This window comes from Malaclemys terrapin, chromosome 8 (assembly GCF_027887155.1).
Source record: "Malaclemys terrapin pileata isolate rMalTer1 chromosome 8, rMalTer1.hap1, whole genome shotgun sequence".
In the NCBI taxonomy this organism is placed as follows: domain Eukaryota; kingdom Metazoa; phylum Chordata; order Testudines; family Emydidae; genus Malaclemys; species Malaclemys terrapin.
Window position 1 is genome coordinate 19,731,796 of NC_071512.1, and position 117,370 is coordinate 19,849,165.

A 117,370-nucleotide genomic window follows, 5' to 3' on the forward strand; every position below is an offset into this window, starting at 1 on the left:
TCGGTGCCACAGTGTTCCTGTGTGAATTTAGTTAAGTCACTTAAATCAAACTTTTCAGAGGTGGTCACTAACTGTATTTCCTTGCTTTCCTTGTGACTTTGGGCACTGATGTGCAGAAGTATTGAGAACTCACAGCTGCAGCTGAAGTCTGTGGGAGCTGTGCTTCAAACCTATGAAGTGTTATATAATGCTCTAAGTATTTTGAAAAATCAGATCCTAGGGTGTCTCAAATTAGATACCCAACATTTGAATATTTTTTTCCTTAATCTCTCTGCACCTCACCCCATCTGTAAAATGAGGATAATACCACCTCCTCCTCTTACAGGCATTTTGTGAAGATAAACTGTTTGTGAAGCACTCAGATGCGATAGTGATAAGTACCGCTGACAAGCCCATGAGAAAGTTAATAATTTTGTCTTCAGAACATGGTTTAAGTAGTGTGCATGAACAAGGCATGGGGCAAAAGGAAAAAAAATCTCTCATGCTGAGAGATTATGCCCTTTTGACCTAGTAATAAGAGTTATACTTTTTAAAAAGAAATTGGCCATTTCTTTTCCTTAATTTTGAATTCATGTTAAATCCTGACTATTTTGCATATCTGGGCTTGATCCAAAGCCCACTGAAATTTTTCTCCAGACCTGAACATATAAGATACCTTGTATCTCATTATATTACTAAAGATGCTTAGTGTAATTATCTGCTGCTGAGTACACACTGGAAATATACAGCTCCTCTACCAGCGAGTCACTCCACGTACTCAAGTGAATGGTTATAAAACAATGTAATCACTTTGTGCCAACTTTTGTGCACTTCTACTATGAGAAGCAATTCCTTTAAAATGGCATCATGGCTTTCCATGTTTAGTGTGTGTCAGTGATTTCCAGATAAGAGTACTATGAAGCAAACAGATGTTTTTCTAACTTCCAAGCTTGCAAATTCACCCTGTGATCTCAAAGTCAAACCTCTCTTTCAAATATATCCAGGGCCGCCCAGAGGATTCAGGGGGCCTGGGGCAAAGCAATTTCGGGGGCCCCTTCCATAAAAAAAAAGTTGCAATACTATAGTAACATGTATTTGGAAATGTAAAAAATAATCAATGAAATACATTCAAAAATTAATTTTTAATAATTTGAAAATACACAAAATACATTATTTAAAAACATTAAATGCTTTAATGGTATGTATACATTTGCAATTACATAATGGGCTGTTGCTGGGTGATGGTTGGTGCCAATGGGCTGTTGCTGTCTGGGGGTGGCGCTGCTGTTGCCCAGGGCAGCGTGGGGAGCTGGGCTCAGGTCGGGGGGTGCCTGGCTCACAGGGACTGGGCTCAGAGCTGGGGGTCAGGGCTGTGGGGGGATGAGGTCGGGGGGTGCCCGGCTCAGAGGGGCTGGAGTCTGAGCTGGGGGTCAGGGCGGCGGGGGATGGGGTCGGGGGTGCCCGGCTCAGAGGGGCTTACCATGCTGCCTACTTCCGCCTCCCCCATCTCCCAGAGCCTCAGTGCACCGTGTCCAGGAGCCAGGGCCGGCTCTAGGCACCAGCAAAACAAGCTGGTGCTTGGGGCGGCACATTTTTAGGGGCGGCATTCTGGCGCAGGCCATGCCGCCCCTAAAAATGTGCCTCGGCCGCCCTAACTCACCTCCGCTGCTGCCGCTCACATGCCACTGCTCGCCCTCCCTCCCAGGCTCTCAAACCCGGGAGGAAGGGGGAGATCCCAAGCGGCCGCGGCGCGCGAAACAGCTGATTCGTGTGCCGCTGCTCCCCCTCCCTCCCAGGTTTGAGAGCCTGGGAGGGTGGGGGAGACCCCGAGTGGCCGCGGTGCACGCGCTGCTTCTCCCTCTCTCTCCCCCTCCCTCCCTCCTAGGCTTGAGAGCCTGGGGGGAGGAGGCAGGGCTGGGGATTTGGGGAAGGGGTGGAGTTGAGGCAGGGCCGGGGATGGGGGCAGCCAAAATTGTTTTTGCTTGGGGCGGCAAAAATCCTAGAGCCGGCCCTGCCAGGAGCGGCCCTGGACAGCGCAGTGGCATGGCTCCATGGGACCTGAGCTCCCACCGCTCGGCCCGGAGCTCGGAGCCCCGCCCCCTTACCACATGGCTCTGAGCGGGAGGAGCTCAGGCCACATGGCTGCAGCGCTGTCCAGGGCGGCTCCTGGACGTGGCACGCTGAGGCACCGGGGGATAGGGGAAAGCGGGGGGGAGCCTCCGACATTCTCGTGGGGGCCCTTGCGGATCCCGGGGCAAATTTCCCTACTTGCCTCCCCCCCGGGCAGCCCTGAATATATCAGCATAGGTGAGGGAACTAGGGGTATGGCAGAACCCCCTGTCTTGAAGTGGTTTCTATCATATACAGGGTTTACAGTTTGGTTCAATGGCTCTCAGCACCCCCACTATATAAAGTGTTCCAGCACCACTGTATATCAACACCAGCAAAGATCCTGCAAGCCAAATTATGTGCTCAGTGACATCTGAGCAGCCCCACTGCCTTCAAATGATGTCTTTAGTGATATTGTGCATATCTATGCCTTTCAAATTGTGCCTTCAGCACCACCTCTGCAAACCCATTGAGACTGTGCTTGTGCTATGAAGAATACAGATACAAAAATGGAACCTGCTTACTCAGCATATTGACCCTTTTTATATATTCAGACATTTTAGTATTAAAATATTTTTCCTGATTGTTACTCCCGTCAGTGCCAACACAGATAAGGGGCAGCACACTGTACTCCACTCCTTCTTGTGCATTTACCAATAGTATTGTTTATTAAATTCCATGAAGTTATACCTTGCAATACCATAGGTAACTGACTGGAACTAAATAAAGAATTATGTTGAGGATACATGAGACAGAATAGAACCCCTCATTCTGCCTTAGCTCTCCAGGACTGGCAGGTGTAAAAACATTTTTGTCACTAAAAATAAGTAGGTATGGTTGTGAATATACACAGGGAATGCGTCTAATGAAATTCCGCAGTGCCATCATCTGAAAAATGTGGCAACCTGATAAAGGGAAATTGCAGAATTTCCTCCACAAGACAGAGGAAATCTCTGTGGCTACTTTAGAAAGTGTAAAAGCCTCATTTTCATTTGAAAATGTTTCTTTGAAAATCGGCAACTCTGATCTTCACAAATAGATATGAAATGGCAGTAATAAGCTTATAAAACTGGGTGCTTCATAGAAAATTGACATTTTCAAGCTGTCAGCAAGATCCAAAGAGAGAGACACCATTAAGGCAGTGTAAGGGAAAGCGAACTGAAAACAACAAAGCAAACAGTAACTTAGACATTGTATTCACTCTGTAGTAAAATCTGTAACATTTCTACCCACACAAAGCAGATCAATGATTGGCAATAAGAGAAAGCAGCAATATGATCAACAGGAAATTCCATGGGTATACAAGACAATTCTTCCTTCAACAGAAAATGTGCCCGTTTTTATTCCTTTAATAAGAGACCCAGAGTCTATTGTTTTCTATTTCCAGCTAAACAAATCAGAATAGAATTACTGCTTTTCATTACCAGTTAACACGAAGGAAGCCTAAGATTTGTAACTGGGTCTCAGATGTAGCATTTCACTACATTTTTAATTTCTGCAACTTGTCAACAAGTTTGTGATAGCTACAAAATAGCCCAACTTCTACACAGTTTAAGAGTCCCAAGACATAAATCATTCTATTCTCAATCTCCATGTTCCCCCATGGTCTATGATATATTAATGTTTAAGCACATTTTCTCTTTCATTAAATATATTTCATGCACAAATGCAATTTCTTCACAGTTGTGCACACTACTTTATGTAGCAACATTATTTCCATCAAATATACATTGGAAATTTGGGAGCACAAGAGACCATTGGAAGAGTTTGGAGGTGTGTGGACAGGCAACAGGAATTCCTGAGAGGGAAAGGAAAAACCACTGTAGCACTCTGAAAGCTGAAGAACCACAATTCTGTATGCCTAGAATAGTATCTTGAAAATGTGGAGCAACTTCAGACAAACCAGAACATGACAGTTCATAGGGAAAAATGAGACCATTCTCTGAATTATTAGTTTTGCTTCTAAATCATCCACACAGAATAATTTTGAAAGGGATTCAAGAGGCTAAGTGAAACAAGGTGAGAAGTACAGAACTTCTGGAGGCAGAATAGACCAAATGTATCCCTTCCCTGTTCTGATTTCACTGAAGTCAACAGATTTATGCCAGGTATGAAATTGGCCCTCTATCTGAAATAAGTGGTAATTCAGCATGTAAACAAAATAATAATCCCAGAATAGTTGAATTTTTCTGCTAAAATGATCTCATCGACCACAAATGTTATAGGTGGAAAAAGCTTTGCTAAAAGATTGTTCCCTATTGCACATTTCCTAGTGTTTTGTCCAGTCTAGTGTAACCGTCCCAAGTGATTGGGCTTCTACCATTTTCCTTGGGAGCTTATTCCACAGCCTACTTGGTTTTATAGTCAGGAAGATTTACCTTGTAATTAGTTTAAGGGACCTCACTAGTTTTTAAATGCAGTGTAACAATTAAAGTAAAAAGTAAATATACGTGTTTTTAAGTAAGGCTTATCTATGGAGCATTTCATCCAGCATGCAAAATTACAGCAACAGTGCTGACTTCTTGTCACACACACAATGACACCAAGGAAAAACACAAAGCAGAAATAAAAGCCATTTTAAATGTTCATTTATTATTAACTTTAAAATATAGATGACAACATTCTGGAAAAGCAGCAGCATTTCTCAGTGCTTTGATGAACCTTTGAGCAACAGTTCTGTTCTTATAATCTCTCTCCATTATTTGTCTGTACAACAATGCCAAATATGCGGTAATTTCCACACTTTCATAGTTAAAATAATTTATTCTCATCATGAACACCAATAACATGCACAAATCAGCCATGTTCATAATCAACCCAGCAACATCCACTGTTGAGCAAAACCACTTATTTTACTCAGACACACTTAGCGCAATACAACAGAGCATCTCATTGACATGCCACATACACTGTGGAAGAAGCAAAAGGGTCCAGTTCTAAGAAGCGCTGAAATCAATAGGAGGTGAAAGCACTCAGAATTTCTTATGCCTCAGGAGGCACTCTGCATCTCTCAGGATCAAGGCATAATAATTCCCTTTTCCTCAGAGGTGTCCTTATCTTTTGCCACTGCCAAATGAAAATGTAAACATATGTATTGATTTTTACAGGCTACAATGGCAGTAGTAAAACTGTCATACATGCATTGTCTTCATCAGATCTAATCCCCATGGCACTGTCACCAACTGATTAGTGATTGCTTGTGAATACTTATGGAAAAATCTCACTGGGTTTAATGCTCTTCCAGAGATTTTTCTCTTTTCCCCAGAATATAAGGTTCCATAGCAAAACCTATTCTGCTCAGCAAATCAAGGCAATGCTGTCTTGGTTACTGTGCAACCAGTATCCTATCATCATAGTTACATAAATACTTATGCAACTACAATACTAGCCAAAATACAAACTTTGTTTATGTCATTGCAAATATATTTATAAGAACTATAAATACTTGGATCCTGTTTTCTTTCATACTTACAGGACCTACCCATCCACAAAAAATTACATACACTACTAAATCAGCTTTAAGCCACCTCCGAAAGGAGCAACAAAACTCAATCGCCTGCTAAACTAGAGGTCATACAAAATGTACTGGAAACCTTGAGGATATACTTAAAAGTTAAAACAGGGAGGTTGCCAACCGGAGGTTTCCCTAAATGCATGGTTCACTGTATATCAGGGGTCGGCAACGTTCGGCACACAGCTCGCTAGGGTAAGCACCCTGGCGGGCCGGCCAGTTTTATTTACCTGCTGATGCGGCAGGTTTGGCTGATTGTGGCCCCCCACGGTTCGCCGTCCCGGGCCAATGGGGGCAGCGAGAAGCGGCGCGGGCAAGGGATGTGCTGGCCGCAGCTTCTCACTGCCATTGGCCTGGGACGGTGAACCACGGCCAGTGGGGGCCACAATCGGCCGAACCTGCCGCGTCAACAGGTAAATAAAACTGGCCCGGCCCGCCAGGGTGCTTACCCTGGCGAGCCGCGTGCCGAACGTTGCCGACCCCTGCTGTATATTAATGTCCAGTGTAGTTGAGAATCACCTTGATTTTCTAATCAAGCTCTGCCTAAGATCGCAAGCTCTGCTCACAGTCCTAAAGTCTGCTCAAAATTCCATAACAGCTGAATGCTTCTGCTGAAATAATCAGCAAACAGCTAACAATGTTAATTTTTAATTAACATCATTATGGCTAAGTGTTAATATCCTGACTGGGTTTCAGGCTGTAGAATCATGTATGGAGGTTCAGAGGAATCCTGCTGACTGACCCTAGTAGCTAGAACAGACATGTACCATTAACTTCACTCAGGAATGCAAAAGACTGATCCATTGCTCTGTAACTATTGTAATCATTTGTACTAGTATAAATGGAATGCAAAGGGGTACCTGCTCAGACCAACCCCTGAATTTACCATCTTAAAACAAATTGCTAACTTTTACAAAGCATCAAGCTTCTCAATACACAAATATGGATAATTACCCAAAATTTCATATATCACCTTGCACTGCGCACGCGCCAGTCTAGATTTCTTATTAAAAAGTCAAAGTAACTGATTTCTAGTTTGAAAACTGAAAAATACTATTCCTACCCAGAAACAAGAAGATGAAATGGCATTTGCTTCTCTTTTCTGGGGTAATTGTTAAGGGATCTCAGGGGAGGGTCATTTGATTTCTGAACTCTGATCTGCTGCCCTGAGGTTTCACTGTTTATTCCTTGTTCCTTTTAATGAATCTATTTTAAATAATTTATTTCTTGTGGGTGGCAACTCTTTTTTCTTGTTGAAGATGTCATTTGCCTGGTTCACATGGGTATGTTATTACTCAACACAATACACATTCTCTCATCTACAGTTTACGTTTAGCACTTCAAATTAAGAAACATAAAATACTATAACTGGAATATTGTTCACTGTGCTTTAGGTGTTTGAGTTGATGTTCCTGGTGTGGATTTCACGGTGCATTGGGTCTACATACTGGAGTTGATTCTTCTTTAAACCTGTTTTTCAGAAGTTTAACTCCTTTGATTTCAGTAGAATTACTCCTGTTTACACCAGTGTATTTGAAATCAGGCCACTAGTGTCAGAAGCTAGACTTCATTACTGCTCCGATACTGGGCCATATTCAGCACTGCCTTGCAATCCCTTTGTGCTAGCCAAGCTGACACAAAGAGGCTGTAGAACAAGCATAAAGTGCTCCAGAGAATACCCTCCGTGCAAGGGTGCTCTACACCCACATACCACCCTGGGCATAATGGGCATTCTGGAGTGATCTGGGAGTAGAGTGGAAGCAGAGCACAGGCATGCCAGAGAAGGTAGAGAGGCCATAGCCAACATGAACCCAGGCTGTTTAGTGTCACTGTAAAGACCCACAGAAGCCACACTAAAATGGTATATAATACTGGGTGCTAAACTAGCTCATCCCAACAGCCCCTGAATAGAGCAGGTTCCAACTACCGTCCCCAGGTCCCTGAATTGACACCTGTGCCAGCAAAAGGCTTGATCTGTCTCATTGGGCCTGATTCTCCCTAACCATGCACCTTGTGTAGTCATTTACCCATGTGCACAATGAGTGCAATATGGGGATAACAATGGCAGCTATTTACACCCACTTCAGGCAGGTATAAATGACTACACAAAGTGCAAAATAATGAAGAATCAGATCCACTGTTATGTAGTGTCATTTCTACCTTTTAAAGTCAATTGAGCACAGCTGTGGAGAGTGAAGCCTATATTTATTATCCAAAGAACATGAATAGCATGGGCATTCTTCCTTCACATTACCAGGCTAATATATTTCTCTCCTCCCCAAGAAAGACCAATCATAAAGGTGAAAGAGTGGTTTAATCTCCAGGACCCATTCAGTCTGTGCCACTAAGGATGCTAACTGTTAGTAGTAGTTTACTCAGAAATAACCTCAACTCTAGAGCTCACAATCTGGGATTTATTTACATTAAAGAAGCTTCATACAGCTTTTCATATTATCAGAACTGCAGAAATAGAATGACCAACTCATAAACAATAAAAAAAAAATTCTGACCCTACATGTCTATTAAGCAAATAGAGAGACAAGATGGGTGAGGTAATATCTTTTATTGGACCAACTTCTGTTGGTGAGAGAGGAAAGATTCAAGCTCTGTGTAAACTCAAAAGCTTGCCTCAGTCACCAACAGAAGTTGGTCCAATAAAAGGTATTACCTCACCAACCTTGTCTCTCTAATATCCTGGGATCGACACAGTTACAACACCACTGCATAATTAGCAAATATCAAGGGACTTACAAACTTTTACTCTCCCTGAAAAAATGATCATGTGCTTATCCGAATATTTTTCTTTCCCCAAGCTGAAATGTCAACTATTTTGAGTAACATTAAATTATTATTATACAACAAATCACTGTTCATAATGAGAACTTTAATGCCAGAGTACTCAATCAAAAAGGTACAGTCTAGTTATTTACTTGCAGTTTATCATTAGGAAAACTGAGCTTAAACCCTCCCAAGTGCTTTGCTGCTTGATGATACAACCACTAGCATGTTATTAAAGCTCCATGCTGCTGAAATTCTAGTCATTATATCTGCAAATGCTGAGACATTTTGAAATGAAAAGCTGTTCTTTCATAAGAACAAGAAAGGTCTAAGAATGACAGATAAATGTTTTATCTATAGAGAGGAAATACACACACGGAAAAATTATTTTTGCGATCTCCTTGTTCCATTTACACAATTCACCAATTAAAAAGGCTTCACCAGTCAATCAAAACTCCAAGTTTAAGATTCTATAACACAAGAAAATCACCTCATGTTACTTTTAAGGGCACCCAGATAAACAATAAATTTTGATTATGAAACTATCATTATGTGCCTGATGATGAATGATGAGGCAGAGAGGATTCACCTGGATTCTTATTTGAAATAATTGCTGAGATTCGTGTATTAATGGATGAATGAACAGAAGGGTGATTGTACGTTATTTTAATATAATATAATAAAAATATTTAAATCAATTGAATGAAAGTGGTTCATTCATTTTAGACAGAGATATCTTGTATGAAATTTTATTTTACTAAACAGTAAACGTTTGTTAACAATTCTGACAAGCTGCTGATTATAAAACATATATTCATAATATAATTAACATAAAATATTACTATTCTTTTGAATGCAAACCATCACTATGTTCATTAAAAAGCCTGCAAAAATTAGCAATGACTAAGTGATATATTATGCTTAATAAGGATTTCAACAAAACAATACTCTGTAACTGAAAAGTTTAATTGAACCCATATTAAAATGTAGCTCTCAAGCTAAAATGCTAGACAGACAAACTATATACTCTGATCCAATGCTCACTGAAATCATTGTCAGTCTTTTCATTAATGTCAGATGGATATTAGATCAGATCTAAAATGAACACTAATTTAATGCAACACTTGAAACTGAATCTTCATTTATTTCTTTGCTACACCCATCCAAAGATGGACTCATCCTAAAGAAAAAAAGATGACAAAACTGAAGCAATTTCTTTTAATATAAAATACATGCAACAGTTAGATTAGTTTTACAGTACATGACAAAGGCTAAAGGCTTTATTCAGATTCCTTTAATTTACACTTGAGAATTCTAAAAATGTTGCAGTGCAATAAAGAGACTTATCACACACATATTGGTTCTGATCCCTAGCCACATTAAGTCTCATTTGCAATGCTCCAGCAGCACAAAGCAGATTTAAATATGGTTTAAGTGGTCTGCTGAGGTCTCCCCTGGTATTAAAATCCTCCAGTGCTATATAACTAGCATAGCTGTCACTATACTTCACTCTTTCACAGCCCCCAAACTAGGGGTTGTGTTTGGGGAAACAGCATGGCCAGAGTGCAGCTATGCTCCTGTAATCATTGGCTACTGGAATGGCCCCTTGAAGCTATTACAGACAGATGCAAATTAGAACAACTCTGAGGCTGCTCAAAGCTGCAGCACAGCCAAACTGACCTCTGGGCATTCCCGGGATTAAGAATGGATTATTAGAGGGGTGTAGTGATATGGATAAAGTCATTGTGCACCCCGTCCAATCAGATCCTGCACTACACAGAGCTAGATCAGACCAACAGTCTAGTCCACTGTGTTTAATATTATATCTATTTTAACTGATGGCCCGAATATTATGACTAAAACAAACATACATCTTTGTATGACACTGCACTTATGTTATTCAAAATACTGATACTACATACTATGGCATTTGATAATGTTTAACTTTTATATTTATATACCAGGTAATTCCTTGAAGAGACAACTCATATTAATTTAAAGTGAGCCTAAATATGTAAAACAAAATAATTCCAAAATGTCTACAATTCTGGCTTCTGCACTTCAATTATCTATTTACAAATATGTGCTTCAGTGGATCTTTAAAAAGTACAATGACCCATATTTATGAAACATGTTATAGCTAACTCTTTATCGGTGCACAAAAGGAGAAAGAGCTCAATGAAACCTTTCCCATGCTCCTGCACAGGGGCATGTATAAACAGCATCAGAGAGCTGCAAGCACTACCAGCAAACTAGAAGTCCCAGAGAGGGTTTGAGCAGAATGGGTCACAGCCATTGCCACACACAGGCAGAAATGAACCAGGCAGTAAAAGATCTAGCAAGAGCTGCTTCCCAGTCTTTCAGAGGTATAAAGCACTGCTGTTGATGGTGGCTGATGCTCGTACTCCTCTTCCCAAGCATGGTTTAGACCCTTAAAAGCCATATTTGAGCTTTATATTTAATAGACTACAGTATTTTATAAAGATGTCATGCTTTTGTATCTTTTAACAATAGCTTTATGCATATATTTTTGATTTTACTAAACACTTATTTTGCCATTTGAACTTGTTTGGCATTTAACTGACTACTTACTCTGTCCATGCAGGAAGCCTCATTCTGTGAGCTTTGGTTCACATCACTGCCTGTGGAAGAATACAATGTGTAGGCACAGGGACACCATTTTCATTTGTACTGTATCTGATTTTGATTGCTAGTTTTCCACTGAAGAAATATGTAGCATTAAAACTTCAAAAGACTTTCATCTTTCAATAAAACTATCCACAGAGATATGCAAGATTAATTTGTTGGTTGTATTAATCTAGTTTAAAAAATTGTAAAGCAAAACTGAAGCTAGTTGATTCAGAGTTGTTATTTCAATGTATATTTGCTATTTGTTTAATGAAAAATTTAGATCAATAGGAGACACATCACCTTGAGGCAATATTGTGCAAAATCTGCTAGTTTAAAAGGAGGTATTAGGGTAAAGGAATTTCAGCTAAATGTGGCTTAATGAGAATCACAATTAAAGCTTAAGAAAAACAAGTTGCAGTTAGGACTGAGGATAGCATAAAGTTTGTTTCAGTGGATGCAAATTATACCTAAAGATAAATGATGTTCTCTAATCCTGGATGATAAAAGAGACAGGCAACTGAAAACACAGGTGAGAAGTAAACAGCCCATATCCATTCATTCCTGAAACAAACACAAGCCTCTTGAGAAAGCTCACAGCACCACCCCCTTCACAAATGGAAGACTAAATTAGCAGCCATAATTTTAAAAGGCTCCAACTCCAACAAGATCTTTCTCTAACATATGACTGCCTCCCAAAGCTCTACTACATGCTCAATTTCTCCTTCTCCCTGGTTATGTAATACATCTTTAAAAAAAAATTAAACTAGGGAAGTTATTTTTCTTGTATAAGTACCAAATCCTTCAGCCCAAATAAGGGCTGTGCAAATGAACACCCACAATGATTCAGGTGAGAAAGGAGGGACAAGGTGTGGAAAAGCTATGTATGGGGTCCACAGCTTTCACATGCTAAGGAGCACAACTTTACGTTGGCCTCGATGGCAAGTCTACAGAAGATGGAGCTATCACAGACATGGCCAGTGGAACAACAATAAATATCTTCCAAACCCCCTCCCACAGAAAGGGAATGCAAAGGCTTGAAAAGAGGATTCTATGCCTGACTTCTGTTGAACTCCCATATTCAATGCCCACTTACATGTGTTTGCAAAGAGGAGACACAGTGGGCATAAGTCAAATACAATCCTACAGTTGTATATTTATTGTGTACATTACATGAATGCAAACAAGTAAGCAGACACATCAATAAGTCTTATCACATAAATGGTAAGGCAGCATTTTATATTGAGTACAGTCTTATGGAAGCATTTTGGAACCATATATGTGTAAAATTCATATAGATAAAATATACAAAGGTTTACTAACAGAAGCCACTAACAATGGCTTACAACTATTTTAGTATATACCCTGTCCTCACAGCATGAGAAAAACTTCTATTAATACTAATGTGAGCTAAGCAGACACACTGAGAGAATATGCCACTTTTAATTTAACTGATAATATTTAATGGATTGATAAATTCTCTTTCCTAAAACTAATCAAATTGACAAGCTGGAAATTCCAATTTTGTTTGTAAGCATATACTGTATTGCCTTAAATTGTAGTAACAGCTACAACAACTCTAATTGAAATTGCATCTATTCAGTGTGTCAGCTTTAATTCCTGTGTCATTTTCCACTAATGAAATAGCTTTGGTCAGGCCACAACTTGAGGATGAATGTTGTTAGTTATGTTAAATTAGGTTACAATTCACATTTGTAATTTACTTATGAGTTACATGGAGACAAACTATTTCCAATTTTATACTGCAGGTGAAAAAAATTATTCATCTTCAAGTATTTCCCTTAACTAGTACAGGCATCTGTGAACAATAGTTTCATTACATATTTTACATGGTCAGAAAAATGTGCAGACTCCACTCACTTTTACATTCATGTTTTTCATATTGTATTGTGTAGTAAAGAGCTACTGCCACCACCCCCTTCCAATTACACACACTTACTGCAAGACTCTCAATGGAACCAGAGGGAAGTTCAAACACAGGTAACAATGACCAAGTATGCAATAAAATCCATAATTTGTGAGTTGTGAAAGCATGTCACCCAAAAGTAACAATTTAATGGACCCCAAATCTGGAGCTCTTAAGTCAATGCATATGTATTAAGAACCTACTTGTATTCTCTAATGTAATATGTTATTGGTTCATTACCTACCTTCAGTATTAAACTGACTGCAAGTCAACAGTCTGCCTCTAAACTTTTCATTTTCTTCGAGCATTTTTGAAATTACTTTCAACACTCCATGAAAGACTTCAGACTAAAAATAAAGGAAGAGCATTCTCAATGAACAGTGTCAAAAAGTTTGTTTTTAAAATCTCCTCTTAAGTAGGATTTTGAATTTTCCAGTGTTGAACATTCAAGTGTAGTCAATCTGCTTTGTTTGCAACTCTAGTAATTGACTAGATGTATGAACATAAACCACATTTATTTTACAAGTCTAAAATCAGTGTTTGGATTATTCCTCTGTATTTTTCATTCACCCTTTCTTCCCTGGATCTCTCATTACCCAGCACCTGTGATCCTGTCCTTCCAGAGGAGAAGAACTGGATGTGACTCCCTCTGGGGCCATTAAAGTCTCTTCAGGGTCGGCCAGAAGGGGAACACATGAGAGAGATGCAAGATGATCCTTTTAATAATAGATGGAGATATACCTATCTCATAGATACTGGAAGGGACCTTGAAAAGTCATTGAGGCCAGTCCCTTGTCTTCACTAGCAGGACCAAGTACTGTCCCTGACAGTTGTGTGTGTGTGTTTTTTTTTTTTTTTTTTTTTTTTTTGTGTGTGTGTCCTAGATCCCTAAATGGCCCCCTCAAGGATTGAACTCACACCCCTGTGTTTAGCAAGCCAATACTCAAACCACTGAGCTATCCCTCCCCCCATTCCCCAGCAGGGGTCAAGCACATTCCCTTCCAGTCCCTTGCCTGCAGTACAATTTAGACCCAGCACTCAGATTCCAGCATGGCAATGAGCTGACCTGTTCTGATATATCAATATTAATTACTTTTATGTTATCTACTGACCTTTTCAGTTGAAAAATGTACAAAATTCCCCCTGTAACTGGCACATTTCAAACACCAAAACTGAAGCACTAACAAATTCAGACATGCTAACACATCAAAAATAGGAGATTACAGGATCTAAATTGCTATAACATGCTAAAGTTATGGTGATATTTGGACCATGCATTGTGATACTGGTTTAAATCTTCTTCATCAAGCTTCAGTGCTAAACTATAAAAATACATTCCTTGTTCTTCTTGGAGACGACTTAATGAACTAGAAGAGACAGTGTAGCAAGTGTTAGCTTCACCTCTGAAGTCAGTTGTTTTCTCCTTGTTTTAAATCATGTATCGGTGACATTACTGTATTATATTATAGCTGGTTATTTGTACCTCACATATGGTAAATCTCATGAGTTACCATTTAAAAAAAAATGTGTCTTTTTAACTTCAAGCACTGGGTGAACTAGTCAACAATACCAGAAATACATTTGTGACACAGAATGTAATTTTGTATTTCTACTAATATAATATTAATAGCCAAATGTTGCTCTCGCTTATCTGTTCCCTAAGCAACCCCTTTACCTAAAATATATAAGTAGGGACAGAATTTGGGTCCATGGGCGGCGAGTTCTATGGGCCCAGGCACCACAGGCCTCGGCCCCGCCTTCCGTCCTCGAGCCCCCCCGCCATCCCACGGGCCATTTAAAATGTCCCGGGGCCCCCACTTACCACCAGCAGCACTGAGCAGCTTCCTACTTGCTCGCTCCATGGAGCTGTCAGCAACCTCCCTGTGACCCCTGGGCAGGGTGGGTGTGTCCCACCCCAAGCACCTCTGCGGCCAATAGGAAGCTGCAGGGGCAATGCCTGGGGGTAGCAGCACACAGAAGCCCCCTGTCCCACAGAGGAGCCTCAGGTAAGCATCGCACTCCTCACCCCTTCCCCCATATCCCCAAACCTCCCTCCCAGAGCCTGCACCCCCTCCCTCCCCCAAACTCCCTCCCAAAGCCTTAGGCAGGATTTGGGGTGGAGTTTGTGGGGGGGGGGGTAGGCTCTGGGTATTCTGGGCACCACCAAAATTCCTACAAACCTGCTCCCTGGGCTGGGTCAGGGTCATTTAAATCAAAGGAACTACTGGTGCTCAAGTTAAGTACATGCTTAAGTGCTTTCCTGGACTGGGGCCAGAATTCTCAGATCTTGCAGATTTAAACTCTAAATCTAAAGGGGTGAAGATAATACTATTTTTCATTCCTACAAGTGAAACTTCCTGTAAGATTAGAGTATTGTTTCATCCTTTTGCATCTCTCACACCTACTCTTTCTTACACACATATACAGTGCAAACAGGAGTTCATCTTCTAAAATGCTAATGCTTTCATTAATTTTAGTCCCATATTTTATACCTTTTCCATTTTCCGTTTTCTTACTTTATTAACAACTTTAGAAGTGAAAGGGAATCCAAACTTATCAGCCTGATTCATTTGAAGACCACCTAAAAGAAAAATTAAAATTAAAGAGCTTGAATGTATCAAACTAGTGAGGATTCTCCATCCTTCCATGTTAAACAGTATTATTCATATTAGGCACTGGCAGACTTTGATATCACATAATTCTGATTATCATCTTGTTTTTTCTTCCGTTACAATTATTAGCATCTGATATCTCAAACTGCTTAAGAAAAAGCTTAATACTCTATAACAATTGAAAGTGTAGACAGGCATTGAGGTGACATATCATGGGTTTCTAGTTCTCATTTTTCTTGATAATATCCACTAAAATCCTGTTTGAGCTGAAGTGAAGATGATAATCAGTACTGTGATACTGAAGTCTGATTTAGCAGACCAGTACAAATATATTCAATGAAGATTTCACCTTGGTAATCAACCTAATTTGAGCTTTCTCACAAATTCTATTAACTGTTCTTACTGGTGATAAGTGATAGTAAATAATAGACTAGATAATAAACTAGTAGAACTGTTGTCTTTATTTCTGAAATACAAAGTAATGGATAATCTGGATCTATCATCCTTAAAGGTTTTTAAATTTTTTTTTACAAGGACACTGTAAAACTTCCTAGGATTAACAGTTCTGTAAAATTAAGAAACAGCCTCCCAGTTCTCCCCAGAATCTCCCTCAAGGCCCAGGCTCTCATCGTGGGAGCTGAGACAAGTTCTCAGTTTTCATTCCAATTTATTTTGTGCAGCAAAACTGCTCTTTTTAGCAACACACCAGGAAAAGTTTTTTTTTTAAAAAGTGATTAAAGGGACCCCTATCCCCATCTCATTTGGGCCCAGACACAAAGAAAAATAACACTGAGACATGCATGGATGTGAGTTTGAGTATTCCAACGGCACTATTCCATCTGGGGTCTACCAGGCAAGGTCGGAGAGGATCCAGTAGCTGAAGACAGATCACTCCTAGGGATGGATTTCAGTGACTCTGGTCCCTGTTCTGCTGGGTGAGGAATGTGGAAGGCTGAACAGTGAGAGGACAAAGCTGCCTTCACCCCTGACAGGGGGCGGGAGCTTCGCCATTCACCAGTGCACGGGGTCTGGAGCAAAAGCCCTTTTGGGGTTTGTCACTTTCCGTTCACCTGCCAAGAACGTTATTCTCCCTCCCACCCCCCAGCACCAAGTTTTGTTGCTCCTGGCGCAGGGTGAGGGTCCCTCAGTGCGTGTGGAAGGGCCGGGCGGTTACCAGCCACGCAACGGGGTGGGGGACACTGGCACCTCCCGACTCAGCCAAAGAGCCAGAGGCGATGACCCTCATCGCCACGTAACTCGAGGGGCCAACCCACAGGCACACGGGGCAGCGCCGACTGGGCACTGCGCTCAGCCCGTCCCTTCTCCAGCGTGGCGCGTACCGTATCGCTGGCTGGCCGGGGGCGCGAGGGCAGGGCTGCCGGGTGTCTGCGCGCTGCCGCCGGCTCTGCTCTGTGTGCATCGCAGCCCCGGCCCCCTCTCCCGGAGACTGGGGGCTCCCCCTGCCTGGCCACCCTGGCTCGGTCCCTGGGCGGCAGCACACGACTCAGCGCCCCTCGGACCGGTGCCAGGCGGGATTGGGCACCTAGGGCTTCCGCGACCTTCCCTGGAAACGGCACCCGCCTCGCCCCTCAGCCCCACGCAAGGCGCCCCCCGCCTCCGGCTCAAACCGGAAGTAGAGGACATATCTCTGTCTACGACACCGGAAGCGGCGGCCTTCTCCTCACGGCGCCTGTGGCCGCCGCCATATTGGATCACGGAGCCGCAGCGGTGGGTGCCGAAGCTGTTCACGTAAACTATTCGCATGCGCTCCCGGCCAGAACGGGGCTTCATCCTCGAGGGATACTGTGGCGGGGGCGCTCGCTCTTCTAACACACGGCTCGGGGGCAGCTCTAGGCCAAACCAACCGAGAAGAGTGGGCGAGAGACCGTTGGGGGAGAGTGATCCGCTTGGAAGAGCCCACTGGATTTGGGAGGGAGACCTGTTTGGGAGAGCCCACTAGGATTGGGAGAGAGAGACCATTGGGATGGGGGGCGAGGGCAAGGGAGGCCGCTGGGAGTGACTCGTTTAGAAGAACCCATTAGAAATTGCGGGGGGGGGGGGGGAGGAAGAAGAGCACTGGGAGTGGTAGTGTCCCCTTCAGAGGGGGAAGCTGGAATTCTGGGGAGTCCATTAGAAATTGAGGGATGCCCCTGAGAAAGCCCATTCACATGGGTGGGGAGAGGCAGGGTAGCTATACTGTGCACTTACCTGTGGTCACCAGCTGCTTCCTGCGCTGAGCCAGGTCTCAGCTCTGTATCCTGCAGTAGGACATGGTGAACTGGAGTCTGTATTGTGCTACTGTGGGGGACTGGACAATCAGCTTATCAAGTGCATACAGGACTCAATTCCAAGTTCTGTGCTATGGCTTGCAGATTCGCAAGACAATAAACCATTTTCTTAACTGTACGTGGGTAACAAGTGTGTAGGCATGTAATAACAGGTCACAGTTGAATCATGGTGACTAAGGGAAGAATTCAGTGCAAGCAGTATTGCAAAATTGCCATGCAAATTTGACAGAGCAGCAACAAAATCCACACACCCACCTCTGCCCTGATGCTGTTGTTGATGGAAAAGCTAGTCATAATTTACTCACTTGTCAAAATATTGCTCACCCTGCTAGAATCAGATCCCGCGAGGTTGAATCTGATATATGTTATTTAAGGCTTTGTTCAAAGTTTATCACCACCTCAAGTCTGGTTCTTATGTTACCACCACCTGGAGCCATACTGATTTATGTATATATTTTGGTTTATAACAGTATCAATTGACATCTTTTTTACTGTGGATGCTTTTATAGAATGTTAAAATTCACCAGTATAATCCAATAAACTTGACTCTAACCTGCTGTGATTGTTAATTAGTGCAAAGTTTTCATTTGCCCTAGTTACAACAGATTTAACCTGTGTGTGTAGGTTTCTGCCCAAATTTGTATTAAAGTGTGGTGTTCCCAGTGCAACCACGGTAAAAAGGTTGCATGATGCAGTATTGAGAAGATTCCCATTCAATTCTGAATCTGTTACATTTGAAAATGTTCTAATATTCAGATGTGGGTTTTGCCATTTATCAGACTTTTCCAGAACAGATGGGATTTTCAACAGTACATAAAAGCACAATCCCACTGACTTTTGCTTAGTCATGTAAACATTTTGAAAATACCAATGAATATTATTTCTTAGAGAGTTGAGGCATTTAATTGGTCACAAGAACAAAAAAATTACAAGTTAAATGGAACAAATACTAGGTAAACTCTTCCCATAGTATTTTTAATGTGACATGAGACTTATAATGTAAAATATGTTGAAAATGTATTGTTTTTTCTTGCAGACTGATCCAAGGCCCAGTGAAGTTAAAGGTCATTACATTGACTTCAATGGATTTTGGATGAGGCCTATGATTCCTAAGTTTAAAAAGCCATTTTAATAGCACCTGGACTGTCAAAATAAACAGTGCAGTTGAAAGGAAAGTGTTGGTCAAAAATATTCCACAAGATGGCAGCCTTACCTATGTAAAAAACACCATTTAAATTAAATCAGCGTTGCTGTGGGAACCAGGGGATGAAATAATTAAAGACAATAAATCCTTCCCCAAGGTACCCAGGATTTTTTGCTATTTTATACATTGTAGATAAAGGGCATTTTGTGCGTATGTGTGTACGTGTGCATGAAAAAGAGGAAACAACCTGTGAAAACAGCCTATTTTGCCCAAAATAATATTTATTTTCCCATGCTAATTGCAGTTATTATGGCCTCCAGATACACATACAATAAAAATGAGATCATGTGCTTGCAGTACAATTATCAGCTGAACTACTATCAAGGAATAAAAAAAAAATACCTCCCCATCACATCAAACAGACAGACAGGTAGGGCTAGTAAAGTTCCTGAGGAGTTAAACTTGAGTTCTGTCAATTCCAGATTTAAGGGCTGCTCCATTAAGAATGCTCCCATCTCAGAGTGCAAATCTAAGACTGTCTGGTGAGAGAGTATAAGGAGGGGTTCTGAGATACAAAGGTCCCAAGCCATGTAAGCAGGCATTTCTCCCAACCGATAAATATTAGGAGCACCCATTTTGATTACAGAACTGTTTTACACTTAACATGAAAACTTGATGATGCATATTTCTGCCTGTGAGTTCAGTTTGCCAGCTGGCACTCAACATCCCTCCTATGGTCCCTTCAATAGCTCTGTGGATGACAGTTATAAGAGGCTTGCCAAATGGATGGTATGGTCAGCATCTGTGCTTTATGCTGTTCTTTTATTCTTCACTGATTCCAATGCATATCCTTCATGTGACAAGTTCTATCCATCCTTCCCATCAACATGTTGCCAGAAGCAAACTTGATTTTGATAGAAACCTCTACCCAGCACCCCATTTTGCATCTGCTGTAATTTGCAGGCAAAACTGATACCATATAAAGTCTTTACAGTTTTGCAGGTGCGAAATTGGAGTATGCTTCCCAATATCTCTAGAAGTGGGAACACTAACCTGTTTTTAGATATTCAGATTTCCTCCTTCACAAGGGGCTTTGTTAGTGTTTAGTTCTTAACCATTGTTTTTCCTTCCTAAGTTTCTAGTACAGCAGAGGTTTTCACTAATCTTTTTGCTAATGTATATGGGAGCAGTGCAAACTCCCATGTTTTGTGATCACTATTTCTCAGCCAAAAAATTTCAGTGAAGTAATTTCCATCTAACTATTTACCATTTGATAGTGTTTGTGGGGAAAGCCCACAGCTGAGATTACGGGCTCTTTCTTCTGCAGGAGTCATAGCGGTGTGGAGAGTTGTTTAGTACATGCATGCAAACTGCAGCCATGCTGGCCTCCATGTAGCATGATGGCTGCATCCAGCTGGGAGACAGTTGCTCTGGTGAGCTCTTTCATCCTCTTTTAGTTGGAGGCTGCATTATCAACTCAGCTGAAGCAGCAGCAGAGCAGAGCGCTGTTTATAAGCATCAGTGATGCAGCTGTGCTTAGGGTCTGAGGCTTAGGCTTGCAGCCACTTACATGTATGCCATAGAGGGAATAGCAATAGCCACACTAGTTTTGAGCTTGGTCAGTGGTCTTGGTCTAATAGTTATTTCTATAGGAACAAATGTAAGAAAGTGTTTTATCAACCCATCCAACACAGGAAATTTATATCTGAATAGAATCATAGGACTAGAAGGAACCTCGAGAGGTCATCTAATCCAGTCCCCTTCCCTCATGGTAAGGCTAAGTATTATCTAGACCAGCGGTTCTCAAACTGTGGGTCGGGACCCCATTTTAATAAGGTCACCAGGATTGGCTTAGACTTGCTCTGGCCTGGGACCAAAGCCTGAGGTCTTCAGCCCTAGGCATCAGGACTCAGGGACCCTGCCTGGGGCTGAAGCCCATGGGCTTCAGCTTTGACCCCCCAACCAGGGGCTCAGGCTTCGCTCCTGGGGTTGAGTAGTAATTTTTATTGTCTGAAGGGAGTCACAGTCCAATGAAGTTTGAGAACCCCTGATCTAGACCATCCCTGACAGGTGTTGGTCTAACCTGCTCTTAAAAATCTCCAGTGATGGGAGATTTCACTCCCAAGGCAATATTGTCTCATTTGTTCCCCTGTACTCCCCTATTCTCTCTATCCATCTGCTATCTCTCGTCTTAGATTTAAATTGTAAAATCGTTGCGGGCAGGGACTGCATATTTATATGGACCCTAGCATGATGGGGTCCTAGTCCATTACTAGGGCCCCTAAACACTTCAGTAATACAAATAATAATGATAATGTTATATACCGATTCTGGAGAATCTCAGCTTTCATTTTTTTAAAGTAAGTTTCTAGCACACATGGTTGTGAAGAAAGCCTTCCATATTGGAACCAAGTGTAAACCAGTGCAGTGTTGCCAATCTAAAACAATAGTTCTGAGAGGTGAGGACACACCTATGCACGCATGCACACACACACCCTTTCTGGTTTATCTTGTTACAGCATGAACTAACGTCTTTTCTACATGCAAAAGTTGTACTATTTTAACTATACCAGCTAAAGCAGTACAAACTCCTAGTGTAGATGCAGTTACGTTTTATACTGGTATGGCATTCACATATGGGAAGGGGAATGATCTATTCCAGTATGAGGCACCTTTATACCAATACAATTACATCCACACTAGGGGGGCTACTGGTATAACTATATATAAAAAAAATCACTCCCCTAACCAAAATAACTGCACTGCTACAAAATGGGTGTGTGGACAAGGCCTTCCGCCTAATAAAGACACTGATTCTTTCAGCCTTGCCTCTTTCAGCTCTATTCATGGAACAGGGGAAAGGGCGACTGTGAATCCAAAGGGGCAGGAATTAGGAATTGCTGTGGGAAAGGAAAAGCAATGGGTATAAAAGAAAGACAACAATAGAAAAGACAGAGAGGAAACAGAGAAAGAAGAGAAACAAAGGGCAGAACTAGCAGTTGGCCAAAGGAAGGTAAGGGTATATTTTCCCACTAAGTGATGCTGAACATGACAAAGGTAATGAACAAACAGTAAACAACAACATTTATTTAGTACATAGAAGCCTAAACCTTCCCTGGATCTTTTTACAAATCACCCATTAAATAAGTGGGCCCATGGACTATAACCAAAACTGGAATTCAGCCCTCACCTCACAAGAAGTTTAACACTTCTGGTTTAGAAGTTTGAGTAGGCTTAGAGGGATTAGATTGGTAAATGTCGATTTCACCATACACACACAAACTGACAAAAATATTTCCATCGCTAATCTAAACATACAGATAGGCAAAGAAAAATGCTGCTTGAAAACTTAGTTTGATTTAAGGCTATTTATTTATTTGGTATATTTTGTCATATGATGTTGACAGTTTGTGTTTTAATGGTGATAAAGCTTTAACTTTTTGAATCACAATATCTACTGTAATTAAATAACTGTCCAGCCCTCCATAAACTTTTCACAACTGTGGAAATTTAAATCAATAAAAATTGGTAAAATGCTTAAAAATGAACATAGATATTATTTAAAAAAAATCAAATTCTGCCAAGCCTGCCTATCAGTAATATAATAAGGGAAAAATACCAAAGTCAAGTGAAACTGCAGGGGAATTTAGATAGACAAAATGATCACCAAAACTGAATATATCTAAGACAGTGCTTCTCAACTTTTTTTTGATACTAGGAACCAGCTTCCTGCCTTCCTAAATTGTCAGGGAGCTCTCAGGGTCCATGGCCCAGTCATTGAGACACACTGATCTAGGGCACCAGGGTTAACAGTTTTAGGGAGGTAGTTGTGGTCCATTAGTTAGAGCAGAAGACTGAGTCAGAACTACAGTTCTGTTCCCAATTTTGTCATAGACTTTGTGACACCTTGGATAAATTACTGGTATTTAACCTCTCTGCTTTAGTTTCCAAATTTCTAAAGTGAGGATAATGATGCTTTCTCCCCCATTTACATCTGTGTAGGCTGGAGTGCTAAGATTTATTACTGTTTGTCTTGGAAAAAATGTGATGAGCTCCTCAGTGACCTCACAAGTGGTCAAATTAAATTTTTACAGGAGGCACAACACTGCACTGCTATTCTTAACACTATCCTGGGAGCAGTTCTTGGGTATAGATTCAGAATGTGACTCACTAAATCACCAGCGCTACATTTGGCAGTATACTAGGTTTTCCGGGGCCTTCTGTTCAAGTACTAAAAGTCTGAGTTTTCTTAGCTTGTGAGATCTGACGTGATCACAGCCCCAAATTTGATTGCTGGCTAATGTTGTAGAGAGACCTGTGCCATCAATCCATCTGACTGGATATGCAAGATGATTTTGATTACAGTAATAAATATCAGTGAGTACACTTGTTCCTTAGCACCACATCCACCTTATTTAACCATGAAAGGTCTTCCCAGTACTGTTTCAAATCCTTATCATCACATATTTCTCAGATGACATAAGGATGATGCCAAAAGAGAACACAGTGGAGCATCTGTCTCAGGAGCTAGCTCTGCAAAGAAAATTATAGCAATCGTGGCTTTGTTCTGCCGTCAACATCTAGTCAAAAAGACACACACACCCCCTTGAAAAACCGACCTTTGAGCAAGTTTTCTTGCTATTGATTGGAGAACTGAGTTGATTCTGCCAATGTGTACAGAGCAGCATCTGCCTGTGAACAGCTGGTCCTGCTGAAGCAAAGCTGGGGGCAATTCTTATGCTGCTTATACTATGAACACTCCTAGAAGTGCCACATATACAGTGAGCGATGCAAAACTAAAATTTGAGTTTCAAATATAAATCCAATAAAAGGACATTTTTAGGCCCCAATCCAAGAAAGCACTTAAAAGCATATGCACCGATCCATCTACAGGACAGCACTTAAGCACATGCTTAAAATTAAGTACTGTCCTGAATAGGGTGCTTTTAAACCAGAGCCTTAATTATTTCACCTGCAGAACAGAAATTAGTTTATACGACTTAGCAGCAGATTGGGATGATTTGGATTAAATGAACATCTGAAAACGGTCTTGAAATGGGACAACTTTTAAATGCATTACAATGTATGTGAATTCATACCCCTCAGAGATTACAAAACTACATCACAGTTAACGTGACACACTGAACAGCTACAGCTCTGTATATACTGACTATCATTCTGCCATCTAAGTAGTTTCACCATTCTTCACTCATAATGCCGCATGAAAAGCAATCTGACCCATTCCATGATGTGGAAATGCCCAGTGATTGATTTTTATTTATATAGAAGTCTAAGAAGGGAACACTGCACCAACAAAATGTATAGTTTCAATGCAAAAGGAAAAATGCATGTTCACAAAGTTCTGACAATGAATAGATTGGTATTAGAGATTGCCTAGCAAATATAAAATGTGGACTGGATGGTTTAAGGAACTGGTAATGAAACATGGAGTGTTTCAGCGCTTGGATACCCATTCAAATCTCAGGTAATCAGTTGCTACCAAAAATTGTTACTCTGATCATTTGTAATGGTCGCATATGAAGTGAGTTGATAGTCTCACTCAATTTCCAAATGGAGGGGTAAACACTTCACAAAGCCACTACCATAATGGCTCCCTTATTAACAGTTCCAACTAAAAGTCCATCCATTAAATAGGCATGAAGCCTGAAATACCCTTAGCGGCTGTCCCTCCAGGGCAGCCCTTAGACATGTTGATTATACACCCACTAGCTGTGTTATTGTGGATCTGCTCTTTGGCCAGAGGACTTCAATCTCAGTTTATTAAGCCAGTATCTTTCACAACCATTAAAATAACTTTAAAAAAATCAACCTTTTTTTGTCAGAAAAACAACAGATTTTCATGTTTTGCAGAGACAACTAAAGTGGCCCACTGGAAGTTTGCCCTCTTATGTTAACATATTTGAAACAGTATCATAAATGTAGACCTGCATCTTAGTAGAATACTACCATAAAGCCAGCAGGGGAGCACAAAATTGTCATCAATTCCATAGCCATGGTGGGTACAGGGGTTTCTCGATCTTCTCAGTGAGGAATTTGACTTCCCATTCCAAGCAAAAAGTAAGTACATAAGCTACAATTTGCCTTGAAAGCAGGCAATATTTGACAGCATTAAAGAGCATTTAGAGTTTCAGATAGATTCTCTCCAGAACCACCTCTAAATGGGGATTTAGGATGTAATCTATTTAAGTAATCAATTCAGTCTTTTTTTCAAATTAAATTTCTACAACTGAAGACAGCTGCATATATATTCTCACCCTGGAGGCTGTTTATATATCAATCAGCTTATTTTACACATTGGAAGAGATGTCAGTGTTTTTCCCTCATCTGTCCTTTCTGATGCTATTTGTCTTTGATTTTCCAGTGGTGAGCTTTTTGGACTGTGGTCTGAACAGGCTTTCATAGCACTGAATAAATAGCAGCTGAAGAATCATGACAGACATTTGCTAAACAGTTTCTTCTGAGCAATCAGTCTGGCAGCAAAAAGTCTTTTTAAAATATACCATTTGATGACAATCTACACTATAGGTTTCAGACTTGCATCTGAAGAAGTGAGGTTCTTACCCACGAAAGCTTATGCTCCCAATACTTCTGTTAGTCTTAAAGGTGCCACAGGACCCTCTGTTGCTTTTTACAGATTCAGACTAACACGGCTACCCCTCTGATACTATAGGTTTGTCTTCCCCTCCAAAATGAATCTCTCTCAACTGATGTGGAAAAACATCAGTTCAGTCAGTGAATGTGGTATCCCAGAGAAAAATGTGATTTACTGTTGTGTTCAATGAACAGTTTGTGTGAAGGAAAATACTTTCCAAAGATGTATGCGCTGAGGTGGTGTTGGAGTTCTACTTATCATCATGTGCATCTCCACCTTCCAATGCCTGCCCATGGTATTTCATTTTAGTTGTTTCAGGACAGAATCAGTTTCAAAAGGACCTTGATATATCTGCTTCCCTAGAAAGCTGCTTCTGAGCAAGTCAACTTCAGCAACAGACACACACACTAGCAAAAGCAACAACTTTCATTTTGCAACATGTATGACCTTTGGCCAGTCACTTCAACTATTGTGCCAGCTTCCTTATAATAGAGGTAATAGTGCTTATGTACCACATCTGCTTATGTACCACAAACCCATGAGGTTTAGTTCAATAAGTTCATAAAGTACTTTAAGATTCTCAGATGGAAGGAGCTAAAGACAAAGTTTAACATCACAACTAAAATATACCTTCTCTCACCCCTCCTCCCCAGTCAGTTTAGTTCAGTGTTTCCATTCTAGTCAATAACTTTCTGCGTATGGCTTTGCCATATGAATTCCTATGAATCAGGTGCTATTTGGGAAGGAAGGCTATTGATACAGCATCAGAAGACTAAGCTTCCTTTAAGTTCATTATACATTTAAAAAAAATCACTTGTAGATAAAGCATTCCTCTCCCCCCCCCCCCCACACACACACTTCCTAAAAGATTATTTTCTCTTGAAAGTGGGTGTTAAGCTGGTGTGCTAACAATTCTTTTTTGTGTAAGTCAAACTACTTCTAATCCATAACAAAACAGTAACAGAGGGAAAGGAGCTATAATTAATACTTATGTAAAGAGCCAAGTCACATGCCAGAGAAAGGTTGATGCTGTCTGGGACTATTTGGCTGGCACAAAATGCTCTAATGAGGAATTCATTACTAAGGAGACATCCAGATTTTTCTGTAAATTTGTGCTTATGACCCAATTAGACGGCTGACTGTTGTCTTTAAAGTATCTGTTTTGAGGGGATGCGTGACAAGCCAGTTAGTTGAGGGACTCTCAGTATTAAGTCTATTAATGAAAACTTTGCTTAACCAGGACATTGCTTAAAAGCATTAACTTTTCCCTAGGTACACATTTTCTCAAGCCAATGTGAGTGGACCTCAATCCTGCAGGGTGTTGAGCAGCCTCAGCTGCCAATGGAAATTAAAGTTACCCAGTACCTCATACGAGATGCTCAGCACTTGGCAGGACAGATCCTCTTAAATTGAAACCTATGTACCTAGATTGTGGTATAGGAAATTAATTGCTCAGATGAGCAGCTCATTTACATGCAGTGAGTAGGACTGTGGGGAACAGAGATATCACAAAAGGCATGGATTTGATTATTTTGGGGAGTTTCTGTATTTTCTTGGGAGGCATGCACACATATTCCAATGCATGGTTCCACCAGGTGGAAAGCAACTTCCTTACCAGACAATTCAGATTCTCTAAAGTTTGGCTATTCTTAGCACAGTAAGAATGCTTAAGCTATTTGGGGGATCCGGGGCGCTGAAGTGGTGCCAATTAAAATCCCTTGTGAGGCTCCTTCAGAATGTTCCTTGTGAGACAGAGATAATAGAAGCTATACCCCTACATGTCTAAATTTTAGGGCAGGTCTACACTATGGGGGCAAAGTCGATCTAAGCTACGCAATTTGAGTTACCTTAATAGCATAACTCAAGTCGACATAGCTTAGATCTCCTTACCGCAGGGTCCACACTACAGTATGCCGATGGGAGACACTCTCCTGTCGACTCCCCTTACTCTTCTCGTTCTGGTGGAGTACCGGATTCCATGGGAGAGCGATCTGCAGTCAATGTAGTGGGTCTTCACTAGACCTGCTAAATCGACCCCCAGTGGATCAATCGCTGCAGTGTCTGAAGCTTTTTATAAAAAGCTTTAGTCTTTTTCCCCCTCAAGGAGCTTCAAAGCATGTTAGGGGTTGAGGTGAATCTACAGGGGCCTTTGTCTGTCCATTCCATGATTGGCTCTAGCCCAGATTTGGCCAAGCCTTTTTGACATGGTCCGCACAGTCGCTTCTGAGGCTCTGCATTGCCAGTGGCTCAGGGCTGTTCTCATTAGGTCCTGCCCAGTTAGGTTTAATTTTCAGCAAACATTCCATTATTTCTGCTTTGTCCTGGGCTTGTCTTTGTCCCTGTCCCTGTTAATTACTAGCAGAAGCGCAGCAAGTGGAAGCAGGAGATTGAACATTTGGCTACTACTCTTAGGCCTGGTTGACATGCTGAAGACTGCACAAATAAAGCACTGAGGTGCTGAGTCTGCTTGAGGGTCACTGCAAAGTCACATGAAATTCCAGCCAGTGATCTCACCCTTCCACAAGCATCCAATTCACAAAATATAATCACTATTCAGCTCTCAAGACTGTTCTCACAGCACACTGTTAGAGGATAACCTGATCCAAAATGGCTAACACCTGCAGCCCTCCTCAGGCAAGTCTCCCAAGTTATGGGCTTGATTCTGTAGTGTTAAGCAGCCTCTACTCATGCTGGATTTCACTGAGGGCACCAGCAGTTTTTACCACTCTATACCATCAAGCTCTAATTCCCAGAAGTTTTGACTTGAGTAGGGACTGCAGGATTTGGCCCCAAGGATGTAGCACATTGTATACACAGATATGTCTGTACACTCCATCAAAATCACATTCCAGGCCCTCACGACTTCAACCAGCCAAACAGTAAAACACTGTTTCCACAAATGGCTGCTGCTTTTAGTGTTTTAAAATAAAAAGGTTAAGAAGAAATTTGAATTAAAAGTTTTATTCATTCAACATCTCACATTACAAATATTTAAAAATTATATGCATACTGGTATAAATAGTCATTTGCAAACTATTTAATAACATTAATTTTCCACTAGCACTTCAACAAATGAACTCTTTTAAAAAAAAAGTAACTTGTGTTATATAACTTAGAGTAGAACATACAAAAATATGAACTTAAATGTGAAAATTACTTTAATAAAAAATGAATTACCCTTATTTAAAATGCTATAATAAATACTACAACCTCCCCATACACAGTAAAAACTATATGGAAATTCAGCCAAGTAGTACAATTAACTGACATACTTAAATAACTTTTCCTTCTGATAATATGAGCAATACATTGGGGGAAAAACATATTAGGGATTAGTAAAAACTAGACACCCACTTGCTAAAAGTTTCACGTCCAAAAAATATAACAAAAAATCTGATGAAAATTATAAAAACTAATTATACTTTAAAATTTAAAAATATAAAAAATAAAACAGTTGAATACAATATTGTCCCAATTCTTACAATGCTATCAATCACAGTAGCTTTAAAATAAGATAATAAAATAAAGCAAATGACCAAACCTCTTATTCCTTTTTTTTAAAAATAATCTCAAATTTACATTAGTAGAAAGATTGATTTCTGATTCTTTTCTTTAGAAACACCAGCAAGAAAGAGGATTTACTAGAACAGTAGAAAATGACATTTTTAAATGTCTGCAATTAAAAACAAAGAATTACACTGCAAAGATCTTCCAGAAGTCTGAAATAAGTATTGCACATAACTTGAAGTTAACTTGCCACAATTCATCACATTCAAGTTTTAAATCACCTTTTAACAGAAGGTTTTAACTCTTCAAAAACAAAAGGGGTGAATTATCAAGTCTTTCCAACAGCATCCTTATAAAACGCTAGATTCATTCACTGCAAGTTTTAAATTTGCATTCTGCAGAGGTCTGTGTATGGAGAAGTATATACTATACCAAAAAGCACGGGGCAGTGGGGGGGGGGAGGGGGTCCTTTACATATAAAGTAATCAGAAACACTTTATTTTACACTGCAAAAATAACCATGTAATTACTCTGTAACTACATTGTAAATACATGGCCAGTGCCATGCTAGCGTGATAGAACTACAGGCTTAATCCTTTTGCAAACTGAAGTGATACCCTAAGATTTGTAAACGAATTGCATGTTAATTATGTTTGGAGTGACATGGTAACTCCAACTACAAATCCCATGTAATCGGAAGGACATGTAATCACTATCTAAGTACAGAGTAATATATGTAATTGTTTATGCCCTGTAAATTGAAGTGTAACCAAATAATCTGTAAACACGCTTGTCACACAATCACAAGTGAATATTAGTAGAATAACAATTTCTTACATTAGTCATGCATACTAACATTACATGCCTGCCACATAGCAGGCTTGCTTTTATTTCTTTAAATATAATTTAAAAGAGCAGACACCTTTCTGCATCAAACACCTAACATCAATTTGTTAATATTAAAAATGGCTAAACATTCACCAAAAACATCTGCATTTGTGTATAATTTTTAAAAACCTAGTAAGAAGCGGTAGACAATTTTGATGTTACTTTACTTTTAAATTTCTACACTACATTTATGCATTTAATTTTTGAGGGTCTAAAGACTGTCATTGGTCACTTTCATGCTTTTTTTCTTCTTTAATTCTCAACTTTACATATACTATTTCTTAAATTATACGTACACCAAATACATGGTGCTGGGCTAAGATGTTTAAGCAACATGCTTTCTTTTCTCTGCAGATTCTAAAATAGCATTGCCAGTGCACAACATCCATAATTCAAAATGTATGCAGAGCACTGAAATGTATAAAAAGCAGAATATAAGAAAATAAAATTTATTAAAATTATTTATATTAAAAAATGAAGTATATGAAGATCTCTCAGTAATAAAAGTACAAAAAGCTACTCTTTGCAATATGAAAAATTGAGGTATTGCATAAAGAGATATCCCGTCAGTGAAAAGTGTGCCTAAAAATGCTCACTGTTGGAAAAACAAGATATACAAAAGTAGTGCATAACAAATATACATTATGTGCATGACAAAATAAGTTAGCTACAAAAACACTGTACCGAAATTCAGCAGGTCATGTACAAAGGGAAAATTATTATTCAAAGCTAGTTCTCAAACAGTGTTATTTCTTGTAATGGTAACCCATCTCACCTGTTTACTGGGTAGGATCGGCACAATAGCACACCCCAAGCCATCTAATAAGCATTAAAAAAATTAAAAGGAACATTCCAACTATAATTATGGACTTCAGAGAAAAAAAAGTCCCTGACAATCTACACAAGAGCACTCTCCATTTGCATTACTGTTGTCAATATTTTCAGGGATTTCATTAAAAGCAGCTCCCTTTCTTTACTTGACTAGTAGACAGCAAATGTCTCCATTTTGACCTTTGGAACTTAATAAGGTATAGTTCATTAAAGCCTGTATTGAAAATAAAAACTGCTTCTCATAAAGATAATCTTGAGGGTTAGGGGGCTCACAGAGTAGATGTTTTCTGCAGCGCTGAGGCAAATCTTTGGTTTGAGAGAATCTAGGATGGTACCATGCCAGTCAGACAGTTTAGAAGATTGCCGTTGGATTGGTTTGTTTTGCACACTGCTACACAATCATTTTAAAAGTTGACCAGGGCATTAGTTAAAATCAAGTTTGGAAGTCTATGCCCCTTCCAGGGGATTAAGAGACTATTTCAAACAAAACCCCCACCTCACCCCTAAGCATTCAGTTATCATGTATTGTGTTAATGCTTCTCAAGCTGGAGTTTATTTATAATAAAGCATGCATTAACTTAGCAAAGTTGGCACTTCAGACACCTGTAATTCTTTATTTCCCCATGCTAAGTTCTGAAGAAAAGGATTCTTAGTTAGGATTCTCTCTACAGGAAGAGTAAGATAGGCATATGCCTCTTTGCACAGATTTACACACTTATTAGTTCAGCAAACAGTGCAAAACAGACTTAGACTACTTAGCTTTGTTCTATTTATGCTTTCTACCTTATAGCTAGCTAAGTTAGAGGATATTAAAACTGACTTTACATCCAAGAGTAAAACCAATTAGCAGCCAATTTTTAGTCTGTGATACAGTGGAATACCAGAACTTAGATAAAATCAGTGATATCCTTGAGGTATCTTATTTTTCATGTCAAAATGGAGAGCAAAGGCTGGCCCCTGATGAATGTTAGTATATTAGCATATAGAGTTATATATAACCATCAAAAATAAAATCTATACATTTGTCCTTCAGGAGAGGAAATGCCAGTTTACTAGTTGTTATTACTCTAGCTTTGGTAGGATTTCTAGGGCAGTAACCAGACAATTGAGTTCTCTCTCTTTTTAATGAAAAGTAATAAGTGCACTCCCCCCGCCCCACACTCCACTCAGTAGTAATTTTACCCAACTTTTATATTTGGGAACCTTTAAACGGTAATTGTTTTGATAAAATATACTAAGATCTGCCTATTTGATTAGTACTTTGGATGTGGTTGAAAGTTGGAGACATGGTGAGATATATCCTGTGCTAAAAATTCAGCCTCAAAACCCTTAACATAAGTAAAAATAATTGTTATAATGCTGCTTTAACCTTGCTCATGCATTTTTGTTGCTTTAAACATGCTCTTTCCTAGGCAGTTGCTAGTTTCTTTCATTGCTGTAAAATTTAACAGTAAGAAAAGGCCAAAAAAAAAAAAAAAAACAGGCTTCCCTTGGCGGGGCGAAGGAGGGGAGTGTCAGAACAGACTGATAGTGTTATTGTTGCATGGTTATTTTAATAAAAGTATTCTTATGTTTTTATTAACAATAATTTAATTAAAAAAACAAAATACTCTATTTCATTTCTCTTTTCTTAACATTTTTTTCTCTCCTCTATGAAAACGTTGCATGAAGTAAGTGTCCTCTTGATACCAAAGACAAGAGGATGTAACTTACGTGCAACATGTTATCAATACGAAAAGGAGTTCCCAATACAGTTTTCAATGACAAGATTCTACAAAATACCCATATTATAGGTCATTCTTTCATTATACTATTGTTAAATTACAGACTACTACAAAAGGACATGCTATCTTGAATAAGGGGGATTGTGGGGAGGGATCAGGATAACAGAAGAGTGCACTTATTTTGAGGCCTGCATATGAGCACTGCAGTAATCTTTTAGTTCCAGCGGAATGAAATATGTCTTGGGCGATCTCCTCCCTCCTTCACCAGGGGCTTGTGGAATTCCCTGCCAGCGCGTGAATGGATAGCAGCCCAGCAATATTCACAGTAATACTGCAGACAGGTAACATTAGCACAGAAAAATGGAGCAAATTTTCCACCACAACGGGCCCCCTGACATTCATCACACAGCTGATCATCCAAGACATATGGCTTAACTTCCACCTGCATTCAAAAAACAAGAAAGTTTACAATACTTAGTAGCTGTGCAGGTGATGCTCTCAATGTTTGCTGTTTTTGGTTGAGAGTCAGTTTAAGTAAAGAACTAGCTGCTGAAAATCAATGTTGCACAAGCAGATGTCAGCACATGGGTGAATCAACTTGTTTTATTCCAGAATGTGTGTGAACAGATTCATATTAAAATCAAAGGAGGATGCTGGGGATTTATTTTAAATATAGTTACAGGCATTATTGTTCACAAAATTTCCTTTCAGCCAGGAATGTAAATTATTTACACAACATTAAAATTGCAGCTTAAGCACTCAAACATTTGAAAAGTCCAAAGTCCATATTTCCACTTATTTGCAAGTTTCATTCACACCTTTAACAACAAATGCTACATTTAGTTTGTTTCGTTTTCCTTTGGTACTTCAACTTAGTCCAGTCAGCAGTAGGAGATGTAACTAATCTACTTGTTTACTATTAGTGAGACTAGAACTTGATAGATTACACAATACCAATGTACAACTGACATCAAGGACAAGATTCTGAGCAGTAATCTAGCCCTTATGTGCCACTCTAGCACAGGAAAAAAAAAAATGCAGAAAGCACACAGATCTTCCTAGCTAAGGATTCTCTTGCTATGGAAGAGTTCTGACTACTGTACATGTAGTTCCCATGCCCATCCCTATATATGGAACAAGGAGGGGTAGAGAAAGGACCATGGTCAGAGCAAGCTACACTTTTGCAATTCCCAGCTAAAGATGACCCACTGGGGACCCACCAGCTGGCATATTTTGTAGTAGCATAGAGAGGCTGCTCTAAAGTACACCGGGGACTGGGCCAAGATATAATAGGCCCCAGATTCAGGGAGCTGCATCCAGCTCTATTGTGGTTCCTCCTCTCACCTGCATCCAAAGGAAGCCAGACACCACTAAGAATTTAATCTATATCTAACTAGCCAGCAGAACTGCCAGTTTCATTTTGAGAAATTAGTACAAGTGAACACAGAGCCAACAAGTTCCCTTTCGAAGATGTGAAGGGAGGATGTGAACGGATGTCAACTATATTCTTGCCACCCTCATTGTTAGACACAGAAAGCTGGGGAAGAAAATCCTATTGACACTCTGTAGCTTCCTTTTTCTTAAGTGAAGGAGTAATGGGGAGAACCTTTCCAGGTTCCAAGAGGTGGTCATAAATATGCAGTCAGTGTTACTCAGTACTGTGTATCTGGAAGAAGATGAATGTTTTGATGCTCATCTTTGAAGTCTAGCAGTGCTTAGTTTTATTTAGTAACAATACCATTCAGAATTTATTTACCATTTGCACAAAGAGTTCTTCGAATGAATCCTCCCTGCATCTATTATCATCCCCCCCATTTCTTTTTAATCACAAATGGAGAAACTGAGGCAGAGGTGATCGACCTGATTGTAAAATCCTGATTCATAATAGCAAGGACTTACTCAGATGAACAGTCCCATGGGCTTCAGTTGGACTATTCACCCACATTCTCACTTATGCAAGCAGAGGTTGCATAACTGGGCCGTAAGTGATTTGTTCAAAACCATAGACGGAATCCATATCAGAACTAGTATTAGGAAAAAGGAGTTCCTGATTCCCAGTTCCATTCTCAAATCACTGAAAGACTATCACCTGTCTGCACAGACTTTGAGCCCAGAGTGGAAGTAAAATTATAAGAGCAGTTCTGTCATCCAACAGTAGTGAGAGACTGCTGGAGTTTTAGAGAAAGTTTTTCAAAGAGAAAATGAGAGACTACCCAATTGCAGAAAGAAAAACTGGAGATGTAGCACTAAATGGAGCAAAGAGTGGCAGTAATGACCTGAAAGTCTGTTTCATTTATAGTCCAGAACACTGAAGCCTTTCAGATGACCAAACTGGGTTTCTTACACATTAAGCAGAGACAACAGGCAGAGGTGCACACAGTGTTGATACAACTGGCACACTAATTTCAGGTATATTAGAATGAGGACAACTGTGCTCCTTCTTTAATTGTCTCCTTTAAAAAGTTAACTTGACAGGACAAAATACTAAAAACTGCTAAGGCAGGTGGGGAGGGGTTGTTATGAGGCTATACCAGAATATTTACAGTATGCTGTACAGTGCACTCCTATGATGCTCCTATGGGAACATTCCCAAAATTTCCTGCCTCAGCAGTCACCTACTGGGGTCAGGAAGGGATTTTTCTCCCCTCAACGTATTTTTGCTGTGGTTGGGTGGGGTGATTTTTTTTTGGTTCTCCTTCCTCTGAAGCACCAGAGATGGTCACCGTTGGAGATGGACACTGGATGGGGTAGGTCAGTGCTCTGAGGCGGCATCGAGCAGTCTCTCTCAGGTGCTTGGCTAGCTGGTTCTAGCTCACATGTTGGGTCAGGAAGGAATTTGCCCCAGATCAGATTCAAAGTGACCTTAGAGGGATTTTGCCTTCCCTTGACGCATGGGCTGCCAGGATTATATCTCTCTCTGTCACTTACCCCTGCAATGGTAGGGAATTCTCTGGCACTGGTGCATCTCTCAGACCTTCCTATTCTCTGCCTGTAGTATATAACCAGTCTAGTCTCCTGTGGGCTGTAACACTTCCGTCTAATTTCAGTTTCTGAGTTTAGTATGCAGGTGCTGAGTGGTGTTAGTGGCTGAAGTTATACAGGTCAGACTCAATGATCTGGTGGTCCCTTCTGGCCTCTGACTATTTACATACATACATACACACACACACACACACACACCCCCAGCAACAGATTCTACCCATCCTTTATGCTGGTGCACAGTGGAGGTGGGGAAAGAACAAGAACTGCTCCCTCTCTGAAGAATGCTTCAGTCCATCCCTCTGCCCCAGCCTTTAGAGTCAGACAGCCTCGCAGTGGGAGTATTCTCTACCCTTCTGAAGGGGTATAGCACCTGGCATGACCCCCCCCCCATGTGCCAGGGAGTTCAAGGAGACTTTTTTCCTCTAGGTTACCTCCCAGTGCACCATGGACTGTGCTTGCATGGCACAATTTAAATCTAAGCATGCAGTAAAAGTCTGTATGTAACATTTATAGTCTTCATAATGAAACACTGATATTTACATGGAAACAATACATTTCTAGACAAGACACTGAACAAACAAAATGTGCTTTAGCCCTTACCCGTTTATCTATCTCTCCATGCTGCAGCTGAACAAAGCGGGCACTGATAGCAGCTATGTAACTTTGTTGATTAGAAAATGCAACCCGCCCAGCTCCTTTTGGGTATTTCAGCTCAGGATCTGTGTCAATTCCAGCATAGCATACCCCTCCATACAGCCGGTCCATTATCATTGCAAGCTCCACTAAAGCAGAAAAACACTCAGTTAGGTAGATTTTTACTTTCTAAATCCCCTTTCTGCCATTCTAAGCATTGAATATGCACATTTGTACTCCTGTCTCTAGTTACAGTTACACAGCATCAGCAATACTTACATTTTTCAAACACTAATATAGGTCTATATGCTACTGTAGCGAGGTGGTGGGATACCCCACAGCCCCGCTGAGGGACGAACCTCCCCTAACACCAACGTGGGTGGAGCCACTGGGTCCTGCGCCCGCCCCATAGAAGTCATGGCGCAGACCTGGAAGCATAAGAGCCCGCCTGCAGAGCTCAATTGAGAACCAGCCGCTGGAGAGACCAGACGTCTGTGGCCGTGCTCCCACTTGGGAGATGGCAGCAGGCCGCAGCCGGCCGAGCCTGCCCCGTGCCAGCTACCCCAAGGAGGACTGGCCGAGCCTGCCCCATGCCAGCTACCCCGAGGAGAACTGGCTGAGCCTGCCCCGTGCCAGCTCCCCCAAGGAGCAGCCGAGCCTTCCCTTCACCACCTACCCGGAGGAACAGATGCTGCTGGAGACCGCCGAGGACCAGGTACCCTACGAGGGGGAGTGTGGAAGTAGCCTGGGGGCAGCCAAGTCCAGTCTGGCTGCAACACTGCCAGAGCCTGTGTGTGTTGCGGCCAGGATCCCCACTGACAGCAGAGAGTTTCCGCCGCTGCTAGGGCCCTAGGCTGGGACGCAGTGGAGTGGGAGGGCCTGCGTCCCCCCTGCCACCCACCCCTTGGGTGGCAGACTCCCCCTTTCCCTAGCCTGGAGAGACTGGGACCTCTTGCTTATTGACTCAGCCCCTGCTTAAGGACCTGAGTTCCTGATTGTTTGGTTGCTGCCCTGCCCTGACCTAGGGCCTGGGCGTCTGTATAGAACTATCGGCTCAGCCCCGGCCTAAAGGGCCTGAGCCCCTAACAGTGGGTTTGCTGTCCCCCACTACCGCAGGACCAGGACTGACAGTGAACGAGAGCGAGTGGCGGGATACCTCACTGCCCTGCTGAGGGACGAACCGCGGCCAAGCCCCATTACAGCTACATATATAATATATGTTTTTCTCCTGAAATGTCCTGCTGAAATAATTCCCAGTGTTCTCCCAAAGCAATAAGGCTGATTGCATAACATGCCAAAGGCTGCAACACATATACTATACCTGCTCGTAATGGCCGAGGAACACCTCCAACAAAAATAGTTTTTCGTGGATCAAGAGGCTGCGAACCATCCATCACGAAGTCACTATCACTGAGATTCCAAGGCCTGATCTGAACCTATGGCCAGAAAACAAACTTTTTTACTGTTCTTAATTCAGATTAAGAGTTGAGGTAAGTATTTTAGCAATATCAACTGTCAGTTACAATGTAGCCTCCCTGATGGTAAAAACTTTAAAAAACTTTATACTTTGAACTCACTTTCAAACTGTATATCAACTACCAATTAGGAGTTAATGCCAATATGCTCTATTAATGGTGACCTAAGCAGATCAGATTTCACCTTGTTATTTAACTGGTATGAGATATACAAGTTCTTCCTGTTAATGTGATGCATTATCACAATCCAATCATGCTATATAAACTTTATAAATACACATGTATCCACGATGTGTGTTGTTCTGACAAAGTAAGCTGTACTGTAGACATCAGGCTAATCACTATCACAGTAACACAGGTTCCAGCATGCAAGGCTATGCAGTGTTTATTTACTAAGCAACAATGTCTGCCGACAGAGGGTCTTGACCCAGAGCCCTCTGAAATGAGTGAGAGTCACTAGGCTTTGGATCAGGCCCATAGTCACTGCAGTACCAGTACATAATGCATAACCATACCATCCTCTTAGGACACTAATCTGTTTCACTGAAGTCAGCAAATATGCAGAACATCTGCAGTGCTCAATTTATAGCCTTATTTTATACCAACTCTAAAGTACTTGAAAATGTTACCTACTGGTTTGTCTTTGATAGTGGGGCTGGAGACACAAAGGTAGAGTTTTCCATCCTCTTCAATACATGCATCAATCAGAGCCTGTACAGAACTTTCGTCTTGAAACAGCAAGAACGCATATCCTAGGTAAGAGAACAAGATGACTTGCAAGATTCCTGATGAGATTCTCAAGAGATTTAGTTTTCTATAGTTTATAATATTCAGTGTCATTATTTAGGGCCAGACTATGCGCTGATCCCACGTGATTACACAGCAACATAAGAGATTAACAGTAAAACACCCCCCAACACACACAAACGCTCCCCTGTGCAGTCTCCCAGCATGCCTCCAAAAGCAGGAGGGAAAACAAGAGCTATGTGCTCAGTACTCTCTTCTCCACTGGTGGGGAGGAAGCAAGCAAAGAAGTGGAAACGGATAGAGCCTTGGCTCCATCCTGCCAGCACAGGCGAGTTGTGAATATGAGGTACAATTTCTTCCATGGGCTGCTTAGCTCTGCATTCCCCTTACACAGTACTAGTCTTTAACATTTTGCATATGATGTAGTAAATAAGAGGTCAGGCAGAGTAAAGAATAGAAAAATGAAAGGAAGGAGGCACAGAGAAAGAAAGGGGAGTCAGACAGGAAGTGAAATAAGAGTAATTATTTTAAATGTGTATTATCATGCACTGCTCTGCAGTCCACCTACTTGCAACATCCTGCAGGATTTGAGTTACAGCATGATTTTAGGGAATATTTTCAGCATGGTATGGGGGGCAGTGAACATGAAGATCTTTTACATAATGAAAATTACACTTCAAATCCTCACACTGAAAAATAGTGTCACTGGTTCTGCAATGGTTCTTAAAATAATGTTAAGATCATGATCGTTACCTTTAGGAGGAAAATAGGATTTGCTTTCTGCCTTGTGTGGCCAATCCACAATCAAAGGACCAAAGCGACGAAAGCTAGCCGTGATCTCATCTGAGGGATGAGGAACAGAGGGATAAAAAGGAGCATGAATAGAAGTTAAAATTCACTGAACATAAAACCCACTGAACATAAAACCCTGGAGAATCTGGATTTCAGGTAATATTTTTCCTAACCTATAAACAAATATCAGACCACTGAAAACATTTACTGAGGGAAGGGGACTCTTCATGACAAGTCAGAACATACATTAAATAGTGAGGAAAACAGTTCAAAGATCAAGGTTTTGTCTCTTTATTAATGGTTACAAATAAAGGCTTGCAGCCCACTAAGTCACAGGAACGAAATCAATTAATCTAAATAGCTACCATATCCTAGCTTTAGGCATTCTCCAACATAAAGAGTTCAAAGTCCGAATCCTTGACTGACTGCTTAGCAGTTAATTCTGCCAATCTGCCTTGCAATCACAAACGGTTTGGAGAAAAGAAAAGGGAATATCAAGGCCCAGTCAAGCCTGTTCACATCACATGCTTGTGCCACATCTGTCTGCATTATCTGAGTTTGACCTCAGACTAACTTACAGTAATGCTTGCAGAATGCAGTTATGTAATAGCTATTGGAAAGAATGCAGAGAACACATACACTACTGTAACAGGAAGCAACTGCAGCACCCATTTCAAATCCTCCTTCCACTTCAATATTCCGCTAAGATAATTTAGGATTTGCTAGTCCTTTAAAGATGTTCCATTAATTATGGCATTGTTCTTTTTGAGCTTGGGTAATTTTTCTCCCCTCATTAGAACAGTTGCTAGTAATAAGAAGCTTCTGAACAAGAAACACCTGTGTACAAAGCTCAAGTAGGGATAAAATTTCCTATTACCGAAGAGGCATCTGCAAGGTTTAAGTAGACTATGTTAGCACCTAGGTGCTACAATATATTAAAAATACCTAGACAAATGTTTTCCCAGTGTTTTGTCATTCATCCCTTCATCACACTAAACAATTTTTTCCATAGCAATTACAAGGTAACTTCTTGGATTCCCCCCATTTTCTATTCTTTTATTGATCTCTTCCCTCAAAGACATTAAAACAATCTTCCCTCACTGGGGGCTTCTCCCGCTGACATAGCACTGTGCACACTACCACTTATGCTGACGTAATTTATGTTGCTCAGGGGGGTGGTTTTTTCACACCCCTGAGCAACACAAGTTTTGCAGACATAAGTGATAGTGTAGCTATGGCCTTAGTGCTGCTGCATATCATGGGTGTTTCTTTACACAAACACTGCAGTGTCCCTCAACCCCCAATATTCATGTTGAATTCATCAAACACTCTTGGCTTCTCACCAAAATTAAGTGCCTCTGGATTGATTCCTGACTCAGTTCTTACCATCCACTGTGGTGACAGGTTACCACTGGACATAACCACTGTCAAAAGCTGGCACAGAATAGAGCAACACTTTACATATGGAGCTGAATGAAGAGCCAAAACCTAAGATTGTACAAACCTAATAGAACTACTGGTAATATTACTCCTACTCTTAAGTTTCTGAAGTCCATTAGAAGAATATTTTAAAATGGGTTTCATGAGGAAGAGGGATAACTTAGTTCCTTATCTTCCAGCTGTTTTTCAGTTTGAACATATAATTCAAGTGATTTAATATTTAAATACCAATTCAATATTGCATATTTTCACGTTTAAAAAAAATCTCACATGGGATTTTTTTTGCGTTTTGTCAGAATGGCAGTGAAAGTGTTCTTAAAAAGAACAACAACATGTGCTAGGTCATCATCCGAGGCTACCATAACATGAAATGTATGGCAGAAGGTGGGTAAAACAGAGCAGGAGACATACAATTCTCCCCCAAGGAGTTCAGTCACAAATTTAATTGACACTTTTTTTAACGAGCATCATCAGCATGGAAGCATGTCTTCTAGAATGGTGGCTGAAGCACAAAGGGGCATACAAACGTTTAGCATATCTGGCACATAAATACCTTGCAATGCCTGCTACAAAAGTACATTCGAACCCCTGTTCTCACTTTCTTTTGACAATGTAAATAAGAAGCGGGCAGCATTATTTCCCATAAAAGTAAACAAACTTATTTGTCTTAATGATTGGCTGAACAAGAAGTAGGACTGAGTGGACTTATAAGATCTAAAGTTTTACACAATTTTGTTTTTGAGTTCAATTATGTAACAAAAAAATCTACTTTTGTAAATTGCGCTTTCACAATAAGGAGATTGCACTACAGTACTTGTATGAGGGGAATTGAAAATTAGTATTTTTCGTTATTTTTACAGTGCAAATATTTGTAATAAAATAATATAAAGTTAGCACTACACTTTGTATTCTGTGTTGTAATTAAAATCAATATATTTGAAAATGTAGAAAAACATCCAAAACGTTTAATAAATTTCAACTGGTATTCTAATATTTTTTAACAGTGCGATTAAAACTGCAATTAATCTAGATTAATTTTTTTCACTTGTGATTAATTTTTTGAGTTAATCATGTGAGTTAACTGCGATTAATCTACAGCCCTAATAGAAACCAATTTATTTCTGTCACAAGATTTGTATTTTCTCAGTGTTGAAAGTTTTTGGATCTAGATTAGATACAACAGCCTTAAGCATTTGAGGCATTGCATCCATCTGTCAAGACCACAGCTGCTGACCAAAGAACATTTCTATGATAATCTCATAAACATGAAGGTCTTAGCATGGCCAGCTCCCTAAAACAGATCTGCCTCTTCTTATGGTCTAGGTCTGGGCTATATACAATTAAAAGGAGGGGCTGGCGAAAGAACAGATTTATCACAAAACGTTATAGCACATTAAGTCCTCATTCTCAAATTCAGAACCAAAGTACTATTCTTTTTAAAGAGCTCATATTTTTATCTTTCAGTAACAAAGCAGTTGTAGAGACAGGGCTAATGGGAACAGCAGGTGTTCAGTGCCGCTCAGGATCTGGCCAACAATTTGTAAAAAAAAAAAAAAAAGACTCCTATTATAATCATTCTTTAGCTTGTTAACAACAGGGTCCATTCTATAGTTTATCATTAAGTCAACATGAGTTGTTCTGACTGAGCTTGTTTCTGAAAATACCTTCATCGATATCTGGTGGCAGTCCACCTACGAACACCTTGCGGGAATACCGTTCCACTCTTTCTCCATTTTGGTGAGAGAAGCAGTGTGGTGATCCTAAGCCACTATGAAGAGTCTGATCCCCACGCCCATCATCCAAGAACCCGTCTTCCATTGGAAACAGTGAAGACTGACCTAAAAAAAAAAAAAAGAAGGGAAAAAACCCCATACTAATAGGACAAAGAACATACCATTTAAATATTAAAGAAATAATGTTCAATATTAGCAGTACATCTTCTCGTACTCTTCCCCTTTAATGAGTAATGGGAAGACTAAAAACATGATCATTTTGATATTCTGCTTATTTCATTTAACCTTACCATTTCTAGTTCTACAACAATCCAAACACCTTGTTAATTATACAGCTACAGAAAGAGGCAGTATCTTTTATTAGAGAAATTTTATAACAAAACAAACAGCATTTTAAAAAGGTCCTGAAAATCCACAATCTTTCCATAGCTAGAACTCATCTTAGCTCATTTTTGAGAAGTTTTGTAATTGCTATTGCCTAATTCTGCTGCCTGTTTTTTATGTAAGTCATATTTTGAAAAGACTTGCCACAGAAAGAAACATTATATAACCATAATAACTACTTTGTAGGGACTGTCCTGATTGTATATACATAACTAAAAATCTAGGACGCATACCATTTCTCAAACAACAACTTCTTACATGCACAAGGTAATTTCACAGTACAGATGAAAAAAGGATTCCCACACCAGCTAAATGCATTAATCTTTTAGGTCACTCAATATCAAAACACTTAAAACACAAACCATCCATTTGTAGATAACAAAAACACTGATAAAAGCAGTAAGACCCACTGTAATTTCCTGTGAATAATGACTGAAGACTCATTTAAGTAACGTGTCATTCTTGGAGCAGATCAACTTTACTGAGATATTGTACAAGAAGATTCATTCATTAACTCGTTTTCTAACATGTTGCAAGCATTCTTCCTCTATTGAGACAGTCACATGTCCTTTTGCTTTAACTTTTTTTACATATTCCTTTACGAAAGATCTTTGACTTATAGTTGTCTAACACAATACATATGAATGCACACAAACTGATCCCTGCAGTGATATTACTCCTTATTACAAGATACAATAACTAGAGTCACAACATATGTGGCCAGTCCTCCACTAACACACACAATGGAAAAAACAAGCGAATAGATGTGAGGTATGTTAAGGCTTCTAGAATAATTTTTCATTTGTCTACAGTTTGCTATATGGGGATGATATTTCAGAATTCACTACAATCTATAAAAATGGTTATCAGTGGGATTAATTTATCTTCTTTTGTTATCCTTCATTTGCAATGTCAAATAGGTTACATACATTTACTTGATTTTAAAATTAAATCAAATTATAAGAGACTGCAGATTTGACCACCTCTGAAATTCAGACATTTTCTAGGCAAAGTCAAAGTCTAACAGAGATCACACTTCACCAATTTTCTTCCTTAATCTATGGAATTAATATATTCAGAAAATTAAAGAACTCAATACTGACCCAGTCTTAGTTTCAGTATTCAACAATCTATTTTTTTAAATGTCTTTTACTCAAGGAACCATTTGAAAACTGACAAAATGGAATCACACCCACTTTTATGATTAAGTTTCTACCATTATAGCTTTCAAGGCTTTACAGTGGTTTTTTCCTTATCTTTTGCATTATCCATTTTCATTTGTCTTGTCTATTAAGACCCAAATCCTGTAGACAATTATGCATGAGAGTAACTTTGGATATCTAGGTAGTCATGATGAACACAACCACAAACCAATATGCATAAACTTACTCAGTATGCATGTTTACAGGATCCAAGCCTTTGATTATAAATCCAATGGGACGGGGCCTATATTCAGGGCCCAACACAACTGTCAGCACTCAAATACAAGTAATAATAGGAATCACTTCTACAGAGCTGTCATTCATAAACAAACACAGGAGGAAAACAGCAGCATTTTAGCTCTCCCAAGTAGTAATTCATGTAGATGACACTTAGCTATAGGATTATGCACAGCTCAATCTAGGTAGTACTATTCTGGGGAGATATTTCATTCCGTTAAAATGTTTACCACAGCATGCAGACAAACTAGTAAGTCATCTTGGGTTAAAGTGATGGTTTCAAATCTTATCTTTTTAGGTTGCTTTCTAATAACAGCTTAGTGCTATGTGCGCCATGAGACATTGTCAACATTAGAAAATTAAAGAGGAATATTGTTACCTCGCCTTCTCCCATATGTCCTTGCTGCATGTTAAATGAGAAAGAAAACAGCCTTTCAAACATTGTTAAGGACCAAAAGATTCTCCTTTATACTAGCTTAGTGGTTCTCAAGCCTTTCCATACTGCAGACCACTTAAAATAGTGTCCACAAGATTATACACACACACAATCCCATACCTTCCCTGCACCACTCTGTTTGGTTACATAAATTAACATTACATCTGCAAAGGAGATAAGAATAGTAAAGAGACTTGCTTTTTAATACAATTATTTTAGCATCTGGGTTACATCCTTATTTAGTATATGTGCTCTTTACTGCTCTCCCTGGATGTATGACTTGATTTGTAATGGATCACCCCTCATTGTACTAGGCACTAAAATTACTTGACACTGATTCTGCCATTTTCTGTGTTCCCTACCCCTCCAATTTTAGTGCCTCCTAAATTTTATCATGAGAATTTACAGGAAAACTCTTGATAAAGACATACAGGATAAAAAAAATGCAGGCACCTTTTTGTAAGTTAAAGTTGCCAAAAAGCCAGCACAAACCCTAAGAGAGTCCTTGAGTAACTTACTACTAACAGGAAGCTTTACTGCTGCAATACTGACAGACAGTCACAGTGGTGAAGTGTAACAGCTTCGTGGGCCACTGCCCTCTGCACACCTCCAGAGATCTATGGACCACAGTTCAAGAACCTTTTGCACTCCCTTATTAAAACTCATGTATATACATGGTAGCTACAACTACTGTGCTCACTCCATTTTTGTGTGCGCGCCTTTCTGGGATGAAAGTGGAGAACATTCTACTGCCAAAATAATTAAGATGATCTCTACATCTATCAGAACATGCCCAATAACTGATTCCCCACTCAAAATTACACTTAAAAATAATAATGTAGTCCAAATCCTCAACAGATAGGAAAACAACTCTGTTCCAAAGTCTGAATTTCCTAGAGAGTACTATAAAAAGTTCTGAATATATCACCAGTTTTATTTTCTTTCCTCATTCAGAATTCATCTTGCAGACACACAAGTAGCTACAGCAGGGGCGGGCAAACTTTTTGGCCTGAGGGCCGCATTGGGTTTCGTAAATTGTATGGAGGGCCGGTTAGGGAAGGGAGTGGAGGGCCCCCCCACCCAGACTCCTGCCCCATCCAACCCTCCCTGTTCCCTGACAGCCCCCCTCGGATCCCTTCTCCATCCAATCCCCCCTCTTTCCTGATTCTCCCCTCCCCCGGGACCCCTGCCCCCATTCAACCCCGTTTCCCCCCAACCACCCCAACCCCTATCCACACACTCCACCCCCGGACCACCACCCCGAACTCCCTGGCCTTCTATCCAACATCCTCACCCCTCCCCCTCCCTGTTCCCTGCCCCCTTACTGTGCTGCCTGGAACACCGGTGGCTGGCAGCACTACAGCCACGCACAGAGACCGGGTCAGGCCGGGCTCTGCAGCTGCGCTGCCCCAGGAGCTCACAGCCCCGCCGCCCAGAGCATTGCGCCAGAGCGAGCAGGCTGAAGCTGCGGGGGGGGAGGGGCTGGGGGCTAGCCTCCCAGGCCAGGAGCTTGGGGGCCAGGTAGGATGGTCCCGCGGGCCCGCCGTAGTTTGCTACAGCATCTAAATGTTTTAACCCCCCTACAAGTCATGGGTATTTAACCCATGTGCAAGAAAGCATATCAATTCAGTTTACTTAGGTGTTTATTTTACATTTACTTCACTGATCCTTTTTTTGATGGGGACAGTCGACACACACAATCCCAATGAGAAAGTATAGCTAAGCATTGGTCCTCAGTTGAGAATATAGCCACAAGTGCTTGGCACACATTTCCTGCTAAAAATAGTAGCTTACATTTTGGGGTCTTTACAAGTATAATTTCTGTATAGTAATTAATACTGCTTTTTTGAAGTAAGAAATCTAAGGTGCTTCTATAGTTCCCAAATGAGTGAAAAGCTATGGTAAGCTTTTTTCCATGCAATGACCTTGCCAGTTGCTTTGCATAGGACAGAGAGTTCAGAAGATTTTATGCATTTAAGAACCTAAAGTGGTTTCAAAGTGTACTCTGTCTATAAAACCATAAAATCCTGTGGTCTGTAAATTGCTAACAAAACCAAAATATACACAAACTCACTTATCTCGTGCCCTGACTCCTGAAAATTAGCTATTCAACATAGCTGTAATTCCTGAGACGGGCCTACGTGACACAGATGTGTAGATCAGCAGATTCCTTGTTGCTTTGCCACCTGTATCATTACAAGCCACGTTTTCTCAGCATTACCACTATAAAAATGCAGTTCAGCAACTAGCTGTTGGCATTTCCAGTACAGAATATTGTTGAGCAGATTTTGAGACCCAACCATATTTTTCAGACAGCAATAGGGTTACCATATTTTATGCCTCCAAATGGAGGACACTCCACAGCCCCCGGCCCCGCCCCCAGCCCCGCCCACGCCCCCAACCCCGCCCCCTCCCCTGCTTCCCGCGAACATTTGATTCGCGGGAAGCCTGAAGCAGGTAAGGGGGAATGTGGGGGGAGGAGGCGCGGCCCAGGCTGGCCCCCCAGCGTTTCCAGCCTGGGTCGGCTCGGTCCCTGGGGTGCCGGCCCCCGGCCGACCACCCCCGGCCCGCCCAGCACTGCAGGCCCCCGGCGGCCCGGTGCACCCCCCGGCTCCCGGCCCCGCGGGCCCGACCCCGGCTGACCGGCTCCCCGCCCGGCCCGGCACCGCGCCCCCGGCCCGGCACCGCCGACCCCATCCAAAGAGGCCCTGGCCGAGCACCACCAAGCCCTCCCGATTTTCCCGGACATGCCCGGCTTTTGGGGATTTCCCCCCGGACGGGGATTTGAGCCCCCAAAAGCCGGACATGTCCGGGAAAATCCGGACGTATGGTAACCCTAGACAGCAAGCCGGTCCCCCCCCGGTCTTCCCTCCCCAAAAAAGAAAATACAAGATACGTTCAAAAAATCACTCAGCACTATGCCTGGATTCTGTGTTTTGTTTTTTTTTTTTAATTAAAAGTATGGCAGTTTTCCTTTGTAGTTTTCCACATTTATTTAATCTAATCCACTATTTTTGACATTTCAAAATATTCCTTAGGAGCCACAGATTTTATTTTATTTCGTAAAGATATCCCAATGAAATGCAGACACAAACCATGTCTGCCTGTTGGGCTCAGAGCCCATCATGTCCCAGTATTTTGTGCACTTTTTGGGATGTTTGGGGGAAGTGCTGTGTTTTGGGGAGACTGAAAAAATGCCTGACTAAAACTTACTAAAGCCTTATTCGGTACATGACTTTCATTATTCGCTTTAGAGAAATCTGTGCTTTGCAACTGTACTAGCTAAGATTCAGCTCAAATAAAGCCTTCTTTAAGGAAACAGTGACCAGTGGTGCAAAGTCTGTCTCCTAGTTCTTGGATAAAAGGAGATCTGTCTATATAGTTAGCACTAAAAAGTAAGACCACTTCAGTGTTATTTTGTACAGCTTCCTCTTCACTGATTACCCTAGTTTTTCTCGAATTCCTCTAAAATTTAAGTTAAAAACAACATCAAGGACTTGGCTCATACTCAAGAAAATGGAGTGAAGGCTGAAACTTCATTTCATTTTGCCAGAAAATTGCAATATACTGTTATATTGCATGTAAGGTCACCCACTGCTCTGAATAAGAGGGCCATAACATCTGTATCACCTAGACCAGTGGTGCTCAAACTTTTTATGTCACGGTTCCCTGTAATGTAATGTCTGTCTGTCTCAGCTGGGCCGCGGCGGCGAGATGGGGCTGGAATGGAGCTGGGGGGCATTCCCTCCCTGCCCCCCCGTGGGGGCTGGCCCAGGCCAGAAGCGGAGCCAGGGCTGCGGCCGGGACCGTGAGATGGGGCCTGGAACGGGGATGGAACAGAGCTAGGTGGCACTCCCTCCCGGGACCATGAGATGGGGCTCCTGCTGGGAGCAGGAATGGAGCCATGGTTGGGAGCTGCAGGCAGGCTGGGGCCATGGCCGGGAGCAGAGTCAGGTGGTGCTCCCTCCCTGCCCCATGTGGGGGCTGGCCTTGGGGCTCTCCACATACCCCCAAAATATTCCTCCACATACACACACCCCCGGGAATGTTCCTCTACTTCACCTATGGGGAGTACATACTACAGTTTGGGGACCACTGATCTAGTTAATATAATATTTTTTTTACTGTTATTAGCCTCAAATTTTTTTCCCCAAGAAAGTAAGGGGTGAGCAACTTAATCTAAAACCAGTCATTTCCGTTCTTTGGCCCCCTCAATATCCCCAATCACCTCCCTTCAATTTGAGTACAGTATGATTTTTGCACTTCCTCATCTTCAAAGCACTCCTCAATGAGTCCATTTAGATCCTTGTTTCCACATATATCTCCCACCTCCACTCCCTCAAGCCCACGTGAGACTTTCAATGGTTCCTCTTGTCTACTGGCATCTCCATGCCACCTGTCATGCCTAGTATAGTCTCCCAATTAACATATGTCAAGCTCCTTCCATCTTCTTTTAGAAGCGCCAACAAGATGAGTATGTGGTATTACATTATGTGCTACCAATGTGCTCAGCCCTGTATAAGGCACACATAGTCGTTGCCTCAGAGATCTCAATCTAGTAGACAGCCCTAAAGGAGAAGATACACTGGAGAATCTAGATGAAAGGGTCACCTTGGATTTAAAGTTCCTTAAATCCCAAACCTGCAACAAACACTGTGCGGGAGAAGCCCTGAGCCCATGCAGAGCCCCTCATGATTTTTGTGGGGCTCCTAAAAGATATACACTCATACGGAACAACTTGCAAGATTGGGCCCCAATGAATTTGGTTTTATGTGTGGGCTGAATGAGGACCTGAATGAGAAGGCTGGCAGCCTAGCATCGGGAGGCTGTTCCATGCAAAAGAGGCAACATGTAAGGTAGCACAAAGATGGGAGTTGGACTGACATACAAGCTCCATTTAGCACACCAACCTCACTGATCACACACCACCCTGTCTGCTTAACACTACATCTACACTAGGAAAACAAAATATATATTTTTATACACGTCCTCTAACTAATTAAAATCCTAATTTAGACAGGAAACTGTATGTTAGCTGGTCAAAATAAACCCTGAGGGGGCAGCCTAAGATTTACATTGACCAACACACGTTTAAAAAAAAAGTTCACAATTGCCTTGTCTTCATTAGGATTTTAATAAGCGTCAGCTGGCATGTTAAAAAAAACACTTTTTTTCTAGCCAAGACCTAAATGACACTATTCTATCTTGTAGGAGTACTGTACCCACGTATGTCTTCAGTCTGGAAGCTCCTTAAGACAGCGATTCTATTCGTTGCCTAGCACACCAGCCAACGTAAGGCACTTGCCACTTTCTACTATATATATTGGTCCATAATATGCTCTCTCTTTCATTTTTGAGTTCTGACACTGAAATAAATCTGCTTCATTAGTAAGTTTCTAGATAATTTGAGGTCTTGACGCACTAGGATAATGCTGAGGCTGCAAAGAAATGCTTATTTTAAAAATAAAAAGGATAAACATTCCCATTGAGCTTAGATTTATAATCAAGTTTTTACACAACCTGACTACAGTGGCAAATGTGACCCAACAGCATCTGTTTAACAAGAATCATTTCTATTACTAAGAAAAATAATAGGTCATAAATGATAAAAAAATAGCTGAAATGGGCAGATCTTCCTTTTACAATTTCACCTTTAAAGTAGCACTGAGTGTCAGTGAATGCAATGAGTAATACTAAATGAGCAGTATGGTAATAATTAAGTAACTGCATTGACTTATTTTGTTTAGGAGAATCCATCCTCAACATACAGGATTCTGAAGACTAACCACCTTCAAGATCACCATTATTTTCTATAGTTTCAGAATTATCTGCCAATGATAGTGTTTCAGTCACATCATGTTGGTCACATAGCCACAGTATATCACCTGCAGCCAAAAAACAAAACAAAACAAAAAAACCCTACACCATCCAGAATCAACCACAGATAAGTTTGTGATAAGAACCAGCAGATTACAAAAGGAGGTAATTGATGAAAAAATTGCCTAGTTTGTTCATGCAACAAACTCCTTGCTGTATGATTGGGAACCCACGCTTCATTAACATGGTTCAGTCATTAAGACCAGGATACAGTCCACCCAACAGAGCAGATGTTGCAGGAAAATTGCTGGATAAAGTGTATGAAAGAGAAATTGAGTAGTGTGCAAAAGGTCTAGAAGGTAAAATTGTTAACCTGAGTCTTGATAGGTGGAGCAATGTCCACAACGATCCTGTTGTATGTGCTTGTGGGACAACAGAAGAAGGTACTGTCTTCCTTACAGAAACAACTGATACATCAAGAAATGCACATAAGCAGAATACTTACAAGAAGCAGCAGTAAAAGCTATAACAAACTGAAAAAAAATTCAAATGTCTAGTACGCAGCTTGGTCACAGACAATGCTGCAAATGTATCCAAGATGAGAAGAAATTTAGAAGAGTCCCAAGCTAATAACATACGGTTGCAGTGCTCATTTGATTCACCTCCTAGCCAAAGACTTCAGTGTTCCAGAAATAAAGGCGAATGCTGCTGAAATTGCAAAAAACTTCCGTAACCACCACTTTGCAGCAGTTGTTCTGAAAAAAGTCAGAGGAATCAAGCTAACTCTCCCACGAGACGTGGGATGGAACTCAGTAGTGGACTGTTTTGAACACTGTATCAAGGACTGGCCTAATCTGATGACCGTTTGTGAACAAAATAGTGAAAAAATAGATGGCACTGTCACAGCCAAAGTTCTCAACATTGGGTTTAAGAGAAATGTTGAACACATACTGAGTACCCAGAAGCCTATATCTGTGGCCTTGAACAAAATGCAGGGAAATAGCTGTTTTACTGTTGAAATTTGAAAGGAACTGAGTAAGATCTTAAAGAGAAATATGCAATGACAGAGTTAAATTACAAGCATTAAAAAAAAAAAACAAATGGGACAAGCACTATCTCCAGTTCACTTTCTTGCAAATATTCTCAATACTCGATACCAGGGTCAAACCTTAACTGCTGAAGAGGAGTTGGCTTTGACATGGACATCCAGCAATCATCCCTTCATAATGCCAACTATAATAAACTTCAGAGCTAAGGGTGAACCATTTAAGAAATATGTTTGCTGATGACGTTTTAAAGAAAGTCACACCACTGAACTGGAAGTCACTTAAGCACTTGGATTCAGAAACTGTTGAAGTGATAATCTCACTTTTAACAGCAGTACCTTCTTCTGCCAGTATAGAAAGAATATTTTCTTCCTTTGGACTAATTCATTCCAAATTAGGAAATCATTTGGGACCTGAAAAAGCAGGAAAGCTTATTTTTCTTTTCCAGATTATGAACAAACAGGAAAATGAAGGTGAAGACGACTGAGTTAGTTGCAGAAGCCAATATTTTAAGTTTCTCATGTTGACCTGGCTGACAGTCTTTTTTTTTTATTTCATTTAACTATTTTAGTTAAACAATTTTAACAAAAATCAACCAGATTTTAAAAAACTTGAATGTTTAACTAAATTCAAAAATTCATATGCTTGTTTTAATAAAATATTATATGTTTGCTGTTGAAGAAAAAAATCCAGAATACATAACGTTTTTGTTTTAGTTAAACACCACAATTTAAATGTCTGTCTGGTGATGTTCTCCTCCTAATACAGCATGGCAAGAAAATCCTCCAAATATTAATGATTAACTTGTTGAACTGGAGATAGTTCACCTCCCAGTGACTTCCTAAAGATCTGCTTCAATTACCTTTGGTAAATTAAATAACCAATCATTCATTATCTGACATAGCTGTAAAACTAATCTGAAAACTTTTCAAAATAAATCACTTAAAAATGTATAGTGATTATTTTCTAAAAATGAAACCTACATCGATCTGTATTGTGAAGAATATGTATTAAGGGTATAACCAGTGGTTCTCAAAGCCAGTCCACCACTTGTTCAGGGAAAGCTCAGGGCGGGCCGGGCTGGTTTGTTTACCTGCTGCGTCCGCAGGTTTGGCCGATCGTGGCTCCCACTGGCCGCGGTTCGCCACTCCAGGCCAATGGGGGCTGCGGGAAGCAGCACAGGCCGAGGGATGTGCTGGCCGCCCTTCCCGCAGGCTTTCCCTGAACAAGCAGCAGACCAGCTTTGAGAACCACTGGTTATAACAACAAGAACGCACTTCTATGTAGAAATCCATGATTAAATCGAGTCTTCCTGACTAGTGATTTAAATCAATCATCATTTAAATCAATTTGATTTAAATCAAATTTATCCTGTCAAAATGTAAGGATTTTGCGAATGGTGCCCCCATGATTTATTTTTTTAATGAGTAAATATATAATTAAAAACAAAAGACAAAGATATGAAGTGTATCATGCAAAGACTAAACACCCAGGGTTCAGAAACATATCGGCCTAGAGGCACCGCTCTGAAGCCTTGTTCTCCTGAATCTTAGTTTTCATTTAAAAAAATTACAGTCTCTAGCTGTTATTATGAAGTTCTCTGTTTATAGTTTTTATGTAATCGGATACAGATATGCCTGTGTGAATCTGCAAAGAGCCTGGAACAACAGCTCAGAGAAGTGTGAACTGCCCCCATCTACCTCACTAAAGAATTAAATTACTATCACTGGACATCTGAGTTAAGTGTCAACATTATTAATCATTTTATTCCTCACATAAGAAAGGAGAGAGAGGATTACAGATCTGTAGTTTACTGAGTGAAATGTCATTTTGGTGCCACCAGTGGGTAACATTTGGGATATACCACCACTCCTCCTCCTTAAATCAAAGAGCCAAGTCCAAGGAACCTACAGCAGAATCCACAGGCATATTCAAAAATTCTATGGCCTGAAGGAACCACTGACTTAGTCTGACCTCCTGCTTGACACAAACCATAGAACTGCCCCAAAATAATTTCTGTTTGAACTAGAGTATATCTTTTACACAAACATCCAGTCTCGATTTTAAAATGCTGGTGATGGAGAATCCACCACAAGCCGTGGTAAATTGTTCCAATGGTTAAATTACCCTTATTGTTATATATTTATGCCCTATTTCCAGTCTGAATTGGTCTGTCTTCAACTTCCAGCCTCAGGATCTTGCTGTTAGACTGAAGAACACAAATATTTTCCTCCAGTGGGGATTTATAAACTGATCAGATTATCCCTTAGCCTTCTTTTTGTCCAGTTAAACAGGTTGAGCTCCTTGAGTCGATCGCTATAAAGCATGTTTCCAATACTTTAATCATTCTCTCCTCTGAAGCCCCACCAAGGAGGAGCAAAGCTCAAAGACCCCAGTGGAGCTCAGAGCAGACATAATTTGAACATCTGTACAATCTACAATGAGTTGTGACTAATTTTGGCAACTCACATGGGCATTTATTTGTAGGTAAGAGTATGGAAAAGTAACACCACTTCCCTGCCACGTGACCCCAAAAACAAGCACCCAAAAAAACCCTGCTTATTACCTCCTGTACTACCTAGAACTACTGCAGAAATCTCAGAAACTGGAAAGCTTGTACTTAAAGGCCACCCTACATATGCTTAGTACTATACTATCCTAAGCACTATACTAAACTGAATGTTTAGTACTATACTGTTAATGCAGGCCCTAAAATTCAACATTTAAGAGTGACCAAGCTGGGCTGCCCAAATGACTCGTCGTTTGTAAGTTCTGTCTAATGCAGTGATATTTTGCTACTAATTTCTCAGCAAATAAGAACTTGATGTTACACTGAAGTGTTTGAATCTGTCCTTTATTACATAAGACATAGGTTGCACCACTTGCAGGTGAAAGCCTGGGGACAGAAGATCACTCAAAGAGAACAAGGACCCACCTCAAAATCAGCCATCACTCAAAAAAATATTAGAGGTATGAACAAGCTTTAAAATGGAAAGTCAGAGCAGGGGATAGGAAGGTTGCCTCTAGAAAAAAATATACTGTACATTTATTTCAATTCGCTTTCAGTTACTTCTCTGAATAGGGTTTTTTTTTTTTTTTTTTTTTTTGGAAGATATGAAGATTCACTGCATTGGCTGGACAGTTTGTTTTCTATTTGAACAAGGATCTTCTTGTTGTTGGACTTGGGCCCTGACTGATTACCCAGAAAAGTTTTAGTGTGCTAAAATGACTAGACTCTTATTTCTATTTAACTTATCTGTTGTTTTCTGAGGAAGAAGAAAGATTACAATCTGAGAGCCAGATTCTACCACTCATTCACGTTGCATAGCAACTTACTCCATGAGTAGTTCTATTATCTTTAAAGAGCCAGATTACAATGATATTCCTACTCATGTTAAATAGTACCTTATACCATGAGGAGTTCCACAGAAGTCAAGAGGCAACTTGTGAAGTAAAATACTAGTTAGTGGAAGTAAGATGATTAGAAGAATTATTTAATTCACAGTATCTACATTCAACTCTCATCAAATAAGAGGCAACCACATCCCTTTTACACAGCACTGTGTATGTCAGCTGAAAGTTCCTGTCTTGGTCTGTATACACATGCTTTTTAAGCTGTATTTGGTTGTCTGTTTTTAAAATCAGAAGATCCCTTTTAATTACACAATCAAAAATGAATAATTACCACTGAAGTTACCGTGAAAGACAAGTATGTATCCCTCAGTGATATTTTGCGATCTATACAGAAAATAGCGTTTTAATGCCTCAAGATGTGATGAATACATCCCGATCTACTATGAATCCTTGGATTTGCTCTCTAAATGCATATTCTATGTACTGCAGCATCACTGAAAACAATATTTTATGTTAACAGGTGGCCCTGAAGACTCCCTTAAAGCTGGCATGGGAAACAGCAAGCATGAGTCAGATAAGATTGTACTTAAAATTATTAATAGCTCAAGTTAAAATACTTAAACTTGCAATGAGTTTACTACCAGGACTTCAGAGGAAAAGATTTGGATAATGAATCCAATCTTTCCGAAATAGTGAGAGAAGGAGATTCTGCTTATGCAAGCAAAAACACACCCATGGAAATAGGTATGCTGCTATACCAGCCCACCTCAGCTCAAGGCTAAAAGCAAGCTGCAAAATACTGTGGCCAACCTAGTATTAATGTACTTCTTGACATGCCATGTTTATAAAATATTGCTTCAGTTTTGTAATGACAGGATCATGCGGTGTGACCAATGAAGTTATTCTGAGTATTTGTATATTCCATTATAACTATATTTGAAATTATTCTGGATATTTGTAGCAGCCATTCATATTCCAGGTCAGATATTCATGTGTACACATACATAGCCATGCTCAAACTGGGATTGTCATGGAAGTTACACTTTTTCATAAATTTGTGCACTATTTGATAAAATGGGCATTACAATGGAATGCTTATTTACATGAAATTTTTAATCTGATTTAGGATAGAAAATTTCATAAGTTGTCATAAGGCAAAATGAAAATGTCATTTTCATGCATTCCTAGGTTTTTGTTCTTAACTTAGAAGGCTGGAAGACTTAGTTTGAATAGTGATGACACATGAAATGCTGAAAGGGAACATGTAGGAGACTTTACATGACATGGATTTCTCATACAAGTCTTCAAACTTAGGACACTGGAGAAAGATGTGCATATTGTTTTGTAAAATAAATATTGGCTCAAATTCTAAGAATGCAAGAAAACCCATGTATACCTACAGGAAACTCAGATAATATGAAGCACTATATGCAACTCCAAAAAGGTACCATAAATACAAAAGTAGGGCTTGTTTGGCTCCAGAATAAACAGCAGAGTGCCCTTCACATATACTGCTGTTGATCCTGCAGAACCCTAGGAGAAAAAGGTGTTTTGAAATTTCTCTCTTTTGTTTTATTATGGAAGAGCACAATACAATATTATAGTCACTGTGGAGACAGACAACACTTTGATTGAGTAGGTCTTGGGATTAAGATATTTCTGGATATTTTTCCTATGGAAAGTTGAATGCAACTAATTAGATGAGTCACACAGTAACACATGGACTTTCTCTTCAACTTGTCAATTGTTGGGAATGGGCTACATCCACTCTAATTGAATTGGCCTCGTTAGCACTGATCCTCCACTTGGTAAGGCAACTCCCATCTTTTCATGTTCTGTATATTTATACCTGCTTACTGTATTTTCTACTCTATGCATCTGATGAAGTGGGTTATATCCCATGAAAGCTTATGACCAAATAAATTTGTTAGTCTCTAAGGTGCCACAAGGATTCCTCATTGTTTTTACTAATTCTTCGTATACATTGAAGAGGAAATGCCAGGTCATATGTCGGTGGTTTGAATGGAATAAACGGGCATGAGATTCTGAATACCTCCAAATGTAAGAAAGACTGTGCCATAAGTTTTAATCAGATCCCATTCCTAGATCTTTCTTGGGGCAAGCATGCTGGAGATCAAACTTGTACAGGTATTATAAAACCAGTGTGTTAAGCAGACAAGATCATATTGTAATAGTTTCTGGTTTTTTTATATATATATATTTTAATGGTACTAGGGCGAGGGCCTTATTTGGTTTTAAATTCAAAGTTATCATCACACTATAGTCTATTTTATATTTCAACATTAAGCAACCTCTGTCTTCCAAATCCCTGCTGAATATAAACTTCTTCCACAAAGCCTGTCAAGGTTGATCCTTCTGAAAACATCAGCACTGTCTAACATTGCTTTCTACCAGTATATGCTGAATTGTTTGTCTGATTTAGATTGGCTCTGTGGAGTAGGGGAAAGAGATCCTCACTGTTTGGCACAGATCAGAACAATGGCATTTTAATAATATTTTCTAAAGAAGATCTTTGGACATAAATTTTGGGGAAAACCTTATAGTTTAACATATTTAACATTAATTGGGAATGCTCTAGAAAACTGAAGTTGAAATAAATGGCTCTCATTTGTTAGGGCTTTGGTCTGCCTATTCAAAGTTTCTCAATACCGAGCAGATTTTGAAATGTTATATTTCAGTATACCATTGGGATCTAAACAGAGAGAAATAAATGTCTTAGCCATTTACATAAATGAACCTACCATTTATTCCCCCTCCGTCCCTCACAACACCAGATTACTAGCATTATGGCATCCTGCTTCTTGATATTAAAATGTGATTTTATGGACTGAACCCCAAAAGATGTCTGCATGCACTGCAGCCACCGCACAACTACCAGAGATCATGAGCCAAATCGTGGTCACATTGACTAGCATGGGACTAGGCTATAATGCACTTTACATTGTTCTTTGGTGTCAAACTGAGGTGTGCACTTCAATACTCTTCTGAAGTTTCATCTCCAGTTTTTAAATCTGCTGTACATCCTAAAAATATAATGTATCACGTTATCCAAAGTGTACCACTATCATTTCACAATTCGTGACATTATACCAGTTATTTCAATTGACTGAAGGGGAACATAATTTCAAGTAGATCTTATCTTTACACTTCCGTGGTGGTTCCAAGTGATAAAATCAAACAACACACATATTGGCGGAATGCTACAAAATTTCGGATTTGAACGGGTTAGATGATGTGAAGGTGAAGTGTTATTGCTATATCCACTTTTTTTTTTAAATACAGAGATTCAAGGGGTTGGGTTTATGACACAGGGGGGAGAAGAGAAAGATTATCACACCTTTTAGAACGGATATATGCACTTATTTAAAAATGGTTTCATAATTGAGAATATGATCTACAGCAGGGGTGGGCAAACTTTTTAGCCCGAGGGTCACATCTGGGTATGCAAATTGTATGGCGGGCCATGAATGCTCACAAAATTGGGATTGGGGTTCAAGAGGGGGTGAGGGCTCTGGCTGGGGGTGCAGGCTCTGGGGTGGGGCCAGAAAAGAGAAGTTCAGGATGCAGGAAGAGACTCTGGGTTGAGGTGCGGGGGGGGGGGGACGGGGACTGAGGACTTCAGCAGGGGGTGCGGGTTCTGGGGTGGAGCTGGGGATGAGAGGTTTTGGGTGCAGGAGGGTGCTCAGGGGTTCGGAGGGGATCAGGGCTGGGGGTTGGGGCACAGGAGGGGATTAGGGGTGCAGGCTCTGAGCAGCGCTTACCTCAAGCAGCTCCCGGAAGCAACGGCACGTCCCCCCGCCGGCTCTGGCGCGGCCAAGTAGCTCTGTGCACTGCCCCATCCGCAGGCACCGCCCCTGCAGCTCCCATTGGCCGCAGTTCCCAACCAATGGGAGCTGCAGGGATGCTGCCTGCAGACAAGGCAGAGCCCCCTGGCTGCCCCTAAATGTAGGAACTGGAAGGGAGACATGTTGCTGCTTCCAGGAGCTGCAGAGCAGCCCTCGACTCTGCTCCCCAGCTGGAGCAGGGCAAGCCCCAGACCCGTTCCCCAGTGGCATTTGGAAAAGCTGTAAAGCTTCTTCCCAAACCTCCCATTCATACTCCTAGATCACATTCACTATTCCTGGAGTCTATATAAGCATTTCTCCTCAAGCAGATGCTGCTCTATTCCCATACTAACAAATAAACAATTTAAATAGATGGGCAGGCGGTACCCTTCCTATAATTTAATGAATAACTGGAAGTGCAATTCATGCACATGATTCACAGCAAGAGCTGGATTTACGTTGGCATGTACTAGCATGCTGCAGGATTTAAACTAGCGTGGATTTTTTATGGTTAATACTGGTAGGTTCAAATACACTTACTTTTGTCTGTAGAAGGAATGCTCACAGGGCAGTTTGGAATTTTACATGAGTTTTTTCTGTTTTTTTTTTTTTTTTTTTTTTTTTTTTAAACACAGCTTCCTCTTATTTCACTCCCAAAGCAACAAGTAAATGGTAGTCCCAGCAAAAGCAGCAGCAAACATACCCCAGCTGTTTGCAGCCAAAGCTTCCCCATTTCTCATTTTCACAATAACGAGCAACGACAAGAGGGCTGTTATTTTACAAGCAGTAATTCATGTAGAAACTGGCTGTACCACATTCCTCATCACATGTAAATTGCATCACAAAACTGGAATAATTTTTTTTTTTTTTTTTTAAATAAAAGACTCTTCCATGCAGGCAACCATTCAAAACCTTGACAGGACAAGTGGAGAGAGGCTTGGATACCACCAAAATTTTCCCAACAGTTTAATTCTACTGAGGACAAGCATGATATCCAGTTGAGTGTCTCTCTTTCCACAAACTACAGTTTTAACCCAGTACAGGGCTTTATCTGCCCAAACCTTTGTCCTGGAACACTTACCACAGCTTGGAAATTTCCATGAAACATTACTACTCTTAGATGTTACTGGGACAAAGTTTTATACCCAACTTAAATACCTTAACTTATTTGATCACAAAAATTCCACATGTTCCAAGGACCAAATCATTCTTACAAATACCTACATGGCCTCATTATCGTCAGTGGAATTTCAAGGGTATAAGCCAAAGAGAATTTGTCTCCTTATTTCTATGGTCTACTTTACAAAGGTGCTGAGCATCTGCAACTCTCACTGGACTTCAACTGGAGATATGGGTGCTCCACACATCTGGAAGTCAAGCCGTTGGTGGTAGATTTAATAAAAACACAGCATTACAGCTAATCAACTTGTATTCCACAAACAATGAAACAAACCACACTAGGATGATACCTATTTCTTAATATGTCATTTAAAATGTAAACTGCATGTTCTTATTCATCTAATTAAAAATTATTATCTTAGCTTTATAACGAATGTCCTCAGTGGCTAAAAAATTAAGTTTGGCACTACACATGCTCAAATTCAAGATCTGAATTTTCTGGAATCTTAAAATTACAAGAGATCATAAATAAATGAACCATATGTAAGATTTCAATCTGCTGAATAGTACCTCCTTTGCATATAAACACAGATCACCCAATACTGAAATTATATTTATATGGTCTTTCTAAGAGTGCTATCACAACTAGTTTACACTATATTTTTAGAGATAAGAAGTGTAGCCATAAAAAGATGCCAGAAGATTTAGCCATTGGTTTAACTGTATACATGCCGTTGGCTTTTAAGAAGTGGAATACTGGTCCAGGTTCATCAAGGTCTACATCTTTTTAAACTAAATGAATGAATGGTATTGATTTGTAAGCATTTGTATAATTAAACCGACCCCAGTATCACTAAAACTGTTCAATTTCTAAAGCAGGTATCAGAGTACTCACATCATGAGTCAAAACACAACGAAAAGTGACCTGATAAGTGTACTTGCACTAATGCATAAGTTTGTTTATTCTTTCAGTTAGCCAGAGAAGACAACTTGTAGGAAATGTAAGCGTCTCAACAAGCAATGGATTTTAGCCAGTTATCCCCTGACAAACATCACAGGCATGCGGTCCCAAAACACATCACTGCTGTTTCCAAACTACTGTTGCCTGCTTCCTTTTTAAAATTCTAGGAAATATATTAAAAAACCCCATTATTTAGGTTGCAAAGTCAAGAATTCAAAAGTAAAAGTGCACATTTATAGTTGCCGGTGCAACCTTAATTTGGCCCCCTTGCGCAAACGCATTATGATGCAGTCTTTAATTACATGATCGCCACATAAAGTTGGGGGGAAAAAATTGTGCAGAGAATTAGGTAGCCAGAAGCCCCTATGCATACTACATAGGGTGACCAGACAGCAAGTGTGAAAAATCGGGACAGGAGGTGGGGGGGTAATAGGAGCCTATATAAGAAAAAGACCCAAAAATCGGGATTGTCCCTATAAAATCGGGACATCTGGTTACGCTAATATTAAGCAAACAGCCTCCTATACTATAATCAACCATTTGCTCCCCTATGCATCCTTGCTTCCACCCTACTGAAATTTCACAGTGTTGTAATTGTAGGGGTCCTGACCCAAAAAGGAGTGTGTGGGGGGGGGGGGGGGGAAAGAGGTGTGTTGCATGGTTATTGTACTGCTATCATTATTTCTGCACTGCTGCTGGCGGTGGCGATACCTTCATAGCTGGGTGTCCGGAAGGTGGCAGCTGCTGGCCGGGAGCCCAGCTCTGAATGCAGAGACACCGCCAGCAGCAGTGCAAAAGTAAGGCTGGCATGGTATGGTATCACCACCCTTATTTCTGTGATGCTGCCTTCAGAGCTGGGCCCTTGGTCAGCAGCCGCCACTCTCCGGCCACCCGGCTCCGAAGACAATGCAGAAGTAAAGGTGGCAATACTGTGACCCTCCTGAAATAACCTTGCAACCCCTTTTGGGTCAGGACCACCAGTTTGAGATACCCTGGTCTTCCCCGTGAAATCTGGTCTTTTGTGTGCTTTACCTTATACTATGCAGATTTCACGGTCCGTGAAGTTTGAAACAAGACAGTCATTTCAGCTTTGTGTTCCTAGACTTTTCTCTCAGTTGACAAGAGCACAAAGGAAAGTGCAAGTCCACCACTTGCATATTTCAGACTCTTGTTCTCTTACATGCGTTGCTAATACTGTAGCAACGCATGCATTTTTGTCTTAGTCCTTACTATCATCTCTCATCTCAATATTTGTCCCTTTTTTCATTTTTTCTGCAATTTCCTCTTCATTTTCAGGTCTAGGTATCTGATGCAACTGTTTTAGTCTTAATTCTATTTTTTATTTCTACCCAATTTATATATGGCACTGCAGATGTATACAGTGTTGTGGAGTAAGTAAAACATGTCCAACATGTTAGCCCCTCTCTTGAAGAGTTTACTGTCTAAAGGCAAGAGATGAGAAATGCAGAATGAGCATAGAAAGAAGTGGAAAAATTTGAAATCTTTACAAAACAGGTGGTCTGATAGTTTCTTTGAAAGCAGAGACTGGCAAATATTACCTGCGAGTGCTGCTCCAAACTTAGAGTGTCTTGAAAGATGACCCAGAATGGGAAATGGCCATCAAGGAAGAAGTCACAAGAGAAACTTGGGGAAGCAGGAGGAGATTAGGCAAAACATAGGAGAGGAAGTTAAGCAGAGTCTTAAAAAGGAGAAAATGTGGTTTGCCCTTAAAAACAGAAGGAAAGTGTTTGAAAATCATGGTTCAACAAGTTAAAAGACCTGACTAAAAGTGGCCAGGAGAAGATCTTAACCAAGATTTACAAAACTGCTCCCACTAACCACAATGGATGCTTATTATCAAGATATTTACATATTATGTACACATGCCATATCTGAACAAACCAATGGGTACATTTAATTTTCACCCCAGATCTTAAGTAAAACAGTAACTATACTAGATGCTTCAGGAGAAGGTGAAATAAATACATAAGACCCCATCTTCCACTAGTGAAGTCAATAGTCTTTACACCGATATCAGTGAGAGCAGGATCAAGCCCAAAAAGCCACCGGGCAGTTGTGCAGGCATGCCCCATGGTGGTGTCAGGAATTTCCAGGTCTCAAATACTGATCAGTTTTTGCTCTATCCCCTAGAACTGGAAGGGACCCTGAAAGGTCATCGAGTCCAGCCCCCTGCCTTCACCAGCAGGACCAAGTACTGATTTTGCCCCAGGTCCCTAAGTGGCCCCCTCAAGGATTGAACTCACAACCCTGGGTTTAGCAGGCCAATGCTCAAACCACTGAGCTATCCCTCCCCCCACTCTGAAGTATGTGATTTGATAATTCCTAATTTTTTGATCAGATGGCATAAATGCAGGTGTTATTCTCACTCAAAAGCATAAGGTCATTAATCTGGTCTATCCTGAGGCAGTAAGTTAACAAACGCTCAAACACTTTCACGGAGACATTCTGCCATGAGAATAAATCTCTGGTTGGTTTAAAACTTGCATTTATCAAGGACCATTGCTCTAAAAACACAGATGTAGTCAAAAAGAAAGTTTAAATTACTTATTTCTGTTAAAAACAGCACAGCAAATGCTGCCAATCAACATTATTTCAAGACGAAATTAAGGTAAGAAAATGAAGGACACACATTTGGCACAAGCCAAACAAAACTCTCAATGTCAGAGGCAAAATGCCAACAGGGGGGAATAAACTCTCATATTAATAATTCATCCCAAGTGATCTACTGTACCTCAAAAACTGTATTTTAAGCATCAAAGAACACTCAGGAATCAACTTAGCATAAAAGGCAATTTACCTCTTACAATTACTATAGTGTTTTTAAACATGAACCAAAATTTAACTCCTACATTTTCAGTCTGTTAATTTGGCCTGTGTTATGATTCTGATTCATTATATCTGCTAAATACAAAACAATTTTACTCAAAGGTAATATCTTAAATGTCAGGTTCCGGGGTTTTTTTTTTTTTTTTCACAGTGGTCATGGGGTCATGTGTGACACTGTAGAAAGGAGGCTCAGATATCACTATGATGGCTAGCCTTTTAAAAGCCTAACTCAGGGGTCAGCAACCTACGGCACGCATGCCAAAGGTAGCACGTGAGCCGATTTTGCCTGGCACACAGCTGCCAGCCCGGGTCCTGACCGCCAGCCCCGCCCAACCCACTGCCGGCTGAGTGAAGGGAACCCCAGGCCGGCAGGAGGCTGAGTGGGGCCGGCGGCCGGGACCCCAGACCGGCGGCAGTCGCACTCCCCAGCTCCCCCCTCACCGTGCTTGGGTTCTGCGGCTCCTGGAAGTGTGAGCCGCCGGGACACAGGGCCCTGAGCCTGCTCCGGGAGGGGCGGTGGCGGCTCACACTCCTGGGAGCAGCAGAGCCCGAGTGCAGCGAGGGAAGAGCCCGGGGACCACCGCCAGGCCGCAGCCCGGGCAGGCCCGCCTCCCGGCGCCCCCCTCACCGCACTTGGGTTCTGCGGCTCCCGGAAGTGTGAGCCACTGCCCCTCCCGGAGCTCCCCCCCTCCCGCTGCCTCAGCACTCTGCGGGGGAGGGGCTGTGCGCACAGCAGCCCCGCAGCGTGTTTTGCCTCCACGTGGAGCCAGCGTCTGACCGGCATGAGCATGGTAAGGGGAGTCCTGGGGGGCAGTCAGGGAGCAGGGAGTGGTTGGATGGAGCTTGGGAGTCCTGGGGGTCTGTCTAGGGGTGAGGGTGTGAATAAGGGTCGGGACAGTCAAGGGATGGGTAGGGTCCTTGGGGGCAGTTAGGGGGGAGGTTTCAGGAGGGGGCAGTCAGGGGACAAGGAACAAGGTTGGCGGTCCTGAGAGGGGCAGTCAGGGGGTATGAAGTAGGAGGGAGTGGATGGGGGCAGGGCTCCCCCCCGTCCTCTCTTTTGATTGTTGAAATATGGTAACCCTAGGCGAAGGGGAAGCCAGGGGGGCACATGGGGCATTTTAGCATGTATTACCAGCACGCGAAACCTTAAATTAGAGTGAATAAATGAAGACTCAGCACACCACTTCTGAAAGGTTGCCGACCCCTGGCCTAACTCAGTATCTGGTGCCTAATCTGAGATATCATGAAGGAGCCTGATCTTCAGAGGGTGAGGCTCACCATTTTCTGAAATCCAGTCCCTATATTTTGTCTCAAGTTAGGCACTCAAAATCATTGTCACTTCTGAAAGTCTTGACCTAGGTCAGGTCCTATGGGTTTTCCCAGAGCATCTTGTCTTCTAGTCCACATAACTATCTTTTAGACTAAGGGACAATTTCTGAGTTAATTTACACCAATGTAGACTCAGAGTTAACTCCACAGTTACATCATTATAAATGAGAGCAGAATTTTGCCCTGTTTTCTTTGGAGACAAATGTCTCATTCTGTGCTGGCACCAAACGTAATCACAACGTACATTAGAGATCAATTTTAACCTTAAATATTTTTTGTTTTTTTCAATCCTGAATTAGAATATGGGGAAGATGATCCTTTAAACTATTCTCCTGACCTGAAGAAGAGCTCTGTGTAAACTTGAAAACTTGTTTCTTTCACTAACAGAAGTTGGTCCAATAAGAGCTATTACCTCACTCACCTCCTCTCTCTAATCTCCTGTATGTTTTATAGTTTATAGTGGGAGATGCCAGTTGTGCATGTATGTTATGAGTGAGACTAACATTATGAAAAAAAATAATCATGGGGCTTGCACGTGACTTCAAGACTCCAGCCATTTTTAAAAGCTTCTCCATTTTTACTTAAGGTTTACATTACATAAACTGACATGATAGCAATCCACAATCCAGCATGCCACCAGGAAGTACAAAACAAATGATCACCTTTAACGATGGACTTCAAAAAGGGATGTGCTTTAAGTAGCATTACAGTGAGCTATTCACTACACATACAAGCCAACGTGTGCGCCCCCACCCATGCTCCAACAGGAATCTTCCGAGTTGGCAGCAGTTTGAAAGCAAGCCAGAGAGAGCTAGCTAATGTTACATTTGCAGTTTCATTATTAAGCTTCACAGTGACTGCATGGGATACCACAACCCCACAAGTACACCCTCTTCCTGCATCCCAAGAGAGAAGTTACCTTGTGCTGTACAATCTTCATACGCAAATTAGGACTGCTCCTTGTATTACAGGCACTTAAGAAAATAGCAGCAACACAAACACAACAGACCAGGCACAGAAAGAAACAAGTATTTGGGACATACCATAACAGCAGTAACTGCAGGGGAGTCAAGATCATTTTCTTCCTTCCTACACTCCCCACCAAGTCTTTGCCCCCTCCCATACCCACCACCACACACAAAAAAACCTTTGCTTTCAAACAACAAACTGTATTTCAGGGTACTGTAACACTTATACAAGCTGCTCCAATTCTTTCTGGGATTAAAATGTGCTCTCACCTGCAGTTCACAGTACTTGGTATCATCCAGCCACCTCAGGAGACTGAGCACTTTCCAGAAAGACAAGCAAGCCCTAAGGAATCTTTCAGTTTATTTCTTCATAGAAATTTTAGGGTAATGACTTTACACACTGTAGGCTCACAAAGTGGGAGTGGATTTTGTTTTTTAAGTGTACACCGTGAGCTTCACCCGCCTCATGCATATTTTTCCAGAGCTGATCTGATGCATAACGAATTTTTTCTTGCTAAAACTATTAAAATCAATGCCATTTCTATTTTTGCTACATATGGTACATCATGCTAAGATCTCTTCAGTGCAAATCTACCCCGAGTTCAGATTGAGACCAAATTCCGTGACAGCTAGCTACATCAAGACAAAAGTTCACTTGCAATCATCAGTCTTCCTATTTTTTAATCTACAATCATTCGAGATTAGGCCAAATTGCACAATTTGGAGTGGGGTTTGGTTATCCTTCTCCTTTTTCCCCCACCCTGCAAAAATGCCTTAAGAAGTTCATCTCAGATCTGTTTAGGAGCGCAAAACAAATTCCCTCTTGATTTCTAAATCTTAGAGTAGTTTATATATGGGTCATACACACGTGACTACCAGTCTCAAAGGAGGACCAGGAACAATCAATATATTAAACCAGTGTCAAAAAGAGAAAGTCCTTGCGCTGTCCATTTTAGTCTTTCATTTACCAGAGTACCAACATTATTTCTTCCACCTGTCTACTCTGTTCTTTCTGCTTGCTATGAATTTTGAGTTCTTCCAGATTTAAAAAAGTGAAATGATCACAATCTAAGGTGATTCGGGTTTGTTTTTTAAATAGAAGAGTGGTCAAAAATTGGCCAGATAATAGGCATAAGAATCGTGAAAGCCAAGACCTGATGATTGATCCTTACTTTTCCTTTATTGGTTTAAAATCAAACCTCCGACGTGGCCTTGATTTCTGTTAGCGTGTCTGTTTATTTCATTTTGTTAAAAACCAAAACAGAAAATTACTTCTTAAGAGATTATAATTTAGCTATTTTTAAATTAAAGGCTCTGGGAAGAGCCAATAAGATATACAGGAGAGGTTGGGGAGAACCAACATACAGGTATAGGAAACACTGCATTTTATATATACATACATACAATATGTACACACCCATACAAGTTGTAGAAATAAACATGTTGTAAACTAAAAATAGCTAAAGGGACTTAAAATAAAGGCTTGTAAATAATTCAAGGACTAGGTCAAATGATGAGTTAGTACATTAACAACATTTGGCAAGAGTACAAATCCTTGACTGTCACAAATGAAGAGTCCGGCAGTAGCATCCTAACCCATTTGCAATGGACAGTTATAGGACTGGAATCCTTTGTTCCCAGGTCAGGATTGGCAGAGTCATGGTGAGGGGAAAACCAATGTAGTGTCAGGTCTAGCCTGTTTCTTAACTTGTCTATTAGACCCTAACTTATAGGTATTACATTCACTTCCATTTTAAAAGTGAATAATTCATCTGCTTGTAATCTAAATTATATTATCAATTAACTCAGAAATCCCATGGGTTCTTCATTTTTATTATGACAAAGTGAACTTGCAGGATGACCACCAGTGACCTACAGGCTGCAGTCATTTAATGCATAACTCACAAGTACTTCCTAATCATGGTTAGGACAAACTGGGCCAGTATACCACACGAGGGGAAGAGGCAGTTAGTTTTTCAGCATTTTATATTTTTATGTATTTCAGTTTCAAATGAGTAATGATCTTTTTTCTATAAATTGCTCAGAGAAGAGGGTGCACAGATTGGATCATCAGTTCAGCTTTTCTATAAAAAAATGACAGGCATTCTGCAGCTCCTCTTTCACCCAAACTAATATATAATACAAAAGGCTTCACTGATTATAAAGCTATATTAAGTGCAGGTCTTAACGCATGGGTCTGAATACCCTCAGGATCCCAGAAGGGTACTGTGTAGCACTCCCAAAGCAAAACAAAGGAGGAAAAGAGGAGTTGTTTTTGGCTATTAAGTTTAACACCCCTGCTCAGCATAAAAATATGTATACTTCTGTTTTTGTAGATCCCTTTAGGATACTGACAAAAATCAAACCCTAGGGTGTTTTTTTTTTTTTAAACTGATTATGCATGGTCACTCACTCTGGCCAGAACGATAGCCTTATATATTATTATTAGTTATTTATATTACCGTGGGATCTATAGGCCTCAACCAGGATTGGGGACCATTGTGCGATCATTAACACGATTCTTTGTGTCAAATATATTATCTGAGCATATATTTGAGGAGCCAGATAGGATGTCACAAAAACAAACCACATTCCAAACACCGCACAAGAAAATGCCAGTTAATTTCTTCCTTCCCAAACATTCAGAAAAATCTCTGTACAAGTCATCCCAACCCTTTGACACAAATATCTTTTCCATAGGATCATTATGGATCGTCACCCATTTTTAAAAATCTAGTAGTTTTTCAGGACTTGAAGAGGCTGATGATTGTTCTAGAAATATTACTACATGTAGCAGTTAACCCAAAATAATCCATTTTGAGAAACATCAGGTCTTTGAATTCCATTTTCAGGTTGCCTTCCCCCCCATCCGATTTTCAGGCAATGTGCACACCATCTTCACATCTACCTCCCCGCCCGCCCCCATGCACCCAATCCTTTTCAGTTTTAGTCTACTCTATCCAAAGCCTAGCTTTTTCTCACCCTAGCCATCTTTAGCCTAATTTTTCCAATGTATCTCTCTCATGCAGCTTTAGAGCTGATTCACATCTTTTCCTTTGGCTGTTTCTAGACAGACTTTTACACAACAGTGCTTTGCAGTTCTGGAAGCATGTATGCCAGCCTGCTTCTCTAATCCCTTTCACTTTGCACCACTTCCAGGAAATAAGCGCCAGTCCCATAGCCTGGAAAGAAGAGGTTCAGGATAGTCACTAAAGCAGCAAGTCTGCCACTACACAGCATTTAAAGACATTTCATTCTAGATGAAAGAGGGACATATTTAGTCAGCCGTCTAGTGTCACACCAATGCTCAAACTGCAATCTGGAAGACCCAGATTCAAAAATCAGTCTCTGGATCTCCGGCTCAGCTGAAGGCCGAGTACAATATAAAGAAGATGCAATTAGTCTCTAGGGAAAGGCTTCTGCAGATTGTCATTGGCTATGTAGAAGTCAGCACGCTCACTCTCGTGGATAAAAATAACATACTGAAATGGCAGCTGTTCAGGAAAGGAAATGGGGATAGGATTCGAGGAAGAAAAAAAATGAAACAGCCACAAATAAAAATATTTGTTATTACATTTTACAAAAATCTCATCAGGATTTTAACACTGAATCTAATAGTGAATCAATTCTATTTTCAAAATGCTTCTCAAGGATCCACCAAAAATACAAAGCATTGCCTTGTTTGTATGCTTAATATTGCAAGCAAAGAACAATTGTTACACTTATTCATAAAGAAACCCAAGATTAGTAAATGTAAGACTCAATCACTAAGTAGTCATAACAGAATATAGATTTTTTGTTTAGTTTTTGTGATTGTTATGCTGTAGACTTCCAAACCAAAAAACTACCACTGTCCTGTACATCCCAATATGAAGTCAGGCTATCACTTAACCATACAGGCGTTTCTGTCAAAACCTTGAGACAATGGTCCCAACACTATGATTCCCAATCCCTAAACATATTTCCCCCCCAGGTCTGAAGACTTTAAAAGGCTCACTTGGTGTATTTTAATATTTTTCCTTATTTCTGGAGTGCATTGTGCTATGAAAGGAAGAAGTAACCTGATTTAGAATACCGACACGTAAATCATTGTTAAATTTTATCAAAGAGTCAGAAGTTAGCAACGAGACCTATTAGATCATCCGGTCCATCTCCCTGCCAATCCCAGATTGTTTCCTACAGTATGTTTGCTAGTGCTGTGTCCAGTCTATTTTTAAAGTCTCAAGCAATGGAACTTCCATCACTTCACATGGAAGGCCAATCCAAATTAGTTTAAAAACACTGCCCATGAAAAGTAACCCATATAAAAACAAACTACGTAGCTATTTTTATGGATCAACTTACATAACTGCAGGTATTAAAAAAGGACAGCAAGACTATAAAATGGCAACCACAAGTCATATTTTAAGATTCTTACCTTCTGCTGATTCTTTTCAACATTATTCAAGCTAATTCTTTTTTAAAAGGCACATTCCTTAAAATACTACAGCAAATAAACCACTGCACAAGCCTGCTAAGCTATAATAGCAGAGAACAGGGATTTATGTACCACAAGTTTCATGAAAGTAACTTAAAAACATAGCCCAGGAAGTACTATAAAATGGAAGCATTGTTAAGGCAAGTATATTTTTAGGGCTATTAACCTTAAAACATCAAAAAGGAATATTATAGTTTAGAGTAATATAATGTCTAGCAACTAACGAAAATACAGTAGAAAATTTCCCAGAATAATATCTGATTGATGTTGCTGTGTTCTGATTATGCAACAATACACAGAGCTTTATACCAAATATAGATGATTGTGCACTGGGGATTAACAAATCAAGCTCAAGCAAGAATTTGTAAGCATCAGAAATATACACTATTCTTTGCTGACATTTATTCCACTCTTTGAACACTTTTCACTTTAAAGTAAAGAGCCATTTGAAAACCAAAGGACTTTTTCAAAGCAGTTAAACCAATCAATCACAGTACTGTATAAAACTGCCCTTAATTACCGAACATGACAATATAGCAACCTTACTTTGTTAGAAAACTAAATTTCCCTTAAAAGCTGAATTTGGTCTGCAGCCACATCACTGTGAGCTTGTCAGATTTAATCAGCTACAAGTTGGATTGGGCCCACCTCATAGCTGGATGAAAGGCCTCCAAGCAAACTCCAGGTGCTTAATTTAAGTGGGACTCTTGACTTTTGACTCAGTACTGAACTAAGGCGCCATTATGATGCTAAGGTATACACAGGGTACTGTGCTCTGATGGCCTGTGGGGGGGAAAAAAAAAACGCAACAACAACAACAACAACAAAACCAACAAGGCCCTTGCAACTTGCTGTTATTAAAGAGTAGCAAACCTCAAGGATTATCCTGGAGTCTCCAGGAATTAAAGATTACTGTTTAATTGAAGATTATGTCATGTAATGAAACCTCCAGGAATATATCCAGCCAAAATTGGCAACCTTATTAAAGAGCCAATGGCACTGGTACCCTTCTCCCCACGGGGAAAGTTTTTTGTTTTTATTTTTAAACTCAGTGGGAGTTTTGCCTACTTAGCACTCCCTTGTAGTTTCAGTTGGAAAGTTATTTCCTGCACTGAATTGTCATGTAGCTGCATTTCACCCCAGAGCTGGATGCAAGGACTTTTAGTATACAATCCCAAAGTACTTAACAGATGTATTAGATGAGAAGCACTACTAAAATGCAAGTCACTTCAATTAAGAACACAAACCTTGGTGTTCAGGGAAATTTATTTTTAAAGACTACCATAAATCTGTTTTAGTGGCCTCAGGTCAATAACAAAAAATTGTGCAAAAACCTTGCGGTGGATAAATAAGAGTACTCAGACAACTGTAACCCTGAGACTGAAATTGTAAGATTAGTGTTTAGCACTGACCTGCAATGAACTAAACTGCAGGGTTTTACAGCATGTGCTGCTTCTATTAAGCAATATATTAATGTGTATTAAAAGCATTTTCAGAAGACAGTTGTTTCTTTAGTCGATATTTTCAGAACACTTTATGGGAAGCTTAAAACTCATTTCTTTTTAAATCTTTCACTTGCAAAGTATACTGTTCCTATATATGTAAGCATCTCTCATTCCTGAGAGACAGCACAAGAATGTTCAATCTTTACTCTGGAGAAAGTATTGCATCAGGAGAACCTTATAATTCAAAAGGGAAATGGACATAATTACGCAAGTGTGTGGCATAGTCAATGGAAAGACTACTTGAGACAAAGAGTTGTGATGAAATAGCTTAGTACTCATATTAGACACTGGGTTAGTTAAATAAGTACCGAAGACGTATTTTTTGCAGAGACAGAAGAGCATATGTGGCTGAAGAGGGAAAACACTGTCAAGTAGGTTGGTATGTTTTACCTATCTGAATAAGATTCCAGAAACTGGGAATTTTTACATGCTGCGCATTTAAAAAAAAAAAAATCAACACAATTCAAGCCAATTACACAAAAGAATGCCTTGTGCTTCCATTTTGTAGTGTCCTTGATCAAGACATTAGACACACAAAGGTGCTCACTTGCATTGACACCTTCGTCTCTTGACAGAGAAGGAAAATGAGGCCTAGATGAGTTGACCAACATGCAATATGCAAATCATACTTAGTTGTTCTAACAAAAGACAAGTTTTGTATCCTGCCCAAGCACATCATCCTAATTATTTACTGCAGGAAACAGTCACCTTCTAAATTTACCTTTCAGTGAATCATTTTCAGCTCTCATTATGTCAATCAGCGAGTTCTCCAGTGAATGCATGTCAAAAGTTCTTGCGCGATCCTGCAAGTAAACACAAACAAAGTCAGTCAATTTAGACAGCAAAATGCTATCCAAGGCTACCTCAAATATGCAGAAGTTTCAACTCCACCCTATGTCATTAGATCAGAATTAAACATATACAATGAAATTATATTTAAAGTAAAACTACAAGACTCTTGGGCTTTTATTGAGTAACAGTAAATAAATATCTGAAGTTTCAGTTTTGCATTAGCAACACCATGAACAAAATATCTGATAACAAATCAAAGTACAGTTTTACTCCTAAAAAAGCCTCATTGCAAAAAGTAGTTTTTAAAACATTTAATTAAAATAAGACAGCCTGTATTAAAGCTCACTGCAAAGCAATCTCTTTTTTAAAAAACAAAAAAACAATACGTTTATCGTACGGACACAGAGCATTTATTTTGCCAGCCATAGAAATACAGTCAGAACTGATACTGTTAAGTGGCCAAGAAAATTTGGGTTGCTTTATGTTTGTTTTACGAAAGAAAAGTAATGTAAGATAGGAGTGTTCAGGTATATTTTAGAGTTGGCTGGAAAATGGAAAAACAAATGACACAAAAGTTTGTTTTCCTTCTTCATCAATTTAGTTTCCATTGACGTTTTCAGGCCAGCTGAAGTCTGGAGGCTGAACTACTCCAAAAAATTTGCCAAGTTTAATACTCTCCACCCTCAAATAAATCCTGTTTGAAGCAATGAAACGAATTGCAATTTAAGACCCCAGTTCAAGAAAGCATCCTTGTTAAGGAAAGCACTTACCAGTTTAAACTATGCTATTACAATACAATGGATGTTAATCCAGTGCTATACAGTTATTTGTCATTTCAGAGTCTGCACAATTAAAATTGAAGTTCACAGAATTCCATTTACTGCAAATATTGGTGCCAAACAGCCTCGTTTTTTGGTAAGAAGTTAACATTTTGTACTTTAAAATTTCACTCTCTACACCCAGAACTTTGCAATTTTAAACCAACACTTAAAAACAAAGCACTAGACAAACTTTAGAGACAAGTTGACCTGTATACATTACCATCACATCATCTTGATCCATTTGAAGTAAATTTACCAAGGATTTCTCCTTAGCATCATCCTTTAGCATATTTCATAGGTCACCCTTTCTTGACTAAAACAGCCAATGCTCAACTGAGAAGATCAAAGTTCACACATGTCTGTCAAAGCCACCTCTCTGGTTATCCAAGTTAAAAGTAATGTATGTCATTTACGTAGTACCAAACCAACACCAAACACTTTGGCCAAGCATTATGGTTCTCAATTTCTTGATTTTAGTGTCTATATTTAACTTTCATGTTTCAATAATAGAGTCTTGCAAAATTACAAGTGTTCACTAGTCCAGGCACAACATATATTGCCCCATGATTAAATAATTGAGTCATCACCAAAAAAAGTTTCCCCACAATCACCCCCTCCCAAGGAAACAGGCAAGTAGAATTTTGCTAAACTGCATTAACAGACATTGCATTTAATTTCTGTGTTCAAAAAGGAGACCACCTCTAATCCCAAGTGTTATATTTTGTTCACTTTCCAAGAGAGATTCACCTTTAACCCAAAACCAAGACCAAGTGCGGAAAGTTTCTGCCCATAAAGAAACAAGAAAAGTTATAAGCAACTCTAGATAGGAGATTAGAGTAAACTTGTATACAACTATATCAATTATTACCCACCAATGTGGGGGTTTAGTTTCTCTTTACATCTAGATGCGAAGCTAAACTTTTGCAAAGTAAGTAGAGCCAGATTTGCTCAGTATTTGGATGAGAAGTTTAAAAAAAACTGCATAATATGGTGCTGTATATTCAATAACTGATATTTTCATTTGCCTCAATATTGAAATACTGCTGCCATTTTGGCTGGGCACTATATTGCAGGAGAGTCAATCTTTAAATGAGAAACTGGGTCATGGCCTTTTGTGGTCATTAAATACTCCGTGGTATTTTAAGAGTAGAAGTGGTTGGCTCTGGTGTCCTAGCCTAATTCCTATTTAGTAAGTCACATTCCTTCCAAAAACAAAATAGTAATTTTAACTGGGAATTTATTTTTCACTTCCCCCTCAAAATAAAAAACACCCCCAAAACCCACAACTTTGTGTGTTGCTGCCACAGAATGGTTCAAGTTCTCCTCTCCAGAGGCAGCTCATTACAGTAGCATGTAGATGATCCTTACAGAAAGTATGGCAAAAAGGCGAAGTTAGCTGTACTCCGGTCACTAACAGGACAGAAACATTTACCATACTAATATGGCCAAAATTCAATTTGCTGTGTATCTGCCTCATCTTTTCAGTGTTTATTTTTCTCACTAACCTGTATTACAAGAGAGCACACGTATCTACCAAAAAATACTAGTTTAGGAACATTTGGTTCCTTACACTTTTTCCCTCCAGCTTCACATTTGTTTCTTCTCCCACTTGTTTCTTTCCTCACTGGTTCTTTTAGTTTCTTGATTTGATATTTTTGTCCCTGGTTCCTATAGATTTCAAAGCCTAGTTATAATTCTAACTCCTCCAAGCCCTAGTCTGCACTACAAACTTATGTTGGTATAATTACATCACTCAACAGTGTAGAAAATCCACACCCGTGAGTGACAGTTACACTGACCTAACTCCTGGTGTAGACGTGCCATATCATCAGGAGGGCTTCTTCCAGCTCTTCTCCCTCTCAGGGATGTGGAGTACCTAGGCCGACAAGAAAAGCTTTCCCGTCAGTCTCTTCACTAAGCACTACAGCAGTGCAGCTGCACTGGTGCAGTTGTGCCACTGCAGCACTATAAGTGTAGATAAGCCTTACATTTCCATGAAATCAATTTGAATAGTTTACAGAGGTAAAAAGGTGTTCCTTATCCTTATTGACTTGAATGGGAATAGGTATAATCCATGCAAGTCAGAAATGAATAAAGGCAGACATTATCTCTAAATTTTCAAACTGTCTGTATTGCTTCCATCCAGGACTGTTTTTTGTTTGTGTGGGAGGTGGGGTTTTTTTTTTTTTTTTTAGGGGGAGGGGGGCTGTTTTTGTTTTTAAAGGTATTGTAGCACTTTCCAATCTCAACATTTCTCACTATGTATTTCTTTCTGTTCTGTACCTTATTTCGTTTTTTTGAATCTCTCTTTAGCAATAGATCTAGAACTCAGCCTCACCAATATTGAAGCAGCTGGAAACTCCCTTGTGTGCATCTGCCACTGCTCCTATCTCACAACAGGGGGAGCATGGAATTTCAGGAGCTTGCAGACCCTTCAGCTGCCACGCTGTCAATGACATCTCAGTTATCTGGCAAACATTTAATGGGAAGAATACTGCCAGGCAGCTTCTGTATGTTATTTTGCATGCAATGCTGCCAACAAAACGTAGGGTCAGCCCCAAAATAACTTCTCTCCCCTAAATTTTTAGTGTTGTGCTGAGATTAAGTTATATTATTGAAGGTCACAGAGAGGGATTTGCATTCATCATTTGGAATGTGAGTGGGGGGGGGGGGCAGTGTTTGGCATTCAGAACAGAGACAGTATTTAATCATATATAAGGGAGAAGAAAGAGGGAATAAACTAGAAATTCCCTCAAAGGGACAACTAGATTCTTTAATGGAAATTTTCCCTGAGCCTGCTCACTTTCTACCTGTTCCATTTTTAATGACATGCCCCATTTATTCTCCCCCTTTATGATACATGATTTTTTAATGAGGATATCCATGTCTTATAAGCTCAGCTTCCCAAGGTTCCCCACCCCGCAGTTCTAAACCATGCTCATCTTGATTACCAAATAAAGTTACGTGGCTGTGTTCCCATTGGTAGCCACCATTAATGGATTATTCACAATGGAAGGGTGCAGACGATTCTGAAACGCTGAGAGCCTCATCCTCGCCACTCTCTCGTGGTTCCAGTCGTACCTAGATGATGGAATAGTCTGGGTGATACAAAATGCTGAATACCAAGAGGCCCTTATCCTCCACATTCAGTCATATGTCATGATGAGATTTCTAAACAATCTAGAGCATTCTCAATATACAACTGATAAGCAAGTTTTTTCTCAGGCCTGAGGGAATGCCTAATGGCCTAGTCAGCTTAAGACACTGAGTTGCCTCAGCCTCAATCCTGGGAAAACACAAGTCTTGCTACTGGGACATTTGAAAAAATTTGCTCCTCGGGGTCCCTGCTTATTGAGGGCATTCATTAAAAGGCCACAAACCAAGTTAATATGCATCTTAGCATCATGTGCCTGCCACAAAGCACCACTTATTAGTGAAAATGTAGAAGCTAGACCAATACTCTACTCTAGTTATCATAATCTAAGTTGCTCAGTTACTATGGTGGCAAGCCCAGTACAAATACTTTATTTCATGACATCTGATGCTATTGTCCAATTGCAGAATTTAAGCAGACTATGTCCCTATTTATACTATGACACACTCACAACAGCAACCCATGTTTCCTGAGTGCTATTTAATTGCAATTTTCTTTCAGCATGACTTTTCAATCACCCGCAAGACATTCAAAATGCAGCATGTCATTTGCCAGTTTGCACAATTATGAGCATTTTGTCCACCCTGTATTATGTATTATTTACATTGGGTAGGATAGACTAGCCTAGAAATAGGCTAGAAATATACATAGCACCTTGAACCCAGAGGGCAGCAACAAGGCATAAAACCAGAAAAGCAGATTTATCCCTGAAGTGGATAGAGCAAATATTTTATTGATTTACTTACTTTTTGGAACTACTGGGTGAATCCCAGTACTTTGTTTATTCAATCAATTGTAGATGGTGCCTATTCTGAAAAGAACAGATATCACAGGGCTCCCAGATTCCTGAATAGAGACCTAAATCTGTGCTGACTACTCTGAAACCTCATCAATTTTCAGTGAGCTTGCACAGTGTTTATATCAGCAAATTTGGTTCACTGTGCAGAGAGGTCCATTAACAATTTGTCAGGCTAAGTATCAGGATAGTACAATGGCCTGAAGAGAGACAAGCACCATGAACACATTTTTATTTTTAGTAGAATTTCTCTATTAATGCAAGATATTCGATCCTCAATTACTTAAAAGAAAACAGCACCAGTTTTGCTCGGAGCAGTGTTCTAAAAGTTCACATGGTGGTCAGCAAACAAACCAAGAAGTACTTTATCTGAAAATGATAAAAATTAACATGTGAGACTAGCATTGGTGGCCATCTTGCCAAAGAGACATGTAACTATACACTGAATACTGCTTTAACATTACTGCTGTAACATGTAAATATTAAGCGCTGATTTTTAACTCGGTAACCAAATATGGGGAAAAGTTGGTCTTTGAGAAGCATATGAATGTTCACTATGCTGTGATCAGCAAAAATGAGTGTAGTTCTTCTTTCAAGCATACAGTGGGGAGGGAGATTCATCCCACAGCATGGTGTTGTTTTCTAAATGGCCCAATTCACTGAGTGACATTGGCAGTGGCCCCAGGGGAATCCTACTAGTGATCTGTGTGTAATAAATATATGAATGAGAAAGAATGGATATAGGGATAATGATCACCCAAAAGAAAGTAAAATGTCTATATAGCTATAGACATGTTAGCTGGTGGCTGATATTGCTTACCTAAATTGATCCCAAGAAGAACTTTGCATTTCAAGAGTTTGTATTAGGGTATCTGAACTTTTGCTTTGTAGGAGGGCTCAAAGGACAAGCATATTTACCTTTGGCAAAAAAGGACTTTGAGAAATAAGATCCTAATGAGAATCAAATTATAGTCCCAATACAAAAGGCTGCTTTTAAGGTATCAACATTTACATGCTGTAAGAAATAGTGGAATTTATATAAAAACAGCATTGCTTAGAAGACTAATTATAGAAAGGTAATATTTAGCAGGCCACACCCAATTAATACAGCGCTGATATTCTATACCAGTGAACTTTATGCAAAGATCTGGCCAAATCACTCTAAAAAGGAAATGGAATTGCTGGTCTGTTTCCTTCATGCTGCCTAGAAATAATTTCAAAATACATACTGTAACCATGATCATGTGATCTAGTGGTTAAGGATTGAGAGATGAACTCCCGGATTCTAGTCTCAACTCTGCCACTGACTCATGTGAATTTGGGCAAGTCACTTAACCTATGTGTCCCGTGTTCTCCCCACATCTATCTATAAAGAATATTTTAAGTAATTTGAAATCTATGGTTGACAGGTACTATGTAAGGACAAAGTTTAAAATGGAGATGCTTATAAGTAGGAAACCATTAAGTCATACAATTCAGATTCCATAAGATCCATCTTCTTCCCTTCTTGAAGTCCAAAGGGACCCATACAGAATAAAAACATTTAGAATAAATTATGTATAGTTCATATTGTGAAACTATATGCACTGGAAATTGAACATGAAAACTTGATGCCATGGAAGAGAATGTTCAGCATGGATCTGAACCAAAACCTTAGATCTAAACTCTCCTGAGCTTCACAGACAGTTGATCTGGATTCAACCACTGAAGTACAGGCCTAACTACATTTAATCTGTACCCATGCCATCAGTATCGCCTGACCAATTAAGACTCCAGAAACTGAGAGTTTCTATTCAATGCGTCCCAAGATGAGGCAATCACAGCCATAGTCTGCCAATGCTATGAAAGCCAAACAGTATAAAATCAAAGCCTGCCTGGGTGTGACAATTTGCTTGTAGCAAAGGCTGTGCCCAATATTACAAAATGTGAATTTTTTGAAGAGTCAGGCATCTATAATGATGCAAAGTAAACTGTTGATTTAAGCAATTTATTAAAGATGATGATTAAGCAGTATTTATGGGGCAAGCATAGTTGCATATATCAGACTTTACTATCAATTCTATTCAATATATATGGTTTAGTTCTTTGGAGAACCTTCCTTTGCAGAATTGCTGCATACTATAATTGCAGAAAGATTGGCTCTAATTCCTATTCACTGTATGTGCTTTGGAGGTTTGAATCTTTCTGAAAACTTGTCCTAGTTACCATAATTTAAATAACTGGTGTCATAGCTGTAAAGTAAATATTTACTATTATAAACCAAAGCCTGTTTATTTCTTTATGTTTGCCTTTATAGTTTCTAGTAACTCTATATCCAGGAGTCCCTAACACTTAGTCAAGTGTCTTGGTAGCCTTAGGCAGTGGACATTAATTCCACATTTTTATTTCATACTGAAGTAGAATGATGAAGCTTAACTCAGCTGCTATATACACCCCACCCAGCCCTCCCAGTAAGTGGTGTCTTCCAACTCCCAATCCAGTAACCGCTGAATTAACAAGGCACTGAATAAACAGGTTTTTCCTGAACGGATGTTTCTGTATGCTGATCTGATCATTTTTTATAGCTTCACCAGGAAGAGTAAGATGAAAGCTGGAAAACTCAAGTGAATCAAAAGTGCTCACTCCCACAAAAGCTCTTAAGCTCTGTCAAACTGAAAGAGTTTTTAAATATCAAGAAGAGTCACTGTCCTGTCTATAAATTTCAAATAAAATGCCTGAGCCCACTTCTGCTGCACATAAACCTCTTTATGCGTCTACTACTGTACACTACCCAATGTTCTCTGCTCCGTGCTACCCTGCTGTGTACGCAATTCATTTTCAAAGAAAAATGCTTAATAAGATTCCTTCTTTTAATCTTAGGAAACATAATTCAAATAGCTTCCTAACAAAGGCCCTCTTTTTAAAAAATCCCTGAGGTCAGAAATATGCAGGAGGGCTGAAGCCTAAGTATAAACGTCAGTAGTAAGTTTATAAAACAAGAACAGTGTTAACTTCCACAGTACTTAAATTGTGTATGTCATACCACATTATACTGCTTTTAATTCCACAGACCAATAGCTAAATCAGTTGGGGGATGGCATACAAAACACTAGTTACTATGCAGTGGATATAGTTATAGAAAATGGGTAAGCAGGTATTTAAAAAAACCAAATATATGTATTTTAATCTAAAATGATAACTTTATGGAATAAAACCTACTGATATAATAAAAGTAAACTTTTTCAACAAAACAGGTTGCATCATCATTTTATGCAACCAGCTCTCAGTCTCTCAAGAGGCTCCTTCAGAACAATAAAAAAAATATATAAATCAAAATCCTGAAGTGAGCAAACTAAAGACCATTAGATTAGCAAGATTCCTTTATGATGAAAGGTTGACAAATGCATGTAACAGAATATTTTTAGTTCTAAAATGCTTTATGAATGGGACTGTTTTAATACACTTATCAATACAGTCAGGATTTTTGTGTACAAACAGATTACAGAAGGGAATTTTACACTACAGTAATCATGTGTGTTTTCACAAACATTCCACATCTACCTTGGGGAAGAGAAAGCCCCCTTGGCACAGAACCTCCATGGATTGGGATGGGGTTAAATGTCTGGAGGCCTTTCTCTGGGGAGAAAAAAAACATTTTGAGCAAGTGAATTCAGTGAACTGCCCACGAGTGTAAAGTTCTATGAAATGGGCAATTTGAATTTTTATTTTCATGTCCTAGTCAAAGAAGCTATGCAGAAATTTGTCTGAGTACTTTTTACAGAAAGCTGAGCACTATTGCTCAACTTGTTAGTGCCTTCAAGGACTGATTCTACAAACATCCTCACATGTTTGAAGATGAGCGCTTGAAACCTGGAAATGCCTATCAAAGCAAGATTTATAGATTGCCTAACAAGCAGAGTGCTCGTCTTTTTAAACGTGCAAGTATGTAGCAAGAGGAAAGTCTGTACAATCCTGAGGACAATGCTGCAGTGCGCAGTTCAATTACTGACAATTCACCATCCGATTGAGCTGCTAAACTTTCAGTGTCGCAGGGAGGAAAATGGAGAGCAATTGTTTTTTGAAAATCCCTCATATTACAAGGTAGGTCCACTCACTCATTTGATCAGATGTCTATGGAAGGTTACTATAACTAAGAACCTGCCATTTCCCTTTTCAAAAGCACAGTTTATTCTTTTGAAAACTAGCAACTTTCCAAATGAGAGGTCAAAGGATGACGACAAATTGTGGCTTTGCTCTTTTGAAACAGATCTCTTGTAAGTCTGTAATTCTGAAAAGCTAAAAAAAAAAAAAAATAAGGAATTAGTTAATTTTTTTAAACAACAGATTTAACTGCTTTAATTGAGAGGAAGCTTTGTATAGTAGTAAAAGCACAAGATGAGGAGTAAAAATATCTAGGTTTTGTTTACTGCTCTGCCAGCTGATCTTGGGCAAGTCACTCAACCTCCTGTGCCTTGGATTCCCCAACTGTAAGAAGAGGATCTTGTCTACTCCCAAGTTGTGCTCCGAGACTTTGAGACCCTCAAACGAGTAGTACTATAGAACTACTAGGCATCACAAACACCAAACCAATTTGTACATGGCCACCACAATACCGAATGAGCTACCTTTGCTGTTACAAAAATACCAAGCGAATCAACACAAGAAATCATCCCTATTTTTATCTACAAAAATTAGGGATTTTTGTCTCATGGCAAGTCATTAAGAGTCATGAGGGAAAAACAATTAAAATCAACATTTGTTCACGTAAGTTATTTACACAGACATATGCAACACTCGTCAATAAAAAATGAGCATTTAGGTACGGCTGCTATAGGATCTCTGTCACAAGATATGCTCCAATATGTACTTTTGTATTTCACTAAGCTTTTGAGTAAAGATACCTTTTCTAAAAATCACATTCTCAAAGATTCATGTTTCTTCTTCCATACTCTTGCATTCTAAATAAGCTAATTCTCATAATATGAGAGCAACACTCGTGAACAGATTTAAATAGGAAAATAAATGTTAAATGAAAGGGAGAACCAGGAACATTCACAGTTAATCAAATACCTCCAATTCTGTTTCAGCAGCAAAGGTAGATTTTAGTACCAATCTAAGAAGATTCTGGTAATGAAAGTCTCAGACAAAACATGATTGCCTCCTCAAGGACACTACATATATGTGCAACTACATTCACGTATTCCATCATAAGCAAAAATCCTCATGACTGATTTGACACAAGAATACAATCTGAACCCTACATCCAGCATAACAAAAACCTATGGCCAAATTTTACATATTTTTTTCCCCAGTGTTCTCAGAACTGAAGTCACCTTTTAAAATGATCACAAAGGTATTAAGGATTTCACACCACAAATGTTATAAAAAGCAATTACCCAAAATGGTCTGGAAAATCATCAACATCTTTTCTGGATCTGCAGTGCTGGAGTCCTGTTTTGCTGCCCTGCCCTTTTCTTGTTCATCACAGAACATAACTGATAGTAAGAGACTGGAAAGCATTTCACTCCAACACTTTCCATTTCCTGGCATGAAGAAGTGTCAGACATGGTCTTGACATATATACCTTCATCTTACTGTTTACATAAACAGACACCAGTATGTTGTGTAGAAATTATATTTAGCCAGGATAAAATATCAGACATATTTTGAGATTTAGAACATAATACAAAAGCCACACTCAGGAATCATTTAGCTTTGTTAATTTCCTTAATACCAAAAGGAGCACATTTCTATCAGTACATATACATTTGGGCCTTAAATGCGGCACCAAGTACACACTTGATCTCATTCTGTCACTCTGTACATCAGCTACGTGTCAGGGTACAGAATGAATTAAACAGCAAGCCAAGTCTTGCTGCAGTGAGGCTGAAAAAAGACCAACTCCAGCTGTGTCTCTTTGCTAATGGTCTGAGTGTATGAATTTGGTATATTGGACACCAGTTCTTTATATTATTTCCAACTCTTAAAATTAAGATCTATTATTGCCATTCAGTCCAAGGGTACGGACTCTACCTGATGTTTAAACTGCTAGTGATTCTGCAGTAAAAAGAAATCCTTAATGAAAGGTATTGCCAGCAGCTGCTGCTGTTTTCAGAAGGCTGCATAGGCCCTGTAAACCAAACAAACTGAATAATTTACCAAGGGGAAATGAATTGATCCTCCCTCTGATTCTACAAGGTCATTATAGATCTAAATATATTTTCTTTGTGGGTTTGTAGTTACCATGACAAATGTTCTGAGGTTCTTCTAATCTACTGATCTTTCATCCCCAAATTACGTAAAAGTAGGTCATCCTGCTTCTTACACCATGGCTAGAAATACTGCAATCATTTTGCAATCTTTACTTTTGCCCTTGTCTGAAGATCCTGAAAAACAAGCCACTAGACATTAAAGAACCTTGTGTTATGGATCCACCTTATGAGGTCTTTTTTAAACATATGAAAGCTACCAAGCTAGGTCTTAACTAGTGGTCAGATACAGAGACAACTATTACCATCCAAATGTTGATTGTATATCAGATAGCTAATTTTAACCTCCACAAACTAGATATGTTTCTCATGAATCTGAAGAGTCAGACAACCTGCCTCCTGACAGTATAAGGTGTAGCACAGTGCAGGCCAACAACTGACCAGTCCAGATCTATTTTTAGTAAAGATTTAATATTGTTTAACCAATATTTGTTACCATTGCTGGTGAAAAAAATGTTATGCAGTTCACTGCAAAAAAATAAAATAAATCAGATTAGTAATTTCGATTGTACGGGGGGAAAAACATCTAAAAAAAATATTTAAGTCATGTCACAATGCAAATCCATGAACTATTTTGCAATGCAAGGCAGACGACAGATTTAAGGATTACTGAATGCTTGTTCTCAAGATATAGTGCAAGATTTTAACTATTTGGAAATGATATAAGTGTTAAAGTAAAAAAATATTTCATTTCTTCACTCCTTTTTATGTTATTTTTAAAAAAGCAGAAACATTTGTTCACCAACTGTTATTGCTTACTGCGTGTAATGTTAATTACCACGATGGAACTGAACTTTAATAGATGTCCCGCTGGGCTATAAATAGATATTTATCTGACAAGCACTATTGAAAAAAAATACATGATTCACAGCTCAGAGATCATGAAGACTGAAAAGTCACAGGGTGAATTACAAGTTAGACATGTTCACTTTATTTCAATTAAATTCATTTTCAACCATGCAAGTCTGATAATTAAATTATATTGCAAAAAACAAAAAAACCCTTATCGTTTCTATAAAAATTAAATCAAATAATTTTTTCCATGTATATTAGCAGAGTAGACTCTCACCTGAAAAGGAAATATGTTGTCGGCTCTGTTCAAACTATCTTCCATCCAAGATTTCGGAGCAAAGGCCGAGCTGGGCCTAGCATACTTCTGCAACTGGATATGATTACTTGCAAAATTCTTCTTCAGGGGTGAGATGGAGTTCAGGGGTGTTATCCCTCCATTCAGTCCCCTGCGGTGGTCTCGCCCTTGGGACCCTCCCCACCCACCATATCCACCGCCACCGGGGCTCCATGAAGAAGATGGTGTAGGTGATGGGCTTTGGTAGCTGCTCCATGGAGAAGGTGGTTTGTTAAGATTATTAGCCAAATGAGGCAGTTGATTAAAAGCAGCATTTCTATGTGTAAATGGAGGTGGATGAGGGCTTGCAGGTGATCTTCTCTGTTGCTGATGCTGATTGTGATGATGCTGAAAATGGGGGTGATGAGGGTGGTGTTGAGAGAGGGGTCCAATCTGAGGGGAAAAGCTACCTCCAAAGCCAGGGCTGACATGATGTGGAAAATTCTGAAACAGCAGAGCACCATTATTAGCTGAGGCAGCAGGGACTCCTCCCTGGTGAAAAAAACTGGCATCTTCATTGATTATTGTAGAAGAAGAAGGAGCTATAGCTGCTGACCAGTTACTAAAACCAGTCAGAGAAGATGCAGTGGATGTTAAGGGCTGAGTTGAAGTACCTAGCCCTGAAGCCTCTTGATAATCAAATCCTGTTAACACTGGTGATTCTATTCTTATTTTCTCTTTCCCGTTGCCATTCTCTGAAGAATTGTCTCCCTGATTTTCCTCAGATTTAGCTTTCTCAGGTTCAGGCAGCATGCCTGCTTCCTGACTTTGACTAGGGGAAAGCTGCTGTTTTTCTAGAGACTCTTGCTTTTCCTGTTGCTGAGTTTTAGATTTTTCTGACCCCAGAATCTCATCCTGAATGTTATGGGCAGCTGGAGCAGGAAAGAGCCAAGCTGACCCAGCACTACTGCCATTGGCAGCTGTGTTGTTATTTATAAAAGCAGCAGGGCTGGGGGCTGCATTTTGATGATGGTGTGGAGGCTGCAGATGTGGATGAAATCTCACTGGAAAAGCTGACTTATTCCCAGTGTTGTTTTGCACTAACACTCCAAACCCGTAATCCCCCATTTATTATAGTTAGGATTGATTTTCTCCTGTAAAAAACAACGTTTAGTGTTTCTCTCCTCCTCCTCCAAAGAGGAACTAGCAAATATCTTGTTTTAATCTAGATATTCCAGTTTCTTCCTCCACACACTCCTTAGATATTTCTGATTTGGATATAAGTTCTGATTCTTTCAAAGATAAATCTCTTTAAATATTTAATGTGTGTCAATTTATGTTTGTTTCCTTTCTCTGATTAGAAGGAAAAGAAAAATAAATCTTTGGTTAGCAAAATAAGAGGTTTCCTTTTCCTAAAGGAAATGCACAGCAATAAGAGAAAAATCTTCTGGGGAGAGATACAAAGAGATTTTAACTATCCTGTTTTTTCCTCCTCAACAGCCTTGACTCGGCCATAAATGAGTTAAGAGGAAAAGAGAAACAATGACGTCTGGTCCCTCCACCTCTTGGCTGAAAAAAAAAATTAAGTCTGGAATAATTTAATAAATTCTATATAATCTAATATATATTTGTTTCCTGTTCAAAAGAGTCCTTGCTGTGAATATGGGAAGATTTTACCTCAGGATTTTAGCATTCAGTGGGGGAGTGAATTGTGCAGGAGGCTTTTTTCCCCCCTGCTGCTGCTCGGTAAGCCTTTATTGTGTATAATAATAATAATAATATATACTATTTTGTATGTGTCCTTTAGAGGAGTCTTGGCTTACTGAAGGGGTAAGATTTTTATCTCAGAAAGTCAGTATTCTGGAGATGAGAGGGGAGTGAGCTCTGCAGGAGAAGGGTAGATTCTTGATGCTGCTCCTGTTGGTCTGGGTTTCTGAGCTCGCCAGGCTCGCCTCCTATTTATGATCAGATATTTGTGTCCTTCAGATGAGTCCTGGCTGTCCGAAGAAGAGTTTCATCTTAGAAATCTGCATTCAGCATTCGGGGGAGGGGGTGAGAGCAGGCAATGACTTGTGCAGGAGGAAGGTGAGGGAGATGTCTTGCTGCTGCTTCTGGAAGGGTGGTTTCTGGTACTGGGCTCGCCTCCTTTTACTGAGCTAGGTAGGCTTCCTTCAGCTGCGGGAGCCCTTGTCTGCAAGGGAGGGTGGATTTTACCTCAGGGACTCGGCATGCGGCAGGGGACGAGAGGCTGGTGCAGGGAGGCTGACTCGCCAGGCCCCCGTTCTCTATGGGGTACCCCCTCACCCCCCCCCTTCAGAAGTCCTGGCGTCTGGGAAGGCAGGAGGGATTTTACCTCAGGAGAGCAGCCGCCTCCAGCGGGGAGGGGATGGTGCAAGCGGCGAGGGGCCAGGCTCCTCTCTCCCCCATGGAAGGTGTTTAACCGGCTCTCCCAAATCGCCCGCAGATTACGGGACAGGGTCACGATCGATTAGTACTGCAGGGGAGGGAGGACGCTGGAGTCACCAGGGGGGTGGGGTCCTGCGGCGGCGGCTCCGAAGCGTCCTTTCCTTGCTTCGCGTCCTCGCAGCGGCAGGCGATTGCCCTTACCCCTCATGTAAAACAATCGATTATCGCGGGGGGAGGGGGCGCGAGACCGGCTCCGAGGAGTCGGGAGGCGTTTCAGTAATCGGCGAGTCTGGATATTACGGAATCTCTTGGTCCCCGGCCGCCTCCTGCTCGCTGCCGCAGCCGGTACCTCCCTCCCCTCCCGGCCGCCGCCGAGTCCCGTCTCCTCAGGACAGAGCCGCTGAGCGAAATGACAACCAGCTGGAGGGAGGCAGCGCGGCACTTCCGGTTTGGGGAGGACACACCTCCAGCCCCGCCTCCCTCGCGTCTCCTCAGGCGGAGGCCCCGCCCCCGCCTGCTGTACAAGCCTCTTCCTGGCGACGTCATGAGATTCAAGGAGGGGCGGCGGCCATTTTTGGTAGGGGCACAGAGGTGCCACTCCGACCGCCATCTTTGTGGTGGGCATTCTTCCCTGCTTGGTGGCCATCATGGATTGGGGCAAGCATCTGCTAGCTGCCAGCAGGACGGCCATCTTGGACTGAAGAAAGCCGGTACTCCTTGAGCAGCCATCTTTGAATATGGCAGCGCTCGGTAACTGCTGGTTCTCTGTTGTCCTGCATGGATGAGAACGAGCAGGGGGCACGTCCCTGGGCAAAACTCCATTGTTAAATGGGGGAGGCGAAGAGGCAAAAGGCCTGAAACCAGTAAGATATAGAACTGCATGGGGAAAACCTGGGGAGCACGTAACACCCGCTGCCAACCCTGTCTCACTATATGCCCGGAGGGCTCTGGCCACGGCAAATTCCACCTCCCAGTAATGCCCTGAGGGTTTCGGCTCACTGCAAACCACACCTCATTGTAACACCCACACCCTGAAAGCTCAGGCCCATTACAAGCCCCATCTCCCTCCCCACATTGCCCTGAGGGCAGAAGCCTTTTGCAAACCCTGAAACCACAGGGGCTGAGCAGTATAGCAATCCCTCCCTGCCTGCACTACCCTATCACCCCGTGGACTGATGTACGTTACAAAACCTACTTTGCTATAGGACTTCATCACCCTGTGAACAGGTCCACTGCAACTCCACCTCCCTGTAATCAAAACCACCTCATCCCAAGAGTGGATTGCAGGGCACAGACATGATGATAAATGAATAAGAATGGAATAAAACAAGAGAAAGAACAAGGCAACAAAGAACCCATAAAAATAAATACTAAAGTATATTCTAGAACAGTACTTCTCAAAGTTGGGCCGCCGCTTGTTCAGGGAAAGCTCCTGGTGGGCCGGGCCGGTTTGTTTACCTGCCACGTCCGCAGGTTCGGCCGATTGCAGCTCCCACTGGCTGCGGTTCGCCGCTCCAGGCCAATGGGGGCTGCGTGAAGCGGCGCGGGCCGAGGGATGTGCTGGCCGCCCTTCCCACAGCCCCCATTGGCCTGGAGCGGCGAACCGCGGCCAGTGGGAGCTGCAATCGGCCGAACCTGCAGACGCGGCAGGTAAACAAACTGGCCCGGCCCACCAGGGGCTTTCCCTGAACAAGCAGCGGACCGGCTTTGAGAAGCTCTGTTCTAGAATCTATCTGCCCCATATCTGCAGTATCTAATCATCACAAACATTACAATATCACTGCTTGAAGGAGTGGGGGGTTGTACCATTACAGAAGAATATATGTGTTTTTAAAAGGTAAAGGAAATAATTTACAGGACTGAACATGCATCTTCCACAGGAAACAAACCCCACTGTAGACATTGGTGTTATATTTGTGTTTTTCTCACTGCCTTTAATGCTTCAAGGAGTTATATATTTAGACAAAATACCATCAGATCTGATCTCAACATTTTAGTTTCTATTGGCAGAAATAGCATACGAAGACAAGGTGTCAAATTTTCAAAGTTAGCTACATTGGCTTAAGAGCCTAAGTCCCATTTTCAAAAGGGACGTAGCCACTTATGAGCCTGGGACTTAGGTTCCTGAGTCACTTACGTATTTTTGAAAATTTATCCAAGAATTTGTGGTGTTTTGGCACTAGAATTTTCTCCCTGAGGCAAAAGTTGCAAGTGAAAGATATAAACATGAATATAAACAAAGGAAGGTACAATAAATTTGATTGCAGGTACTAGGAATTGCACAGACCCCTCATAATCAAAAAGCCAACAAAAACATTACATTTAAGGATGAAGGGTTTAAAATAAATATTCACCACAACTACTCCCACTGAAAGCAAATGAATTACAAATAAACTAGAATGAAAATAGGGAAAGAGTTTCAGTATAAAATGAGACCCAAGAAGCCATATTTTGCTCTCATTAAAGATGGCAGCCCATTGTAGCACATATTGTTCAGTCCTCTCCCCCTCAGTTCACCATGGTGTTGTCCTTCTGGCACTAACTCTATCCATAGATGTCATTGAGAACATATAGCGAAGTCATTTGGGCACGTGAGTGGTGCCTATTCGGGATGACTTCAAAGGTCAGCTGGAATCTTTCATCTGCAAGTGTTTCCCCCTCCTCCCCTCCCTTGCCCCATAAACCTATAAACCCATAAAGAAAATACAGAAGTCAGATCAGATGTTCTTGTATCAATGCAAATGGAAATCACCATGCATGCATTGGCTAATTTAAAGGGGTTGTGATTCTTAGCTAAATTTGTAGAGAAAGGAAGTGGAGGTTTAAATTGTGATATCCAATAAATCTGATCTTTCAGGATGATGAGATGAGGACATTATAACATGAGAGCTAAAAATAGGGGTGTTTATACAGGGATAGAAAAAATACTGAGCCATGTTCATACCACTGTATACCAGTGCTGGAATTCAACTGTCAAAGTTGGAGTGGTGGAAGGAAAGGACCATTTTAATTTAGTCTGCCCTCATGAGCATTATTGTAATTTCTTCTTGAACTACCACGCCCAGGCCACAGCATTATTAAGCCTGAATACCAGCACTGGTATGAAGTAGATATAGTAGAACCTAGGATCTAACTGACTTTAGTGAAGAGTTTTTACTGAGTAAGTACTACGGGATCAGGTCCTTGGTTTCTAAAGCACTTTAGGAAGCTTAGGGATGAAAGGCAATATATATATATATATATATATATATATATATATATATATATATATATTATAATAGTAATTAAGCATACTTTATGATATACCTATATGTTTATTAAAAGTTTAGTTATTATTCTTGTACCTTGTATAGCAACCTCCATACAGTGAGCCTGCTTTTCAAGGCCATTAGGTATGCAAAGTGAAATTCCGTGCTTAATTTGAGTGCAGTTATCTGGTCTGCATGCACACAATAGACACATATTTGCATACCTCACATGTTTGAAAATCTGTCCCTGCAACAGTGTATGGACTGTATAGATGCAGGGCTCATTGCTTTTGCCTTCCTTGGGTGGAATTTGGTGTGTAGTTTATCCTGAGGAGGGGGGAAGGGAATCTTTTGTTCCCATATCTGTCTTTTAAAAGTCATCTTATGTTAAATATTACACATGCAGCATAAAGACTGTATTGGCTGCATTTTCTAAATGAAAAATAAACAAATCTGTGCTGGTTACAGGGCTAGCTAGGCTTCCCCCCTTCGTAATCTCTATGAGGACACCCTCTCAGGTCATAGGCCTCATGCCTTTATCTCCTCTAGAGTGCAATCCTGTGACTCTCCCATACTTAGCCTAGTCTTGGGCTACAGAATCTTGTGTACTGACTGTGCTTACTCAGCAGGTCCAACTGGGTTTGGCACCTGTGTTTTTTTCCTTCTGCATAAAAAGGATTTTAAAACAACAGTCTACGTGCACATCTGTCTTACCTAACGCACTATCATCCTGTGATGAGCCTAGGCCTAGATTCCTCAGACACCCTTGTGGGTGCCTGCATCAGTCTGGTTTCCCTAACCAGCTCCTTAACAACTCAAGATAGAGAGTTGTTTTAGTCCCCTTTTAGTCCAGCTAGAGTCCCTTATTCTTGTCAGTTCTTCAGCTTCTGGACAAAATCAGTTCAGTAGGTTTAACAGGAGGTCGAGCCAGACGCAACAGAGCCCATATCAATCCTCAAATGTTTGCTGAGGAGTGATTTATCCTGAGCTATTCTTCTTCCCTTCCTGCTTGTTTTCCTTACAGCCCACAGTTAAACTAAACCAATATATTAATACAATAAATATCCCAATAACCAGGTTAGTATACAATATTCACAAATTATTACAGGGCAGCTGGATATCCATCACAAAACTACCTACCTGTTCCTGAAAGATCACTTCTGTCCCCATGCCTCACTGCTACAGTTGAGATCAGATGAGCTATAAATAATAGGGACTGCTAGCAGGGTATTCTCTGTGACGGGTTCACAACTTTGGAATTTGCTCCATCATGGTCTGAAATAGTCCAAAGTTGATGAACTTCAGTGCTTGCCATAGACTCATTTTCCCTCCCTCCCACCAGATATTAGAAAATGGGTGGGGGACAGGATTGTAATTGGAGAGATGGGGAAATAATGGGGTGGAGGATTGTGATGAGTGATCTTAAAGTACTACACTGATACTTTGAGTTACGTCAAGGGCATCTAGCGATAGGCGTTCTTTTTCATCATGTCTATAAATCAAAATAAATAAATACAAACATTTTCCAGAGTTAAGTAACAAAAAAGGGAAAAAGAAATTAAGATGTTATGTATATTCTAGAGGGAAAGATGGAAATCACCACATAGAAACACTTCTCAAAGAGTTTCACTCAGTAGTGGGGTATCCACCACCACCTACTCCAAGGCCGTTTTTAACCTGTTCTGTCACCCAATTGTGACATGATATTTTCAACAAATCCAGTATTGTTCATGCATTTTATTAAGCAAGCCCTTTTTTCTGCAATTGTATACACCCTGTTTCTGAAAATATATTTGTTTACATACAATGAAAAGCATCATTGTTTTCAAACATCTAATTACTGGGTTACAATTTCCCCTTTTGTTTACTGTTTTGCAACCTATGCAAGCCTGTCTGAATTTTAAACACTATTTTTCTCTACACTTTCCAGTCACTCGGTTATTATTATCATCATCATCATAGATTCAGAGTTAACAAGCACTTCTGTCAAGAAGCAATGAACCTGGCTCCAACAATGTATTGTTGAATAAACAGTTGGAAAAGGACTGCGTGGCTGGCCTTCATTTAAATTCAGGCACACCCGTGCAATGCATTAGCAAAGTGCTGATCAACTAGTGATACAAGTAGAACTTCCAAACTCTGATGCTAATCACCTTGCATGAAAAACACGGTTTCCTGGCACTAGCTACCTGATGGAGGCTTCTCAACGGGTGATATTTTGATGGCATCGGCTTCCCAGCAGGATTTGCGTCATTTTATACAATCTCTTGAAGGAAAACTGCACAATGATATAGAAGAGATTGCAGTCATGACATGTAATTGCAAAGAAGAATAAATCACTAAAGAAAATTAGTAGTGTCTATAAATATCAGCAACCAGAAAGGAAGCTGCCGCATTGATGGTTTGATGATGTAAAGTAAGAAAAGCTCAGGAAATGCAGCTGAGCTTTATTTGGAATGCATGAACAAACAGGAGGAATTATGATTTGCCACATAAGTTGTGTGGAGTTTTTTTAACTGATTAATTTAGACGCTATATAAATACTTTGAAATCAATCACATTTAACAGCTATAGAATTTCAAACAACTCTGAAAGTCTCCTGCTTTCCCAAATGTTAAAATAGGAGCTTGCATTTTCCAAATCACATGCTACATCACCAGCCTGTAGTTCCTGCTGGGAAATATCAGAAGAGCAGCAGCCTCCACTGAGAGCTAAAGATATTATTACTAGTTTCTGCAGTGATGGACATATTAAAACAGTAACAGTTATTTCTAAAAACCTTCAATATATACATATTCTTATTGCTCTAATTAAATATTTGCTTAGAAGTCTAAGCAGGACCTTTGTAATATCTAGACTCACTCAAACCACAAACCCAAACACTTGCAGGGTCAAGTCAGTCCATCCTCCTCCTCCTGTAGAGTTCCCTGACACTTATTACATGGGTCTCTTTTGGGTGGAACCTTAAAAACAAAGTCAGATTTTTTTAAAGGTATTTAGGCACCTAAAACTGCAGAAAGGCGCTTACTGGGACTTTCAAAAGCACCTAGGCACCTATCTGTATCTTTAGGTACCATAATAACTTTAAAAAAAATCTGACCCTAAGTTCCTGTCTGGTCCTCCTGGACATTAAAGATCCCATGACCACAAGAGTGGAGGTTTGCTCTAGTATATTTTAAAATTTCCCTTCCCCACCATCAAGACTGTGTAAGATGCAATGTGCAAGTTTGCGGCCACTCTCCATCAAAGAGGAGCCTGCAATTCAGTGGTGATGTATGAAGCTAGCACCTCTCTCCTGAAAGAGCTTTAGAAATGAAGTATTTTTAAAATATTATTTAACCGTAAGGTATCATAACAAATTACTGTATTACCACTATCTAATGGGTTCAGTTTCTATTGACTTATATGGGGGAATTCTACAGACCATTTCTACTGGCATTATTAGACAGTTCTAGTTGATGGGTCTTCAATGGCGCTAACCACTGAGTTGGACCCTCCTACAATAGTTTTTCAGGGGCACAAGCTCCTTGACCAGCTCGTCACTGCAAGGCTAACTCATGAGGGGGAATGTATTGCTCTCTTAGAGGATTAGATTTCCTAGCCTGCTTTGTACAAACCTTATCCTGACAATTCTGACTGCAACACATCACCCAATAAATGTTAGATTGTGACTTGGGTCACAGTAAAAATTGAGAAAAGCTGCAGTGGTGCAGAAAAATCTGTTCACTTACTTTAATGACTCAGAAACAACCTTGATTGTGGTTTATTTGGATTTAATAAAGCACCTGTCCAAAGTTTTAGTGCTGTACAAATGATAAAACACAACAAAGAGTAAATATTCTCAATGCAAAATAGAAGAACTCTGCCAACCAAGCCATATACCCCAAATAACAATATCGAATATGACACAACCAACTTAATGGCATAATAAGCCATAACATAATGTGGTAGGTCCTCCTAAAAAACACAACCCTCCCCCCCCGCCCAAAAAACCCGGTACCTACAACTCACAATCCTTAAATCCTTCACCTCTCTCTTTCCAGAAAAGCCCAGGAGAACAGATGTGCTTTGCAGTATGCCCTGGATGTTAAAAAATCAGGGCCCTCTCAAGCCAAAAGACTCCTTCCCCCACCCCGCCCCTTATGGAAAATGCCCTATCAGCAGTCCCCTCTTTTAAATCAGGGGACTGTAAATTCTAGTGCCTCCACTGAGTGCAGATGCCATGGTAACATCTGGATAGAAAGGTGAACCCTCAGTTAATAAGGACACAAACTTTAAATGCTAGCATTGTGTACTATTGCCAATAATATTAGGAAAACATCAGGCTGACATGCTCATTTATCATTGTGGGATGTATTAGCTGACATTGGAGTGGAGTGACAAGGAATTCAAATCTCCAGTTTCCCACAGATTTAAAGGCCCTGTCCAAAAGAGGGAGTGGAAAGAGGAGATGCAACCCCTTCCCAGAACCAGATGCCACAATTATATCCGAGGTACCAAAAACAGCTCACGTATGTTCTTGCTTCTTGGGTGTCAAAATCCCCACCCATGTGCCCAAACCACCAGCTTTCCCCTCTGGCAACTTCTGTGGGGCAGTTATGCCTTACCATAGAGGAGCCTGCAACCCATTAAACATTTAAATATTAGGGGTGACATGAAATTAATTGAATGAAGTGTCAAGATTAAAATTATACTTACAGTATCAGGAATACAGTACATATTGGACTGGATTGCAGAGGGTGGAAGGAATAATTGAAGGTAAGAGGATTTGTGGGGGGCATAGTTCTGGTGTCTCCGCTAAATAGCTTAGGTTTAACGTGCCACACAGTACATAGGGCACTGCTTATGTTCAACAGTGCTAAAGGCAACTGACAGATTTGAAAGAAAATGTTTTGTCCTCAACCATCGCTCCAGGATGACTGAGCTAAAATCTTCAGGCATGCTAGGAATAGCTAATATTATCCAAGATCTAGAGAAAATTCTGGTTTTATAGCAATTTTCAAAGAGTGCACAGGTATTTTATAGGCTTCAGAGAAAAAACAACAATTCATCTCTACATAGGAAATTAGTATTTGTCTGAAACTGATGTAGCTGCAACTGCTATTCACTAGATATTCACTAGGTATTCCAATGACAGAGCTGAGATATGAAATGTGATTTTTATAAACTCAGTAAACGATTTAAATCTTGTGGCAAATACATTATACATGTTAATAGCTTCATTTGGCTAAGCAGCCTTTACTATTTTTCTGCAATTGCATTAAGGTACTGTATATTGATATACCCTCCTATGTGAAACAGCCCCTTAATAGAGAACATTGCCTTGGAGCTTTAAGTCCTTATGAAAAAATGTCATCACTGCCCAAAGAACGATTTCACATACAGTAATTATGCACTATTAATGAACAATATCACATACAACTGCATTTGCTAGCCCTGTAATGTAATGGAGTAGATTCTTTGTATGTAATGTGCTTCAGAATGACCTGACACTGCAAAAATGCCTCCAGGTTCCACAGCTCATGTAAAATATAATAAATATATAAATAATTTAAAAGAGGAAATAGGTAGTATTAGGACAGTGGGGTTCTTTATGCAGCTACACTTAAAAGATTAGCAACCTGACTGTTGAAAACTCTTATTTTCACTCAGTCATAACAATTCTCTCTGGGATAACACTGGGCATAGAACAATTCCAACAAAAATACATATTTTAAAAGAAAATTTGAAATAAAATCTGTTTTGCCATTTAATTTCCAAAAATGCAGCAGCTTGTGCTCTACCAATCATAAGTTTTATACAGCACCTGCCATATTACTGTGGTATCTAACCATTATGGATTGGGCAGGGTCCCCACAGGAAGGAATTCCTGAGTCCTAATCCTAGAAATCCTAGCTCTGACACAGCATTACTACCATTGGGGGAGCAACAGGGTAGACAAGAAAAAAGCTCAGTGTAGACAAGAGTAATGTGTGTGTTCTTAACCAAATTCAGTTCAGTGTAATCAATGGAAGTTGAGCCCATTTATGCTAGTGGAGAATTAGATCCTCAATGTTTCTGTTTACCTTTCTATAAAAGAGGAATAATTAATGAAATCGGAATACATCATGGGTGTTGTGAGGGTCATTAGTCAATGCCTGTAAAGAGCAACAGTGTATAAGTGCCAAGTATTATCATCAATGTAATGCAGGCTGTATCTACACCACAATTGAACTGCAATCAGAGGTGTGATTGCAGCTCAGGTAGGCATACCTTATGCTAACTTTAATCTATCTAGCATGGCTAAAAATAGCAGTGAAGACTCAGTGGCATGGACTTCAGAACCCTGGGTCCATACTTACATGTCAAGCCTGCACTGAAGTCTCCACCATCACATCTTCACTGCTACTTTTAGCTCTGCTAGACAGATCAAAGCTAGCATAGATATGTCTACCCACGATGCAATAACATCTTCAATTGCAGTGTAGACATAGCTTCAGTAACATCTTCCTTTTTCAAAGTAAGATTTCAAAGCCCATTCCTTTATAATATGGGCTAGTGCCTTTGGGTATTTTGGAAGGGTGAAAAGACAAATTAAAAAACAGCAAGTCATTTAATTTCAAAATGCAGTTATCCACACACCTTCCCGTGTGCTGACTAAAATGTTCATCAGCTTTTTCCTAGGAGGATTGTATGCAGGGCAATAGAATAATTTCTGGGTTTTAGATGCTTGAAATACTGACATATGATAGCTTCTTGTCCCTAAACAACGGATTCAAGTGAAAGGCCTGAATAATTCCAAATGAGGTGCTATGGCCTTGAGGTACATATATGTTTAAAAAATAAAAATCTGAAACTATCAAACACTTTCAGGAGAGGGATTTTTTTTTCTTTGAACACGATAAAGAAACTCTCGTAAAAAGAACAGTGAAAATAGTATTAAGGATGACCAAAATGCAGTTCACAGAGTTTACAGTGGAACCTGAGGCTAGCCCAGTGTTTTGTTTCAGAGGTACAGCCTTCAGAGATGTCAGGTCCCAGGATGCAGTGCTCTAGCTTGAGCTCAGTGACTAGGCTGCTCAGATAGAGATGCAGCATTGCTTGCTGGAACCTGTAGTCTCCAGGCTTCATCTCCATATTAAAAACAAAAGCAGTGGCAATCTGCTCATTTTATGCAAATTAGATGAAGCACTTTGGCTCCTGGCATGTTCCCAGTCCTTGTTCTAACATAATTCCACCAAATCCAGAAAATTCCGAGTTAAGGCTACGACGATAATCATCCTCTCTTCCCCATGCCTTGCAGACTTGAGTCCTCTGTCAGGGGACTTTCATAGGGGAGGGGCATATACTGTGTGTACCTAATGAACACCAATACCTATGTGCAACAGGGATGAGTTAAGAATAGAGTTTCAGCATTAACACTGAATTCTCTGGCTTATGGGTTTAACGTTATCTTAATGCAAGTTGGAGCGGTGGGGTCTGATAAAGATGTTGCATATTAAATGTTCCCCTCTTTCTTCCATGCTTGGGAAAAGGGTGTGTGTATCTGCCAGAGTAGTCGATTGACCACACACTTTCCAATTTTTCCCCATGTTAGGAAATAGGTCCTGTCTCATTACTGGTGACAGCACATATTGGTAGGTCATAGAGCAAGGGGAGAGCCTTGCGTAGAACAGCTGGGGCCCAGAGCCAGAAATCTCATTAAAGTAAGCTGCTGCTATTTCCAGCCTGTAATAGAGCTTTGCAGCTTGATTATATTCAGTGAAAGCAGGTCATTACAAACACACTGTTTTTTGCATATTATCTAAATTGAAATAATAATATGTTCTCTCCTTTCATGTGCTATATTGATAAATCCCAACTTATGAATGAAGCATGTTGATTAGTTAGTTAAAAATAATTAGTTCCATATTATGCCTCTAAGTTTAAGGCTTGATTAGTGCAAACAAATAACTTTTCTTGATAATAAGTAATTTACAGATTATTCTTTTAAATGGAACACAAGTATAAAAATGATCTAGTGAGACAAATTATGGTGTCAGTGGATTTATTTTCTTTCTTTGCTCTTTCGGTTGAAATGTAATGTTATTTTTAGAACTAGATAAGATGAATATCTACATAGGGCCAGATTCTAATCTCAGTTGCAGCAGTGTAAAACTGGAGTAATTTCATTTACAATGGTGTAACAAGATCAGGATCTGGCTCATAAACTGTAACTACAATTTTTTGAATCAATCTTTTTAGCCAGCTAGCCATAAAGAAGAGTGATGATTGCCCATTCATTGCTTATATTGACTGAGAATATTTCTCTGTTTAGCTGCTTATTACGTAACTCGCATTTAAACATCTTTTCATTCTAGCTATGGAGTGGGAATTACAAAAGGATTGTTTTTCTCTTTTGAATAGTGATACCCATAAGCAGCCTTTTCAAATGATTTATTCTTTCTTAAAACAAAACAAAAAATAAGCCCTGTATCAACATTATTCTTTAAGGCTCCAGTTCAGGAAAGGAATTAAGCACATGGTTTAAGTCTGAGTAAAGTCAATAGGATTTAAGCATGTGTCTAAAGTTAAGCACATCCTTAAGTGCTGTCCTGAATAAAGATGCTCTCCTGAATTGGGGCCTAAGACATTCATGAGGCTGAATCTGCCATGCTTAGCTCACCTAGAGTTTGCTCACACTATAATAACCAGGACTCATAAATACCCACTGGTATAGTTTCATTGGTGGTAGGATACAGTGTTGACAGCACACAGGCATTTTTTTACCAGCACAGAATTAGACAACAGAGTGGTAAAAAATGACTGAATTTTGTCTCTGCTACTGTCTCTGCTATTGTTCCCAGCTGTGGAGCTATACTAGTGGAAAATTATGGGTCTCAATTATCCTAGCATAGATGCAGCTCTATTTTGGAAGTGACTGTAACTTCCAGCAAGTTTTCACAATGTGGGCGTTAGACATGGCTCTGATGGAACATGAGCCTTAGCATTTACACATTAGACCATGATGATTCTGGCCTAGGTAAATAGTGTACTTTTATAAACAGTTTTACAAATGAATTTTTAACTAGCAGGGAGTAGAAGCTTCAAAGGAGCGGAGCGATATACATTCTGAGGGGTTGTTTTGTTTTTTCTAATTGAATTTTGTGTGGGTGGAAAAGTACTGGATTGAAAACCCTAAAGAATGGAATCTTCTACCTACCCACATGACAGATAGAACGTGGGCAGGTTCCTCTGCAACTATCAGTATTATTATTTCTCTGAGCTGGACTGACAACAACTAAGAATAGTGTAGGCTACATACTCCATTCTCTCTCCTTTCATGCTGCCAACAAGGGGGCCATTGTGCTGGTAGCATTTGTGATACAGACACCGCTCCATGAGGAACTGATTGAGACTACTACTACGGCCATCCAACATCTTGACAGATGAAAGGAAACACAATGAAGTCAGTCAGACAATGGTGCTTGATAGTGAGTGTGGGAGAAGAGTCCAATGCATGAGCGGCAGACCTTCCCACAGTGGCTACAGGTCCACTCACCAGATGGAGGTTGGAGCACACTCTACTTCCTAGCTCACCTGCAGGCCTCAGCCTGGGCTCTCTGATGGCTCTCCACAATGACTGCACCAGCCTTGACTTGGCTTCTCCATTGTGAGCAGTTGAGGGCAGGGTTCTCCCAGTTGTCAGTGGGAATGCTGAATTTCTTGAGACCTTGATTGACCTTGTCGCTGTATCAGAGCTTTGGCCTTCCTCTGTGTTGCGAACAGTTCTTGAGTTGGCCACAGAGCACAGCCTTTGGCAGACGATCTTGAGGCATGCACTCCATGTGTCCCAGCCACCCAAGCCTGCAAGCATCCAGCATAGTCTACACAGACTGCTGTTTGGTTCTCTCAAGGATCTCGTTATTAGTGATCCACTGGTCCCAAATGACTTCAAAGATTTTTCTGAGACAGCAAAGTTGGAAGCTGCTCCTGCTTGGCATACGTGACCCAGCTTTCACAGCTGAAAAGGAGGCTACGCAGGACACAAGCCCGATAAACGGACACATTTGTGTTCAGGGTTAGCAGTTTGCTGTTCCAAACATGAGGTAAATTTGCCAAAGGTGACAGAGGCTTTGCCAATTCTCACATCAAGTTCTCTATCCAGGCTATGTGAGCTGGTCAGAGTTGAGCCAGCATAGCAGAAGTGATCCATGTTGTCCAGAGCTTCATTATTAATGTAGACTTTAGGTGGGATGTTGGTGCCTTGTGACTTGAGAACTGTTTTCTTGATACTGATTACCGGGCCGAACTTGATACTTGCATCAGAGAACTTATTCATCATGATCTGCAATTCATCAGGTGAGTTAGAGATGAATGCAGTGTCATCTGCAAAGAGCAGATCCCAAATAATGAACTGGGTGACGTGCCTTTTGCTCTGAAATCATCTGATGTTTGAACAAGCTGCCATCCGTCCTCAATTCAATTAGTATGCCAGATTGATTATTTCCAAAAGCGTACTTAAGAAGAATAGAAAAGAAGATGCCAAAACCAATAGGTGCTAAGACACAGCCTGCTAGTATCAATGCTAAACTCAGACGATGTTTCATTTTCATACTGGATAGTTGCCTTCATTCCCTCATGGAACTCCTTAAATAGGGAGAGCACTTTTTGCAGACAGCCAATTTTCAACAGGATCTTGTATATGCTATTCCTGCTAACTGTGTTGAAGGCCTTTTGTAGGTCAGTGAATGCTATACAGAGAAGTGACTGAGACCACCAACTTCATAAACCACTGAACAGGCAGCAGAAAGAAATGACTTTCAATCACTATGAAGGAGCTGACACAATGACCTAATGGTTAAAAACTCCCTAAACCATTACCAGTCTTCTATCTAGGCACCTACAGCAGACTGGTAATGGGATCATGATAGCTGAGTGCTTTTAAGGCATCTAATCCCTTAAAAAATAAAAATATATATAGATATTCTGGTTCTGTTTATGTGCTCACAAGTAATATCACTAAGGTCATTGGAACTGCACAAGTGTAAAGCCTGTGTGATATTAGAATCAGGCCCATTTCTAATACACTTACAAAACCTGGCAAAATATGCTTTATTTACCCAAGCAAATTAAATGGATCTGAAGGCATCTGTATGATATAGGAGGTATGTTTGTATTTCCTAGAGATTAGAGTAACATGTCAGGTAATCAATAGGTACATGAAATGAATCTTTTCAAATGCCAGCTATACGGTGGTCAGGAGAGGGGAAACTGCAGTTGAAATCAGCTTACCTGATATACTGGAAAAGCAACATTATTTGTGACAACAGCACTATGGAAGCCAATGCAAAAAGCTAGAAGCCAGTTTGGATCCTGCTTTATTAGGTAAATAATGGATGTATAATGCCATGCATGTTTTCTCCATTTTAAACTTCCAGTATAAACTAAATGCAAAATTAGAAATAGATCCAAATGAGAACCTCAGCTCCAACTTCTCAAAGACTTTGGGGAAATAAACTTCTTGTCTTAGGTCTGTTTCTGTCCAATACACAGCACTGCATTTAGATCTCATTATCTGGAGTTGGTTGGTTGGTTTGGGTGGGTTGGTGGGTGGTTTTTTACTCCAAGTCACAAGAACCTGAAATTCCGAGGCAAATTTATCCTCTGTGATCTTCAATGGAAACCTATAATTTAAAAGGCAGGTCTCTATGGCACATTCTGCAGGCAGAGCACCTACTGAGATAATTGAAAATTCTAGCAGGATTAGTGCAGAATACACGATAGAAACCACAATGGAGGGTGGATTGGAGAAAATAACTGGGCTCTGGAAACATTTAGGAATTCACCTAGTCAAGTCACACCATTAAATATTAAAAAACTGCTCAGTATGGCTCTCAAACAACACTTTCTGGCCAAGACTCAGAGAGAGGGAAATGGGGGTGAGGATCTCTCCAGGAGAAAAATAAGTGCCTTAACATGTTACTCAGTTGCACATGAGTTTCAGACTTTGAGTCACTCACAGACCACAATCTTCTTCTAGGCTGCTTGCTGGCCCTGGTGAAAGGACAGTACAGGATGGGGAGTAGGGAAGAGAGACATTCTTATATGCTCACCTCCCCATAGGGCAGAGAGTAGAGCCCCCCCTTTCTAACAGTGAGGCAAGGGAAGGGCATGCCCTTGTCAGCATTTTTGCAGACTCCCTCCTCCCCTTTATGTGAATCCTAGAGCTGGCTTTGGATGCTGAACATTTGTAATTATGCACCTCTAGCATAAGTTAGAGACTTATGTCCAAATTCAGTCATGTTGCAAACAAAAGTAACTTCATGACTTCCTGCTTACACTACATCTGAATTTTGCCTTATACATACTCCCACTGGCATCAAAAGGAGTTATGTGACTGTATAGTCCGGGGAATGAACCCCACAGCATCAGCCTTCATTTTGAACACATTGGTTTTGTCGGCTTGTCTCATCTTTATAGTCTCTAAGCCTCAGCCTTTATACTGTAATATGGCATGCTGTAACTATCTGTAATGGAATGGATTACATCAGACAGGTTAGTGCTGCCATTTTCAGTATTAAACTTGGCAGTAGTCAGGAGCAAGCTCAAAGGACTATGACAAGTATTCAGCACAGTTTATATTTTAGTACAAAGTGCAGGATGGTTTCTGGTAACTGCTACTACTTGTCAGCTAAGAATGACACAGAGGAAAACAACGTCACAGAATCTAAATTCCTTGTTCTCAAAGCTCAGAGCTGTGCAGTGGTTCATCCATGTGTTCCTGGCAGCTGCTTTAGTTTTGTAAGCAGGGGAAAAAAACTTTAACAAAATCAGTTTACTTGTCCCATATCAGATCTCCGCTGCTTCAGATCAAGTTATCTCCATTCTGCTGAGTGTTCAATAGGTCTCTCTTATGTATCCTTGAGGGACTAGAGTTTCAGGGGAAAGCATTTGGCTATGAAACTTAGTTTGTCACCCTCAGGGCATGATATAAGACACATTTTTTGTCAAATGTATGTTAGAAGATGGCCCATCGCTAAGTTATTGTTGGTTGGTTGGTATAATGCAAGGATGGATATTGATTTGTTGGAACTGTACAGAGATTGAAGGGATTGCCATGGCAATGGGCACTTAAAAAAAATATCAGTAGATATGACCTGAAAGTTCATATAGAGAGAAAAACCTGGGTAGCATTAGGGACAGATAAATCTGTTGGAATAAAAGAAACTGACCCTAATTTTACCTGTATTGCAGGGATTGGCAACCTTTGGCATGCGTCTCGCCAGGGTAAGCACCCTGGCGGGCCGGGCCAGTTTATTTACCTGCCGCGTCTGCAGGTTCAGCCGATCACGGCTCCCACTGGCCGCGGTTCGCCACTCCAGGCCAATGGGGGCTGTGGGAAGTGGTGCGGGCCGAGGGATGTGCTGGCCGCACTTCCCGCTGCCTCCATTGGCCAGTGGGAGCTGCAATCGGCTGAACCTGCAGACGCGGCAGGTAAACAAACCGGCCTGGCCCGCTAGGGTGCTTACCCTGGTGAGCCGCGTGCCAAAGGTTGCCGATCCCTGCTGTAATGAGTGAAATAAAATGCATCTGTCTCTCTTTTGAGATTAAAAATATTGGCTAACTTTTTCCTGTAGTTTTTATGGATCTTCTCAGTTGGGAACATCAGGGACATTCTAATTTTCTGCACTATTCTGACTGAAGTTCTGATCCAACTTGGATTCTACGGCTGGAGATGCCATAGAAAAGCTTGTTCTTGCTAGGTTTCTCAAAGTAAGATTCAGATAAATTTGGCTAACCTTTATCAAAATATCTGAATGTTCATCTGAATATTTTTCTGCTTCAACCATCACTACTGAATATTCTTGGAAGGGACGCTCAGTGGTCTACTGAAATCTGCTGCAGATTTCAAATAACTAGGCTCACTGGAACACAGGTTCAAAATCCTGGCAGGCATGATTCAGCCCTTTATCTTTCCAACATAGAGTACTCTGCTGTTTTATTGTTTGCATATTTTCAGATAAGAACTGAAATCAAAGTGCTGACTTCTTTGCACATAGATTAAAGATCCCAAACCACTGAGAGAAAAATCAAGAATGTTCAAGTGTGTGTGGCCAAAATTTCCTTCCCCCCTCCCTACCAGAGAGTCATCTGCCTGACTTCTGTCATCCACCCCAAAGCTGGCTGCATTTCAGTGGGGTTGAATGAATATCATTTGTGAAATGCTTTGGGATGCAAGGTGCTAGGAAAACAGAACATATTAATATTAACAGGTTATCATATGTGTTGACAAATATTAGGCCAGATTCTCAGATCCTGCCAATTTACATCAGCTGAGGATCCGGCCCATATTTTTTATTTAAAATCATTTCTCCCAATGGCATCCACCTTTCTGCTGGAAAAGGTCTGAAGCCTGTGACTAGTATTATTGGCAACGCTATGTTTACATCTACTTTTAATACAGGAGCAATCACTAACAGGAGAACCTTGCTGTTTACTCTTCGAACAGCAAACAGGTTGCTTAAACGCAGACATTCTTTTGGCTATTAAACCTGAATGGAAGTGGGAGAGCAGCTGGTTTGGCAGCCTCTGACTTTGCAGCTCTCTCAAGCAGAAGGGAAGTCATGGTGTGAAACTCCATGACCAAGATGACCCTCCCTGCTGGAGCACACTATTGTGCTGTCTTGACGATGCAACAACATGTGAAACTTATGGAAGGCTTCAGGCCTAGTGATTTCAAGTTGACACAAAAGCCCTACATGACATTCAGCACTGCCTGCATGGGAGCATATGTCTTGCTTCTGTAATGAGACTCATGGCTTGTGTACACAGGGGAGTAATGCACTGTATGGGGGTGTGATTTCTAAAGCATATTATTGTGCTGCAAATTAATTAGTCCATACAGACCCTAAAAGTTCCGTGTGCACTAAAAGTTCCGTAGCATGCTTTAAAATAGCATGCTTTAACATAGTATTGTTTTTAACAGTACTATGTTGAAGTGCACCAGCAGGGTCTACATGGATCAATTAATGTGCAACACATTAGTGTGCTTTAGAAATCCTACTCCCGTAGAGCACATTACCCCACTGTGTAGGCAAGCCCTCAGTCATTAGGCTCCATAGTGGTGCCAGTGATCACATTTGTTAGTGGTATGGCAGCCACCAGCAGGCTCAGAGATGTGAATGAATACTACAAGTGGATTGAGAAGGCACTGTGTATGTGGATTTACTTTAGGCTGCCATGTTAGGTTGCCATTCACAGTTGAGGTTTGGGGACAAATTAGCCTCAGGACTCAGGTTCAATGATGCCAGAATCTCACAAAGTTCTTTTGAAATTCCAGTCTAGATCCAGCCTGGAACTGAATCTAGAGGGACATGTTTGGAGATCCTGCTGTTCTCCACCCCTTCAAAGAGGTTTGAATTCAAGGTGCTAACTTTGGTCACCTAGGACTGGAATTGGATCACATAGGGCTAGTGCCCCTCCCCCGCAAGAGATGTCAGAACTGTACCCTGAGTAAAACAGGGACAAACTTTACTAGCTAGAATGGTGCCTGCTAAATTGAATTAGGCCATTGTATTTGCATCGGTCTTCCTTTACCTATACTGGGCAAGGAGGTGGATGGAACCCGAGACCAACCATAAATGATAAAATAAAACAACAATTTGCTGTTACCAGCATTAGAGAAAAGCTCCAGGAAGGGTCAGAGTAATAGCATTTTGCAAAATAATGTTCACTCTGTGTTATGCCGGCACATTTCTTTCTTTACAGTTTAAAAATAAAAAGGCTGTACAGTGTCCTTTCTCTGCAGTATGAATATTGTATTTCAGCTGATGTCTCTGCATTCCTGATTCTGCCGAGTTGTAAAAGTGATATCTGCTGAGTAAGAAGTTACTAAAGGGAAGCAAGAGCCTCATTGTCTTTTGGTGATGTCAGTAGGACCTTTATCAATAATTGAACAGCTTTTCCAGGAACACAATCTACAGAGACCATAGCCTGAGCATTCTCTCTTTAGTTTAATGTTCCAGGAAAGGCTGTTCTCCAATGAGGCATTGTTGTGCTATTTCTTTATTCTGCGGGCTCATATACCTGAGGACTGTGCTAGTGGTGCAGCTGATACAGAGCTTCCCACCCACACGTTGTTGCACTTGAAAGCATCACAGACTTGAAATGGGGACCTTTTCAGAAAGGGAGTGAGCCTGAGAGTGGTGCAGAGATTCAATCCCAGCAGGGAGAGGTTGGGCTCTCTGATGTCCACTTAGATCCTCACCACTGACCTTCCCATGAGATGGATAAAAGATGGAGTTGAGGGTCTCATCTCATCATTTTCATAAGGTTTAGGATTGGGAAGCAGTGGTGATACCATGGCACCCAGATACCAAGGCAATGAGCATTGTATAAAAACTTAGATGTGCTGGAGGGGAGTTGTCAGGAATTCCTTGTTAAAATTCTGCCATCCAATGCTTGGGAGAGTCCAGGTGATTCTGCAGTCTCTTTCAGTGCTCCTGAATCATTCCTGGCAGAGATCACTTATCCCTAGGGCTCATGAGAATATATCAGCCTTTAGCAACAGAACAGATTGCAACAAAGGCCAGATATTTAAATTAATATTCGATGGGAAGGATATCCCCAACCTCACTTAAAAATGCTTCATCCCCCCTTCCACACATTTCATCCCTTCCACACACACCCACAGACTTTAATAAACTGAATACTGTGCTCTCCTAGCAACAGATTCATTAGGAGAGATTCAATTCCCTGCTCCAGCCCCTACGTGCTGTTCTGATGGCATATATGGGACGGAACTGTGCTCCAACGGATCAAGGAGCATTCTGCCAGTTCAAGCGTAACGTTTGGCTGCTGTAAGTGGTACTACATTGCTCCCACCCAAATCCAAGCATAGGGGCTATGCTGGGTGTGAGGGAAGGCGTCAGTATTTTGGGGGCAGGAGGAGTCTCTATAGAGAATGCCACTATGGAGATTCTTGGCTGCTCCAGATTAGGCAACTCTTGGGAGGCTACTATAAATTTGGACATTTCCAGGGATGCTCTAATTTCTGCCAGCGGGCATTTCAACTCTCAGAGTAGTGAGGAATCTCAGGGATGCAAAGCAAATACATAAAAGGTTGTTACAAGGAGGAGGGGGGGAAATTATTTTCCTTACCCTCTGAGGCTAGGACAAGAAGCAATGGGTTTAAATTGCAGCAAGGGCAGTTTAGGTTAGATATTAGGAAAAACTTCCTGTCAGGGTGGTTAAGCACTGAAATAAATTGCCTAGGGAGGTTGTGGAATCTCCATCATTGGAGGTTTTTAAGAGCAGGTTGGACAAACACCTGTCAGGGGTGGTCTAGATAATACTTAATCCAGCCATGAGTGCAGGGGACTGGAGTAGATGACCTCTCAAGGTCACTTCCAGTCCTATGATTCTATGAAATAAAGAGGGAGATAGAGGAAGGAGAATTTTTGGTTTAACTCCAAAATTCTAGGAGCACCACATGAGCAAATGGAAGCTGTTCCACCAAACTGAAATAGAGTGAAAGAATCCTAATCCCTCTGGAATGGTTATGTCTCCAGCTATGAGATCTCAGGGATGTGGGGTTTTGCTCCTCTTCCTTCACAGGCACCTCACTTCAGTCTCCTTCTACACACCTCTCCATGTTTTTCTCCAGGCCCGGATTAACCAATGTGCCCTAAATTCACTTGCATAGGGCCCCAACCACCAGAAAACAAAACAAAACACACAACCCAAATCAACAATACACAAACGTGGTTATGGGGTGGGGGGCAAGCACCAGGTTGCAGCTCCACTCATTCAGGTTTGTCCCAGTAGCCCCTCCATCATAATGGGGGAACGACCAGGCCAAATTTGAGTGGGTGGCATTGTGACCTGGTGCTTGGGGTCACAGCAGCGCTCAGGTTTGCTGCCTAGTCAGAATATCTGCCCCCCATATGCTCTGTCTAGTTTAAGGAAAGTGGAGGCCCCCCAAATTCCATAGCAACAGGCCCCAAAATTCTTTAATCCAGCACTGCTTTCCTCCCTGACCACCTCCCTTCCTTTTCTTTTAACTAATCCCCTTCTGCCTTCCCTTCTCACCCACTCCTGCCATATTTAGCCTGTGAGCTCTTCAAGGCAGGGACTAAGTCTTACTCTGTGTTTGTACAATGCCTAGCATAATGGGGCCACAATTCTGGTTGGGGCCCAATTTACCACTGGAAGACAAATTAATAATAACCAACATAATAATAATTTAAATAATTGAGAAAGTGAAATTAGTGTAGACCTGCTAGGAATTAGACTGAGACCTCCAAGAAGTCATGAGATGCTCACCATGACTTTCAGATCCAGGCCCAATTCTCTTCTCATTTATGCCAGTTTTACACTGGTGTTGCTCAGCTGGTTCTAGTGAATTACTTCTGATTTACACCACAGTAACTGCAAGAAAAATCTGCTCCCCCCACAAAAACAAAAAACAAAAAACCTTCTGACATAGCCCCTCACCGTATAATTGGTGCAATCAAACTCCTGGATCCGGATAACCCCAAACTCTATAAAAGTTCTAGATCTAGATGTGAACTTTGCAGTTCGGGCTCATCGTTAATGGAGATGAAAGAATCATAACCATTAAACCATACAATTTCCTTTGTATGATGTATTGTGTTTCCAGGTTAAATTACAGACAGCAGACTCTGTTGACTTTTGTACTCAAACCATTTTTCCCCATTATCCAGTGTCGGAATACTGTTAATTCATCACCTACGCAGAAAATTGTCTGTAGCCTTTGATGTTTAACAATTTAGTTGTAGGATGTGACAATTTATAGGAAAGCCTGATCATGCTGACAATATTGAAAATGTCTTCATTACTATTCAGAGTTAACATTAATTGGCATGGATTGAAGCAATTCACTCCTCTCTCAGATATGCTTCTCAGGCTCCCTGCAAACACAAAGGAAGAGTAGCAACATTCCAAGCTGTCATGAGCCAGCCCACTTCAACCCTTAATTTAGAGAACTCACAATTTATTAATAAAAGGCCTGACGAACAAAATGCCCTCCTCTCTAGCCATGATATTTGCATGGCCTTCTTTCTATGTAGTATCTGCATGCCTCACAATCTTTAATCCCACAACAGCCTTGTAAGATAAGGAAGTACTATTGTGCCCATTTTACAGACAGGGAACTGAGGCACAGAGAGACCAAGTGATTTGTTCCACGGTCACACAAGAAGTCTGTGGCAGAGCAATGAAACGAAGACAGATCTCCTAAGTCCAGGCTAGCACCCTAACCACCCGACCATCCTTCCCCATCTTCTGCAGAACATAAATGATTCTTCAGGAAATTAAAACCTGTACACATGACTGGAATACAGGGCATATAGGGCCGGGAGAGATCCACCAGGCTGTTCCTTTGTAAATGACCAAGGCCCAGTTAATTCCAGTAGTGATCTTGATTCATGAAATGTCCACAGGTTTACATACAATACTGATTACCATCATAGGTTGGGTGCTGAAATAGGTTCAAGGTTCTGTAGATCTTGAAAACAAACTCTACTTTCTGTGCAAAATGTATGTTAACCGTCAGCCCCTGCTGCGTAGCAGATACCCACTTGTGAATTACAGCAGTAAAAGTTAGGTCTGGTGACAGGGTGTTTTATTGCAGCTTAGAACAGGAACACCAACCTGCAGAGATAATTAGGTAGTTGTTGCTAGGAGGTTTCAGAGCTGCTTTCTAAAGTCATCCTAAAGTGATGGCTGTTTTGTTGTGATTTTTTTGTTTTAACTTTCATAACTGGGTGCAGCTGGATCAAAATCACCCTCGAAAGGAACTGGATTTTGTTAATCCCCAATTTCCAGTTCCCGAGACAGATGTTTTCTGGTGGATGGAACAGCTGAATATGTTTTTGGAAAATTCAAAAATGAATACAGGATTTTTGCTACTATTTAACATTTGAATAGATTACCCAAATCCACAGTGTATGTATTTGTATACGAGTATTCATATTTAGACATTTCTGTATATATACACGTACATGATATATACACATTATTTTTCTTCAGCAGTCTGGACATATACCAACATGTCATATAGCTGGGTATCACTTTGTTTTGTATAGTCCTTGGTCACCAATCAAAAAAAGTAGATATATATTATTAATATAAACTTTAAAATATCTGTTCAAGAATTTAGATAATTTATTGTCATTCAACATTTATTTGCATTTGTTTGGTCTCACATATTTTCTCTCCATTCTTCTAATAAAACAGTAGAACTTGGGCACTATCCCCATTTTACAGGTAGGCAAACTGAGGTACGGAGCAATTAACTGATTTACTCAAGAAGAACCCTGTTGGAGGGAGGAATAGAACTAAAGCTTTTTCTTCACTGCAAAAAAAGTGTGCTTTTATACTGAGGAAGCTAACAATGTAAAATCCTAGTTGGAGAGAAGGCACTATAGTTTTTACCCTGGTATAAATTATTTCAACGTTGACCATTTCAGCAGATAAATTATGAAAGAGACAAGAGGGAAGCCACGTGGCAGGGCTGGAGGGACTGCAGAGAGAGAAAAGCAGAGGGTAGCAAGGCAGCAGGACACAAAGACAGGGAAGTAGAAGAGAAGCATTGAAAGGAAGGTGGGAAAGGAAGAGAAATAAAGGGCAGAAATAGTGGTGGTCCTAAAAGTGGAGTGTATTTTCCTACTGAGTGATGCTGAATGTGACAGTCAGGTACTTAAATAACAATGATAATATCTAAAAGCTGAGTTATCACAGAAAGGCCATATTTGCTTTTTGTGGAAATGTCCCATTAGCATCAGTGAGATCCATTGTGCATAGAAGATAATGTACGTCCTACATTTATGCTCTGGCCCATAGGCTTTAATTAAAAGTAGATTTCAGCCCCCTTTACAGAATAAATCAGCAGGATGAATAGATAATGTCTTTAAGCTAAAAAAGCAATGGTGTCTCACCAAGTCTTCCTCCAGCTGAACTGAAAATCCAAGCCTCATTTATCCACCTGGGACCTGCCTTTTCCATGTCTCTGGACCAAATACCCCTGCAGAGTGAGAAAAGTCACTGGGGCTCGAAATAACAGTCAGCTGATTTCCCCAGTGATTTCAAGTGTAATTTGTATATTTGATTCATGTTTCAACAGCTGAATGCTCATTAAGCCCCATTACAAGAATACTGAAAGCAAGAGTGATGGGGGAGCTAAGTCTAATTACTGTAATGGTATGGGAAGAGGTGGGAGTGACCGATCTGTCTATGAGCTCTTCAAGGTTCTACCCTACACAAGGCACCACTTTTTTAGCATGGCTGAAGCATCTGTGTTTAACAGAGATCCTGTCACTGCCTATGGAAAGTAAAGTTCATCAATGTGAACAAAAATCCTTGGAGCATCCCTCCTCAGTCCTTTATGTCCTGAGTGTGTGAGTGAATGATGAGTGTGCTGGGGGTTAAAGTAAAATTTAAAAAAAATCACTCTCTAGCAAAACATACAAGAAAAGGGCAGCTAAATCTCTGGCAGATGAGAACACTCTAGGAGAGTCAGCCTCGGGAGTCCTGATTTAGTTTATCTGGAGGGAGAGATAAGGACTCCACAGTACAGCAGCATCTAACAAACGATGCCTGCAACACAATAGCAAGAGAGAACTCTTCATTTTCATTTATTTACTTTGTAGTTAATTTAATGTTCCTAAAAGCAAGGGGCTTTTTGCACAGGCTAAAGCTAACAGGACCTAGTGTTGTGTATGCTTTCCCACACTCACAGCTCTGTCAATGGGTGCTCTATAAATACCTGGACAAGATGATCTTCTGCCTTGAACCAAAGTACCCACTGCTTCAATGGTCGTGCGCTCATGTCTTCCCATATAGCACACAGTTAAAACAAAACAGGGGGGAGTGTTGCCTAGTGGATACAGCAGTGAACCCGGAGACCTGGGTTCTATTCCCAGCTCTACCGCTGGCCTCCTGGATGGCTTTGGGCAAGTCATGTCACCTCAGCTTCCTCATCTGTAAAATGACACGGACCTCCTTTGTAAAGCACTTTGAAATCTATGAATGAAAAGTGCTATATAAGAACTGCAGTATAGTTTTAATTTATTGTTTTAATCCTGGCCCACAACATGCATGGTTTAGTGGCTAGGGTGCTATGTGGGACTTGGGAGATTCAGGTTCAATTCCTTACTCTGCCACAGACTCCCTGTGTGACCTTGGGCAAGTCACTTCATTTCTCTGTGCCTCGGTTCCTGATCTGTAAAGTGGGGATAATAGCACTGCCCTACCTCACAAGGTGTTGGAAGGATGTCTGCATTAAAGATTGAAGTGCTCAGGTGTATAAGTACATAAGAAATAAGAGCCATTTCTCTAGACTGGCACTTTCATTGCTGTTCCTAGCCTGTGCCTGCACACTCAATAGCATTCGATCAATGCATGTCAGCTCTGACCTGCAACATATCCCTGGAGATCCTGCTATTTCAGATCTGGGTCTTTCTTGAGTGGAGACTATCAACTGAGCCATGTGTATATGGTGAGTTTGTGATGTGCATAGATGGACAACTATACTGACACTACTAACTAATTTTCACTTGGTATATCCAGTGGAAGAATTTGAACTGAAGTCTTGAGATGTGACCGATCAGGAACTAATCAAAAGCTTGCCAAATAAAAAATTCAAGTTGAAAAAAAAGTTCTGTCATTTTTTTGTGGAAATTTCAGGGTTGAAAAAAAACTGGCTGTTTAACCAAGAGTAACGCTCTCTCTTCTGAGCAAAGCTTTGTCTTTGATGGGCCTGGCACAGCTGTGCAAACGAAGAGGTTTAGCAACCTCCTAATCTGTTTTGATTTTACAGGATTGCTTTTCCTCTTTGCCGCTCCCATGCCCCTCGGTCTCTTCAAACTGTCCCCAGTCTCACTAGTCATCGTGGGGTGACGAGGAGGTACGGAATGCTCATGTAGCTAGCTCAGATTTCTCTCTTCCCAGTACAATGTGTGCCTGGATCCCTTTTAGGCTGAGACTGACCTCACAGCTTTATCATTTAAAACCACTCACATGCAACCTTGTTCTTTAATGATTTCCAACATGGTTACGCACTGTTCAGTCGCCAGGACTCCTATTCTGCAATGGGATGGCACCAATTTGATTTCTGTTGGTTTCGCTGGTTTGGGTGAAAATATTGCCAAACTCTGATGGACTGAGTAACCTTTTTCACATATTAACCGCAGAGAAGAGTAAAATCTGGGGATGTTAAATAACTGCTCACTTTCCCACCTAGCCACCCCATTTGTGTAGGTGTGTCTACACTGCAAAAAGAGATGTGTTCTTAACTCAGGTTAGCTAACCTGTGTGAGCTAACTTGGGTTAAAATAGCAGTGGAGACTCTGCTTTTAGCTTGGGTTCAAGCCTATAGGGGAACCTGGGGTTGAACTCGAGCTGCTAACCTGAATTAAAAGCTGAGTTACTGTGTCTTCACTGCTATTTTATGCAGGTGAGCTAACCCAAGTCACGTATACTCCTTGTACTTGCAGTGTAAACGTAACTGGAGTGAGCATGTACTGTGATACTTTCCTTGGGTAAGCTTTTTTCTGGTGAAATGGGGAAACAGATGGCTTGAGCACGGGGAAAAAAAGCACTGGGGAGGTTTTGTGTAATTATAAGGAGGGGTGGTTCAGTTCTGGGTTTCATTTTAAATACTCCCCTGCCCCCAAGTTTGGGAGGGTTCACACTGTGGTTCTTACCCTTATCAACAACACCCCAGTAGCACCTAGCTTCAAACAGGTCGCGGCCCAAATGTTCTAGGAACTGTACACAGGTATAACAAATGACAGTTCCTGGCCAACTTTCCATTGAAATTCAGCATGGCCAAAACCAAGTTCCTGACCTTTCGTCCCAAACCCTATGCTTCTCCGCCTTTCTCTTTCAGAGGACACCACCATCCTCCCCATTGCTCAAGCCCATAATCTTGGCTTCATCTTTGACTCAGCCCTTTACTTTGACCCACAGATCCAGGCTGTGTCTAATTCTTACCATTTATTCTTGCACAACATCTCCAAGCTTCAATTTTAACTCTCTGCCCACATTGCTAAAACTCTTATGCAAGCTCTGATCATCTCATGCCTTCACTAAGCTATCTTCTCCTCTCTGGCTTTTGTGCCTGCAACCTCACCCCTTTCATATCCATTCAAAATGCTGCTGCTAAGATCATCTCCTTGTCTTGTTGTTCTGACTATGTCACTGTCTCTTTAAGTCCCTTCACTGGCTCCCTTCCACTGCATCAAACACAAACTGTGGCATTTAGGTACTAATGCAATATAGATGTTAAATAATAACAGAGCTTACAATGTAAAAGGCAAGACATAAAAGGTGGGTGGCACACAAGGGGTTGGGATGTGATGATTGAGCAATGAAATTTAGTGCTCAGAGCAGTGAGGAATGGATTGTACTTGTGCAAATCATCATAGGCACTGCACAGGCAGGCTCTATGAACTCCTTCCCAACACAGTTTAGCTGATGTACCTCAATCTTGAGCTGCAGCACCTTCTACCATTCCAGTCCTGGAACTCCCACCCAACTCAACCTGCTTTTCCAGTTCTAAGGCTCCATGCAGCTCTGCCAGAACATCTCTGTCATGCATAATAGCACCCTCTGCTATTCCTGTCCTTGGCCTTATTCACACTGTGTGCTTGTGAACCTCTGTCCTTACCTGCAGCATCCCCTGCCTTTTGAGTTTCCATGCCTTGCCTGCTTGCCCAACAGAACCCTATTCCGCACTCTTACTCGATAGACTGGCAGAGGCCTGGCACTAGAGCAGGGCAAATAATTGATTTTTTCAATTCAGAGGCTAATGAAACCCTCCCCCCCAAAAAAGTTTAGTTTAGGATTGAACAAAATGAAACATTATGTTTCATTTCTGGATGTCTTTAACTTTTTTTAAAAAAGGATAAATCAGCTAAATTTGGAAACAATCATTTCAAAATGAAAAGTCAAAACGACCCATTTTGACTTTTTCAAAATTCCCCCGTCCCCATTTTTATTCGTCTGAAAACATTTGACAAATTTGACCTGTATTGTGAACAGTTTGGGATGTCTCAAAACTATATTTTTTGGCCAGTAAAATATTTATTGAAAAAATTGTCCTGCTCTACCTGGTCCACTCATCTCCTGGCTGGATGGGGAAGGAAGATCTTCCTGTACCTAGTTAAAGAGCCACTGACAGGTCCTGAGAAGAGCCCTTCACAGTTAGAAGTATGAGATTGGGAGGAAAATCCTCATCTTTCCCTCCCATCCCCACAGCATTTGCTTTTCAGTTTGACAGCTCCTTGGCTTAATTTATTTTTGAGATGGGCTCAAACCAAGACCCCAAGTCTACTACCCTCAAACTTCAAAATCATAATTCAAACCTAAATCTGAAGCCAATTTTTTTATTTGCCCCATCTGTGTAATGGGTAAACCAAAACTCCAGATGTGACCACTCCTGAATTTTGAAGGAGGGATGGGTCTGAAACCCAGAACTGGAACCAAATTTTGCTACTCAGGCCTATCTGTACTCTGTTTTTTGATGGCACCAAACTATACCAAGGGTCAAGAGTCAACAAAATTCTAGACTTAAAATTGGGCTTCTGAAGCCACCCAAAAATTATTATTCCTTTATTACAAAAAAGTGAGATTTTTTTCAAAGCTGCCTAAAGGATTTAGATGCACTACTCCCATTAATTTCAATGGGAATTGTACATCTAGATTTCCTAAGCAATACTGAAAATATCAGCCTTAAAGAGATTTTCTGTAGGATAGAAGATATTGCTTCCTGACTGTCTCACAAATGAACCCCAGCAAAAAATGGGGGAATTCACAATGGAAAATGCGATTGATACTTTGCCACAATAGCAATAGCTGGTAACGCTAAAACATGAAACTACCCACCAACTAAACCAAAGCCCTCAGAAATGTGTGAAAATACTCTCTAGAATTTGAAATATAAGATCAAAAAAACTGTTTAAAGTTTGCAGGTTTCCTCAGGCAGTGTTAGAAATGAAAGGTTGATTAATTCCCAGCTCTGTTAGTCTGCAGTCTGATAAATACAAAAACACATTGCTCTGTGCTCTCACACTACAATCACTTACAAAGAACGGGTGGGGTGCCAGGTTAGTAGCTGCCAAGGAGAAACACTTAGGTTATGTGGGTAACAAACACAAGGAGAGGGAATGTACAAACACCCCTCTACCTCCTAGACCTCCTGAGCTGACAGTTAAAACATACTCTAGAGCGAAGGCGTGGTGGAGTTCCCATGGCTGCAGCTCAGCTAAATTAAAGAGCAATGGCTCAAAAACAATTACATGAAGTCACAACAATGTTCTCCCTTTAGGGAAAGCACTGATTTGCTTCCAGACTAACAAATATAGCTCTCTGAGATATGGAGGAGTGGTCCCTGATAGCTTAACACTAGTTTAGCTTTTGGTTTTATCTTTTTTTTGGGGGGGGGGGGGGCAGAGATAATGGTCTGGAACTTACTAGATTCAGTCTTAGAAAAGTGTCAAAAGAAGAAACTTCCTTCTCAGCAGAAGGTCCAGTAACTATTTCAAGGGTTGGTATCTTAAATGACTAGTCCTGAGAAAGTCTGAAATGGCTAGGTTACAATCTAAAGAACTACAAGAAACCAAACACACGACTAGAAATCACAATGTATAGAAATTAGTAGAAACCAAAACCATGTAAGAGCTTGGCATTCTAGCTTCCATATGGCCAGCATTAACCTCTATCTATGAAACCATGACAGAGCTCACATGGGTAAAAGCAAGATGGCAATAGTAACAAACTGGCTTTTGGGATCTTTTATGATGTGACCTGAAAGAGAAAGAAACACTTGGTTGGACTTCTATTGATTTCAGTGGGAGTTTGATCAGACCTTTACTTAATATTTATATTGCAATAGTTTCCTAAGGGCCTCAACAATGCAATAGGGCCCTGTTGTGCTAGGGACTTTACATACCCACAACAAAAAGATGGTGCCTCAAAGATCTTACAA

At 40.6% G+C, this 117,370-nt stretch overlaps 2 protein-coding genes across 10 annotated transcripts; both read right to left on the minus strand.

Annotated features, from left to right (window-relative positions):
- Positions 1-4,665: 4,665 nt before the first annotated feature.
- On the minus strand, positions 4,666-17,514 carry C8H5orf47 (chromosome 8 C5orf47 homolog). 4 transcript variants are annotated; one of them, XM_054036438.1, is made up of 5 exons: positions 16,885-17,514; positions 15,449-15,513; positions 13,177-13,279; positions 10,970-11,019; positions 4,666-5,154 (listed from the first exon to the last, which is right to left on the minus strand). In XM_054036438.1, exons 1-5 carry the CDS (start codon positions 17,333-17,335, stop codon positions 5,071-5,073), a joined length of 753 nt encoding a protein of 250 aa, XP_053892413.1. In that variant the 5' UTR covers positions 17,336-17,514; the 3' UTR covers positions 4,666-5,070. The 4 variants fall into 4 exon arrangements, with proteins under 4 accessions (XP_053892413.1, XP_053892412.1, XP_053892415.1 ...); XM_054036437.1 differs by having other exon boundaries at positions 15,425-15,513; XM_054036439.1 differs by lacking the exon at positions 4,666-5,154 and adding an exon at positions 9,165-9,557 and having other exon boundaries at positions 15,425-15,513.
- An 11,020-nt stretch (positions 17,515-28,534) lies between these two features.
- On the minus strand, positions 28,535-94,147 carry CPEB4 (cytoplasmic polyadenylation element binding protein 4). Of its 6 annotated transcripts, XM_054038280.1 has the most exons (11): positions 94,131-94,147; positions 92,589-92,677; positions 91,540-91,674; positions 72,590-72,671; positions 44,544-44,567; positions 42,273-42,446; positions 39,130-39,219; positions 38,263-38,381; positions 37,476-37,590; positions 36,122-36,303; positions 28,535-32,981 (listed from the first exon to the last, which is right to left on the minus strand). In XM_054038280.1, the coding sequence occupies exons 3-11, from the start codon at positions 91,567-91,569 to the stop codon at positions 32,754-32,756; spliced, it is 1,044 nt and encodes a 347-aa protein (XP_053894255.1). In that variant the 5' UTR covers positions 91,570-91,674; positions 92,589-92,677; positions 94,131-94,147; the 3' UTR covers positions 28,535-32,753. The 6 variants fall into 6 exon arrangements, with proteins under 6 accessions (XP_053894255.1, XP_053894256.1, XP_053894253.1 ...); XM_054038281.1 differs by lacking the exon at positions 94,131-94,147 and having other exon boundaries at positions 92,589-92,923; XM_054038278.1 differs by lacking the exons at positions 91,540-91,674; positions 92,589-92,677; positions 94,131-94,147 and adding an exon at positions 84,749-87,526.
- Between the last annotated feature and the right edge of the window lie 23,223 nt (positions 94,148-117,370).

Excerpts from the sequence above, each read along its gene's own strand:
- CPEB4 (XM_054038278.1), bottom strand. The coding sequence starts at position 85,873 with ATGGGGGATTACGGGTTTGGAGTGTTAGTGCAAAACAACACTGGGAAT. Across the intron at positions 72,672-84,748 it reads ACAACATATTTCCTTTTCAG|GATCGCGCAAGAACTTTTGA; the intron begins GTGAGAGTCTAC and ends GTTTACTTGCAG. Across the intron at positions 42,447-44,543 it reads GACATATGGGAGAAGGCGAG|GTCAGTCTTCACTGTTTCCA; the intron begins GTAACAATATTC and ends TTTTTTTTTTAG.
- C8H5orf47 (XM_054036437.1), bottom strand. The coding sequence starts at position 17,335 with ATGAAGCCCCGTTCTGGCCGGGAGCGCATGCGAATAGTTTACGTGAAC. Across the intron at positions 15,514-16,884 it reads CCCGGCCAGCCAGCGATACG|GTGGTCTTCAAATGAATCAG; the intron begins GTACGCGCCACG and ends TTTTTCTTTTAG. Across the intron at positions 13,280-15,424 it reads GAAAACGGAAAATGGAAAAG|TCTGAAGTCTTTCATGGAGT; the intron begins GTATAAAATATG and ends CTTTATTTTTAG.